This window comes from Salvia hispanica, chromosome 1 (assembly GCF_023119035.1).
Source record: "Salvia hispanica cultivar TCC Black 2014 chromosome 1, UniMelb_Shisp_WGS_1.0, whole genome shotgun sequence".
Lineage (NCBI taxonomy): Eukaryota > Viridiplantae > Streptophyta > Magnoliopsida > Lamiales > Lamiaceae > Salvia > Salvia hispanica.
The window spans coordinates 21,616,725-21,724,263 of record NC_062965.1 but is presented as its reverse complement, the minus strand read 5'-3'; the positions used below and the strand labels follow the sequence as shown (position 1 = coordinate 21,724,263).

At 37.8% G+C, this 107,539-nt stretch overlaps 14 protein-coding genes and 1 long non-coding RNA gene across 34 annotated transcripts; 5 read left to right on the top strand and 10 right to left on the bottom strand.

Moving 5' to 3' along the window:
* The first annotated feature begins 25,510 nt into the window (after positions 1-25,510).
* On the top strand, positions 25,511-27,629 carry LOC125201133 (uncharacterized protein C24H6.02c). The gene is made up of 2 exons (XM_048099080.1): positions 25,511-25,643; positions 27,015-27,629. The coding sequence occupies exons 1-2, from the start codon at positions 25,565-25,567 to the stop codon at positions 27,515-27,517; spliced, it is 582 nt and encodes a 193-aa protein (XP_047955037.1). The 5' UTR covers positions 25,511-25,564; the 3' UTR covers positions 27,518-27,629.
* Positions 27,630-27,716: 87 nt separating this feature from the next.
* Positions 27,717-30,037, bottom strand: LOC125201129 (pentatricopeptide repeat-containing protein At1g60770). Its single transcript, XM_048099076.1, has 2 exons — positions 29,685-30,037; positions 27,717-29,186 (listed from the first exon to the last, which is right to left on the bottom strand). Exons 1-2 carry the CDS (start codon positions 29,919-29,921, stop codon positions 27,942-27,944), a joined length of 1,482 nt encoding a protein of 493 aa, XP_047955033.1. The 5' UTR covers positions 29,922-30,037; the 3' UTR covers positions 27,717-27,941.
* Positions 30,038-31,753: 1,716 nt separating this feature from the next.
* On the top strand, positions 31,754-36,392 carry LOC125201127 (OVARIAN TUMOR DOMAIN-containing deubiquitinating enzyme 12-like). Of its 9 annotated transcripts, XM_048099075.1 has the most exons (19): positions 31,786-31,824; positions 32,830-32,905; positions 32,973-33,349; positions 33,446-33,519; positions 33,684-33,738; positions 33,827-33,901; positions 33,996-34,069; positions 34,148-34,196; positions 34,278-34,365; positions 34,477-34,533; positions 34,645-34,733; positions 34,830-34,903; positions 35,119-35,173; positions 35,258-35,332; positions 35,425-35,498; positions 35,578-35,626; positions 35,702-35,789; positions 35,881-35,949; positions 36,041-36,392. In XM_048099075.1, exons 3-19 carry the CDS (start codon positions 33,059-33,061, stop codon positions 36,088-36,090), a joined length of 1,386 nt encoding a protein of 461 aa, XP_047955032.1. In that variant the 5' UTR covers positions 31,786-31,824; positions 32,830-32,905; positions 32,973-33,058; the 3' UTR covers positions 36,091-36,392. The 9 variants fall into 9 exon arrangements, 8 of the variants coding, with proteins under 8 accessions (XP_047955025.1, XP_047955026.1, XP_047955032.1 ...); XM_048099068.1 differs by having other exon boundaries at positions 31,754-31,824; positions 32,879-33,349; XM_048099069.1 differs by lacking the exon at positions 32,830-32,905 and having other exon boundaries at positions 31,761-31,824; positions 32,911-33,349.
* A 317-nt stretch (positions 36,393-36,709) lies between these two features.
* LOC125190067 (thioredoxin-like 3-2, chloroplastic) lies at positions 36,710-38,312 on the bottom strand. Its single transcript, XM_048087266.1, has 6 exons — positions 38,275-38,312; positions 38,050-38,208; positions 37,399-37,473; positions 37,252-37,318; positions 37,122-37,139; positions 36,710-37,050 (listed from the first exon to the last, which is right to left on the bottom strand). The coding sequence occupies exons 1-6, from the start codon at positions 38,310-38,312 to the stop codon at positions 36,943-36,945; spliced, it is 465 nt and encodes a 154-aa protein (XP_047943223.1). The 3' UTR covers positions 36,710-36,942.
* Positions 38,262-42,861, bottom strand: LOC125201126 (amino acid transporter AVT1C). Of its 3 annotated transcripts, none has more exons than XM_048099064.1 (13): positions 42,753-42,861; positions 41,885-42,130; positions 40,704-41,023; positions 40,412-40,626; positions 40,302-40,325; positions 40,051-40,231; positions 39,757-39,976; positions 39,489-39,624; positions 39,357-39,376; positions 39,015-39,160; positions 38,840-38,883; positions 38,695-38,757; positions 38,262-38,610 (listed from the first exon to the last, which is right to left on the bottom strand). In XM_048099064.1, exons 2-13 carry the CDS (start codon positions 42,103-42,105, stop codon positions 38,512-38,514), a joined length of 1,689 nt encoding a protein of 562 aa, XP_047955021.1. In that variant the 5' UTR covers positions 42,106-42,130; positions 42,753-42,861; the 3' UTR covers positions 38,262-38,511. The 3 variants fall into 3 exon arrangements, with proteins under 3 accessions (XP_047955021.1, XP_047955023.1, XP_047955022.1); XM_048099066.1 differs by lacking the exon at positions 42,753-42,861 and adding an exon at positions 42,589-42,689; XM_048099065.1 differs by lacking the exon at positions 42,753-42,861 and adding an exon at positions 42,239-42,581.
* A 3,304-nt stretch (positions 42,862-46,165) lies between these two features.
* LOC125201131 (probable protein S-acyltransferase 15) lies at positions 46,166-49,038 on the bottom strand. The gene is made up of 7 exons (XM_048099078.1): positions 48,669-49,038; positions 47,559-47,651; positions 47,378-47,479; positions 47,233-47,301; positions 46,910-47,008; positions 46,718-46,813; positions 46,166-46,600 (listed from the first exon to the last, which is right to left on the bottom strand). Exons 1-7 carry the CDS (start codon positions 48,939-48,941, stop codon positions 46,505-46,507), a joined length of 828 nt encoding a protein of 275 aa, XP_047955035.1. The 5' UTR covers positions 48,942-49,038; the 3' UTR covers positions 46,166-46,504.
* A 6,657-nt stretch (positions 49,039-55,695) lies between these two features.
* LOC125201132 (ras-related protein RABF1) lies at positions 55,696-58,136 on the top strand. Its single transcript, XM_048099079.1, has 8 exons — positions 55,696-55,871; positions 56,154-56,230; positions 56,881-56,964; positions 57,045-57,139; positions 57,246-57,351; positions 57,556-57,645; positions 57,736-57,822; positions 57,914-58,136. Exons 1-8 carry the CDS (start codon positions 55,847-55,849, stop codon positions 57,953-57,955), a joined length of 606 nt encoding a protein of 201 aa, XP_047955036.1. The 5' UTR covers positions 55,696-55,846; the 3' UTR covers positions 57,956-58,136.
* Positions 58,137-58,372: 236 nt separating this feature from the next.
* Positions 58,373-61,981, bottom strand: LOC125201130 (amidase 1). The gene is made up of 9 exons (XM_048099077.1): positions 61,837-61,981; positions 60,950-61,102; positions 60,194-60,318; positions 59,970-60,095; positions 59,636-59,821; positions 59,224-59,371; positions 58,979-59,147; positions 58,749-58,883; positions 58,373-58,675 (listed from the first exon to the last, which is right to left on the bottom strand). The coding sequence occupies exons 1-9, from the start codon at positions 61,953-61,955 to the stop codon at positions 58,538-58,540; spliced, it is 1,299 nt and encodes a 432-aa protein (XP_047955034.1). The 5' UTR covers positions 61,956-61,981; the 3' UTR covers positions 58,373-58,537.
* Positions 61,982-65,865: 3,884 nt separating this feature from the next.
* Positions 65,866-69,343, top strand: LOC125201125 (U-box domain-containing protein 14). Its single transcript, XM_048099063.1, has 4 exons — positions 65,866-66,447; positions 67,307-67,423; positions 67,514-67,939; positions 68,028-69,343. Exons 1-4 carry the CDS (start codon positions 66,166-66,168, stop codon positions 69,102-69,104), a joined length of 1,902 nt encoding a protein of 633 aa, XP_047955020.1. The 5' UTR covers positions 65,866-66,165; the 3' UTR covers positions 69,105-69,343.
* A 1,196-nt stretch (positions 69,344-70,539) lies between these two features.
* LOC125214839 (glycine-rich RNA-binding protein RZ1C-like) lies at positions 70,540-74,600 on the bottom strand. Of its 2 annotated transcripts, none has more exons than XM_048116030.1 (4): positions 74,521-74,600; positions 74,239-74,377; positions 71,028-71,539; positions 70,540-70,942 (listed from the first exon to the last, which is right to left on the bottom strand). In XM_048116030.1, the coding sequence occupies exons 2-4, from the start codon at positions 74,350-74,352 to the stop codon at positions 70,696-70,698; spliced, it is 873 nt and encodes a 290-aa protein (XP_047971987.1). In that variant the 5' UTR covers positions 74,353-74,377; positions 74,521-74,600; the 3' UTR covers positions 70,540-70,695. The 2 variants fall into 2 exon arrangements, with proteins under 2 accessions (XP_047971987.1, XP_047971978.1); XM_048116021.1 differs by having other exon boundaries at positions 74,482-74,577.
* Positions 74,601-75,157: 557 nt separating this feature from the next.
* Positions 75,158-79,021, bottom strand: LOC125201467 (protein SEEDLING PLASTID DEVELOPMENT 1). The gene is made up of 9 exons (XM_048099590.1): positions 78,331-79,021; positions 77,855-78,069; positions 77,600-77,750; positions 77,319-77,510; positions 77,041-77,203; positions 76,594-76,949; positions 76,336-76,512; positions 76,086-76,247; positions 75,158-75,642 (listed from the first exon to the last, which is right to left on the bottom strand). Exons 1-9 carry the CDS (start codon positions 78,823-78,825, stop codon positions 75,358-75,360), a joined length of 2,196 nt encoding a protein of 731 aa, XP_047955547.1. The 5' UTR covers positions 78,826-79,021; the 3' UTR covers positions 75,158-75,357.
* A 1,334-nt stretch (positions 79,022-80,355) lies between these two features.
* LOC125197782 (ACT domain-containing protein ACR10-like) lies at positions 80,356-84,157 on the bottom strand. Its single transcript, XM_048096344.1, has 6 exons — positions 83,709-84,157; positions 82,805-83,029; positions 82,313-82,418; positions 81,604-81,925; positions 80,766-81,050; positions 80,356-80,672 (listed from the first exon to the last, which is right to left on the bottom strand). The coding sequence occupies exons 1-6, from the start codon at positions 83,860-83,862 to the stop codon at positions 80,535-80,537; spliced, it is 1,230 nt and encodes a 409-aa protein (XP_047952301.1). The 5' UTR covers positions 83,863-84,157; the 3' UTR covers positions 80,356-80,534.
* A 2,756-nt stretch (positions 84,158-86,913) lies between these two features.
* LOC125201390 lies at positions 86,914-89,725 on the bottom strand. Of its 9 annotated transcripts, none has more exons than XR_007172900.1 (5): positions 89,655-89,725; positions 89,048-89,134; positions 88,492-88,965; positions 87,292-88,401; positions 86,914-87,141 (listed from the first exon to the last, which is right to left on the bottom strand). It is a non-coding gene; the product is annotated as an uncharacterized LOC125201390 (long non-coding RNA). The 9 variants fall into 9 exon arrangements; XR_007172899.1 differs by lacking the exon at positions 89,655-89,725 and having other exon boundaries at positions 88,492-88,675; positions 88,924-88,965; positions 89,048-89,621; XR_007172893.1 differs by having other exon boundaries at positions 88,492-89,134.
* A 2,600-nt stretch (positions 89,726-92,325) lies between these two features.
* LOC125190057 (receptor-like protein 7) lies at positions 92,326-95,184 on the bottom strand. Its single transcript, XM_048087256.1, has one exon. The coding sequence runs from the start codon at positions 95,182-95,184 to the stop codon at positions 92,326-92,328; it is 2,859 nt and encodes a 952-aa protein (XP_047943213.1).
* Positions 95,185-98,127: 2,943 nt separating this feature from the next.
* On the top strand, positions 98,128-100,803 carry LOC125190047 (receptor-like protein 7). Its single transcript, XM_048087248.1, has one exon. It carries the CDS (start codon positions 98,128-98,130, stop codon positions 100,801-100,803), a length of 2,676 nt encoding a protein of 891 aa, XP_047943205.1.
* The last annotated feature ends 6,736 nt before the right edge of the window (positions 100,804-107,539 follow it).

Sequence of the window (107,539 nt, the reverse complement as noted above, 5' to 3'; positions counted from 1 at the left end):
AAAAGAGCACCTCATAGGTGATAAAGCGCTCCCCGCCATCTTCCGTCAAACTGACAAAAGAAACCTCCAAGTGCTCGGCGATCGCCGTGATCAAACCCCCACAACATATAACGCCGTCATCCTTCTTCGTGATCCGGTCCACATAGATAGTAAAAAAGGTTCCATAGTCGAATCCCTTCTTGTTGAGAAGACACCATATCACATTCAACTTCGTTTGGGAGACAATCCCCCCATCGACCCTAGCAAACATAAGTTGGGTCATAGCTCGGTGGAAGTACCTCAAAACCGGGTTGCGGATTGAAGAAGACTTGGCATAGCCCGCGGCGTGCTCGTGCTCATTTTTCATCGCACCCCAAACCTCGTCAAAATCATAATCATTATCGGTCTCGGGGTTGGAGTCGAAGCAATGGAAGATTCCGCAAAGATCCTCCATGGTGAGCGAGTGCCATCGGTTGCCTAGGCGGAAATTGATGTTGAGCGAGATGTTTTGCCGGCGGTCCTTGGTGACCTTCAACGAGCTTAGGAACTCAAGAGTATACTTCCTAAAAGACGGCCACTTTCTCTCGAACATGTATCGAAGGCCGTTCCTGTCACCTACGTCACACAACGCCCAAAAGTCCTCGGCGATCCCCAAAGTTTGAAGAGAGAAATCTTGGGGGTACCTCGAGGGTTCCGTCTCTCGCGCCGACAACTTCTTCCACATGGCCTTTTGCTCGTCCGAGGCAAGGCTAATGCCATAGTTCTTCGCATTTTCGGGCTTTCCCTTTGATCCCATTTTTCTACAAAAGAAAAGTACAATACTTAAAAAGTATACCAAACAATGGGAAATCAAAGGTTCCCCCAAACTTGCACTCTTATAAACAATACCAAAGAATCAACATATAAGTGCAAGCTAGGTGCTCAAAACTTCCTAGATAGTAGCATGGAAACATGTAGAACGTAAACATCCAAACTAGGAAACAAAAATCATCCCCCAACATGAATTCATCCCCCATGCAGAGACGTATCAACAATAAATCAATACATATCAACAATCTCTATGAAATACTCAAGTAGTGAAATTCATGGAAGTAATAATAGCCTCACAATGTTATGAACAAGTAGAAACAAGAAGGAATCACTATTCCCAAAGCTTCAAACTATCACCAAAACACAATATCACCATGGAAATCCAAAAATAAGTATACACAATCATCCTCCATCGTAAAATAAGATTTTTCACCGAACAATTCATCCAAAACATGCCCAAATCCATGAAAGAAGTGAAACATAACTCAGAAATTTAGTTAGGATTCATACCTTGTGTTGATTAACAATTGGTTAAACTTGGAGAGAATTGAGAGAATGATAGTTTGGGTGTGTGAAATTGGTGATTTATAAAGGTGAGGGTAGTGTGCAAGAAAGGAATTTGAGAAGGAATGGGAAAAAGAATGGAAAACTTACCTTTTAAAACAGCATTCCCGTCTCTGGACTGCGCGCGGCGGGCCGCCGCACGGGGCGTTTAACACAGCGATTCCTGGCGGGCCGTCGTGGCCCGTTCAGCAGTTCATTCGGCCCGCCCTAAGCCTGCCCTAAGCCCGACCTATCCCGCACATGTGAATACACGTGTGGCGACCGTCGTGTTAAGTGCGGCGACCGCCACGCGTTAAATATATTTTTTTATAAAAAGAACGAAAATAAAGAAAAGAGCAAAATTAAAGAGATTGGGTTGCCTCCCAACAAGCGCTTTTGTTTTTAGTCGTTAGCTCGACTTGAAGTGGCCCACTAATTGGTGGGGTCAGCGACCCGAGTGTTGAAAATGGGCATAGGGAGCAACTTGGTCTCTAGCTTCTTCCACCATTTGTACTTCCCCTTATTGGTCTTGATAACATAAATCTCGGGGTCCTCCTTGGGTGCTTTCTTCCTCTTTTGCTTCTTTTTCTGCGGGATAGAGGTAGATGGATTAGTATCTTCCTTTTTGGGAGAACGTCTTACCTCGTTTACAAAGTAGATGATGGAGGTAGTAGGATCCTCCACTTCAAAGGGATCTTGGGGTTTGGTCAAATCCGTGACCATGATTGCCCTACACTGCCGTTCCATCTTCGCCCGCTTTGCTTCCTCAAACTTGAGCATCTCGCTCTCGATCTTATAGGTGGATTGGCTATAGTTATCGCTAATTGTGATCTCGCCACGACCTACATCAATCAAAGCTTTGCAAGTGGCAAGAAAATGTCCTAAGAGTGCAGTGCAGGTTTGTGCTGTGTGTGATATCACTCAATCTAACAGGTCCAGAGGATTCGACTAGACTTCAGAGGCTAGAAAACCGTGGAACTATCAGAAAGGGGTCGTTGGGTGCACTCTGTCCCTTCAAAAACCTCAACCCACTATACTACAACTAGCATAGGGAAGCAAAGGATCGATCCCACGAGGAAGCAGGTGTTGCGGAACTGTAATTGAGGATGTTTTGGGAAAGGGTTGGCTGCTGCCACGCAATTTTTGTGGGTCGAGAACTTAAACTACTGGGTCTGAGAGATAAGCGAAATTTTAATCTACCTATCGGGTCTAATAGATCGGGAGAACTTTACTCTACCTACTGGGTCTAAGAAACGAAAGCGTACGGAACATACATGACTCAGAGAAAATAAGATATTTTTAAGTTCTAAGACAACTGGAGTAAACTTAACTAGACAGACTTTCCTAATTTGGACAGACAAGCATAAAGTGAAAAAGCAAGACAAATTCCTTGAACTACCAGGGTCTGGAAAAGCATGTAGAAAAGTAAAAGAGACAAAGTAGATCGTACTGACAGGTCTAGCAGATATGCGAGAAAAAGTAAAGTACATGCAGAAAAGTACTGACATAAAGCAGATCTGGTTCTAACTACCAACAACTTCATCTTCTTCAGGAATCAAACGAGAATAGCAGAGAAAACAGAGTTTTAAACACCATGAAAACAGAGTAACCTTAAATCTAACTTAAAATGAGACTTAGAACGAGAAATTAAAGCCTAAACTAACAGATCTACGCTACTGGACCTAAAGGATACAGAAACAGAAAGTAAATAGACATAATCATGCATAACGTAAACATCAAGCACCAAATATGCGAAACTTCAACTCCAAAACACCACGATTCAACAAGTCCAAACATCTTCATATGCAAATTCCCAACCTCCAACAACAAACACAGATCTCAGCTCCAAACATTCAACAACAAACAAAGAACGAAAGCTAAAAACAAGAGATTAACATAAATTCAGAGATATCCAACCAAAAGCAAACATAAACTTCCATAATACTAGAAATAGGTCTGAATCCAGTAGATCAAAGCAAGAAGCTAAAGTTGCGAAACTTAAAACCAACAAAGTACTAAACGAAAGCAAATAAAATTGTTTCTTCGCCTCCTCAAGGCGGTGTTACACAGCAAAATAACTACGATGACGATGAGAACCACGGTGGCCAGAATCCTTCATGTCCAAGTGCGCAGCAGTCGAGAATGAAAATTTAAGGTATGGAACTAGAACTAGAGCTAGGAGAGCATAGAAGTGGCTGTTCACGGATCTCCTTTCTTCTTCAAGGTTGAGCTCTTTATATATGTGAGGCTCTGATCCCTAGGGTATCCCCTCTGGTGATTTTACGCTCCTGCCCTTGAGTAAGAATCTTTAAAATAATTTGCTCTTGCTCCATTCTGCTCCTGTCGCCAACTTTTGATTCTCCCAGGTCCGAACGACGACTTCTGATTTTTGCTTCAATTTCATCTCTTTTGCATCTGCCAGGTCCGGTAACAACAACTCCTGGGTCCGGCAGATTTACTTCGCACCTGAACTCAATAACGCACATTAGTGCCCCAAATGCACAGAATTTTAACCCTAAACCGATGCATGAAACGAGCCTTATCAGTCATTAACCTTCCTGTCTTGCGTGATTACTTCCAAGATCCTTGTGATCCCTTGTCATACTTTTCCTCCTTCTTGGTTGTCTCAACTACTCCTCACTTGCTAACATTAAATCCTGCGGGGGGTTGCAAGTAATTATTGTTAGAAGAAGAGAGATTAGGATGAGGTCGGTTTCCATTATAGTTATTGAAATTACCGCCCCCTGATTACGGCGATAATTGTTGTTGTAATTTCTGTTGGAACCGCCTCCTTGCATGTAGTTGATTTCCTCCACTATCGGGGCAGGAGTTTCGGGTTTAGAGACCGCTATGATGGAGGTCGGTGAAATCGGATCCTCCTTCCTTGATGTATCCATTTGTCCACCCTAACTCTGAGCTTGGCCAATTCCTTCGCAGAAGAAATTTCCTCTGCCTCTTCAATTGCAGCTATCCTCTTCATGCTATGCCTTTCTTTCGTCCACCCCATGTTGTTGGTGGCGAATTCCTCTATTACCGCCATGGCTTCTTCACCTGACTTCCATAAGAATCCTCCATTTGCACCTGAATCAAGCATAACACAAATCTTCTCGTTAAACCCATTATAAAGGATTCTTACCTGATGATCCACGGTGAAACCATGGTTGGGGCACTTTCGGAGAAGAGCTTTGAAACGAGCAAACGCCTCGTAGAGGGGCCCGTCATGGCCTTGGATGAATTGGAAGATCTCGCTTTTGAGCTTCAAGATTGTGCCCAGCGGAAAGTACTTGTCGAGGAAGGCAGCTACAATGTCCTTCCATGTGGAGACCTTTTCTCTGGGCATGCATTCAAACCACTCTTTAGCAGAATCAGTTAATGAAAAGGGGAAGAGTCTTACCCTTATGGCATCGTCATCGACACCGTTTAACTTGAGAGTGTTTGAGATCTCCACAAATTTAGAGAGATGGCGATTGGCATCATCTGTAGCCCTACCAGCAAAAGGAGTTTGCTCGACCCTTTGAATAAGGGGCATGCGTAACTCGAAATTGTTAGCGTCAATACGAGGTCCTTCGGGAAAAGTAATCATATTCCCATGATTGAACATGTTCATCACGGGTTGTATTTCCTGATTCTTCTTCTCCAAAGCCTCGCGGTCTGCCCTTTCCGCATCTCTATCGTCCATTAGCAGCTTTACAATTTCTTGTAGCTTCTCGATGTCTGTTCGGTCACCCATTGTTCATGATCCTTTTTCACTTCTTATTTTCCTACGAGTTCTTTCAAGTTTTAAATCGAGCGGTTCTAGGCTGTCCTTCCCAGAGCGCGTTCGCATACAAAACCTGCAAGAATCAAAAACGAAAAAAATTAAAAACTAAAAATAAGAACTGAAAGCAATTAAATTCCAAAGTAGTAAAATTATTTGTTTGAAGATATCACTCCAAAGTGAATTGTCTTCCCCGGCAACGGCGCCAAAAACTTGATGCACTTTTTATTAGCACTAAATAAACCTGCAAGTATACAGAGTATATATAGTATAGCTAAAGGTCAGTACCGGATATCGAACATGGGGAAGGCAAACGCAAAGTGTCTATCCTCTACTAAGACTCAATTACTATCTGGAAAAGCAAATATGTTTTGAAAAATTTTTGAAAACTAGAAACAATAAAAAGCATATAACAACTAAATGCAAATAAAACACGGAGAAATAAGCGATAGAGATAAGGGAATCCCAGGGATGTGCGTTCACAGTTATGGTTATACAAATTCAAACTACAATACCCGAGCACAGTTTATACTTTGAAAGGACGAGTCACCTAGCTTATGCTCATGCGATACAAACGTTGATTACAAAATTAGGGTTGTCAATCCTAACACGTAACTCCAAAAAGCTCCTAAGACCCTTGAAAAGTCCTCACTCTCAATTAACAGTGTCGTTTTAAGGGAAGCTAACCGTAGCGTCTACTAAGTGAATCTAACTCGCTAGAACTCTCTCACAGTTATGAAGCAAGTTGTATTAAATCATACAAGATTGTGTCACTCAATCATGCAGCATCAGAACTACTTAGGGAAGAAACAAAGTAAAAACAAAACGGATATTAAATAGAAAAAGGAATTTGTATAACCAAAGTCGTTACTAACACATCCCTAGAATCCTATGAGTTTAGTTACACATGATGAAATAAGCTAAACACATAGATTGAAGGGAAGACAATTTGAACATAAAACTAAAGCAAATAAAACACGTAGGTTGAATCCTTGTTGTTCTTGATGTTCTTGAAATCCTTCTCCAACTCCTTGCACAAATGAAGTACTCTAGCTCTTGATCTCTATGAATTATTTTGCAAGTAGAAGCTCTCACTTTTGATGAAGCTTGAAGTCTTATTTATAGGGGAAAGCCAATCCTTGTTGTAGAAGGAAAAGATCTCCAAAATATGGTAAATCTGGGAGTAAATCTAGGGCTTCTCGGATTCGCCGCCTTTCTCCGACGGGCCGCCGCACCTTGGCCGGCGGTCGCCGCGTTGGACTCCAGAGAGTCTGTTCCCTCGGCGGTGGACAATCGCACGACTTCCGGCGGTCGCCGCACAAGACTTCTCTTCCAAGTGTATTTTTCCGAGGCGGACCTCTGCATTGATCTGCCCGCCAGGCGCCGGCGGTTGACGCACACATCTGCGGCGGTCGCCGGTCGCCATCTGACTCCAGATTTCCAGACTTTTCGTTTTGGCTCCCTTTTTCGGCTTAATTATGCATGTTTCTCACAAAACACGTCAAAATACCAAAATAGACAAAATATGTAAATAATGGACGTGTAGAGTGACTTTGACATCAAAAACGGACCAAATAATGGCCTTAAAATAGTGCAAAATCTGAGCGTATCACCATTGCATCTCATTCTTCAAGTTTTCATCGTTCAAATCGCTTCAAACCAAGGTGTGAATCCTAACTTATATTTCTGAGCTTTTGCTTGAATTCTTCCAAGGATTTTGCATTATTTGATGATTTTTTCGGTTGAAAAGTTTGTTTTAGCATTGGGGATGAGTTTGATATTGTTATTTCATGATTCCATTGGCTATAGTTGTGAATTGGGTAATGAATTAAGTTTTTGATAGTGAATTTCCCTCTTGATTTTTGTTGTTATACTTTGCAATCATGTTCATAGCTTTGTGAGGCTATTATTACCTCCATGAATTGCAATACATGTGTAGTTAATAGAGATTGTTGATTTTCGTTGATTATGATGACACGTCTCTGCATGGGGGATTAATTCATGTAGGGGGATGGATTATGGTTTGTTCTTTGGTGTTGATACTGTTTTACATGTCTTCATGAATCATCTTAGAACGCATGTTAGATACAAGCTTGCACAACATGATTTATTTTTGGATTATTATTTGGTTGATAGCAAGTTTGGGGGAAACCCTTGTTTGTCACTTGTTTGTTGCTCTTTTTATTGAGCTTGGTTTTTCTTTGTAGGAAGATGACAACAACAGGCAAGCCCGAGAACGCGAAGAGCTATGGGATTAGTCTTCCGTTGGAAGCACATAAGGCGATGTAGAAGAAAGTCTTGGCTAGAGAGACTACGCCTTCGAGGTACCCACATGATCTTCCCCTCGCCACTTTGGGGATTATTGAAGACTTTTAGGCATTGTGCGACGTCAGTGAGGGGAATGGCCTCGGCCATATGTTTCGTGGGAGGTGGCCATCATACCGGAGACTCACTCTTGAGTTTCTAAGTACTCTTAGGGTCAACAAGGACCGCCGCACCCGCATCCCCGAGTCCATTGACTTCCGCCTCGTCAACCACAACCACACATTCACGATGGTGGATTTGTGCGAGGTGTTCTAGTGCTACAACCCCAACCCCGGCGAGGAGGTGGAGTATGACTACTCCGACATGTGGAGAGCGATGACGATCGAAGGGGAGGACTTTGTGACGGCTTATGCAAAGTCTTCCTCCATCCGCAACCCCGTCCTTCGATACCTCCACCGGGCGATGACGCAGCTAGTGTTTGCCCGGATTGATGGTGGGAGTGTCTCCTACACCAAGATGGACGTGATTTATAGCTTGCTTAATAGGAAGGGGATCAACTTTGGGATCCTCTTCACCATCTACGTCGACCGCATCTCCAAGAAGGACGGGAGCCCTATTTGTTGCGGAGGGTTGATCACGGCAATTGCCGAGTATGTTGGCATCCCGACAGTGGACTTAACTCCGGATATGGGTGAGATGTTCATCACCTATGAGGTTTTGTTCGCGGTGGGACTTCTGAAGACCGACTCGAGCGGCCAAGCATTCTTCCTATAGTCGGCGCAGGATCACTTTCCTCTTCCACTCCCACAATTGACCAAGGTTGATACGTGGGACAACAAGGCAAATTGGAGGCTCGACACCGCCGCCCACCGGAATGCAATTGAAGCTAACCCCATTAACGGGGAGTTTAGGAGGCGGAACATGCCGCTGCCGCCTCTACATGACGAGGACGAGGTAGAAGGCCACCGTCGTCGCAATAGGAGGTACCACCGCCGAGGCCGACCGGATCCCCAAGAGAAGTTCCAAGCCAGTACTTCTGCCCAAATGGGAGAGGTATTCTCCTATTTGCAAAACATGTCTAACACTTGGGACAATCGCTGAGCGGAGCAATAGCAGGTGAACAACTTCAACCAACAAGGTTGCGAGGCCCAAGGCGATTGGCGGGCGGCGGAGACGAACTTTTGGGTTGCTCAAAGGCTCGAGGACCTTCATCAACGACAACAACTTGCCAAGCTTCGCCAAATGGCCACGGAGGCTAAAGAAGACCGTCAAACCATGAGGGAGGACATCACCTACCTCATCGGCGCCTTCGAGGACCTTAGTGCCCGTTTCCCTCCTCCTCAAGAATGATGAAGCCAAGCTCATGACTTTAAATGAGCACTTGTATCATTACTTTTTTTTATGATAATTTGTTTTGAATGTTTTGACAATTTTTTATTAAGTTTTTGGTTATTTTTATCTTGAATTTTCGTTTTTAAGCCTTGAAAATTTTCGCAGGTTTCTAGACTCCTCGCCAGTGACCGCAGCATAGCTCGCAGCGGCCCGCTGGCCATGCACTGGAAAGGTCTGACTCGTCCGCAGCAACCGCTGGAGAGCTCCCAGCGACCGCTGCCCATCTACAGTTTCCAGTTTCCAGCACGATTTTTTGAACTTTTCGAATTTTCGCCCCGTCCGGACCCCACAGGGGAATTTCAAGGTATCTTTATTGCTTTCTAGTTTACTCACGTCCCTACCGACTCTACAAACTTATTTTACACTTTGTTGTAAATAAGTTTGCGGGGATGAAGTGGTGGAACGTGAGTTTACGGTTTTTGTTTTTGTTTTTGCTTAGGTTTAAGTTTTTGTTATTGCTTTGTTTCGAAATAAACCCCGAAGATGAATCCTTGTTGAAAACCTTGAAAAATGTCGTGAACTTAACATGAAGAACTTAGAAACACGCATGCGTAGGGACACACATTAGATCGAGTTGCCGATGATATTACATTCCATCTATGTTTAAGTGTGGCTTAACGTTTTGATTTGATGGTTTGGTGAAAAGGTGCATAATTAGTGAATTTCTTGTTCGCATTGGATCATGCTTATACCTTGTGAGATTTGAGCCTAAATTCTTTCTTGTGTGATTTATCTACATGCATGTATATGTTTCTAGAACTTGCTCCTAGTCTGCCTAAGTCTACATAGTGTTTAAGTTGATTTAGGAGGATGTTAGGCCATCTTTTCTAGCCTACTTTTTATCCTAATTTTCGACCCTCTCAAAATTCAAATTTTTCCCTTTGGAGCCAATTTTGAGCCTTTAAGCCTTTTCTTTGGAAGCCAAATTAAATGGGGACAATTTCTTGGGTTAGAATAGAATTTTATATCTTTTGTAAAGGAATTAGAGAGATAAGGAGAAAAAGTTGAGGAGAAAAAGTTGAGGAATTTTATATCTGAGAATAATTGAGATGATATGCGAATCGATCAACAAGAATGAACGGCAAGATTGTGGAGGAGAGTGGATGAGCTAAGAGAGGAATTATTATTGAACCACTGAATTGGAATCGAATAGAATGAGCTCTAACAAACTCAAATAAAAACAAAACTGAGCTAACGGCTAGTTTTTAGATCTGACGGCTCAGATTCAATCTAACATACTAATGGAGATCTAACGATCCCTGAAACTCCTGAGCTTAAGTCGAGCTCTAAGCTTCATCTTGATGCAGCAAATCAGTTTGTTGATCCATCGATGATTGAGCCATCATAAGCTAACAAACTCCACCTTGATTGCTCAACCACCATCGCTTTTGAATCTGCATAAGTTCACCAAACTCATGCACAAATGAAACTTCTCCTTCGGCAAAGGTTTGGTCAGCATATCCGTTGGGTTCTTCGAAGTATGCACCTTGAACACCTTCACCATTCCCTTTTCAATCTCTTCCCTGATAAAATGCAAACGCACATCTATGTGCTTGCTCTTTTCATGGTAGACTTGATGTTTTGCAAGACTCAATGCACTCTGAGTATCACACCCAATGCTAACTGCCTCCTGCCTCACACCAAAGTCTCCCAGCATACCCTTGAGCCAAAAGCTCTCTTTCACAGCTGAAGTAAGAGCTATATATTCAGCCTCTGTGGTAGATAAAGCCACCACACTCTGCAAGTTCGACTTCCAACTTACACCAGAGCCATACATGGTGAATATGTAGCTCGTTTGAGATCTCCTTGTATCAATGCTACCAGCAAAGTCTGAGTCACAAAACCCCATCCACACATCTCCTTCATGACTGCCAGCACCACTGAATAAGATCTCATAATCACTTGCACCTTTTAAGTATCTTAGCAACCACTTCAAAGCTGCCCAATGTTCCTTGCCATGGTCTGACATATATCTTGAAGTTACACTGATGGCCTGTGAAATATCTGGCCGTGTGCTTATCATAGCATACATTATGCTTCCAACAATGTTGGCATATGGAATCCTTCGCATTTCTTGAGCCTCAGCTTCACTCTGTCGTCTTTGATCAGCAGAGAGCTTGAAGTGGATAGCAAATGGAGTTGAAACCTCTCTGATATTCTCCACCTTAAATCTTTTCAGCATCCTGGAGATATAATCAGATTGAGTTAGCCAAAGCTGCCTATCCTTTCTGTTCCTCATGATATTCATGCCAAGTATTCTTTTAGCTGCACCCAGATCCTTCATTTCAAACGCAGACCTCAGATCATCCTTCACATCTTGCACATCTGCCATATTCTTTCCAGCCACTAACATATCATCAACATAAAGTAGCAGGTAAGCCACATGAACACCTTTCTTCTTCTTGATGTAAACACATCCATCATATTTGGATCTCACAAAACCATTCTTAAGCACATGTTCATCAAAAGTCTTGTGCCATTGCCTACTAGCCTGCTTAAGGCCATAGATACTCTTTTGGAGCAAGCATACCTTTCCTTCATCTCCTGGTTTGATGAAGCCCTCTGGTTGAGACATATAAATAGTCTCTTCCAGCCTTCCATGTAGAAAAGCAGTCTTGACATCAAGCTGCTCCAACTCCCAATCATTCTTTGCCATTAGTGCTAGCAACATTCTGATAGAAGCATGTTTAACAACTGGGGAAAACACCTCTGTAAAATCAATCCCCTCTTCTTGTGTGAAACCTCTAGCCACCAACCTTGCCTTGAATCTGATCAAGTCCTCTGTAGATGACTCAATCTTCTTCTTGAATATCCACTTGCAACTGATGATCTTTCTTCCATCTGGTTTCTCCACAAGAATCCAAGTGCCATTTTTCAGAAGGGATTCTATCTCTTCTTTCATAGCCTGCATCCACCTTTCCCATTCTTTGCTATTCATAGCCTCTCTGTAGCTGGCTGACTCAGAATACTCCATCTCCTCAGCCACACAGAGAGCATAGAACAACATCTCAGAATCAGCAAATTTGGCAGGCACCTTTTTAACTCTTTTTGCTCTATCTCTTGCTAACATCCAATCTTGCAGATCATTTGGGCATTGTTGAGGTGGCCTATCTGTATCATCACCTCCTCCATCAACATCTGAACCACCAGGCTCCACCTCAGAGTCAGTAGCCTCAGGTTCCTGACTATTCCTCTGATCTAGTGATACTTTTGAACTTTGCACAAGAGGCATCTCATCCTCAGAGAACACAACATCTCGGCTGATGACAATCTTTCCATCCCCTGGCTCTATTGACCAGAGTTTGTACCCCTTTACTCCAATCTGGTATCCCAACATGATACACCTTACAGCCTTTGCATCAAGCTTCCCCTGTTTTAAGTGAGCAAAGGCTTTGCAGCCAAAAGTCCTAACTGGCTATATTCCCCATGTCTACCATACCATTTCATGTCAGGAGTCTCACCATTTATGCTAGAGGAGGGACACATATTCAGCAATTTTACAGCAGTAGAGGCTGCCTCAACCCAAAACTTCTTCTCCACACCAGAGGCTAACATCATGCACCTAACTCTCTCCAATATAGTTCTATTAGCCCTTTCTACAACACCATTTTGTTGTGGGTTTAAGGGCACGGTTCTATGCCTCTTGATCCCTTTCATTTTGCAGTAATTATCAAACTCCTTGGACAAGAATTCTAGGCCATTATCTGTCCTAAGGCACTTGAGAGTAGTGCCTTTTTCCCTCTCAACTTCAGAGCACCATTGAGTGAAGAATTTAAATGCCTCAGACGTCTCCTTTAGGATATATATCCAACACTTTCTTGAGAAATCATCTATAATACTCATGTGATATCTACCACCCCCAATAGAATTCACAGAGGCTGGCCCCCACAAGTCACTATGTGCATATTCCAGAGGAGCCAAGGAGGTGTGTTTACCTGTTGGATAAGGCAGTTTCTTGGATTTGCCAAGAATACATTCATCACATGGAGTACCTGTACTGTCCTCTGGAGCATGAATAATCCCTTTCTTGATCAGCTCTTTGACACTTCCCTCTGCAGGATGTCCCAGCCTTCTATGCCAGAGGCTCACACTCTTAGATCTTGCAATATTCACCTCTCCCTCTGAGAACTGCTGCTGTCAAGTAGTATAGGCTGCCTCTTCTTTCTGCAACCATCATCACCTTATTTCCCCTCTTGATAGTCATTGTTCCATCAGCAGAGGAGAAGGTGCAACCTTTTCTCTCAAGTAAACCAAGAGACACCAAATTCCTCTTGACCTCAGGGATATATCTAACTTCATGCAGCACCTTAACAGATCCATCTTGCATTCTCAATCTGATAGATCCAATTCCCTCAACATGGCAGACCACATTGTTACCAAGAACCACAGTACCAGTGCTTTCATGGATCCTTTCGAACCAATTCAAATTAGAGGTGATATGAATCGAGCACCCAGAGTCCATAATCCAAGAACATCCATCTTTCACCTCCATAATATTGAGTGCATCCGGAGCCTCATTTTCTTCCACACAATCCATGGTTTCACTGATTTCCCACCAGCACTTGCTTGTTTCTTCTTCCAAGCATAGCAATCTTTCTTTAAATGTCCTGGTATTTTACACCAATGACATGATCGAGTCTCCTTTTGATCAGAGGAGGAAGCCTTCGAAGTCTCTGCCTCCCTCTTAGCAAACTTCTTCCCCTTATAATTCTTGATATTTAGACTCTCTGGAACCACTGCATCTTGGATCTTTGCACCATTCTTGTGCAAGTCTTTAGCCCTCAAAGCAGACTGCACTTCCAATAGCGTGATAGTCTTCTCACGCCCATACATCATCGCATCATGGAGTTGATCATAAGACTTAGGTAATGCGTTGAGAAGAAGAATGGCTTTATCTTCATCTCCAATCGAGACATCAATGTTTTCCAGATTGTCTACCGCTTTGTTGAAGTCCTCTAACTGTTCCAAAACACTCTTCTCCTCCAAGAAACGATAGGAATAAAGTCGCTGCTTCATATAAAGGCGATTAGCGAGGGATTTGGTCTTATAGAGATCCTCTAACCTTGAAAGTATACCAGCTGCAATGGTCTCCTTCGATACTTCTCGGAGCACCTTATCGCCTAAACTCAGAACAACAGCACCGTGCGCCTTCGCTTCAATTTCGGCCTTCTTCGCGACCGCTTTTTCATCAAGATCGACCTTCAGCTTGTCCTTGCTCTCAACTTCCAACGCCGATGACAGCCCTTGTTGAATCAGCAATGCCTTCATTTTTACTGGCCAAAGACCGAAGTCGTTCTTGCCCGTGAATTTCTCAGCTTCAAATCTAGAAGCCATCTTCGATTCCGCAGATCAACAACAGAGAATACCGATCCCAACCTCAAAGCTTCGATTCCCACAGACGGCGCCAATTGAGAATAATTGAGATGATATGTGAATCGATCAACAAGAATGAACGGCAAGATTGTGGAGGAGAGTGGATGAGCTAAGAGAGGAATTATTATTGAACTCAAACTCAAGAGAGAATTACAACTGAATTGGAATCGAATGGAATGAGCTCTAACAAACTCAACTAAAAACAAAACAGAGCTAACGGCTAGTTTTTAGATCTGACGGCTCAGATTCAATCTAACATACTAATGGAGATCTAACGATCCCTGAAACTCCTGAGCTTAAGTCGAGCTCTAAGCTTCAACTTGATGCAGCAAATCAGTTTGTTGATCCATCGATGATTGAGCCATCATAAGCTAACAATATCTTTTGTAAATGAATTTTAAATGTAGAGAAAGTACAAGTTGTGAGATAGTGAAAAATTCAAAAGTATGTGCTTGATCTAGAAAAAAAAGAGAGAGAAAAGAAAGAAAGGTTGTGAAAAAGAAAAGAAAAAAAAATAATAATAAAAAGAAAAAAAATAGAAGGAAGTTGGGAAGTGAGAAGAAATATAGACAAAGTCTAAGTTTACTGAAATTTGAATTGTTGGTTGGATGCTAAGTTTGATGTGGTAGAAATTGATCACTTTTGCTATGATTGGGTGTAGTCACTTTTTAGCCAAATTTTCCTCACCTACCAAAGAGCCTACATTACAACCAAAAATAAAGACCTTCGGGACTTTTGATGCTTAATCACATCTAGTAGATAGGGATTAGACTTTGAGCAAGCCTATGGTAAACTTTGCATGATGCATGATTTGAGTGTCGATACACTTAGCCTATATACACTTTGAGAGTGAGAGAAAGAACACTTCTCATCTTTGGAAGTTTGCCACGTGTGAGTGCTTGAATTCAAGGTGTTCCACGAGTTAGTAATGAAAGTGCACTAATAAGCCTTGCTTGATTTGATTGCGTTAATTCATGCTTAAGCTGCTCTTTCATCTTGTGAGGCAATTATGACGTCTAGTCCTTGTGCATTCTGTGCGTCTATTTTTGTGTATTTATTATTTTGTTCGAGGAAAAATAAAAATGTAAGTTTGGGGAATTGATATTGTCACGACCGCACTTTGCTAAGGATACCAAACACGGTTTATCGTGACTAGGGGAGGATTAAAGAAGCGGGGAAGAAAGGGGAATCTCTACAAAACTGGAATGAACGAAATTAAATTGGAATAACTGGAAAAATATATCAGAGTGCGTAATACAAAAGAATATAAGCTCGTTATTTACATTGCAGCGGAAGAGTCAAGAGAGAATGACACCGTGTATGGAGACACGATGCATCCAAGCATTTATCACACTGAAACACATTCGCCATCCCTGCTCAACATCGCCCCTCGTCGTCACCGGTTAACTTGCATATTTAGAAATATATGCAGGACTGAGTACAAAGGTACTCAGTGAACACATTGCCGAAAAATACATATACATTTGAAAATATTGTCAAGCCATCATCACAGTAACACTCAGGGGTTTTATTGAAAAGACCTGAGCTTACTAAAAATCATTTTCCGACTGCAGTCCATTTTCTTTCTGTATTTTGCCATATGTGATCATCTTGTGCCGCTGAGATGGTATTCTCATACGGTCACCTTCCCTGCCCAACAAGTCAGAGGTATCCTTGTGCCGCTGAGATGGTGTTCTCATATGGTCACCTTCTCTGCCCAACAGGTCAGAGGTATCCTTGTGCCGGGAAGGTGGCCACCTTCCACGGTCACCTTCTCTGCCGTCCATTCACGGTCAGAGGTATCCCATGTACACTAGTCCGAGCGGGGACACCACCCTCACTGGGATCCGAATTCGACTTATATATCATCATTCAGTATTCACTTGGCCTTAGCCAATAGATAGGCATCATACACAAAACATTTATGTCAAGACAACATCATTAAAATCACAAACATGTGTTCGAGTTTTCACAAAATATAATTTATATTTTTAGTATAAGAAAGCTCACCTCGTTCGTTTAATTTTCTTAACTTGAAATTCTCGCTCCTATGCAAAGGTAACCTTTTCGGAAACAAAACAATATAATATGATATACTAATCAGACCTCAAGAAATTCTTAAACTTTAATAGGAATGCATGCCTCAATTAATTCTCTTTTCTTATTTCACTTATCCTTAGGAAATTCTAAAACTCATATATTATTTGATGTTTCTTCTTCTATTATTTTCGGGCTTCGACTAAATTGATACTCCATACATGCTACAAATCTTACGCAAAACTTAATAAATCGGATCACAACTAATTATCTTAGCTTACTTAACCATTTTATTTTAGGCCCAAAAATAATTTAAATTTGAAAATTGGGCCTAACCCCTATTTATTTACTGCAGCACCAATTAAAATTGGGCTTACATTCAATTCCTTTTTCCTAGGCCTAAATCACTAAATAATTAGCTCAAATAAAGAACCCACTCATTCCTTCTTCTCCTTCCTCATTCCACCGGGACTAACAAAGAAGAGAAAAGAGCTCTCTCCTTCCTGCCTGCTTCTGACCGTCGGCCAGCCTCCCTCCGGCGCCGCCGCCACCGCTGCTGTGCATGCACAGGCAGCGGCTTCGCCGCTTCTTCTCCGCGCCTCGCGCTGCCGGAGCAGCTCCCCGAAGCCACCACAGTCGCCGCCTCCTCGCCAAACTCCCGAAAGGTAAGGAATGCCCAATTTTATCATTTCCCCCTTTTGTTTTATTTCTAAAGATTAAATGTTGAATTTCAGTTTGGTGTTTTTAACTTGTAGATTTATAAAGGTCTTGAAATCAGTGGCACATCGGGGTTGTGGGGCTGTCCTCGTATCGATGGGGTGCCTAAGTCCATAGCCGGAATCCGGCAGAATTATGCTTATGAGATAAGTTTTCCAGTTGATTTAGTCATTAAAGTGTATGCTTCCTTACTTTCACTTCATGAATTTGGTGATTTTGGGGCATTTGTCTTTCTGTTATGGATGGCTTGGTGGTGGAAGATGATGTTAAACTTGTTGTGGCAGATTCTGATTTCAAATTATATATGTGCATATGTTTGTACATAAATTAGAGAAAAGAAAGGCTTGGGATTTACCTTTTGTTGTGGGAATAAAGTGTTGTTGGATTGAGGACTTGACCCTATAATTATCTACAACTCTCCCTCTTTTGTTTATTCCAAAGATTATATTTTTGGTGTCCAAGCTTTGTAAATTCAGGTTATAAGGAATGAAATCAGTGACGGATTGTTAGAGCTGGGGCTATCATCGTTGGCGGCGGAGTGCCGAGCTTGCTGCCGGAATTGATAGGGTCCTCAAGCATTTAAATCACGCACAAGATCACATCCAAATCTCTCTCAATCTCCAACTTATCTTTTAATAGAATTTGATTTGATTTTGCATATCTTTTGTAATCTTTTTTATTTAATTATTTTGCTTGCTTTGAAGATATGTTTAGGGTTTAGAATTCTATAAATTATAGAATTCTCTAGTATTTTGATTCATTGAGAATTATGAAATAAATTTCTATTCTCATTCTTGGTTCTGGCGGAATTCGCCCCCTAGCACCTCAACTAGGGTTTATCTTTCCTCTATTTGTTCGTTCAAGTCGTGGTGCTCAGTCTTGAAAGGACCTATCAACTGGTTCTTCCATTGATTTACTTTTCTCCCCATTTTTACTGTTCACGTGAAACACCTAGAGCTCAATCTAGGCTTAGTTTTCCTATCACAAACTCACGCCACTTTTCTTTATCTTTTTGCCATAAATTTTGTTGAGTTAAGGTATTAATCCAAATTGATTCCTACGATATCCGAGCTCAATGCCGCTTCTCAAGGAATCACAACAACATGATCTCCGCGATATCAGGGATATGCTCGTGGAACTACGTTGCCTAGTCAGTGCTCATGGAGAATTTCTTGCCACGTTTGGGCAGCAAGCTCAATCTGAGGAGAATTCAGACAGCCTTGACGAGCGTTCGCCTCCGCAGCGTTGGTCGCCCCCTCCGTCGGTCACACAAGAACCGATGGGTTTCAAGTCTTATTCCATGCCACGCCTCAAACCTCCACGTTTTGATGGGAAAATGGCACTGAATTGGATCTGTAAGGTCCAAGAATATTACAACCACTACTACACTCCGCTCGATGATCGCCTTTATCTTACGAAATACTTGTTTGATCCACCGGTAACTGATTGGTTTCATACTTATCAAAAAACTGACATTGATGGTTCGTGGGAGGATTTCTTGGTGGCAGTCTATTACCAATTTTCTCCAGATTTAACAGAGAGGGCCGATGAAAGGCAGTTCGTCACCATCGATAGTGACAAGATGAAAAAAATTGAAGCAGAGAGCACAAACACTGAGTGTGAATCAACAGAAGCAAAGAAAGAGGAGGTAGAACAAACGCCTACTCAAGTGGTCGAAAAGGAAGCTCCTGCTGTGGAAGAGGCTCCACCAGCCGAGCCTACTGAATGTTTAGCCAAATCTGAAGCTGATCCGGTTGAAGAAAATACGGTTGAATCACAACGGGATATGAAAACAGAGGAGACAGCTGCTGGGGCTGAGAAGATCGAACCAAAAAATGACGTGGCTGAAGCAAAAAGTGTGGTAGTTGAAGAGTTGGTAGAGGCTGATGCAAAGCCACAAACTGAAGTTGTTGAAATGGCACGTGGAGGCCAAGCTATGCCCAAATACGTCAAGTCGGTGGAGAAAGACTTGTTCTGTTTGTCTCAGGCCTCGGATGGCCGTGCGATCCCTCCGTGCATGGACGTGACACGTCTGGGATTCTCGAAAGATGAATTGATTTTTGCAGGTTCTTGTATTTTGGACTATAGTTTTATGCTCAAAGCGGCTGCGTGGTGCCGTGCAACTCGTCAATTTGGTGGCGTAATTGGGGTTCGCATATTTGATCTGGGACCTTTTTATGTGTCCAAACTGATCCGCTACGGAACGTTGGAAGACTTCAGTGCAGCCCTCTCAGTAGGCATCCACAATGAAGGAGAACGCAGAACTGCAACTACGGGTGTTGCTGTTGAAGCCAAGATATGGTGTAACTTTAGCAGTGCTTATTTCTTTTTCCCACCTTGAGGACAAGGTGGATTTCAACCGGGGGAGAGCTGATAGGGTCCTCGAGCATTTAAATCACGCACAAGATCACATCCAAATCTCTCTCAATCTCCAACTTATCTTTTAATAGTATTTGATTTGATTTTGCATATCTTTTGTAATCTTTTTTATTTAATTATTTTGCTTGCTTTGAAGATATGTTTAGGGTTTAGAATTCTATAAATTATAGAATTCTCTAGTATTTTGATTCATTGAGAATTATGAAATAAATTTCTATTCTCATTCTTGGTTCTGGCGGAAATCGCCCCCTAGCACCTCAACTAGGGTTTATCTTTCCTCTATTTGTTCGTTCAAGTCGTGGTGCTCAGTCTTGAAAGGACCTATCAGGAAGTCTCTCATGCAGATTTCTATGTCATTTCAAGCTAAGTTCCTATAATTATGTGAGAATCTGCCATTTCTATGTTCTTGAGAGGCTATAGCAACTATGTCCTTGAGGTGCTAAATTTGCCTATGTGAACTCTTGCAATATGTGGAGGTATTTTAGGCAGAGGCTAATATGCAATATGTTGCAATATGTTGAAAAAGTGAGGTGTTGATGGTACTCACCTTTGTGTGATTGTGTAAAGGACTTGCTGAAGTTGTCTCGTTTATGATATGAAAAAGGTGTCGTTGGATTGCTTCCTCCTCCTGCTTCTTCGTTGGGAGAATATTGTGGTAGTTACTTATTGTTTATGTGGGGTGGGGGTATGAAAAGAATGGTGGTGTACATATATGTGAGAAGATAGCAACTTGGCTGACAAATCGCCCTCCAAATATTCTCTCTGTCAGAAAGATATGATCTTCTGTCAGCTTATTAATTGCTGCAGTCACCTTATCCTTCTAGGATACGCCTAACCTATTTTTATTTTTTTTTATATGCATTTTACTATTCTATTAGCTTAGTTATTTGGCCATTCATTCACCTAGTATTTGTTTAATTTAGTGTAGGAGAAATCCGGTTCAAGCTCGAGGCTTTGGCGTAGGAAAACGAATAACATCCACTGTCATCCCTGATGTTCCAGACTTTCTTGAAGTACGAGCACGACCGTTGAACGGCTGCCTGAGCTTGCACGTCTCTCTCTCTAATTGTAATAGGTTAGGATTCGATAAATTTGTATAATAAGACTTTAGTGGACTTCGGAAGGATGTGTTGGACATTAAATCTTTATTTGGTGTTACTTTGTTTTTTTTTTTTTTCTTTGGTTGTACTTGAAATGTTCTTTTAAGAACGGAGCAACGATTATTTATAATTTATCTTTAGGCTAATAATAATAATAATAGTAATAATAATAAGGTACGAAAGTTCGGGCTGTTACAGATACGCTCGGATTTTGCATTATTTTAGGACCCTTATTTGGTCTGTTTTAAGTGTCTAAACCATGATTCATGTCTATATTTCGTATATTTTATCTATTTTGGTATTTTGACATGTTTTGTGAGAATTGTGCATATTTGAGCTAAAAAGATAGGAAAAAGTCGAAGAAGGAATTCTAGCGCGTTCAAAGATGCCCAGCGGCCCGCTGCGCGTGTCGCAACGACCACTGGACCATAGCGACTGCTGCTTGAAGCGGTCCGCTCCGGAAAGTTGTGCTGAAAAGTCTGAAGACGCCCAGCGACCGCTGGGACGTGTGCAGCGACCGCTCGAGAAGATCCCGTAGCCACTAGACTAATTCGCAGCGACCGCTGCAGGATGCGCAGCGACGGCTACCCAAATCCACAGCGACCGTTGGCCAAGGTGCAGCGGTCCACTGCGAGAAGGCGGTGCACGAATTAAATTAGATTTTCTCCAGATTTTACCAAGATTAGCCAATCTTTTCCTTTCCTCCATAGGATTCGACTTACTCCCTATATATACCTCGTTAAACCTCTTCATTCAAAGAAAACTTTTACACTCTTTGCTTCACAATTCTAGAGTGAAAATATTTGAGAGTTATCACTGTGCAAGAGGTTGAAGACGAAGTCAAGTGAAGATCAAGGCTACAGGATTCTATCTTTTAGGTTTTATCACTTTAGTTCTTATATTTACATTGTTTTCCCTTCAAACTATGTTTTTAGATTATTCTATCATGTGTAACTAAATTCATAGGATTCTAGGGATGTGTTAGTAACATTCTTTTGGTTTATACAATTCCGTTTTCTATTAAATATCTGTTTTGTTAATACTTCGTTTCTTCCTTAAGTTGCTCTGTAATACTGCATACTTGAGTAACACATTCGATGCTGATTTGCTATAACTTGCTACATAATCGTAAGAGGAGGTTGGCGAGTTAGATCCACTTAATAGACACTACAATTAGCTTCCCTTAAAACAGCACTGTTAATTGAGAGTGGGGACTTTACAAGGGTCTTAGGAGCTTCTAAGAGTTACGTATCTAGGATTCACAACCCTAGTGTTAGTAATCTACACTTGTACCACATGGGCAGAACTTATGTGACTCGTCCTATCAAAGTATAGACTGTGCTAGGGTATTGTATGAGGAATTTGTATAACCATAGTTGTGAACGCACATCCCTGGAATTCTCTTATCTCATTTGTTTGATCTCTAGTTTGTGCTGCATTCATCTGCTTTTCTGTTTTCAATTTAATCGCTTTCACAAAATTCTCTGGTTCTCCAAATAGTAAAAGAGGCTTAGTAGAAGATAGCCAATTGGTGATCTTATTCCCCGTGTTCGACAACCCGGTACTGAGCTTTAGCTATACTAGATCTACCATGTATACTTGCAGGTATTTTTAGTGCTAATAAATAGTGCATCATACAGTCACTTCGAAATTAGCAAAACCTCACACAATCAACTAATATTTGAAAGAAAGCACCATGATGAAATACAACTTATTTCTTCTCACTGCTTCATCACGTTTACTCCATGCAACATTGTCTCGGTCTATTTGTTTAACCTCAAATGTTGATATTTATATTCAAAACATTCTCCATGCAGGTTCCCCACCTCTAAATGTTCATTGCTTTTCGGGAGACGATGATTTGGGATATCATGATCTCACTCAAAATGCATGTTTACGATGCGCCTGGAGGTTATGTACGATGCAGTAACGATATATGCAATTATTCTGTGGCGAACGAAGGTTTCTACTTATCAAATGATTACCCACCGAATAAAGGAAGGTTTTTATGCGATTGGAACCCTAATACCTCATGTAATTAGGGTTTCTTTGAATTGCTATAAATAATTTAGTGCTTGATAATGATATCACATGTATGTTGTATTGAGATTATGATTTATATGTGATACTTTTATATACTCTCTTCTCCTTGTCCGACTTATTTTAAGTTCTTTTATATATTTCAAGTATCTCGTTTAATTTTAGTAACTAAGGAAAATGGCTTAAGAAATTACAAAGTTACTTTTTGATAAAAATGAAACAATTTGGACTTGTTTGTTTGACTAAGAAAGTAACGTTATCGGGAAAAATGATTACGGGAAATATCGATCACATTCTGTCTAAAACCTTTGGCTTCTATTGTTAGGTTTGGTATACTGAAAAGCATGTTTCGAGCAAGTTTCGCGCGAATAGAATCTTGCTTAAACTCTACAATCTACTTTAACCCAATTCAGTATTATTCGAGCAGTCTCGCACGAATAGAATCACTATTATTATTACATTGTGTTTGCTTGTGCATTTATAAGATGTTTTACAAACATTTAAATGCATAAGAAGTAAACAAAGTCTAAGTCTTTTGTTTAGTAGACCGGTTGTGGGCGTCGTCCACTTTAAGGTAACACGGTCAGATCTATGCAATGCTTTGCAAAAGAAAAAGAAGAATTTCACAACCTAGATATGCTTAGACTACCTATCGTGAAAGGTTGCAATGCCAGTCCGCATATTTCTAAGCCTTACTGAAATAAGATGACATTAGTGTGGTATAGCACTGAACGGATCTAACAGCAAGACGTGTCTTTATGCTATCTACTGAAAGACTAAGTCTTGATAAAATATTATTTCTTAATCTACATATGTTAGCATTGAGCATACGATATTGATTGTGCACTACTTTGACTTATCAAATGGTGCGGGTTTTTCGCAACCCAATAATCCTGATATATTGGGTAGTGGTGATTAATATCTAGCGGTGCTAGGATTGCTATTATGTTGAATCGTGCACGAGGTGAGTCTCGTTTGATAATGTCCTCAAGAGGAGCTCGAGACAAGGTTTTATTATTCGAGAAAACTGGTCAGTTGGAGTTTTATCGCTCTATGAATAATAAATAAATGTTTCTTGCTAAGTCCACTCTTGGAATTAATAAGATGTTAATTAATTAAGTCCATAGCAGACATTAATTAATTAACAGACATTTATATCTTAAGCGCGAGAAATAAATAATAAACAAAGTGAAAACCCGGATTACTTGTAATTTCGGATTTGGATGGGGAGAGTTCAATATTACTTCTGTAGTGGCTGCTCGTAATATTCCAATATAAGCTTGTATTAAATTGTGGGTTCAATTTAATTAGTAAAAAGCTAATTGGGGGAGCCCATATCCAAAACCTTACATAGATCTCTGTCTGGGCCCAAATAAGAACTTAATATAAATAGGAGAATAAATGAGACAGAATTATCATATTTCATTCACATGAAATTTTCGTCCCTTCTCTCTAGGAAGGAGAACGAAATTTTCAGCTCCTCCTCCGTGAGGAATTTTAGGGTTTAGGGTTTAGGGTTTAGGAATTTTCTGTCTTCTTTATTCGAGCCCTAGTATTTTGATAAGATCAGCCCACCCTGATATCGAGATACAGTTCGGGAACCAGATAGAAGATCCGTGGTCTAGTATCGAAGATCATCACATGGAGAAGGCGCGAGCAATCGACGATTCTTTGGAGAATCAAATCGGTAACTCTAAACCGTAGTATTCATGTTTTAGGATTTATTTTCTTTGAGCATGAATTATTTGCGTTCTAGCATGCAATTATTTGTTTAACATGTGAATTGAATAATCGGTCAAATAGATCCGTATCTGATTTATTTGTTTTGTACAAGTTTTCCGCTGTGCAAGGGGCACCAAACCCCAACACCTATATTCTCATGTCATTTCAAATGGAACAGAAAGGACAAGGCCGGCGTTCCATCTTCCTCCAAATTCCCCATCTCTACAAGTCAATGCTCATCTAATCCATCCAAAATGGACTAAATCCTAACTGGTTTTTCAATTATACAGGATAAAATAATTCATAAGATAATATTCTTGATATAAACTAAAAAATTATCATATGTTTAGAATCACATTTTGCTTTTAGTCAATCATATCTAATTCAAAGTGTCTTGAAATGAGATGCTTACTAGCTTATTTATTAAATAAGCTATAATGGACTCTTAGCCACACATTATTAGTACTACTTAAAATTATTAAAAAATCCATAATAAGTTAAAGTAACTCATAAACTATTGATGTGACTCTAACACATCTATAATCACTTATTTAACATAAGTAACTTAAAAAGACTCTTGGACTCGACTTTCCACACTTGGACAAAAGTTGATGGGATTCTCTTCAATTTGGGCCATCAAAATCTGATTTGTAATGAGGCCGCTCTTCATGCATGGTTTAGCCCATGAATTTGGATAATATATACCATTTGGCCCAATATTGATTGGTCTTTCATTTGGACTTTTATATCAAAACTAAAATCATGAACTCATTTATCTTCTTAGCTTTACCTCATATAATTGATCCGTTTGAATAATTAAAATGATCCATCTTGTTGTACCTGTCTAGCAGCTTAGTAAAGATAAACCTTCAAACAATTTTTCGTTCTTACATGGGTAATTAGCTTATAAATTCTTAAACTTTTATCAAATTTTGAATTTGCATACCTATTTAAAAATCTTTCTATAAAATTATTGAATTATTGTTTCGTCCTTACTCGCAATCAAAGTATTGATTTGTTCTCATTTTTTAACAATGTAAGATTTTGATGTTAAAATTACTTGATGACTTGCTTACGTGATAATATCGGATGGCGACTAAAACAACGTCACATTTAGGCACCAAAATGACGATATTTTATATTCAAATTAAACAACTCAATTTGTTAGATTACAATTTATATTAACGAGAAAACAAGAAATGATAAAGTAGATAGGAATGAGTACAACAAATGAAATTGGTTATATTAGCATATCACTGTACAATGTTATCTAGTTTTGGTTGACTTTCGATAATGCCATGTAAGCAAATTGATAGTTGCAAAATTAAAAAATGACTGTATTACTTAAATTCGAATATTTGAGAATTTAGGAGTATTAAATTTGCTAAAAACTGCAAAAATGTTTTACAAACATTTAAAAGTTTAAAGAGAATAATAGAGGTAAACTACCATGCACTCTACTGCAATGGCGGCGCGGCGAATTCTCTCTCTCATAGCTGCAAAATATGCGCAGAATCCCCTCCCCAGAGGTAACCTACTCCACGCTCTCTTGTGTGAACTATGCGTGTGTGTAGTTTTTAGGATTGAAGGGGATTCACATATTTGATTTGATTTGTTTTGTTTGAATGCTTAATTTCCTAATTTAGGTTTCTGAATAAGATAAATCGATCAAAAATTGGGGATTCCTCGAATTGAGCTTAGATTGTGGCTGAAATTTTGGGATTTTATGCCCAATTTGTTGCTGAAGTTGACCTAATTTGTTGAGTGAATACCTTTATATACTTACATCTATATATACATATGCTGGAATGTATAAATTTTCTCTGATTAGCTGAGGTGTTCAATTTTGTGGAGATTTACTGGTATATTTGGTTTCTTGTGAAGAAAGCTAATGCTAAACCTTGATGTGCTTATCAATAATGAAGCAATATTTGAGTGTATGTCAATTTGAAATTTTTTATGTGGATTAGTTGCGTAATCAGTTTAATGCTTGACATTTCATTCTGTGGTTTCAGAAAGAAAAATTACGATATTTGCGCCATTTAGACCGTATTCGTTTTTTCTTGTCTATTACTGTGTTATGTGATGAGCAGCTCGATGTTAATGGTTGCCGACATCTGCATAGCTGCTTCTTGTTGAATTCATATCAATATGTGGTATGTGCAGCTTATACAAACACAAAATGTGATTGTGTCTTTGAAATATGGTTTTGATTGGACTTAGTATTTTGCTCTTCGGATAAAGTATTAAAATTTCTTTGATTAGGTTGGGGGAAAAGGTTAAGGAATAACTTTTATTGTATTAACCAGATGCACCGTGGCAATAATGGTGTAGAACATGTACAAGGAGACTGTTGTAGAAGTCGTATTCTGTGGAAATTGTGTGGTGTATCACCTTTTAACGGCGTTTCTTGTACATTACCGTGTTATGTATGGTTCAGCTCGGTGTTAATAGTTGCTGTCATCTATTGTAGTAGTCCTGATTCTGTGGAAATTGTGTGCTGTATTGCCTTTTATCGTTGTTTCAGCTTAGTGTTAATAGTTGTTGCCTGCATTCTTGTTTGAGTTCATATCAATCTGTGGTAATTGCAACTTATACAAACACAAAATGTGATTGTGTCTTTAAAATATGCTTGGGATTGAGACCTTATATTTTGCTCTTCTGATAAAGACAATTAAAATTTCTTTGATCATGGCAATCATGGTGAAGAACATGGAACAGGAAAACTGTTTTAGAATTCAGAATTCTGTGGAAATTGTGTGGTGTGTTGCTTTTTATTATTCCCTCTGCTGCAAGTAACTCGATTCATAATCCGTTTTGTGACGTCCCAAGTTAAAGAGTCAATTCCTATTTTGACAAAAATTAACCTTATAATCTTTATTCACTTAACTATGTTGCAGAGGTCTCTAGGAAGTTTCGTCCTTCTCCAAACTCGTTCTCTCGCAACTGTGAGCAGTACACCAGAGGGTTCAAGTCTCTCTCAGAAGCCAGAGTTCCATCTGTGCAAAATCCAGCCGAAAACGGAAGTTGCAGCTCGAACAGTGTCCAGAGCACGAGCGGATGCGTCTCCAGCTTGAAAAATGACCAGGCTGCTGTGAAGCACCAAGTGAAATCCGACTTGAAGGTTTCGGAGAGGCACGATCTTGTCATGATGTTCACTTGCAAAGTCTGCGACACCAGAAACCTCAAAACGGCCTGTCGTGAGTCGTACGACAAAGGCGTGGTGGTTGCTAGATGCAATGGCTGCGACAATCTGCACCTGATCGCGGACCGGCTGGGATGGTTTGGTGAACCGAGCAGCGTAGAGGAGTTTCTAGCGGCTCGCGGGGAGGAAGTGAAGAAGGGATCAGCTGAGACTATGAATCTCACTCTTGAGGATCTTGCTGGAACAAAAGATGGTTAGTGTTTGAGTTTCTGTTGTTTCATTTCTTATGATTTATTTTGTAGAAGAGATTTTGGGGATAATTACACCATAGAAACAAAAATATTCACCAATGTTACAAATTGGTCCAAAAGTTTTTAAGTTTACATAAATCATACTACAAAAAGTTTACTCCATATCATATTTCAAAGGGCAATTACAACCCCTAAAACCAAGTAAATCAAGAAAAAAGATATGGTGTTTCATTTCTAGAAACTTAACTAAAAATTCCAAGAGATCACATCTACCATTATTCCAAGTTCCAACTAATGGTTGCTGAAAGCTACAAACTTTCATATGAAGAAAGTGATGCCCAAACAAAATCAGCTGCAAATCTTCTACAATGTTCACTTGAAGGATAGAAAGATAAATCTCCAACAAGTGAAATTTCAAAATTGACACAATCTCATGCCGCAGATATTTCATCTAGCAACATTTTCCCTTCTTTACTCAATTCCACCTTCTCCATCTTCACCCGGCGATGCATGATGGGACTCTTCTTCTCGGCAGCTGCGTAAGTTCGAATCAACGACTCGAACACCTTGCCTGTCGGCTCCTTCAGGATCTTCACGAACCCTTCAGCGCCCCCGACGTCCTTGCTCTGCTCAAAGTGCCGCATAACAGCCTCCACGACTTCGGCCGATGGGGCCCACTCAGCTCCGTTAGCCCAGCCAGCTGTGACGGCGTTGTTGACGCATTTCACGAGTGGTTTGAACTCTTCCTTCTTCATGTAGTAGTCAATGTAGTGCTCCCAGGTTTTGGCGTTGGGTTCCGCTCCTCTCCTCTTGGCGTGCCTCCTCAGCTTGTCTGCCTTCTCGGGCGAACCCTCTTTCAGATAAGCGCTGATGAGGACGTTTGCAATACGGATATCGAAAGTCGAGCTACCGGTTGAGTAAGCAGTCGCCCACTCGTGGAAACATTTCTCAGCACCTGGTAGATCATTCAGCATAACCAACACCTGAATCATGTTCAGATAACTCAAGTTTGCGGTTTTGGGAAAAGCTAGCTTCAACGAACGCCACACTCGATACACTTCGAGCAGATTCCCAGTGCGTCCGTACAGTGTGATCAGGAATTGGTAAGCCGAGAGTTCTCTACGGGCATTTCTGCTCTCCAGTTCCTTAAGTGCCGCCTCAGCTTTATCAAACGCTCCGGCATCAGCATAGATGGATGCCAGATTGCTGTATGTCGTCCAATCTGCTGCAACTCGGCCGTCTCTCTTCATCTCATCAATAACCCTCTCGACCCCGTCAATATCACCCTTGGCAGCAAGAGCCCTCATCCACACGTTGTAGGTGTAAACATCAGGCATGACGCCAGCCTCCTTCATTTCTTTGACAAGTGCAGGGACGACCTGTGGCAGCTCGTTTTTCATGTTTAGGGTCATGAGGCTGTTGTACGGCATGGAACTCATCTCCAAATTAAGTTCTTTCATCCTCTCGAACATAGTCTCAGCCTTTGAAGTCATTGAGAGTTTGCAGTAGCAATTGAGAAGCGCGCTGTAAGTGAGATTCGTTTTTGATGACTCCGGCAGAGACACAAAATAGGTCTCAGCAGCAGCAATGCCTCGGCTTTTCGCTATCAGATCAAGATGAATAGCTTGGTCACTCACGGTTTTATTCATACCTCTTTTCTCCATAGTCTCGGATATCTGTGGAAACAAATGACCGAGTCAGATAATCTAGTGCACGTTGAGATAAGAATCGAGCTGTAAACAAGGAAAAATATGAGCAAGCAGATTAGGCATAGTGTGATTTCAAAGGCTACAATGATTCTCCTTCACCAAATTACAATGCTCGATTCACTAACCATTTCTTCCGCCTCACATTTTCCACTCTCCTTCACAAATCACGAGTCTCACAGTTCAAATACTCGAACAACTCTCTTCGATTAATTCATTTTCTGTTCTAATTAAACTAATACAATCGTTTCATCAAATTATTTCAGTCAAGCTGCGCACTTTGCACCATCCAAATTAAGAGCCCTAACCATCAGTCATGATAAAAACACACACACACACACACAAAATCATAAGCTCCAATGCTCGATAACAAAGATCAACAACTTACCCTATCAAAAATCAATCGCACACACACATACTAAAAAATCAACAAAATTAGGGCTTGAAGGTGCTGAAATCAGTGGCTACCTTGACAGCGGGTCCGTACAGTTTGCGGCCGCGGAGAATCTTCACGGTGCGGCCAACCTCCCATTTGTAAGCACTCTTACGCGACTTGAGAAACTCGTTCGTCTTCGCCCTGACGCTCCTCTCCTCGCCGCCATCGCTGAGCAGCTTCTTGTACAGCGCCTCCGTCAAATACTTCTTCGACGATCGCTTAGCTACGGTCTTCTTCTTCGCGAATTGCTGCATAAACGTCGACGCCATTTTCCCTCTCCGATTCAATCAATCCTGAGATTTTGCAAAACTGAGCTGATTAAACTTGAATTTCAGCTTCCAATTTGGGGAAACAGTGGAAGCGGAAGTGAGGTTTGGAAATGGAGAGGGGTGTTTTCGGTAATTCACATTGTGGGGGTTTATAGTGGGCTTTTATTGGGCCTCGATTTATTAATTATCAAACCAGATAATAAAATGGGCACATCAACCCAATAAGCAAACATTTGTGAATCCTAATTATTGGGTATATTAAATTTTATATATTCTATGAAATACTTATGATATACATCACAATATTTTTTTTAATCAAAATCATTATATCTTATCCCATATATATTGATGGATATAAGACAAAATATAATTGTAAAAGTCAATATAATCAAGCATTTGTGACTCATCATGCACAAGTTACGGCGCATGTCAACATTATCATGTCATAAAAATATTGTAGTGTATTAAGTTTAATTATGACTAATGAAATCCAAAGTTTACCTAAACCACAACTCAATAAGTAGTGCATAACCAAACCCCAACACAAATCCCTAAACTCTAGAGTATAAACCTACTTATATACTCACCTAATGATACTACTTTATCAAAAAAAAGGTAGGGAGTATTTATAAAATCTAAATAATTGATGTTTTTTTATCAAAAAACTAGCAATCCACATTTTAGAGGACCTTGTTTAGGAGTTTAAATTTAGATGCGACAGGTAATTACTTCCCTTAGTTAATTGTTACTTGTTAAGTGATTCAAATTTTTTATTGGAATTTTTTAAGTTAAGTGAATAATTTCATTTTTTGGCATTCTCCCTTTCTTTTTCTTCTCTACTTTTTTATCTATCTTACTTTATTCTCTCCACTTAACAAAAGTATAGAGAAAGTACATAACATATAAAAAGGAAAAAAAGGCTAACTTGCCCTTTGAATTGAACTTTTCTTAATTGCAAACACCCCAAAGGATGGAATTAGGCTATACATAATTGATTGATATGTGTGCGGGAATATAAAAGCAAGAGGCGGATCTAGTAAAGGCATCAGAGGCAGGGACGGATGTACATAGACTTTAAAAGGGGCAAATGCCCCACCTAAACTTCTTTTATTTATGCTATTTTTAATAGTTAATTTTAAATTTTTATGAAATATTCTTATTTTTGCCCCTTCTTAATTCATTCAAATATCTTTATACATATTTTTGCCCCATCTGTGTAGAATTCCTGTCTCCGTCCCTGATCGGAGGGGCAAGGCATTTGCCCCACTATTCCATGTACATATTACCAATTATAAACTTAATTTTTTAGTATAATTTCTCATTTAATGCTCCTCCATAAATTCTTAATTTTCTTCATGATAAATTTGTACTCTTCCTACAAATTTGCTCCTATTCAATTCGTTCTCTATTAAATGAGATGACTTTGCATGAATGTAAAGCAGAGTAAATAAAAATAAGGTAATAAAGTATGAATTCTTTTTAAATATATAATTTTAAAACAAAATAAAGTAATAAATATATGAGATTTATTTAATAAAAATGAAATGAAATATTTAATGATAAAGCGAGTATTATTAAAATTAGATATTTAAGAAATATTATAAGATTGTATCACAAGCTAAAAAAATTAATGAATATCGAATGGCAGATTATAAATAATAATGAGAGCATTCAATTTTATTTTCTTAGGGGTTCACAAAATTTACTTGAATCATCACCGACCACGTGTCCCCTTTTGATTTCAAATCAACGGTTGCGATCACCCCGCGCGTCTCTCAGCCTACCCGCCAACAATTTTAATGCCGGCGTTTCGGCAATTGTGATTACAGTTATAAAAATCCAACCTTTAAATTTATATCCAAACTCTGATTTACAATCTGATTGCTTCGCCTCGAATTCAAAGGTTGGCTACTCAATTTCACACCCTTTTTTCCTTCCCTTTCTATCTTTGTTTCTTTATTGATTTCAACTGTTAATCTTGTTAGTTGTTGGTTGTTAAAAGTTGATTTCTTTAGCAAGGGATTCTTTTGTTATGATAAACAAGATAGATTGATATTGGGATGTGTGAAATTGAGTGATTGTGTTGAATTTCTTGTTATTACGATGTGGGGTTGTTGAGTTGAAAATGGAGAAGCTGAATTTCTGCTGTTTACAATGTAGTGGTTTAACTTTGTTTGCTTCTTTTTAACAAAGGAAATGAAATGAAATAGGGAAAATATTGAGCTTCAAATGTGATATCCTCTGTTTTTTATTAGAAATTAGTATCATTAATGGTGATATATGGCTTTTGATATATCTCCATTCCTCAAAGCATTTGATTTGTAACTTGTAAAGAGTTCTGTATTTCGCGGTCGAGTGAATCGAGGAATGGTTTATTGAGTTAAAGATGATGGTTATGCTTATTGTTGTTGAGACTTACCGTTGTTGAGGTTGGATGATATGATATATTGATTTTTGCCATCTATGATTGTGAATTTGAGGTTATTAATCCTAATGTATTGTAACGTCGGTGAGTAGATTGTGATTCCGCCAGTGGCTAGGTGTTCCAGAACATTCTTTTTACATGGATTCATATGTTTGAGGCCTTGGATATGTTTATACATGTTGAGGTGTGAGCATCACTAGAGTAGTAAACTTAAACTCGTGGTATTTGTTTTCGTAGATGTGCTTTTTTTTGCCATTCGGGCTTTGGATGTAAAGAAAAGTTGCTTGTTTTGTTTAGTTATCCATAATGTGAGTTTGAGTAGGACATGTGGAGGCTTTAGGCAAGCTTGAATAGGAAAGAGTTTACAGATCAATGGGATTGGCGTAGTGTTTTGTTATTTGAAAGAATGCATTCATAACATAGATGGTATCTGGTTCATGTGAAGTGAATAGCTGTTTCTTTATTCCTGTCGATTCTTTGTAGAATTCGATTCATATTGACTTTTCTGAAGTGGAGCTGCATTCGTTTTCAGCCGGTATTAACTCATCAATCGTTTTTGGTAAGATATTTTGCCAAACTTCAGCAAAACTATATGGGGATGGTGTGTGATCCAGATCCTGATGTAGTACGTTGGGGGCTTCACCACCTCTTCGACGTTTCCTCGTTAGCAAAAAATCACTCGCCACCAGCTGTGACGTGCTATGTGGAGGACATGTCAGCAACGTATACATTGAAGGAGGAGTTCTGCAATACAGCAGAATCCGTAGTTGAGAACGATAAGGCAATCGCTCAAGCTCTTCAGGATGAGTTCATAAGGCTCGATACTGCAAATGACCAGGGTTCTGTGTCTTCACGAGAAGAACAACATCAAAATGAATCGATTCTCAGTCAGAATTGGCCCTTCAGCTCTGGTAGGGAAAAGGCTGAATCAGCTGGGTCAGCCTTTTATTCGGTTATTGATGGTGAAATGGAGAAAAGGCTGAATCAGCTGGTTCCTATTCCTGTAAGATGCCCTAATTTCCTCTTTTACTATTGGCAGAGTGTTCGAAGGGACGATGCATTGACCTTAAATCTTTCTTTGTGCTTATTTCCATTACAGCATGTTCCTAAAATCAACGGCGAGATACCCTCCGTTGATGAAGCTACATCAGACCATCAAAGGCTTTTGAACAGGTTTCGTCTCCAAAGTTCCTTATCCATGTGTATTTTTAGTATTTAGTTTATATCTCTTACTATTTCAACGTAATCTCGAAACCATTGCTTTTCACAATATGTGAGTGAATCATTCTCGTGTGCTACGGTTCCTAACTCGTGCATTTTTGGTTGTTCTGTATCAGATTGCAAATGTATGACTTGGTTGAACTCAAAATTTTGGGAGATGGAAACTGTCAGGTCGGTTGTTTTTAGCATGTTCTTGTCTTCTCATATGTATTTGCCATCATACAGAGTTCGTAAATTAAATCAACCTATTCTTGTGCAGTTTCGTTCGTTATCTGATCAAATATATCGGGCCTCAGATCATCACAAATTTGTGAGAGACCAAGTGGTCAACCAGGTTCGTTTACCAATTCAATCGGACTAGGTGTTCTTTGTCTTGAAACCGTATTTACTTTAAACGCTCATTTCTTATATTATGTTCAATCTTTCAGCTGAAGTTACGACGAGACTTGTACGAAAATTTCGTCCCAATGCCTTATGGTGATTACATAAAGAAAATGAGCAAGTAGAGCACCCTTCTGACCTACCATACTCCACTCTATCTTTTTTCGCCACTCGTCTAACAAATTTTCATCGATTTTAGGAACGGGGAATGGGGTGATCACCTCACGTTGCAGGCTGCTGCAGATTGGGTAACGATTTTGTTTCTACCCTGTTACAATGTTCTTGCTCTATAGTCTATAGCTATATATGAACGTGTCGTATTTTGGCAGCTTGGCATCAAAATTTTCGTCGTTACATCATATAAGGATACATGCTACATCGAGATCCTTCCACAGACCGAACAGAAGTCTGATAGAAGTAATCTCTCCACATTTTGTGTTTTATACATCTTGTTTCGTTTCCATCCCAACGATTTCAAGTAACGTATCATTTACTCGTTTTCCGTTGTATCCTTTGTCGTCAATGCAGCTATATTCTTGAGCTTCTGGGCCGAGGTTCACTACAACTCGATATATCCATTAGGAGGTAAATATTTTCCTCGTTTTTTGTTACCATCGTTGTTGAAACGCGTCTTCGAAAGAGCTTTCTTCTCTACCTCGTTTTATTTGTTGTTAAAACTTACTTAACTGATGGCAGAGTGGCTGGAGACACTACCGGAGATTGAAAATGATTCGGCTATTGATGGTGAATTGGGGAAAAGGCTGAATCAGCTGGTTCCTATTCCTGTAAGCTAGCCTAATTTCCTCTTGTGCTACGGGCAGAGTCTTTGAAGGGACGACGCATTGGCTTTAATTCTTTCTTTGTGCTTATTTCCTTAACAGCATGTTCCTAAAACCAACGGCGAGATACCCTCCGTTGATGAAGCTACATCAGACCATCAAAGGCTTTTGAACAGGTTTCGTCTCCAAAGTTCCTTATCGCTGTGTAATTTTTGCATTTAGTTTTTACTATTTCAACGATATCTTGTGCTTCTCGAGCTCTAGTTCTAGTCAATACATTATCATGCTTATGCAAATAATTCTTGAAACGATTGCTTTTCACATTCCGTGCAGTGAATCACTCTCGTGTGCTACGGTTCTTAACTCGTGCATTTTTTGTTGTTGGCATCAGATTGAAGTTGTATGATTTGGTTGAACTTAAAATTTTGGGAGATGGAAACTGTCAGGTTGGTTGTTTTTAGCATGTTCTTGCCTTCTCGTATGTCTTTGTATCATGTAGTAAAATTAAATCGATTCACATTCTTGTGCAGTTCCGTTCGTTGTCTGATCAAATATACCGGGCCTCAGATCATCACAAATTCGTTAGAGAACAAGTGGTCAACCAGGTTCGTTTACCAATCCAACCTGACTTGGAGTCCTTTCTCTTGAAACCGAATTTACTTCAAACGCTCGTATCTTATTATGTGCAATCTTCCAGCTGAAGTTACGACGAGACTTGTACGAAAATTTTGTCCCGATGGCTTATGGTGATTACATAAAGAAAATGAGCAAGTAGAGCACCCTTCTGACCTACCAAACTCCACTCTTATCTTTTTTCGCCACTCATCTAATAAATTTTCATCGATTTTAGGAACGGGGAATGGGGCGATCACCTCACGTTGCAGGCTGCTGCAGATTGGGTAACGGTTTTGTTTCTACTCCTGTTATAAAGTTCTTGCTGTATAGCTATATATGAACGTGTCGTGTTTTGGCAGTTCGGGATCAAATTGTTCGTCGTTACATCATACAAGGATACATGCTACATCGAGATCCTTCCACAGACTGAACAGAAGTCTGATAGAAGTAAGCTCTCTTCACATCTTATGCTTCATACACATCTTCTTTTTCGTTTTCAAGTAACGTATCCTTTACTCGTTTTCCGTTGTATCCTCTGTTGGCAATGCAGCTTTATTCTTGAGCTTCTGGGCCGAGGTCCACTACAACTCGATATATCCATTAGGAGGTAAATATTTTACTCGTTTTTGTTACCGTAGTTGTTGAAAGGCGTCTATGAACGAGCCTTCATTCCTAACGCCATCATGTTTCGTCTGTAGAGCTGCCAGAGGAAGAGAGTAAGAAGAAGAAGAAGCGAAGGTGGTGGTGATCATTGCATGCAGGGCTCACTATGTGGCTCGTCGAAGCATCTACTCTCTAGCTGTGCATAGCTACATGGTTGGCAACATTTGATTGCATATTCTTTCATTATTCAATTTCATTTAGTTTGTAGATTAGAATTTTAGGGAGCCCTGTTTATTCTCTTGTAGGTTTCCATGTGTGTACAGTAATAAATCTTCACGCCGACATGCGTGTTCGTCTCGTATTTTATTTCATCAGTGCACGTCGTGTGTACGATATAGTGAAATACGAGATGAAATAAAGACGTATATATATTAAGTTTAGAGCCAATATAGTGTCAATAGAGACATACTATGTAGAATTAAGTTTAGAGGTGATATAGTGTCATACAATTATTTACACAAAAATATCTGAACAATTTGATGATTCTAAAATAATTTCTTAAAAGTATAAATGAACATTGTGAATGAATCGTGGAAAATGCTACCAATAAATACCGTCAAGTTCAAAATTATATTTATTGATTGGTAGCTTTTCTTTTTTTCATTCTTTCTTCTTCTTCTTCGTCTTGCTTTACATTTACCGTTTTTATTTCTAATCCGACACTACAATAAATAATACTTCATCCGTTCCAATTAAGATGTCAATGACACATAATTGCATAAATTGTATTGAATCGAATTGAGCCGAACTGAATACAACTAATTCAAGATTATACAAAAAGAGACGGCACTACAAAAAATCGGGATTTACCGTGATGGAAAAATCCGTAGGTAATTTCAAAATATCTATCGGTATAGAGTTCATCGTCAAACTTGTGGCGGCCTTCATTGGAGATCTATGCCACCGGTGAATCTGTCAATAATCTCCGATTTTTGTTTTACAAACTAATTTCATTTTCTATAATTTCTCGAACCTCGTTTACTACCAAATAAGCTTTATGATGGCCTCCGATCACCTCTGCCTGCTTCTTGCCATCTCTCCATAGCTGCAAAACCAACACAAGATCTGAGAACCCCAAAAAAACGGGCATTTTGCCTTTAAAAGAACGGGCTTTACCTGTATCGTGGGCATCTTCTGTGTGTGTTTTGCAAATCAAAGAAACAAAGGAAACACAAAAAGAACAGAAAAAAGAGCGTCAGTGAGTGAGGATTCGGTGAAGTATGTTGGGGAAAATAGATGAACTTACGGTGACTTCAGCACGAACAACGAGCTTATGTGGAACACTGTTGACATCCACTGAGTAGAATCTTACTCTGCATCAGTTGGTGATGAAAAAGAAGGAATTCAGACTTCATTAGAGCATTATATAGCAAGAGAAATGGTGGATGCATACCTTGGATGATAATCGGCTGCTAGTTTTTCGAGTTTTGGCTTCAAAAAGATGCACTTCCTGCACCAGCTCGCCATCCTACATATCGAAATACTTCATATTCTCAGCCTAAACAATGCATAAATAGATCAAAACAAGAAACTGATTATGTGCAAAAAACTCACAACATAGGTGATGCAACAAAAGATGTCAAATTCTAGTTATAACAATTTCAAGAACTCGTGGAAATAATTTCTCGTTCTACCATAGGACATCCGTGTGCTACTGAACCGACTAATCGAATATCAAATACCTCAAGATTCGTTTTACAAGAAGCTTCTAGCCTCACTTCTCTTTCTTGTGATCAAATGCATCATAATGAAGATATGAGAATAACATTCTCAAGCATTGTTTTCCAATGTAACCTTTAGAATAAACATATTCATATCCCTATTTACCCAAATAACCGAAACCATGTTCACATAAGCTACAAAATAAGGTATATAATGAATAGAAAAAGCATTTTTTTCAGCTAAATTATTCGTGAAAACTAGCAATCAAAAGGGGGAAAACAGAAAATAAAAATACAATCTTTTTCACTGAGAAATACAGCTAAATAAAAGGGGGGAAACATCCTTCAATTGAGAAATCGATAAATGTATAGGAGAGAGAGACCATAAAATGACGACGGATTCATCGAGATGTTGAGCCTCGGCGATGACGCGATCGAAATGGGATTCGCTGGAAATGGGCACCAATTCCATCGAAAGCGGCGAAATCTCGAGCTCCTGTTGAGAAATCGGTCTGCTTTCATTAGAATTACAATGTTTGGTACTAGTATTTTGAATAGAGAAATAAATTCACTATATATAAGTAGAGTTAGGGATAAAAAAGTGATACACTTTTGATGAATGACCGAAATGGAAATTGTGATACATTTTTTCGTCGAAGCAAATTTCTAAAAGCATGGGATTTTACAGCAAAAGGCAACAAAAACAATGTCAAAATTCATGAAAAATCACACACTAATATCTAACTAACTAACAATTCCCAACACTACTGTGTTAGGTAGAGAGAATGCTGAAGAAATTGAGTATATGAATATGATGTGTAAGAAACAAACACACTGCAAAACATTCATGAGCTCAAATTCTGGACAATCTGGGAGAGGGCTGAATAGGTTCCGAACGCCGACGAAACCACGCCTACTCCGATCACCAGTATGCACATCGATCCCTGCAGCAAACACGAAAAAAAAGATGCCATCAAGTTCGAAAAGAGCAGAGAAAAAACCCTACTCGTGTGAGAAATCGGCCTTACTTGAAACACGGAGACCTTCCCCTTCAAGATGCTCAAGTAGCACGCGCACGGAAGAATCAACGTCTGCAGAAAGTGAAATCGCGTTGTGGAATGGAAAACTATACGAGAGGGTAAACGTCGAGGTGGGAAGAAAAAGAATGCTTACTACTAGCATGGTGAGTAGAGAGCCGATCAATGCCATCACGAGACCTGTGTGGCACAAAAACTCGTGTAAGACCGTCCGGTCCCAGTGGCATTTTCGTAATTCTCATGGATCGACAGACTCATTGTAACACAAATGGACTAAATCGAACGAGAATTAACGAGTAAGGGAGGCATACCGAAGAAGGGGATGCTGAGGCCTACGATCAACGTGGATACAACCAATGCTGTACGAATGAGGATTGAATACATATACGACTTGGAGTGGCTAGACGGGATCAGCTCTTCCAGACTCATCGCCACGGGAGACATGGTTAATGCATACGTGTTCGAAGTTAAGGAAGAAAATGTTCTATCAATCGATGATTTCTTTTTCGTTAGGTCTCTGGTTGATGGATGACTTATCGTTCTAGTCCTACATCGATAAAACTCCTAACATTCGACCAGAATTCTAATCGTTTATAAACGTCTAGAGGTATAGTATAGAAAACGATTGAATCGATGAATTGTGAAAAGGATATTTTGTAAATGGATTCACAACCTGCAAAAGAACATGTAACAAAGAGCTTAACAGAAGCAAACGAAGCAAAATACGAGATGGAAACGACGTCATTATCTAATATATTAAGCTACGAGAAGAGAATCAGACATACCGTTGTCCACACAGCGATTTTAGAGGCAAGTAAGTCCTGAGGCATGTTGAGAGTGAACTGTGATTGTGTCGACTCGCCAAACATCATGTATCCGAGCACAGCAACCGCACCATACATCACGGTGCAGATTGCAAAGCTGCAGCCATCATTTAGTCGCGAGGTTCAGACATTAGTGACAGAATCGTACAAAACAGATAGTCAAAATCGAGCATTTAGAGGCCGTCTCAGAGGTTCGATGGTTTAAGGAACGAAACAAAATTATGCGTACCTCGTGAGGAGAACGGAAGGGTACTGGCTCGGTTTGTCCATGGACGTATAAATATTGGGAAAAACAGCGTGCCCCGAGTAGCAATACCCGTAGAGACCAATAGCAACGGGTAGAGAAGAAAGGTTTAGAACTGTCCCTTTCGTCTGGAATCCGACTTCGTCCACTAATCCGACCCAAAACAAGCACGCGACTACTAAGATCGATGCAATGACTCCGCCAGCTGATAGTGTCGAACAAAATACGGTCAGATAGTTAAGATAAAGCTCGTTGGCAGCACTAAACGACGGTGCTCACCGGAGATGTAACTGAGGATGCTCATATCCCGTAACCAAACGGTTGGAAGGACGGCCAAGGTGGCCGCCACGGCAAAAAGATGGGGAGAGTCCAATTGGATAATTCCGAGGTTTAGATGTGCGTTTGGAAATAACGACGACAAGTTATCGCTCTCCAAAATAATGTATTCAACGCAGCAAGCCTGTAAACGATAACTACGGTTAATTTGCATAAACGCGATAAAGTTAAGAGTCGTTGTTAGAAGTACTTACGTATAACTCCACGTACAAAACAATCTGCAAAACGAGACAGAACGGAGAATCAATGCCTGCAACGAACATTCATCGTTTTCTCTTAAATTCGATTCTGAAGTAACACTTACAGATATGGCGACACGGCCTATGGTGCCAAATGCAGCCTGGCCAATGTCGGGATACGTCTCAAGCCCCGGTGTACTGTCCAAACAGAGGCGGAGGAGGATTCCGGTGTAGTAAGAAAGTACAGCAAAGATCAATAATATGGAAAGCCCGAGCCAGCCTCCTTCTCTGACAGCGTAAGGAGTCGAAAGGATTCCGACTCCACACAGTACATTCATGCCTAAAATCGAAGCATAACATCTCTTTACACGATCAACAAAAAAACTTCGTTTGATAGGAAAATTGACGAGCAATTACCATTTAGCACAGCTTGGCCGTATGAGCTGTGGCGAGCAATCGGGAGCTCGTGTGAGACTGCTGATTTGCCATCAGGTGTTATTTTCTTCAAACTAGACTTCCTCGATGGGATAGGCGGAAGGAGAGAGTGTGAGCTTCGTCTTTCTTTACTCTTCTCAGCCTCGGGTATAAGAGGCTTGCTGAGAGTAGGTAATATCTCGGGAGTGTGTCTCCTTGTAAGGGACGATGAGAGGAACGAGCTGCCTAAACGAGATAATGAGGGCGTCCCGAGAAAGTTGAGGCTCGGAGATGGGACGCTGCTGTATAGATCAATGGATTGCCTGTGACAGGTTTATACAATACAGCAGATTTAAGTCAAAAACCGGGACTTTCAAAAATCCGTTTTAGGAAACCACTGTCGAACGCCATGAACATAGCCCGTCTCAACATTCCAACATCGGTTTAGGACAGATTTTCATAAATTAGCATATGAGTTTTCTAACTGTCATTCGATGAGCTACCTAGAGAAGGCTTGAGTTCGTTGTAGAAGTTCTTAATCGTGTGAAATTACTCGAACTGGCTAGGAAAAACAGCTACATGTTCAGAATCTAACAGTAGGATTCAGCACAGACATAGAATTGAAAGAATGCTTTGAATCTAACAACAAAAACCAGCATCAACATGAGTCTCCCTCTCGAAAAAGTGGTGAGCAGTAGAAATGCTCAAACTCCAACAACAGAGAATTCAAGAAATGCTACAAATCTAACAACAAAATCAAGCATCATCATAGACCTCTCTCTCTACTGAATAAGTACTGGTGAACTCTTGAAATGCTCAAAATCCAAAAACAGAATTTAGCACCAAAAGAGGATGTAAGAAATGATAAGAATCTAAAAACAAAATTTAGCATCAACAATTCAACATAAGTCTCTTTCTCTCCATAAGAGCTGTTGAACTCTAGAAATGCTCAAAATCAAACAACATAAATCAGAACTAAAAGAGGATTCAAGAAATGCTAAGAATCCAACAACAAAATCCAGCATCAACATGAACCTCTCTCCCAAGCTGAAAAGTAACAAGCTGGTGAACTCTAGAAATGCTCAAAATCCAACAACAGAATCCAGCACCAACAAAGCCTAAAATCAATACTCTCTCTCTGATTGCACAAACACACACAGACAAACACAAAGATGAAAAGCAACCTGTAACTTTGAGGCCAAGAGGGGTTGAGGGAATTGGGCTTGCTCTGCTCCCTATCCCCATCATCATTGTCGTCGTTATCACTGCAGTAATTCGACGAATCAGAACCGTTCCCAGCTTCCTCACCCTCATCATCACCATCAGCTCTCCCAGACACCTCCACCTCCTCCTCATCCTCACTCTCTATGTAGAAGCTCTGCTCTGACACTGAGTTCTTCATCATTCTCTACTCCTCTCCCTCCAAACACCTTCCAAAATCCAAATTCAAAACCACAAAGTTAAGCCACTTTTAGAGACAGCCATTCACTGACACTAGATCAGAAACAAACAAAAAAAGCAGATCAATATTCTCCCACCTCAAATCCCCATCCACAGAATGAAAAGGCCATGTGAATAAATACATGTGCAATTATTCACCTAAGGCATTATTATAATATTGAGTCATAATTTAATCATTTCAGCAATGGAGAAAGGACAAATATGCAGTAGCTCCAACGTTTATCAAAGCCCCAATAGGCCAATACTTAAAATGCTGCTGCAAATAGTAATCCGATCAAATTTCTTAGCATTTGGGATTCTAACAATACACACATTATTCACAACAAAATCATAAATCCTATTTCCTCAACTAAGCTCAGCTAATTCAAGAACTCAGCATGCCAACATATACAGTAATTGGAGAGAGTGAGAGAGGGAAAGGTCTAATCTTTGTAGAGAATTGCAAAAACTGCAAAAGATTCAATTTTTTTATGCTAACGGAATTCTGGGACAAAAAAAGGTTTTAACTTTATTGTAAATAATTGCTTGAGAAAAAAAAAATGATTCTTTTCTGCTCCGAATCTTCAAGATCCACCATAGAATAAACTTCACCTCTTAACCTCAGCAAACACACAGTGAGAGTATATCTGTGAACAGATAAAACAGCTAATAACATTCACTGCTTCGCAATAGTTGAATGGCTGATGTATGTAGACATATAAACACTTATATGAACACATATATACCTACTGGGATTTTTGCTGTAGGGAATTAAGTGTGACGACAAGATTGAATAATTGAGTCATTCGTGGGTATATTGAATCTTAAAATAACCCCATTTGTTATAATATTATTAAAAAAAATATTTCTAAAAATATTATTCCTAACAATATTATTTATGAAATATAATTACTGCTAATAATTTTTTATGGATAACTTATGTTGTATTTATAAAAAAAGGGTTAGATTTGTAAACTTTAGGAATATTTAATTATCTAATAGACATAATAATTACAATAAAATTGTCTAGCTTAAATTATTAAGTAAGGAATAATATAAACTACTATATCATTCATTTTGATTTATTATTTTTTAGGCTAAACTTCGATTTTTTTTCCAATTTATTTAGCCATCTTTAAATTTTTAGGTGTATATGTCCTTACTTTAAGATAATTTTTTCTATTTTCAACTTCAATAAATAAAATGGTTTTAGATATTCTTGTAGGATTATTCAATCATTTCAAGCGACAGTGAAAAGTAGTATTAATTAAAGGTCATAATATAAATTATAATTACTCTTAGTAATATAATAAAAGGATAATTAAAAGTATAATCTACAATTTGACATGCACAGTTATGAGTTGAGCACCTTCAATTAAGTTAGTGTTACGTTACATGAAATCATCTACTCATTAAAGGATTATTTAATTCAAACATTGAGATCACAAGTAAATACCTTTAATATGCTGTTCATGCCCAATAAAGTGCAGACATCTAATAATGGTATCAAGATAATAATACTTTTATTTATTATTGTTGATGATTCGAACTCCAATAATTTATTCAGATTTTTCAAATAAAATAAATAATAATTTCCCATTTATAATCATGGTTATGATAATTCAAAACTCCCGACTTATTTCTTATAAGAAAATTATTTTACCAATTAATACAAGCCTTGGAATATTTATTTAGTAAGAGAAAAAGTTATTGGTCATTTTATTTGTTGATGAATCTTTACCACAAACCTTGGAAAATTTATTTATTAAGAGCAAAAATTATGAATCTTTTTATTTATTTGAAAGTGGATGAATCATGAATCTTTGAAGATTCCAAATTCTAGTCCTTTTTTACTTTTACCTTTGATTGGCTTACCACATCAACTTGAGCTCATAATTTACCTTTCATAATTGACATATAATATTGTTTATTGTGTAGTTAAATGTACAAGTGTATGCCACAAACTATGTGGTCCAACCAAATTAGGATTAATCACACAAATCTCGTGCCCAATTAGTAGATGCTACAAAAGCAAAATCTTTGATGTCATCCATTAAAAATAAATAAATTGATGGTAATTATCGTCTCAAGGTCTATATAGTCTTTATACATTGCAAGAAAAAACAGCAAATAGCATCATCAACTAACCTATTGTATGAGTATTTTTTTTAAGGCAACATTATCTTAAGTTTAGGTAGATGTTGATATCATCAACTCCCTCCATTTGTCTCTTATATAAAATACAAAAATAGTTTTTTAAGTGTTATAAAATACTCAACTATGACTAATAGAACAATGACATAATAAAAATACTTATAAAAATAATGAAAGCAATATATTCAATCCAAATCTACTGTAAAAAATTAACATATGAACACAAGAAACAAAAGCAAATAGACCACACATCCTTGCATTTTTCACTGATCTCATCGATAAAGTAAAAATCTATTCCACTCCTTTATTTTTTCATTTGAAATTCAAAGAATCTAACCTGAGAATCGAAAGATTTAATGTTTAAATTTGATGAGCTAAATCTTTCTTTACTTCATTAATCACATGTCCACATCAATCGTTTAAATCTGAAAAGTGGATCTCAAATACTCTTGTGACATCTTTAATGTTCTAGGACAACCTTGACATCACTTTCTAGCATTATCCAAACGCTTCTTGATTAATTTCAATTCGATTTTCTTTTTCTAATATAGTTTTGACTTATACTTATCTTTGAACCATAATGATACCACAACATAATTTGGTTTACCAACCAATGTCACTATGACTCAGTTCCTTTTGTTCCACACTAGTAATATAAATTTTGAATATAATTCGTCCCAAAATTTTAGCCTTTTTTTTAAGGTCGAAAAACGTCTGTCATCGAAAATGACCTAAAAAGTTTATGTAAGCAGTAAGCCCACGGATGGCCTGAAAACTATTGACGTTTTCGGACGGGCAAATAACCCCCAAAGATGGGCCTGATCCTACCCAACTTCCCTTGTTGGCTTGGTGGTCTTGAGCCAGGCTAATCCTTGCCTGGCTCAACGGTTTTGCCTTCTTAGCATTCTTACACATCCTCCGTCCAATAAAAATATGAGCATTTTTCATTTTCATCCGTCCCACAAAAGTATGAGCATTTATATTCATGGAATGTTATCCTCAACTCATTATATATATACATCAATTTATTTACAACTTATACTACGATCCACTATTACAAAATTAAACACATACTTTAACTACCCTTCACATCCTCTCTCTTACTTTACCAATTATGCATTAATTCTCGTGTCATTTTAATTGTTCATATTTTTATAGGACGGAAGAAGTATAAAGAATCACATCAGAGCTGTAAACTCATTGATGGTGTCCAACTTGATGGATTGGACAAAATTAAGTCTTATGAATATTTATTAGTTGGATAGATACATCACTGTACTTAACCTTAAAATAATGCGACATAGGATTAGCTCTGGCTGATGAGTGTTATCATCCCCCTTAACAAAATTAATACTCACGTGACAATTTAATCTTGAAAGACCAGTTCAATCAAGAAAATGTATGTCAATCTATCATGAAGTAGACATCACAATCCACAATGTGGATAAGTTCTCCACATGTAGGGTTAGGAGACGTAAAAGACAGCACTTTGAAACCAAATTTGGGAGTTCTTCAATTAGACAACATAAGGTTAGTTTCACTTTCAATCTTGCCAAATGCCTTTGTCTGAATATCAAATGCCCCTCTCATCATCCATTAGATTTTCAATCATCTCACAGATTTTTTTGCATTCAACTAAACATGAAACAATATGTAGATTTTAGACCCTAATTCATTCCCTAATCTCAGCTGAATCAGGATAGTCCGATCAGCTCGACTGACAGACCGATGTATATATTCATGTATATTATGTGTCAGATCACATGCGACACAAATCCTACATGTTATGATGCACAAGTATCGGTTGGATCATCTAAACTCGAGCAGCGACTACATGCCAGGCATTGGTAATGAGAGACAGTAAAAAGGGCTTTGTTGCCAACAAAGTTGATTAATTGAGGACAAATACTATACAATCTGTACAGAAGGAATTTGTATATACTCCAGCAATGTTTTGAATGAAGTTTAAGCGGAGATTGTTAGGATCTGCGAGAGCACAGTCTATGGTTTTCAAAATAATAGTACTTACCAGTTTCGAGCATATATGATATCAAGCATTTAGAGAGGTCTGAATGCATTTTCCCAGTCAGCATAAACATGGTATTTTACCCAGAGGAGATGCAGATGCCACTGTGATCCAACACATACTGCAGATAACCGAGTCGAGGGAAATTGGCTGTTTTCAGGAGATGTTACAAGATCAATGCGGGTTACGAGCTTTCACGTGTGGTAGGGAAGCTAAGTCCATCTTTGATATGACTGGTTGCCGTTGGCCAAAGCCATTTTAGCATATTAGAACCCAAAACCTGATCAAGAAAGATATTCCAACTTCAGCTGATATTCGTAGGTAATATTTCGGATATGAAACAAAACCTTTCTATGGACAATCAGATGTAGGCACTGAGAAGAAGGTAAGGTGAGACCAGGGTTGTGTTTTTGTAAAAGCCAACATCGTAAGGATGGTGGTAGCTCAGTCCAGATTTCCTCGCCAACCAAGCAGCTCGTTTTCCCTCATGGTACTGAGAAGTAAATCATTGACAGACCATTCATTAGAATTCATTACCACAGTTGGATATGAGTGAAGTAGTGATAAATGGTCAAGACACGATCCTTACCTCTATAGTTGTCATGTTATGAGAAGCAAGATATATATTCCAGATTAAGAGACTTCCAAGTGTCAAACTTAAAGCAGTAATCCACGATCCAATACCAATCTGAAAGTTACAAACAACTCAATGAGACATTCTTAAAAACCAATAGATGATTTAAGGTTACAAAACACTGTGGCTTAGTTCGGAGCTGAAAATGAGCCATCCTAGATTTTAAATAGACAGAAAGGGACTAAAAAGGAGAACTATCAACCAAGTATCTTGTTCTGGATTATAGTATGCAACAGACATGGACTTGGTGGCAGAATAAAGATCTAAGAGAAACTTACTCGAAAGGTCTTTGAAGTGGAACTGGCACCAGTATCCCAGTCCTTGATTATGCAGCTAATTATGATAGCCTGTGAATGGAGAAAAATAAATCATAATACGAAAAAACATCAACTAATGTACATAGAAATACATGTTTATGCATACCGCAGAGTATGTGGTTGCAGCAGTTGCGTAGAAGACTAAAAGAAGAAACGGCTTATAATTTCTCTGTCCCACACAGTTATTAATCCAGGTACAGTGGTGATCCTGAAAGGAAGATCGATTACAAGATAATAATGGGACTTTGATGCTACATGAGAAATCGATACGTCTAAAAGGCACCCACCATCCTCAGAACACACCTTCTGCAGACACGGCAATGATGAGCTCTAGGAGGCTTGTATGCCGAACACTTATCACATTTCTTCGGAACCACACCCTGAAAGGTATTAATCCTAAATTAGAATGATACAAGATTCTTTTGTATTTTAGAAAAATAATACTGTACTACATAAGTTTGACCAGTGAAGTATTCTCACTTATGGTAGGAAATCAGAAATCACGTCTAATAAAATAAAAAAAGGTGGAAAACTCGGATTCTCACTGGACATGGTTTCACAGAATCATCAGATTTTAGCAGTGTAACATTTCCTTTCTACATAATATTTGTTAGCTTGTTATCTATGATTAACATGTGGCAAGAAGACTAAGTTATCCTGATAATTCACATAAGTTAATTGATTAGTGGAGGTATAAAAACATTTGATCTTTCTGTCAGCAGATGTACTTTTGTTATTGAGAAGAATGAAATACCGAAAAATTCATTTACTCACTACTCACAAACTACGTGGGAGACATTCAATGACTACCACTGAAAATTGTCACCGGTTGATGCCTAATACGATCCTAGAGATTATTATTTATTCACTGAATTATAATATAACTACTCATCCTAAAAGGCTGCAGAAGTTGGCCCTCACATTGACATAGAAAAGAAGTGTGAAAAGTAATAACAGTAGAAACACTCAATCTCATCCGAAGGTAGGGATTAGCAATCTTCGGATAACTAAAAATGATACAGCAGTGTTTATCAATTCCACCAAAACAGAACATCATCTCTGAAACCAAATGCACAAACCTAATAGTTCCATGAATTGCTCCGGAACCCCTAAGAATGCTACTAATCTCGAATTTTTCGAGTTGCTAATGCTCCATACACCTAAATTAAAATTGCAGGTGTTAAAATCCCCAAAATTCACAAAATGTATGCTTTCTTCTTATTTCAAGAGAAAATTGCAATGAACTTTCACAGAATTCATCCAGAAACAGAAAAGCTAAAACCGACACAAACAAACACAGATCATAAATTGGCATAATCAATAATTCAATCTTCACATAAGCCTAATTTGCCCCAATTTCATTCGAAATTGCTAAAACGAGTGTAGAAACAGCTCACATTTCTCTTGATTTCCTGATCTGAGGCGTAGCTCTCTTCAACATCAGGGAGAAATCCAGATGGAACGCCGCCGGGATCCGCTAGAACACACACTAGAAACGAAAATACACACAGAGAAGCCAAAGCAGTGAAGATCAAAGAGTTGAGAAATCCAGCTGAGCTCTCCAATCCAATCCAATCTTCAATGAACACAAACACGGTCATGTAGTAAACGAATCCAACTAGAGTAATTACTGATAAAACTGGGATTGAAACAAATCTTTTCAGCTTCATTTTGGGGAAACTTTTTCAGTAATCATCACAACTTCGTATCTTCAAATTTGGGGCAAACAGTAGATTCAGGAAATATTTGGTCGATTTAGAAAATTCATCCACTTTTAGCCCCTTTTTAATAAAATAGCCCATTTAATTTAGAAGATATCAATGAGCCCAATTTTAATAGATCTACTACAGGTCCAAAAATTTAAAATCAACATTAATTCAAGGCGAGTCGACTCGAATCAAATCGAGTCGAACTAAAATAATGGTAATTTTAATTGTAGACTAGTCTAGTTGATCCGAATACAAACATGCTTGAGCTAGGCTCGTCAAAGTATTCTTAGGCTTGAACTAAACTCGAGTATCATTTTTCAGGCTAGAGTTTGCTTGGACATCCGACTGACTTCCGACCTTCCATTTAGTTTGCACTTGACTTGTCAGTATTGGATACATTTTTTTCCTTTTTGATGGAATCATTTATATAAATTTGAATCGATAATTATTTAAAGTGTATATAAGAGTAATAATATTTCAAAATTCGAAACTCATAAAAATAAATTTTATTACAAAATTAAAAATCCATTGCAATTCTATTATAAAACATCACTTGTCACTTGACATAAACTTTGACAAACACACTATTGTGCCATGTGCAATGGAAAACTTTGAGTTGGTTTATTTTATTCACATGTCTATATTTTTGTCTCCAATTCAATAGTTTCAATAATGCTCTAAATCACTTTTTCATTTATTTACTAATAAAATGCTAAGTTCCAATTCATTTTTCGAGTGCTATATATCGTCAATCAAATTCCTTTAAGTGAAGTGCATGGTGTGATTGTGTCCCACCATATATTCTTTTAAAATAAAATCAACCAAAACAATCCATTCACTAGATAATGAAATTCAACAATACATTCATAAATTACAACAACACTCAAACTTAACCTAAAATGAAGCTCTCTCAGCCACGCACATACACACAAACACCCAAAAGAGCACACACATTCTGATCTGATAACATATAAGAGCATGCACTAGATAATTGTTCTCTCTCTTTCTCTTGCACACACATTAAAAGCATGATGATTGTATAGCACTCTATATATCTCCTTCATCTCTTTCTCCTACTACAGAATACCAGGTTATTTGGCAAGGTAGATAACTCATCTATTTTAAAGTTCTACGATAAAAAAAATAATCAAGAAAGTACTCTCCCCTTTCTATAGTAGTGGAGTCATTTACCTTTTTAGTAAAAGTCAACATATTTCTTCTCAGTTACTTTACTCTCTCTTACTTTATTATCTCTTCATCTCTCTACCTTTTCATTTCCTACTTTATTCATCTTTTACTTAACTCACTTAACACAAATTTTTTTAAATTGTCCGCCGGTTAGAAACACCTCCACTACCGCAGAATGGAGGGAGTAATATTTTTATTATATTTTATTTAATTATTTTATATAAGAGCATCAAGATAGTTTAGTATGTCTCCCTCATGTCTCTCTCTCTCTCCCTTTATATGTATGAATCAAGATAGTAATTTAGCACTCTATCCTTCAACTCTCTCCATCTCCCTCTCATAACCATAAGAGCATCAAGATAGTTTACCAAATCTCTCATATATCGAACACACTAGCGTCCAACTACAGCGGCGAACGAAGAGAAAGAATGAGCTTCTGCGAGAGACACGGAAGAGGGCCGCTGAGATCATTCCGGCGGAGCTCCGGCCGCGTGGTGAAGGAGCAAAGAGCCAGATTTTACATCCTCCGCCGCTGCATCGTCTTGCTCATCTGCTGGCAAGATTGCACTGATTCTTGATAATATAATTATATTATAAATCAATCTAGATTAGTTTTGTATCATATGATAAAATAAAAAGGTTTCGAGTTTTGATATAAACTATAAAGTACTTGTGTGATTCAAATTCATGATCTTTAAATCATATGATCACTTATTCAGACATTCAGTCAGTTGCAATGAAAAGATCGATATTGGCACGCGTTATTAATTTTGTGTTTTCGGAATTCGTGATCTTTAAATTCTGTGATCATTTATTCAAACATTCGGTTAGTTACAATGAAAAAATGATCTTGATAACGTATTTTGTGTTGTCTGAATTCGTGATCTATAAATTTTATGATGATTTTATTCGGACATTCGGTTGGTTGCAATGAAAAAATTTATCTTCGTACGTTATTTTTGTAGTACGTATAATCGTATATATTACCAATATTACAATATATAGTTTGTAGCAAGTGAATTAAACAACATATGGTATTATCGGAGCTATTTCGATGTTAATATACAGTGATCATAATTTTGTTTTGCCTTTTCAAATCTAATAGGGATGATGATAGGGATGCGATTAAATGGAAACTCTAAATATTGTACAAACTCAAAACTATGCTCTGGACCATTGAAAAATGTCAACAGATCACAAAAAAACATCAACATAAAAATGTCAACAGAATTTCAACGGTAGTCAATGATTGATATTGTGTTGACATTAAAATCTTGAAATTTTACATTGTGTTGATATTGTATTGAAACTGTGTTGAAGCTGTGTTGGGAAGTTTTGAGTTTGTATAATATATAAGTTTGCATTTTATCATTACCCGATCATGATATATACAAGTATTTCCATGAATAGCTATAATTAAACAAAAAAAAATGTCAATCTTATATTATATGTTGTGACTAGTTATTAATATCGTGCACATGGTAATATTATCCTTATATTCTTTAAAAATACTACTCCCTCTCCGTTACATAATAATAGAGTCATTTTGCTATTTTGGTGCGTTCCATAGCAATAGAGTCATTTTCCTTTTTAGTAAAAATCAACACATTTTTCCACACATACTTCACACTCTCTCTTATTTTTTTCTCTCTCCATCTCTCTACCTTTTTTATTTTCCATTTTATTCTCTCTTTACTTAACTCATCTAACACAATTTTTCTTAATCTCCGCGCCGAACAGAAACGCTTCCATTGTTATGGAACGGAGGGAGTATAAATTAAAGGCGACGCAAATGGACGATATATGTACATATGAGAGAGTGATGGATATATCATATATTGAAATCATTTAGAATTGTTTTCATCATGTACCGAATTGATAATCGACCCGAGACTTTTTAAGGTTTTCGTTAGTAATAATCGACCGAGACATTTTACTATAATTAAAATGATTAATTTTCATTGACTCGTATACAATCTCAAATTCTCAATAAAATAAACCTATTGTACTCACAATCAACAATATGATCTAATGAATATTTTTTCTCCTAATTGTCATAATCAAGCCTCGTGTATAGTTGCGTAATACTTTTAATAATGTGTCGACGATATACATACATGATGTCATGTCACCCAATAATAGTACTATAAATTATACACAACTTAAATATATGTATGAAAATTATTGATATTTTTGAATTTATGTATTTCAAGATAGTTTTAATATGTTGATCCATCTCGTATTCAATTTTGCTAAGAGTTGGATTCCCGTTTAATTTAATTCTTACAAGATACTACTATTAAGATTCGAGATCACAAAATTAGCCAAAATACTACTTATTAAAGTATAATCGTTTTTCGATTGATATTATTATATGATAAACTTGATTAAGCGATTCGAACACGAAGGTCTTGTTAACTGAAAATCTATTCTCGTTAGTAATTAAATTAAAAATTGGCGTGTAACACTAAAAATTGGCTAATCAATAATAATTTGCATCCATTGTCGAGTGAACTACAAAAATAGTCCATGGACTATGATTTATCTCGCCAATGAACCCTGGATTTTAAAAATATTCGCAGACAAGCCTGGACTAAGCGTTTATCTCTAAAATTGTCCATTTTCACTGTTTCGTGACGAAAATACCCTTTTAGGGGGTTTTGGAGGGTTTGGACAATTTGGTCTTTCATTTTAAATATGATATTATTTCAGTTATGTACTAAATCGATATTATTTCAAAATTATCATTCTTCTTTCCTTTTGTCATCCTTCACTTTATTTTTTTATTTCAATATTAGATTTAATTTTATAAAATTAAATTTTAAATTTTTGATTTTTAAATATCAATAATTTTTTAAATTATTAAAATTACTATTAAATAACAAATTAATAGTTTTAATCAATATTTGATAGTGTCTAATATTTAGTCAATAAGGTACGACAACACCTTAGATTTAATCAATATTTAATAGTTTTAATCATAAATAGTATATAACATGATTTAGTCAACTTCATAATATTTTTAGTCAAATTCTCCTATACATTAGATGCATATTTATTTTGGAATAAATCGTGTTATATGATCTATTTATGATTAAAACTATTAAATATTGATTAAAACTAAGGCGTCGTCGTACCTTATTGATTAAATATTAGACACTATCAAATATTGATTAAAACTATTAATTTGTTATTTAATAGTAATTTTAATAATTAAAAAAATTATTGATATTTAAAAATAAAAAAATTAAAATTTTATTTTATAAAATTAAATCTAATATTTGAAATAAAAGCAAAGTGAAGGATGACAAAAGGAAAGAAGAATGATAATTTTGAAATAATATCAGAGTTAGTACATATATGAAATAATATCATATTTAAAATGTAAAAAGACCAAATTGCCCAAACTCCCCAAAACCCCCTAAAAGGGTATTTTCGTCACGAAACAGTGAAAAGGGACCATTTTCGAGATAAATGCTTAGTCCAGGATTGTCTGGGATTGTAAAGTTCAGGATTCATTGGCTAGATAAACGCATAATCCAGGGATTATTTTGATAGTTTACTCTTAATATAAAATAGAAATAATTAAATGACTGGAAAATAAAACACACTTTCTCAATTATTACACGTCAGGTGGGATTGTCCCCCTTAAAAGGAAGTTGGCAAGTCTACTCAAATAAACATCAAATAGAAATTCAAACCCCATCAATATTTGTATGAAAATGGACAAAAAAATTCGCATGAACAAATATCAATTATAGCACAAAAAGTTTTATTGTTGTACCAACCATTTGAAAATTCTTTGAATTTGATTGCCAATTTGAGCTTGACCAATAATTATGTGTTTTTGTGAATGTCCTAAGTGAAGTAGGGTGCATGAATGAATGTTCTGATTTAATTTGTCCCAATTACTGGTTAAGTTTAATGGTGGATTTATGTGGTGGCTCTAGGTAGCAATTGTCTCATTGTCTGCCATTTATTAAATTGAAGAAATATTCAATTATGTCGGTTTTCTAATTTTTTTATTCTATGTGGATCTTATCTACTGTGTTTTGCTTGATATAATATCATACTGCTATTATAGTAGCAGTAGTAGTTATTGTAAGTTAGGAGCATAGCAAGAGGGCATGGTTCATGCACTATATAAAAAAAAAGTGTATACCAAACACCGAACTAGTTTATATAAGGAAATAGTGCTCGGTGAACAAGGAGATACTAAGCAAATTTCCGAGCACTAAGAGTGCACTATATTAGCCATGTCGGAATTTCGACTTACTCAAAAAACTACTCGCTAGTGACACTATTTTTTCAATGTTTCATGCTACTCTTGTGTTGGAAAATTGTGAACAAAGGAAAATTTTCAAGCACTATGAGTGCATTGTATTAGCCATGTCAGAATTTTTGACCTACTTGAAAACTGCTCGCTAGTTACACTATTTTTTCGACTGGTTATAAAATTTTAACTTGACTCAAAGTTTTTCCGCAATTTCCCTTTGATTATGGGTAAATTGTCATATAAAAAAGAAGGTAGTATATCACACATTTTTTAAAAAATCTAGAAAACATCATGAAGATTGAGATTTTTACAATTATTTATTTTTTTATTTTTTCAGCGAATTATGCACTGATATGGTAGTTGATTTAAAATACGTGGATAAAACGACTAACGCTCATTAATTTCGAAATAACGTTTTATTCACATGTATTAAACTGACTACTTACATCAGCGCATAACTTGTCTAAAAAGAGAATAACTAGATAATTGCTTTATTTTCAAATTTTAAAAATGTGCGATATACCAAAATTTAATAATCTTTCATAATTTTTGATAATATATTCTAATTTTATTCAAAATTTGATATATTATGAATAATTTGACAAACTAATGTCATTAGGAAATTGTAATACTCCTATTTCATTTTTCTAACTGAAAGAGTGAACTATAAAATTAGCTCCTACGTATGACAAGTCGAACGCCAGAGGAACCTATGTTTTAAAAAATGCGTTGTTAGCCTCTACGTATGGGTATAATATCATTTCAGACCCCTTTTCACTATTTTGAGTCTTTTATACTCTTTTCCCTCACTTTTAACCTAAATGTAATTCCAAGGGTGTTTTAGTCTTTCTCATTTTTGTTACTATGTACCATGTTTATTTTATATTAAAATATTATTTTCATTTAATCCATAAATATTTAAATATAATTAAATTAATAAATTAAAATACTTATCAATAGTTATCACAAAGATAATTTATGTTTTATTTTAGTTAGATATGTTTTTATAAATAGTAATTTTTTAAAAATAAAACTGTAAATTATTTGATAATATATTCTAATTTTATTTTCAAATTTTAAAAATGTGCGATATACCAAAATTTAATAATCTTTCATAATTTATTTGATAATATATTCTTATTTTATTCAAAATTTGATATATTATGAATAATTTGACAAATTAATGTCATTAGGAAATTGTAATACTCCTATTTCGTTTTTCTAAGAGAAAAAACCTAATTTATTAATTTTCTCTCTCACATACACACACGCACATTCCAATCATAGATTCTATCGCATTACGAAAATCATCAGCTCTCAGCCTTTGCTGTGATTTGCAATTGAGATCGACGCCGATACATACGTGTAGCTATAATCTCAACACCCGGCGATCCGCTCCTCCATGGGTTGCGCTTCGTCAGCTCCAGGTGAATTTCAAAATTTTAGGTTTCCAATCGATATTTCTTAATGAATCTACCTATTTCCCCTAATTCAATGTTCGAATAATTATTTTCACGGAATAAGGGCCGTTTTATTCGCGAATTATTGATTGATTGTGTTAAGACTAGATTGAAATCGATGTTTGATAACGGTTCATGGAGTAATTCAGCTGATTTGGTAGCTATAAACTTGGGATTTTAGGAGATTTTCGGATGTTTGATAGCTTAATCGGTGTGTTTTAGAGTTTTATGTTGAATCGTGTTTTGCAGCTAGAAGTGCTGGGCAGATCGGGGGTGTTAACATCGATAATGGTGGGGCGAATGACCCGAAGAACCTGAAAGTTAAGGTGAATATTGTTTTGCTTGATTTTGGATGGTTGATCATGCTTTGTAGTAAGTGTTTTTTGCTAATTCATTAGGAAGCATGTAAGGATCTGGTGGAATAAATTTGAAGCTGTTAAGACTTTTCAATTTTGTGGTAAATTCGAAGTATTTGGCGAAGGATGGATGCCGTAGGTTACAAAGGAATAATTTTGATGGGTGAGATGTGGATTAGAATAGTGTGGCTGGAGATGTAGGTTTAGGTATTAATCCGTGTATTATGTGACTTTGAGCTCAATTTGTTTAGTCTATGAGGTGTTGGGTGTGTCTGAATGATTTTTTTGGCTCATTGAGAAGTCAATGTTATGGGCAATATGTGTGGTTTCATATGGATAGTTGGATACTAAGGGTCTTTACATACTTTCTTCTTGATTTGGTACCATTATTGAATGGGAGATAAGAATCTGTAGCTTGAGTAAATAATTTGCCTCTTTGGTCAACCCATGTTCAATTTAATGAGTTGGGTCCGGTCGGTTGAACTTTGCAATTTAATCGGTATGGGCACAGACAATATTTTCCTCTTTGTTTAGTATCACATTAGTATGTTTTAATAATGTGGAGCAAAAGAACAAAAAGATCTGATCTTTGGCACTCATTTTATTCTTGATGTCTGCAGTTGGTGCTGTTAGGTGATTCCGGTGTTGGGAAAAGTTGCATTGTTCTTCGATTTGTTCGTGGCCAGTTCGATCCAACGTCCAAGGTAATAGAAACATAATTGATTTTTGGATCGTATATGTTTCTGAGTAACTAATTTGAACTTTTAATGCTTTCACGATTCAGGTCACCATCGGAGCATCCTTTTTGTCTCAGACTATAGCCTTACAGGATTCTACTACTGTGAAATTTGAAATTTGGGACACTGCAGGGCAAGAAAGGTATCTTTAAGTTGATATTACTTGGTATACCATATTGTTTATTCGTTCGTGTCATTATGGGAAGAATGTCCTACCTTTATCGACCTATGCTCTTGTTTCCACTCAGGTATGCAGCTCTGGCACCGCTGTATTACAGAGGAGCTGCGGTTTCCATCATTGTTTACGATATAACTAGTCCAGAATCATTTCACAAGGCCCAGTATTGGGTCAAGGTATGTTTTATTAACTTAATATGTTCTGTGCAATGATTAGCGCAGTTGGCGTTCGTGATGAGATGTAACACAAGGAAATAGCTAGTATAAAGTTTCCAATTTTTATTTCTAATACCCGAGTTTCAGAATTCTTATCATTTACAATAGTTGCCATGGTTCTGGAAAACCATCACCTTATCATATTGTCTATTTTGATTTAAGTAGGAATTACAAAAACACGGTAGTCCGGATATAGTCATGGCTTTAGTTGGCAACAAAGCAGATCTAAATGAAAAACGAGAAGTACCAACTCAGGTAAAGCAGCATATATACATTGGATTCAATTCTGTTGCTTTAACGTATGTCATTTCTGAATATGCATGATGTTTTCTTGCATTCGCGAAGGATGGAATTGATTATGCGGAGAAGAATGGAATGTATTTTATTGAGACATCTGCAAAGACGGCAGACAACATAAACCAGCTCTTTGAGGTGCATTCACATATTTCCACACTTCCTTTGAATTTCCTTTCCCTTGCAGCTTGCTGACATTCTTCGATTTCATGATGTTTCGGTTTTCCAGGAAATCGCCAAGAGGCTACCGCGTCCAGCTCCTCCCTCGTGACTCTTTAGATCACAGAATCCAATTATATGCAACGCGGGTGGGGTACCTCCATTCGCCTTGCATTTAAATGTATATTCTAACTGTTGTTTTTGTTGTACACGCATTCTTGTTGACTAGCAAAACCGCGACTCCTTATATTTATGACTGTTACGATGGATGTATAATATAACGACCTTTTACACGTTTGTTGTATCGGGCTCACCAGCTGACTCTTGTTCTTGCTTCTTATTCTTCTGGCATAAAATATGTGTATACATATGCCTTTTTACCTGCATAATTTGTGTCTTATCACGTTGGATGTATGAAGAAAGTATTTAGCAATGTATGTTGATTGTATGAGGTGTGTTTATTCATTGTTGATCTACAAACAAGTACATTTTTGCCCACAACTTGTAAATATCATCACCTACAACACACTTTTGCAATATTTGATTTTCTATGCAGGAGAAAAATTGTGAAATTGATTACAATAATGTTATAAATATGGCCTTCAAAATCATAAATTTAGGGCGAGTTCTGTTATAATTTTTTTTTTATTTTAAAAGTTTGGAAATAGAGTTTTACAAACACTTCAAGAAAACCTCAAGAAAGTATGCATTCCTCCTTGAGAGCTTTGTGAAGAGTCTCCACAAAGCTTAGCAAGAACCCATCTGAGCCATGTTTCGCCACCAAAGAAACGGCGACCGGAAGATCTTCGTACGTACCTAACGGTATGCTCACCTGCTCGATATTCACAGTTTTTATGAGCGAAAAACGAAGGGAAAGAGAGAGGTTGATGGAGAGAGAGAAGAACCTGGCACAAACCGGACACGCCGGATACAGAAAGCAAGCTGAAGGCCTTGGCGCGAAAGCTTTCCAATGTCGTTGGGTCCGTTTGTAGTTTCGGTGGTGGCCCTGGAACCGTAGGCATCGCCAAGATGCCAAAATCCTGTATCAAACATGGTCATTCTGTTTACTCATCTTTGGTTACTTGCACAATGATACGACAAAGGATCCGACTCGATAAAAAACAAGCAAGCTTACCCCCAATAGATCATCGAGAGCTGCACGCAGCTCACCACGGAGGGAACGACACACGTCGATATTTTCATCCGTAGATTTGACAGCTTCCCAGACTCGTTCCGATATACCGGGGCCTAAACTGGGCTTGACTGACTCGATCCATTCGCCATGATTGTTCTTGAACTCATGCCTGGTCTTCAATCATCAAATTTTCATTCAACCAATGTAGATATACATATTGAGATGAAAATATTAACAGTATGCACCTTTGAAGCAATCTCATTGCTGTTGAGAGAGCTGCTAATGATGGTATATTATCCTTTTTTGCTTCACTAGTTGTGTTCATGAAAACCTTTAGATTTGGGAGTTTTGATTCAACGAAATCACCCAAATTCGTGTATCGTATTATCTGACCTGCACCAAATATTTGACGACGAAATGCAACTTAGCTTAGTCAGTAAGACACTTCCACTCTGACCAATAAGTCGGGGAGGTACACTCAAAACAAAAATAAAAGAACGAATTGCCAGAAAATGAATAGTTCGGTCATATTCTGGTCCATCACGACGATCCTTCTCAACTTTCAAGTACCGGGACAAAAACAGATTTGCATAGTTTGGATATTAATTGGCCAAAGTCGACAAGAAAGAATCACGAAAATGGATTAGTAAGGCTTACTTCCATATAGTTTCTCGACAGAGGTTGTGAGAACATCTTTGAGCTGGCGAGGAGGGATGTTTACGAGATCGAAACAATCTTGTGCGACAATAAGCTGATCAACTCTACTGGCATTATGATCATCTTGCAGTTGCAGCAGAACCTTCCCGACCTTCTTCAATATAACCGGACCCCTAGCAAACCACCCTGAATAAAACGTTTACATAGAAATTCATGTCAAATAAAGCGCATCTTAGTTGGTAAGACGTTTCTCATCCATTCAACAGAGATGTAAAAAATCATAGATGTTTCTACTAAAACAAAAGCTGTGGATCTGAATATCTTGACCAATTACCGACTGTGTCGAAGCTCTGAGCCATTGGTGTGACTCCGGATGTGGAGACGAGGCCGTGAGAGGGGCGGAAGCCGTAGATTCCGCAGTATGAAGCTGGAACCCTCACACTTCCTCCAGTATCAGTACCTGAAAAAAATAAAGATGATCCAAACAAGCTGATAATATTGGATTCGGGAATCCATCAAATTTGGGACTACTACTAAAAAAGGATAAGAGAAATTTGCCTAAGGAGAAATCCGCAAGTGTTGCTCCAACTGCTACAGCGGAACCACTGGAGGAGCCTCCGGGCACTCTATCTGCTGCACATGGATTTCTCGGTGTTCCATAATGCACATTTTCACCATTTATGCTGCCATGAAAATACGAGCGTAGTGTCATCCTTGTCTTCACGATTTTTTATTCCATGTTTAATTTGAATATGCGTGATGCAGTTGAAAAGAAATCAAGCAAGAAGTACTAAACAAATACTCTATTTCTCTATCTCTCGTTGTCTTCCCTATCTCTCGTAACTCCATGTCTTCCTCTTTCGAACTATCTTGTAGTGCTTGGATAGTTCGTGATTCACCTCAGTGAGTAGTATTCTTGCTGAAGTTCAAAATTTACTAAAAAATCTCTCCAAGTCTCCAACAAACTTAGTTGACACAAGCAAACTTAGACAGTGATAATTCTATGATAGCAACTTCAAAAAAGTCAGATGATTAGTTTTTTCTTTTCCAAATAAGTCACTACCTCTTACATCAGAAAACAAAGAATTTTTCCAAAAGTAGCCTATTATGTCATGATAACTAACACTCATTTCTGCAAGAAAAACTATTTCATGACTACACAAATGTTGCTGAACTGGTCAAACTAGTTTGGTGAGAAATTCAGTTAGAATCAAGATTTGAGGTCTTTTTTTCATGGAGTGTTTGACTATGAATAATATCAAGAAAATAGAGTTATAAACATATAAGGTGTTTCTATGGTTTGATGGGACAAACCTGTAAGCCATTTCGTCCATCACTGTTTTGCCAACACATGTTGCGCCGGCCTCGAGCATGGACAGCACGGCCGGGGCAGTCACTGAGGCAGCCGAGTGCGTCCTCGCCCAGTCCGGGTTCCCGAAGCCCGTGACATGACCCTCCACGTCGAATCTGGTGACCAATATCGAGAAATTAGCAAATACTCCATTCGTCCCACTCAAAGTAACACATTTCCCTTCATAGAATGTTCCACTCAAAGTGACCGCTATCTCTACTTTATCCTCTCTCGCCTTAGCATTCTAAACAACACTGCATAAATCTTGTACCGGAAGGGAAATACTTCGATTTGAATGGGACGGAAGAAGTATATGGTATCCACCCACGCTTTGTACTCCCTCCGTCCCAGACTAAGCGAGATGTTTCATTTTTTGACCTGTTTAATTAAGTAAGAGAGAATAATCTATAGTATTCTCTCTCTTACTTAATTTTATATCCACTTTAACTATTTATCACCATTTTTCCAAAACTGGTGCGAAAATGAAACGTCTCACTTATGCTGGGGCGGAAGAAGTAACTATTTGGCACTACATTTTTGTCAAAATGGTTAATATCTGTCCCAATTTCAGTTCTTCACGTGACATCCAAATCTTGTTTTCAAATAAACAAACTTTACATTGTTTGCAATTTGTTGATGATTTCACTTTTGAGCACTTTCCATATCCTAACAAACTAAATACCACAACAATCACCACAAATAAAAAGGCAGGTAAAATCAACCCCAATTTCATTTCACAATTCACAGTGATATTGTTAAAGAAAACAGTTTTTATTTAGATAAAGAAGCAATCTCAATTCACACAATCAATCATTCATAAAAATGAAGAGAGAGAGAGAGAGAGACTGACATATCTTTAACAGCAAAGGTAAGGGAAGCTAGGGGAAGATGCTGAGACGAAGAGTGAGGCAGAAGAGTGAATTTCTCCATGAACGCTCCATAATCTGTTGCCGATAAGCTCCTCGCCATTTTCTCCCTCTTTCTCTCTAAAATGATTTCAGCTTATCTAAAAATCTCATTAATCAATTAAAATTCTTGAATATTACAAATGCGTCACATCACAACATCACAAGCATTGTTTGTTTTCAAATAAATATTTACCATTGCCCAAAATATAATAAATTTTCATTTATGTAAAAATTAATTAAATTAATTTTATTGATTAGAATTTGTAAAGAAGGAGTACATAAACATATTTGGAAAACAATGGAGTATTGTATCAAGTGGAAAATAAAATAAAATAATTAGTATTAAAAGCTAATAAAGTTGTATTCACTCTCGAACCACTTTTTTGTCGTGTCACATCAAAAAATTGTTTTACTCCAAATATTTACACCATATTTAAAATTTACATTATTGTTAAATATTTGTTTTACATAAGTTTTGCAGTAACACTATATATGAGAGAATTGTTCTTTTGTTCTAGGGTGTTAATTGCATTCCATTTTAATGAAGAAGAATAAATTTGTTCCCACTCGGGGAGTGACGTATAAGCATTATGCGTCACTGTTAATGAAACACATAACTCTCGTGCGTTTATATTGAGTGACACATAAGATATATGCGTCTTTAGGTGACGCATAACGATTATGCGTCTTTAAGGGGTGACGCATAACCATTATGCGTCTTTGCATAATGACGCATAAAGAAGATGCGTCTGTGTGTGAATTTTAAAACGGGCAGAAGCAGAAGCAGCAGCGAGAATCTCTCACTTCCAAATCGCGAGCAGACAGCGGCGACTTCAAGCGTTCCAGCGGCTTTTCCGGCGAAATACTATCCTTTTCCGGCGGATTTCAACCATTTTGCAAATATATTCCAGTAATTGTTCTTCTATTTCACTACATTCATCATTTATTGCTTTGTGTTTGTAGGTTTTCCCTAATTTAGCAAAATTAGGCTTTATGATGAAATTGATGAATTTAGGGTTGATTTTTGTTGTTTTGTTCCCTATTTGTGTGTTTCACATGTATATAATGCAAGGGGTAGAAGTAATTGATTCAATTTTTTTTTTAATTGTGCCTCTTTTTACAAAGCTAAAAATTGAATCTTGGTTATATGTTACTCAAATTGAAATATAGTTTTTTGCTTTTCAATTGAAGTTGCAATTTATGTTGGATTGTTGAGTTTTTATGATAAAATTTGAATCTTGGTTGTGTTTTACAATGTTTTTCAAGTTGAAGTTGCAATATTTACTCATATGCTTTACAATATCTTGGTCCGTCTAATATGTTAGTTTTGTTAATGACATCTCTGATTGATATGTTGGAGATTATTGGATATGTAGATTTTCTACTTATGCTATGTTTTATAATTGTTGATATTAAGCAGATGGCATCTCTATGTTCTGAGACAGTTATGCTATGGACCTGAGGATCCATCACTACTCTTTTCATCAAAACGAACACATTTCAGCCTCATTGATGGCTGATGGCACATCAAATGTTTTCAGAGTTCGTCGGATGGAAAGTAAGGTTTGGGCAGTGCCAATACATGAAAATGTGAAGTATTGGCTTGATGTATGGGGTTTCAAAGGCGTGTTGGAATGTAATAGGCCGATGAGGATGGACAATGAGCTTATCACTGCCCTGATCGAGCGCTGGAGGCCTGAGACACACTCTTTCCACCTACCAGTTGGAGAAGCTACCGTAACCTTACAGGATGTGCAAAGCCTGTGGGGTTTGAGAGCAGACGAGCGTGTTTTCACTGGCTGTGACTACCCTACCGGATATGAAGATTGACCCATCAAGTGTCGAGATATGTTGGGATGGATACCTGACGTAGACACAGAAACAAAGCAGGGCGGATTGTTAATGACATCTCTGATCCACCAAGCGACGCTACCTTTGGGTGATGGGCTGCATGATTATGCATACGTCCAAAGGGCACGTATACATGCCCTGATCTTGTTAGGGGGACATATTATACCAAACACCACAGGGTGCAAGGTCCCCTTTATGTGGTTGCCTTTGACGATCCGAACCAAGTGGCTAATATCAGTTGGAGTAGTGCTGCTTTGGCATTTCTGTATCATTATTTATGCTAGGCTTATGTAGGCAGGCAGAAAAAAGATTTGGGTGGACCTATGGTTCTTTTGCAGCTATGGGCGTGGGAAAGAATGCCCACTTTGAGGTCATCCTTTGTGATATCGCCTATGCACACGCCGTATACCCCGTGTGGAGCCAAGTAATGTATTTTTTACATTAACTCACTTATAACTCACTTAATTATTTTTCTTTGGTAATGTTTGACATTAATTTTATGTATAGGTGGCACAGAGTTACTGAAATAGGAAATGCTCCCCGATATTCAGTTGCTTACTATCGTGATCAATTATCACTGATTCGTCCCGGCCAGGTGACATTTATTTTTGTTGTCTTAGTTAATGAATTTACTATACTATGAAACTAATATGATTTTTATATTATATATTTGTAGTTTTTGTGGACACCGTATGTAGATTGTATCTTGCCTGATTACTGCATTGATTCGACTGCATTCTTCTTGTGCGACACTTACTTGGTGTGCTGGTCATTTGTCGAGGCACACGAGGCTGGACGAGTTTGCCGACAATTTAACCGCTACCAGCGTATTCCTGAGTACCATGATAGGATGCTAAAGAATGCCGGACATTTGTGTAAAAGTCACCGTCGTGGGATGAAGGGTGTTGATTGGGCAAAGAAACATAAATTCTTCATTGATGAGTGGGATATGAAACACGAGAGGTTCCAATCAACTTTTGACCATGCAACGGCGAGCATGGGCGGTCGCATTAATCCGGGTTATATGGCGTGGTACAATAGGATCACGGTGTCATACCTAACTCAACCTGGGACACAGTCAACTGCTGGGATGAACGAGTCAGCCTCTTCTATGAAAGTGTTGGTATGTTTTTGTATATAAAAATGTATTCAGTTTTAAGTTTGTATAGATTGGTTGTAATGATTTTGTATTATATAGGTTGAGATGGCTTAGGGGGTATGACATTTGACCTCTGAACATGACACTGATCCTCAGTTACGGCAGATTTGAGAAATGGTTGCTGAGGCCCTTAAAGACGCATAATCGTTATGCGTCACCTAAAGACGCATATATCTTATGCGTCACTCAATATAAACGCACGAGAGTTATGTAACAGTGCTTATGCGTCACTCCCTGAGTGAGAACAAATCTATTCTTCTTCATTAAGATGGAATGCAATTAACACCCTAGAACAAAAGAAGAATTCTCCCCACTATATATATGGTGTTCTTCCATTGAAAAATTCAAAAGTAAGTTTGATTTAGTATATAGTTGGAGAAATTGTCTACACGACTACACCATAGGCGGACACACATGGAGAAAGGTTAGGGCCTAAGCCCAAATTTTTTTTTTCCCTTTTACTCTACTTCAATTTTTTTTTTAAAAATTCAAAATCAATATTGAGCCCTTAACAAGAATGAGAATAAAATGTATATACACATATACTTCAGTCCCCGTCGCAATTTTTTTCCTGCGTCTGCCACCATAAATGAGTTTTGATATATTAGAGATGATCTAATGATATTTTTTGTTGAGATATAGTTTTTTTTTTCCCTTTTATAAAATGTAGTATTAGTACTAGCTCTAGAATTGTCTAGAATCATACACTTTTCTGCATAAAACAATAGAATATGTTTTTCCATGTAAAACGACTTACTAACAATAACTAATTTATGACAAATAAGTCTAAATAAATGTGAATACTACTATGAGTTAACGTGTAACCTATTCTTTTTGTGACAAATGAATTCTAGGAAGATTCCTTTTGCCATAATTTCTCCTCCTTATAATTTTAATAAATTTGAAAAAATATTAGTATATTTATAATCATAATCAGCTTAATTAAATGAATAATCAGACATTTAGAATCACCAAATCATTACAGATTCTTCTCTCTCTCTCTTTCTAAAAAGTGGACTTCTTCCAAACATTTCATAGATAAAACCTTCCATTGTCAGATCCATGCCTCGCATTATTCAATTCCCTTCCTTTCCCTTAAAAACCCTCTAATTCGGCCATTTTCAGCTCAAGGAATTTTGTGGATAGTGTTTGATCATTCAATTTTGCAATCACACTGTCTGATTTCCCTCTTTTTTGGTGGATTTGTTAAACCTCTGGTGGAATTTGAGTCCGATTTGGGGATTATAGTTTTTGGTCGGTGATGGCGGAAAATCCGGAGCTGGAGGGGTTGGTGAGTCAACTCAGTGAGGCGGCGACGGCTATCTGCGCGCTGCCGGAGTGCAGAACGGTTGCGAAGAGGATGTACGGAAATCTGGTGAGGAGGGTGAAGCTCTTGAGCCCTCTGTTCGAGGAGCTGCAGGATGGTGGGGGCGGGATTGAGCTCGGAAACGACGTCGTCAAGGGGCTTGACTCGCTCAGGATCGCTATTGACTCGGCTTTTGAGCTGCTCAAATCGGTCCATGAGGGTAGCAAGATTTTTCAGGTAATTGGAAATTTTGTTTTGATTATTGCTTTTAGCTTGAGATTTTGTTGTTTTTTTTTTTGTTTTTTTTTTGTGGAATCGGAATGAAGATTTAATTTGTAGAAATGTTATTGTTTTTTATTTGTGTAGAGTTGAAATCTGGTGAATTAGGGGTTTATGATTGTTTGAAGATTGTTGATTGTTGCTGTTCATTGATCAGATTTAATTATTTGTGGTTTTGTTTTGATTGATATTGTTTACATGTGAATTTAATGGCTGTTCATGAGAAAGTTGAAGACTTATGCTTCTCCGTGAATTTGTCGTAGTTTTACTTCTATAACAAGGATGGATGAAGCATTATATATTATTTGGCTGGAAAAAGCTTATACAGTAGCAACTAGTTGTAATTTTGATTTCATATTGAATGGTGATTATGATCATGAGTTACAGCACTCTATGAATTCGTCGTAGTTGTACTTCTACAAGGAGGGTGGACGAAGCATCAACGAATTAACAGATTATGGCGAATTGGGATATTGAATCAAGAAACATACGAATGAAACTGGACTGGATTAAGATTCTCGTATTACTTTCTGTTGTAGTTGTCTTCCTTGTTCGTAGAAATGATGTTTTTCTCTCTTTTCCACCTGCATTGCCTTTCAGTAACTTGTTTCGTGAGGTTTTAGAATAAATGCTTTAGTTGTATGCTGCCTAAGATAGAAGAGTTTAGTTGGTTATGTGTCCGTTTTCTTGGAAGAATTTAGTATGTTTGAAGAATGAGAATTTTATCAATTTAAAGTGTAATTCTGATAGAAGAAACTAGCTTTTATCACATACAGATTGTGCTCAAATGTCTGACTGAAATTCTTGTTCGTTACAGGCTCTGCAGATTGACAAACTTGCTGGAAAGTTTGAAGACGTCACCATACAGATCGAAGCAGCATTGAGTCAGGTTCCCTATAACGAGCTTGATATACCTGAGGAGGTTCGAGAACAGGTGAAGCTTTGACATTTTTACACCCGACACTAGTTATGTCCGTTGCCTTTGACTTCCCTTTATTCATAATGCTTTGCTATTCCATGCTAGATCGAACTCCTACATGCGCAATTCAAACGAGCAATAGGTCGGCTGGATTCACCTGATCTGCAATTGGTGAAGGACTTGGCTGCAGCGCAAATGGATGACGACCCTGATCCCGCAGTTTTCAAAAGACTTTCAGAAAAGCTGCATTTGAGGACTACAGCTGATCTAAAGCGGGAGTTGCTTGCCATCCACGAGATGGTCATCTCGTGTGGTGGGGTTCCGGAAGGAGTTTCGGAGGAGTATATTGAAACTATGTCATTCCTTCTTAAGAAGATAAAGGAGTGCGTGTCAGCGGATAATCCGGATGTTGATGCTACTGATATTGACAAGAGTTCGATGAAGCACAGATCTCCGATCATCCCGGATGACTTCCGTTGTCCAATATCATTAGAGTTGATGCAAGATCCCGTAATTGTTTCCACGGGGCAGGTTTGATGTTCGAACCCTCAAGTTCCTTTGATGTTTTTGTTATGTTTTATGTTGTGTGATAAGTTAGATTGGTGGTACATAAATGCAGACCTACGAACGATTGTGCATTCAGAAATGGCTCGATGCAGGGCACAAGACGTGCCCTAAGACTCAGCAGACGCTAGTGCACACGGCGTTAACTCCCAACTACGTGCTGAAAAGTCTTATTGCTCTGTGGTGTGAGAGTAACGGCGTGGAGCTGCCGAAGAAGCAGGGGAACTGTCGGAACAGACGACCGGGAGCTAGTGGTTCCGACTGTGATCGTGCTGCTATCAACGCGTTGCTGCAAAAACTAGCAAACGGCAACACTGATCAACAAAGGGCAGCTTCCGGCGAGCTTCGTTTGCTAGCTAAGAGAAATGCTGATAACCGGGTATGCATTGCTGAAGCCGGTGCCATTCCTCTATTAGTCGAGCTGTTGTCCTCCTCCGACTTGAGGACTCAAGAGCACGCCGTCACAGCGCTTCTCAATCTCTCCATAAATGAGGCGAACAAGGGCACCATCGTAAATGCAGGCGCCATACCCGACATTGTAGACGTGCTGAAGAATGGAAGCACGGAGGCTAGGGAAAATGCAGCCGCGACCCTTTTCAGCCTCTCGGTCGTGGACGAGAACAAAGTCGCTATAGGCGCCGCCGGGGCCATCCCCCCACTGATCGAGCTGCTCTGCAACGGATCGCCTCGAGGGAAGAAAGACGCGGCCACGGCCATATTCAACCTCTCGATCTACCAAGGGAACAAGGTGAGAGCAGTGAGAGCCGGAATCGTACCGCCGCTCGTGGCGCTGCTCAAGGACCCCGGGGGCGGGATGGTGGACGAAGCGCTCGCAATCCTAGCAATCCTCGCGAGCCATCAAGAAGGGAAAGCCGCCGTCGGGCTGGCCGACCCCGTCTCGGTGCTGGTCGAGTTGATCCGAACGGGGTCGCCACGCAACCGGGAGAACGCGGCCGCGATACTGTGGTCACTGTGCACGGGTAATGGGGACTATCTGAGAATCGCGAGGGAGCTCGGGGCGGAGGAGGCGCTCAAGGAGCTGTCGGAGAATGGCACCGATCGGGCGAAACGGAAGGCCGGGAGCGTTCTGGAGCTGCTGCTGCGAGTTGATGACGAGGTTGTTGGTTCGTGACAGCCCAATTGTTGAGGTTTGTGAAGATTCATCATTCATATTGGCTTGATTTTGTGAGTTAAAAGAGCGTTTGCTAATGTCATTTTTACACCAAGGGAAAGTGTATTATTTCAATAGTTAGGTAGTTTGTATAAAGCGGTAGATAAATATAAACCTCTCTCAATATTCATATTGTTGTATCGTGTGTGAAGATGGCTGTAAAATGAGACGATGAAGCGTATCTTACTGTTTTTATTCCACTAATAAGTATACATGTTTTTATTCCAACTAAAAAGTCAAAAGTTGAGTCGGGACATATGATAAACCATTATTAATCCTATTTTAAAAGAGAAGAAAAGTTGGTTGTAAAATGAAAATGTCAACGATAAGCGACCTCTTAGATGTGAATTTGAGCTTTTCATGTAGAAATTCAATTAACAATAGCGTACTCCAAGGGGGTTTCAGTTTGCAAGATTGTCCCGCGATTGAATTTGTAGTGTGTTTTATTAAAGAGATTCAATCTTATAATTCAATCACAGATGGATAATCATGAGATAATTAGTCATAGCTAAGCTTGACTAAAATATTCTCACAACTCAATAGATATATCTTGGTACTATTTTATCTTGAAAACCAGACATCGTCTCAATATACAAAAGCGTCTCTGATAAACCCAAGGCAGGCGGGTTACAATGTAGATAATGAAACATAGCTTCTGGGTTACCATCAAGATAGACGATGAAAGATGGCTTAGTTGATAAGACGATTATCCTCGACCCAATAGATTCAAGTAGTCATGGATGCAAATGGAAAATTATTATTGATCCTCTTAAAAAAGATACGATCGGATTATGATGGTTATCTGACGGGTCAAGATTCGATAGACCAACACATACAAATAGGCACGAGCAGATGGAGCTATTACTTCTTCCGTCCATAATAATTTGTCACCATTTGACCCGGTACGAGTTTTAAGAAATGTACTCCCTCCGTCCCGGAGTATTAGACTCACTTCTTTTGGGCACATGATTTAAGGAATTGATATTTAAATAGTTAAAGTGGAGAGAGTAAAATATGAGAGAGGGAAAAAGTAGGGGAGAGAAGAGAGAAAAAAGTAAGTGGAGAATAAAATAAGATAGATGCTTTTTGCTAAAAAAGGAAATGAGTCTAATATGTTGGAACATCCCAAAAAGGAAAGTTGGTCTAATACCTTGAGACGGAGGGAGTAATAGAAAGTGAGTTGAAAAAATTGATGACATGTGATTCTTATTTTTATATATTAGTTTTATAATAAAATGTGAGTGCGAATGAGTTAGTCGAATATAGGTACCACTACAAAAAATGGTAAAAATAAAAAGTGACATTTTTAGGGACGGACGAAAAAGAAAATAGGTGACAAATTTTCAGGGACGGAGGGAGTAACACATGCGTTACTAAACATCACTGAGACCAAAAAAAAACAAGCATAAAGCAACTTAACATAAACCATCCTCCAAATTCGAACACATAAGGTCACAGCACTACATAAAAGTAAAGTCAAAGTACTAGTTCATAAAACAGTGTGCTATGCCTTCCAGATACAAGTCTTGTTAGGCAGAAGATACCACGCAGCTCAGTACCGGTCCAGGGAAGGCGGGCGCCCACCCTTACGGGGCCGGTCATACGGACCCGGCCTCTCGCGGTAGTTGCTTCTTCCATCGTATCGTGCAGGTGCTACTCCACCTCCGTATCTGTCGCCACTGCCTCTTGGTCCGGCATCTCTATCATAAGCTCGATCTTTCCCGTACCCGTTCACAGGGTAACGGTCAGCAACAGGGAAGCGGTCGACAGGGGGGAATCGGTCGACGGGTGGGGGGTACCTGAGATCAGATGGGTATATGCCAATCAATAAATAGTAGTAGTTGCAGATGCTTGTAAGAGTTGAGAGACTAAACTAAGTAATACCTGTCGGCAGCATAACGATCGCGACTCCCGTAACGATCATCTTTGATTTCGTAACGATCTCTGTCATCATAACGACCTCTATCGTATTTGTCATCCACGTACCTATCGCGAACATCTGCATAACGATCTCCACGGGGAGCAGCCCCAGGATACCTAGTACGCGGAGGAGAGAATGGGCGACCACCTCCTCGTCCACCTCCACCTCCACCTCCGCCTCCAACTGATGGACAGTCTCGGGCCCAATGTCCAGGCCGGCCACATTTGAAGCAGTCATCCTGCCCTGCTGCTGGCCGGTCTCTTCCACCATAACCCCCCCTTCCACCTCCAGAATAATTTCCATAGCGAGGCCCTTGATCTTCGCCTCCCTTTGGCTGGGCCTTATTAACAGAGATGGCTCTATCTCCAAGTTCTCTACCATGCATATCGCGAATCGCATCCTCCATTGCCCTGCGGTCTGCAAAGGTCAAGAAGCCGAATCCCCGAGGACGGCCTGTATCTCTTTCAAGCACAACCTACAGAAAGCTTGTGTGTGAGAATTAACTAACTAAACAACAGCTAATGCAAAAGGCTCAAGTAAATAATCGCAAAGATCTGATTGGCATACATGTAGTAAAAGATGAAAGGTATAGTCATGTAACAGCATGGAGATAGCTACAAAACTGAGTCCGAGAAAGGAGTGAATATTTGTGATCGAGTTGATCACAAATTTCTCGTAGGATGCGTTATGTAAATACATAATTTCCTTCAAAAAAGTTAATGTAGGGTTTTCAATTTTCCTGTTCAGTTGTATAAATGCCTAAAGCCATTACAATAAATTAGAGCAGGGATAGCTCATAATTCATATATGTATCGTCTTTATAGTGCAAGAAGATCTTACATGAGTAGAAGAATCAGCACAACTGTAGATACCATCATCTGATATTAGTTTTCAATCTGACTTCTCAAATTCCAAACTCAAAGACCAGTAACAGAAAATCATGCAACCAAACAACGATAGGAAACTGAATCAGAATGCAACAATCAGATGGCTGTTCGATATCTGTGTACTACTGAAAAGACCCCAGTCTATGGCTTAAGTTGTTGCATTAAAGCTTGTCATGTAGGATCTGCATCATTTGTCTACATATCTGAGAAGTACGCACACATCCCGGAACAATGAATCCAAGGCATCAAGGAGTGGTACACACAGGTTCACTAAAACTAATGTCGGTTGGGATGCTAATTCAGTTTCTAGTATCATATTACAGCTAAAGATGTAAGTTGTAATCTAGAGAGATTCAAGAATTATATCAGACAGGCTGGGTAACTAGTTACAGACAAGCTACTGAAATGTGGTAGAATCAGCAAAAAAAAGATCCCAATTGTCAGTAAACTTTCCTCAAGGATAACTTTTCCCACAATCTCTGTCACGACATCTGCCTAAGAAATGAACATAGATTCTAACTTCTGCGAAAAACAAAAAAGGAAGGGCAACAAAAATGTAGGCTCTCATGCAAGACTAGTTTCTTCCGGACCACACAGCACGACCACTTGCACAACATCAAAAGTATCATTTGTAGAGTCGCATACAACACCCATAAGCAATGGTATCCTGCAGCATGAGCCCGGGCAACTTTCAAGATCCTTCGTCCTTGTTCACCCCCTTAGACAACTTGTTTCCTGACATGCTGGCCAAATATGGACACTGCCCCAGACAACTTAACAGCTGAACTTCATTCATTCTTGTTTCAGATAAAGCTAATTCCTCTAAACGGTACTGTCTTTCCATTTAAAATATTTAATTATCAAAATTTTCAGTTTAAACAGTTCTGACATCGGCTGCAGATATACAAAGCAAATACTAGTTGAGGCATGGTCAATCATGGAAATGAAACAGAAAAACAAAAGACTTCCCAACAAGTGCAAAGGCAATACGAATTTTCCCAGCTGGCCAGCTCTGAGAAAACTTTCATGAATGCTTGGGCCACAAATCTGTTATCTGAACATTCTGGAAGCTCATAGAGATAAAAAGTTTCTTGGAAATAAAGGACATATCAAAGTTGACCATTCTTTCTCTGCGCCAGCAACCCTTGCAGCTACATTTTTAACTGACAGCTCCAGATACTGATGGGCTACCCTAAAAAGGCTCAGGCATATTTCTTTCTACTTAATTCTTTTTTGGGTATATCATTATGTGAGAATACGCTTACAAAATATCATCCTTTCTTATACAGCAGATGACTCAAATACGCTGTTGTCATATGGAAAGATTTAACTTCTGGTGCGCCAAGGTGAAAACAACTGAGTTTATGCGAGGACAAGTGAAATCTTCAAGAAGTGTGCCCAAATATGGAGCTAGCCAGTTGCTTCCCTACTCAAACCCCTTAACGGTGAAACACAAACAATTTCCCACAGAAAAAACGTTCACAAATGCCACTTCGGAAGCAAAATCCAACCCTTATTGCGTCTTATGCTTCATGAGTCTAATCTATAACTTTCTTCAAAGCAAACATGATTTAAAAACAGCCAGATCAGAACAAAGGGAGCAGCAAAATTCACTGAGCAGAAGATTAAGACCTCCCAACTAAAACTGTTAGCCAATGCCCATATCTGATTCTAGAAAAAAAGGTTAGCCGATTGCAACGCCAGAAACACAACATAATCTGTGCTTCAGCAGTGCTGGAAATCCAACAGACCCAAAGTCCTCCCAATTCCATACAAAAAGAATTTCAGAAGTTGTAAGCAAAACAAACAAAACAGTATGAGATTAGCAGCCAAGATATAAAAAAGTAATGCAATCAGAACAAAATCCAAGTAATCAGATTTTATGGGCTTTAACCACAAAGTTCAATAGTTTACTCCGTCTCATACAGGAAAAGTTCCGGAAAATCATCAAAAAGGAACAGTTCGTAACAAAAATTTTAACATTTTTATCCATAAAATCCATTTTCACAATATCATAAGAAACCTAATTCTATGCGTCTCTGGAAGCTAAACATCATCATATTTCTACAGGGGAAATTCATGAAAATCAAATACATAAGTGTTACTATTTCAAAGGAAATCAAGAAACAAACACACATACACCTTCGATTATCCTCTCAAACAAAAGGCACTCCAAAATTGAACTCAAACACACAGATAAATTACGAAGAATCACGCCAAAACAGCTATAAGATCAACCATAGTTGAAAAAAAATCGCACAACAGAGCAATTCAAGGAAAATGAAACCTGGCAGCTGACAATCTTCCCAAAACGGCTAAAAGCGCTTTCGAGCTGCCGCTCAGTGACATCCCATGATAAACCTCCTACAAATATACGGTAATCCTGGTCCTTGTCCCCCATCTCGACGAAATCTCAGAAAAAAACCCTGAATTCAACGCGATAAAAAGCTCAATTGCATAAATCACCGAACAAAATTCCAAATACAGAGAGTAATTGAAACATATGCGGAGAGAAAAGGTAGAAATTTACAGAAAGCGGTGGAAAATTAGGGTTCCAGAAATTGCGAACCTAATTCGAAAAGGTTGAATTTTGAGAGCTGAGAGTATATGCTTATCTTTTATATGGTGTTTGGTTTAGCTATCAAACCCTAGAGTAAATATATAAATAAATATTATCTATATTTTGGTAATTTAATTTTCAATTTCGAAATTAGACAAATAATTCATCCAATGTGATTTTAATATAGTTGGATAATCTTTCCCAAAAAATTGTTAATTAATCCATCCACAACCACAATAATTAGATTTTTTTTTCATTTTTAGTCGTCCGTGCATAAAAATAATCGCCTTGCATAACTATAATTTCTCTACGCAACGATTTTGATTTCAGTTTCCACCATCGATGCATCAATTGATTTTCCTCTTTGTCTCGATTATACTTTACCAATTTTACATTCAAATTGCATCGTCTATTATTGGTAATATACATTATTATTTTCAATATTACTACTTAAAAACAATATTGAAAATGTGTTAAGATATTTGACATGTCAAAACTCATATCGCAAAACAAGTTGAAGCAACAAAAATTGTGGGCTTCCACTACTTAACGCAAAGTTGTATAAAACGATAAAACACAGTTTAATTAGTACTAACGCTTATCCTCCAACCAATAAATCGAACGTTCTAGTCACTGCAGCCATGAGTAATGAAGAACAACGCAAGAGATTTCATTTAAATTGCATTTTGTACAATAAACATTGCCACAATGAATGGACATTTTACACTTGCGAGTTAGAAATGGGAAAAAAAGAAAAAAAGAAGAAAATAAGTACACATAATGTACACAACTTTACATGAGCTGGAATGTATCTCAGCTTCTTCTTCATTTCTTTGCCTCATCAATTCACTCGGGCAGAAATGGCAGCCTAGCAACGCCCGTCCCTCCTCCGCGGGCTGAAACCGAGCCGGGTTGGCCGACTCTCACTTTCACGAAACTCGAAGCTTTCTTGCTTAGCTTGTGGGGAAGGATCTGCAACCTCGGGTTAGATTCGGTTCCTGAGTTTTCCACAGCTAGTTGATAGCTTTTCACTAGCTCAAGCTGCCGGGCGACAATGTCGGAACGCCTCGGGAGAAGCTCGACCGGCTCACCGCCCGGTATCACTATGTACTCGATAGCAAGTCGGACTTCCTGCAAGAGAAGATGAAAATAGGATATTGTTGCATTAGCGGTCGCTAAAGGGCTCATCGCTATGGACGATAAGAGTGTATAATATACATATGACATCAAAGCGACGTCGTTTAAACATAAGCGTTTTACATCTTATGTTTAAACGAAGTCGTTTTGATGATGTGGAATACCTTAAATCTCCACATAACTAAATATATCAATCAAAACGCTACACGTAAAATCCGACAACCAGAATCACTAACGAGCTATAATTTGTCACTAAATCACCAATTTTTTTCTTTAGAAGAGGATCAATAATGATATCACATTTACCCGTAGTGACTCGAACGTCCAACCTAGATTTGGTTGACGGAAGCAACTTACGAACTAAGTTGCACCTCATCGTCCTCTCACTAAATCACTACTTTTTTATTTAAAATTTTTTATGTTATATTTTTACGCACCTCCAACGCATCAATCTCCTCCAACGACGGCCTCCTCTTTGGTGCGTCATCTTCAACCTCGATATCGGAAGAAGTCGAGCCGGACTGCTTCCTCGTGAAAGTAAACGAATCCATTTCAAGAATCATCCGTATGGCCTTCACCATCTGCGCCATCGTGGTGGACTGAAACGAAACCAAAGATGAGCCATCGTGTCTCAACATCAAAACCAACGATTTCTGCTGTGGTGTAAACAATCAGCTTTCGGCATACCTTGATGACGAATACGGGCAGCTGATGAAACTTCGCCACCCCTCGGATCCAAGGGTTCCGTTTCATTTCGATACTCGAAGCAAGAAATGCATCCGCAGAACCAATATCATCCGTAACGTCTAGCTTTGCCTCGAGCCCCATCACAGCTGCTACTTGTAACAAATCAGCTTCTTGGATCTGAAACAAAGTCAGAGACAGATGGTTATTTCAGTCGGAACAATAGACGAAACAGAACACATAATGGAGGCCGATTGGCACCTCGTAAGTATAAACGGACAAAGGGTAGCTCTTCCTGGCCGGAGATGCGTTAGCACGCACTTTCTTGGGCTTAAGAGAATAATCTTCATCTTCCAAGTCAGAAACTATGTTAGTATGTTCCTTTTTGTCGGTTTTTGTTAGCCTAACGTTTCGGTCATGGTGTTCTTCCATAGGTTCGCTCAATACTACTGGAATTGTAGCTTCGTTGTCTACTCCACGGACTTCAATAACCTTAGATTTCCGAGACGTTATCACCTTTGCATCTCTGATATGGTCATCTTCGGCAGGTTGGATTGGTGTTGTGGAAATATTTTCTTCGGGATCTACACGCCTGACTTCAAACAACGGAGCTTTCCCTGAAAAACGTGCCACTTGCAGTTAATCATCGAGCCAAGAGACAAACTCAGTAAAGTTAACGATAGTATGAGACAGATTCAATTCGAATACCTGCCAGTATAGCATCAACGGTCGCATCCAATCTGTGATGAACTCGGCACTCAGTTTTCGATATAATCTCAACTGCACATGTGAATGACGGAGGGCCTTTCCTCTCGAGAATAGTTTTCTGCACTTTCCTCTTACGTGCTTCTTCGTCACCAAGAGTAACACTCTGTTTGAACAAAGTTGAATTCAACTCACATTTGATGAGCAAACTGATGCCTCGGATCATGCCACAAACATCTCGTAAATCAACACTACAACGAGGCAAGGAAACATGTCTGTACCTCTATTCCACCAACAAGAGTCTGCAACGAGGGATTCTTGATGATACTCTCGATAGTAATCCCGTGAGCTGTGCCAACGAGCTGAACCCCTCTTTGGGCTATCGTGCTTGCAGCCAGCGCTTCGAGCTCCGTCCCAATCTCATCGATTATAATGGTCTGCGGCATGTGATTCTCAACTGCTTCAATCATCACCTAATCACATCCGAGCACAAAGTCGATCTTCAGAGGCTAGAATACGAAATCACATAAACTCGGTAAACACTACACTCAGCGCTACTCACATCATGCTGCAAATGAACGTTCGGGACTTGCATTCTCCTAGCACGACCGATACCAGAATGGGGAATGTCCCCGTCACCACCTATTTCATTCGACGTGTCAACAATCACAACACGTTTCTTCTGGTCATCCGCAAGAATCCTAGCAGTTTCTCTGAGAAAGCAAATTCATTATCATCATCATCATCATCATATATCCCCAGATAAGCAAGAACAACGAAGAAAAAACGTGCTTTACTGCATTTACATGATATATACCTGATCAAGGTTGTTTTCCCGACTCCGGGAGGCCCTATGACGAGTATGGATCCCCCACTTTCAATCAAATCGCGTATGATTTCAGCACTGCCGGAAACTGCTCGACCCACTCGACACGTGAGCCCTATGATTTGCATTTTGCGGTTTCGAATGGCGCTTATACGATGAAGAGAGTTATTGATCCCGGAACGGTTGTCATCGGAGAAGTCACCTACCTAAGCACCATCAACTAACTTCACACAAATTCCTAAATCCCCAATTATCTATACAATTCTACAAACAAAAGCCATTGAAACAAGCCCTAATTCACATGAATTTTTGCATACACACAAACTCATCATTATAAAGCAGTTATCAGTAATGCTAAATAAATCATCATCATTCAATCATTCATCTTCTAACTGTGTTTAGCTAAACCTAATTGCTCAAAAACATCAAAATTGATCCCAATTTTCCAAAATGTTACCAAAATCAACCTTAGAAATGGCATGGAGCAGATCCTCCGGCTTCACCGGCTCCTCCGAGATCACCGAATCGCCGGAGGGAAATCGAGCAAGCGGCTTCCTCCCCAAATCCATCACCACCTCAATCAGCTCCCCAATTCTCTCATCCCTAATCAGCTCTCCCCTCATTCTCAAAGGCACAATCTCGAGAAACAAATCCATATCCGAGACAACCTCATCGCCGCCGCGGCCAGAGCTCGACGCAGCAGCCGCGTTCGAGGAAGCCGAGGAGAAGCCATTCCCTAGCGCCGTCGGCCTCCGGATCTCCGGCGACCTCACATCCGGCGACGGAGCCCGCGACGACGAGATCCTCCCCCGCCCGCCGCGTGTTCGACGAATTGCCGCAGAGAACGAGGGCCCGCTGTTCCATTTCTGGAGATAAGCAAAAGTTGAATTGGGGATTTGCTGAGCTGAGCACCACGAGGTGTGGAGATCGATCAGCACGAAATGGGAATTCAGAGCTATCATTTTCTTCTCTCAAACTGCTACTGTTGATCGAATAAATTAATCAACGCATATATAGATTGATTAATCGGGGAAAAAATCGAGTTTTTTTATTGCTTGTGAAATACGAAGACGTGAATGGGAGTTGGGAAATGGAATTGGGAGGAGAGAGAGGAAGATTCGATGGCATCTCCTATGGGATTGGAAGGAGAGAGAGGGGTCCATAGAAGAAGAGCAAGAAGTTTGGCTGCTTCAGACCACACGTTTCAGTTGCGTTGGCGATTTGGTCTGTTTAACTGAAATTTCAATTCCAACAATTTTAGAAAATAAATTAGTTTCAAATATCTATCACAAAAAGATGGTTAGAATTTTGCTATTTATTGTTAGGTGAAGTAGTTAGGATTTTTTTTAATAATATATGTTTTTTTATTATGAAATTGTTTTAGTAGTATTAAGTGGAGTATTTATAATCTGCATTTGATGCTAATTTATTTTGTGGTCCTAAATATTTGTTGAATATGAAGTAGGAGCCCCTCAATTTTCTTTTAATACTATAATATAACATTTGTTATTGTTTTGTTATAAAAAGACTAAATGTTATTTGTGGTCCTAAATATTCTAATTAAAAGTTGTTAATCCAGTCAAAACTCACTTAATTTCGTTGACCGTTAAAAATTTGACGACTCCATCCAGAATGGACTAAATCCGGATAACTTTCATTTGTTCAGGATGCAATAATTCAAAAGATAATGTTTTGGACATAAATCGTAAAATCGTCATATGTTTAGAACCACAAATGACCTTTAGTCTTCGCTTAATAATACAAGCTTGACTCGTCACTCTACTTATTAAGTTGAAGTTGTAGAAAAAATAACTAAATCAAGATTTGACTTTTATATAATAAAGCTAATAATTTTAGTAGTGATTTTGAAATATTATGATTAAAATAAATCATTAGTGATAAAAAAAACTAAACAAGAACAACACTTTATAATACCTACAAAAGGGATGCGCTATATTGCTAACTATTTAAATTGCTAACTCTGCTAACTCATTAATATAGTGTATTAAAATGTCAACACGGTAACATCAAAATGTCAATACATAATATCAACACATTATATTGAAGTTCAACAAAATTACGTGTTGACATTTTATCGTGTTGACATTTTTAATACACTACATTGATGAGTTAGCAAGTTAACAACTTAATAAAGTTAGCAATTGATCACACCCCACTTACAGAATATATTAATAATAGTCAAAGATATTGGAAGCACTTGATAATAATGTATTGACTATTGACATTTGATTGAGGATGAATATGTCCAGGTCCTGATGATTATGTATAAAAATAAAACATATGACAATGATTTTAATAATTTTTCTTATTGTAAACGCAGATTTAGTCCTCATTGACAAATGGCATTTTATTTGACAGAAAACATAACCATTAAACACACGCAAAAATGAAATAATATTGCAATTTTGGCCGTTTCACCTAAAAATTTAATTGGTCAATTGAATATTTAAATACACGCGACGTGACATGCATTTACAATACAAAAGGGACACATCTTATAAAGAATTAAACATTTCTAATTCTACAATAATTTACAAATCAATAAATTGACCAAGAAAAGACGAAAAAATGGAAATTACACATTTACACAATAATTTACAGAAATTCTTTACAGACACCTAATTCTGTACAGTAAAATGGCCTGAGTAGATCATTCCCAACCCATTAGCTTCTTCCTCACACATTCTCCGATCTCGTTTCGAGTCGCCGACAAGCAATCGTGTTCATCGAGCAGGATCCTGTACACTTCCCATTCCCGATCGTTGATTTTATGCCTTCCGATCTCGACCTGAAAAAGAACGATCGCACGAGAAAGAGATGATGACGGTGGTGCATTCGTATAGTGAAGGATATGCGGAATGGAAGAGTTTCCGATGAGTACCGAGAAAATGTTTATGTTGAGATTCTTGAGGGCGAGGGTGATGTCGTAAAACACGAGAGGCCGGCCCCGGCCGGAGAGCTCGACGGGGTTGACCACCAGGAGCTCCGTGTCGGGACCCCTGCTCACGACGTCGACTCTGAGGGGGCGGACGAGCTCCATCTCGAGCCGAGAGGTGAGGGCGTTCCTCTTGTGCGTGTCCGTTATCTTCTTGCCGTCTTTGTGCATTAGGAACAAGTCCATCTCGCAGTTCCCTTTGGGATTCGCGGAGAAACGGCCGTAGGAGATCTGACGAAAATGCAATGCAAAAGCGTGAATCAATTGAACGTAACGTCCTAATCTTGAAAATGTTTACAAAAACTTGCATCGGACCGTCTGATAGGTCAAGATCCGACACACAGCCCTCGTGTCCGGATCCAAGTCCGTACCTAGTGGCATTTTTGTAATTTTGCTGACGTTGAATATGGTCATCAATATTAGTAAAATTACAAATATGCCCCTATGAATAGGAAGTCCATATCCGTGACGGTCTGACACGAGACTCTCCCGAGAGTTTAGCTACGATTTTTAGGCCAAATTTATCATCAAATTTCTCGAGATCGAAAAATCACATCACCGATACAGCTAAAAATGAAAAATGAAATAATCGGATAATCACATCATCAAACTTCTCGAGACGGTCTGACAAGAGACTCTCCAGAGAGTTTAGCTACGATTTTTAGGCCAAATTTATCATCAAATTTCTCGAGATCGAAAAATCACATCACCGATACAGCTAAACACGAAAAATGAAATAATCGGATAATCGAAAAGGCGGGATTCGTAGTTACGAGATATATACCTGAATGTTGTAATCCTTCAGAGTTCTCATGATATCATAAATGAGGCCTTTGTGATCCTGGCAAAAGATCTGAACAAGGGTGTGAGAAGGGCTGAGGGAGTTATCGAACGCGATGGACACAGAATCGGAAGCAATTAGCCCGGCCGATTGTTCAGCGGAAAGCGCGATATTCTCCAAAACTGAAGATGGAAGGAACGACTGCAAGCACGAAGCAACTTCAGGGGCAGCCAGCTCGATGTCACAACTCATCATGGCGTCGCCTAGCACAACCGTTAGGCGCTTGATCGTCTCATCCCGCCTCGTTTGTGTTCGAAGCAGTTCCCTACATTATAGAGATCATTAAGATAAATTCCAGCTTGATATACACCTTTATGATAAACAAAAGTCGATGATACGTGGTCCATCAACAACGACGAATAAACAGGAAAATCGAGCTTAGATTGTCCATAAACAAACTACAGATGCTCGATGACGTCTTATAAGGTAGGATAAACTGTGGAATCCGGTTTAAGATGGTTAGAGGGAACGCAAAGTTCGAAGGATTAGAAGACAAAACTAACTAGCGTTGTGTAGTGATCGTTTCTATTCTCCGGGAAGTAGTTGAGTGGTCGATTTTGAAAATTTCTATAAGATGTTAGAACTTCAATGACGAAAAACAAATCTGCAGACGGCAGAGAATCAGACGAGATGCAAATAAGGACAAACAAACCTCGTATCCGTGACAAAGAAGAGGTCCATCACTCTTCCATCAGGTGCCGTGTAAACTTTGACTCTTTTAATCGTTAGCTCCAGCTCACAGAGAACCTCGGTGACATCTGAAGTCGAAACAAACAAAGCAAGAAACCAAGAAAAGCTTCAAATATTTGATAAAATCTAAGCTATGAATAGTGACATGTAGACTTAATTCTAAACAACAATTTAAATTCCACTCTGTGATTCCTCATGCTGACTGCAAACTGTCATCACAGCGATAACGACTAAGCCTCGAATCATAGATAGGCCGGCTAAGGAAAAGCATCCTCAACGAGCATATAATAGTATTATATCTTTTCACATACTCAAACTGCCAATGAACTCAATTTTGAAGTCAACTTTGGCTAGAGATGATTGATACAGGGGAGCAACTGTTCTCAACGACAACATATTCGATGATAAATTAATTCAACAACGTATTATTATCATTCATTAAGTCAAAAGGTACCATGTAAAAGGCCTTTACGGTCATAAGAGCACCAGAACTTGAGGAGGAAGACCTCCGGGGTGCGTGGCTGCTGAAATTCCGGGATGTAGTAGAATATCCCGGATGCGGATGGTGGGCAAGTGGGGCAAACCTCGAGCAGCCTATTCTTCAAGAGGTTCCACCTAGTTGTGGGCTTACCAACGACCCAAAACACCAAGTAGCACCATTTGCCATCTGTTGAAACGTCTGTTCCAAGCAAAATAATCGAGGGATAATGATATCGGATCAGTTTCTTCATCGATTCAGGGAAAAAGGAGAACTACTAAAGGCAAACTTGAAAGCCTGACTAACAGCAACGAATTCAAAACTAATTTGCACCAAGATATCCTAAATTAGGTTAATGTAAATCTGAAATCAAGAAAGTTCAAAACTTGATCAAACTAAAATAGGTTAATGTAAATCTTGTAACAAATCAAGAAACACACACTGACCCTCAATCTCTTATCCAAATTCCTGCCCAAATATAACCTAGAAACACACACTCACACACACACATAAAGATCACATTTTTCCTCCTCCAAACACTAATTTGCACCAAGAATTCCTAAAGTATTCAATACTTGAAAGTAAATCACAAATTAAGGAGGCTCAAAACAGCTAAAATAGGTAGATGTAAATCTTGTAACAAATCCAACTTCACATATACTAGAACAAAAGATTATACTATTCAAGAAACACACACATATACAAACACTAACCCTCAATCTCTCATCCATATTCCTGCCCAAATAAAACACACACACACACACACACACACATATAAAGATCACATTTTTCACCCCAAAAACAGAACACTTGAGCAATTTTTTATATAAAAGTGAAAAATTGAGCTGAAAAGGAAGAGTGAGATTCATCAAAGAGCTACCTCCTCTAGATATGCTAATCCCAAAAAGCAAAATAATTCTACAGAGATCACAACCAAGCCCAGTTTTATCTGGACAATTCACAGTGATCACAGTGTGCTCACAATCCCCTTCAGCTTCCTTAATCTCAACTGCATCTTCATATATGATTCCCATCTCATCTCTCTCCAAATTTAAGAAGTGGGGAAGGAACAAATCTTTATTGCTCTTGAAATTTAAAGCAAAGATTCGATTTTTAACTAGTTTTTCCCCTTTCGTGGGAAATGGATGAAAGTGGAGAGACAGTGCCAAAATAAAACCCCCAATTCAAAACAGATAAAGGGTGTTGGATTAAAAGGAGTTGTGTTTCTCTCTCTCAGTGTATGGTGAATTGAATTCTATTCCAAATGTTTCGGGTGGGGAAATGGATACAGACAAGAGAGAGAAAAGAAAGACTTGAATTGAAGATTCATCAAATTCTTTTACTATTTTAATTTCTTTGATTTTTGTTGCTATTAATATCGATTTTTGAATGTGTCCATTTCGAGGAGCTTTGTGTTTCCTTATTTTATTTCACACATTTTCATCACTTAATTAGTGTTTTATTTGAATACAAGGATTGAGTATGTTAAAACGCAATTCAATTAATATGATTTTCAATATTAATTTATAATATACTAATTAGTAGATCAAAAATTCGATTATGTAAATAATTGAGAAGTAATTATGCTTCTGTCTTTTTGACTATTTAAATGATCAAATCTTTAGTACTAGTAAATGGTAACAAAGCAAAATATTTATCTATTTAATTGATATGCGATTTATATAAAAATAATTAGATAGAGGAAGATAAAATTCCATTATTTAGATGGATAAACTAGTACTAATATTTCATAATATTTGATTATGTTATAAGATACACATATCACATGTATTAAAGTGAAATTTAAAAACGTGACAAGAAAAATCAAACACTCTTTTCACACTTTACTATCAATATAAGTATTTTTTCTTTTTCTCAATAATTACTTGGTATTTGGTGGAAAGTAGGTTTCATTGTCTCTAATTAATTAATATTAATATTTTCTTTTTTGTGCCGTAGAGTCAAAGCATCTTTTTCTTTAAGGCAAAATAATATAAAAAAGAAGTGCCACGCCTATACTTATTGAGTAAAACAAAAATAACTACTTTTTCCTTTTCCCTTTTATTTTAATTATTTTATATTTTCTTATATTTTTTAAAAATTTGAATAAATTTTTTTCTTATATGAGTTTTTCATTATTTAGTTTTAAGTAGGCAAAAATAGTGATTAATAGTTTCTCAACAAGTAAAATCTAATCATTCAACAAATCTAATTGTTACTTTACCCCCCATTAATTAACATATATGACTGTTTATTTACACTTGATTTAATTTACCACTAATGTATAGTTGTATCACATCACTTTGGTGGGAGTTAGTTGTAACTTTAATAATGGAGGACAGAAAGATATTTCATTTAATTTGTTTGATTTTTATTGGCATTTTTGATAGCTAAGCAATGACTTCATCGCATGATGTAATTACCAATTCAAACTCAAAAGATTTTCTTATAATCTTGATATTGACCCTCCCAATCTTTCACACCAAGTAGGAGTATATTCTTTTAGGATTTATTTTTATAGATAAACTATTTCTTTTATATTCAAATAGTAGTATTTCATAATTTTATCATTCCCATTGATATAAGTCTTTAATTAGTTGGTAAATTTTCTCACTCTTTCTAGTTATTTCACATATGGAATATTTATATATGAAGATATCAAATATTATTAACCCTTCTTAATTTTAGCTATAAAATACTCCCTCCGTTCCATAGTAATAGGAGCATTTTTCTATTTTCGTCCGTTCCATAGTAATATAGTCATTTCCCTTTTTAGTAAAAGTCAACACATTTTTCCACACCTACTTTACTCTCTCTTACTTTTTTCTATCTTCATCTCTCTACCTTTTTCATTTTCCACTTGATTCTCTCTTTACTTAACTCACCTAACATAATTTTTCTTAATCTCTGTGCCGAAAAGTTTTTCCTCCATTACTATGGAACGGAGGAAGTAACATGCATTGAGGTGAATATATTTTTATTTAGGAACATTACACGGAAAACATTGAAAGTTTGAAACAATTTGATGTAAAAAATGTTGATAACAACTTTAAAATATAAACATAAATCACTTTAAACCCATAGTATAGAGTAGTAATTTTCAGGAAATTTTATTGTCCAATTTGTGAATTATTGAAGATAATTCCACCATTTACCTCAAAGTTTTAGGCCCATACCCTGCACCACCATGTTTTTTTTATTCCTACTCAAAGTCAGTCCAACTCTAATAAAACAATTAAATAAATTAGTAGATTAATTTATTTTGTGTCGGTTATAACCTCGACAGTGAAGCCTTGTCAGCATCAAATTAATTAAATAACGACTTTTTTAGCTTAGTCAAATAATCCATATCCTAATTTTTTCTAGATAAACCCAAAAATTTCGAGTTATTTAGTACACAGTCTCCTCACACTTTTTAAAATTTCAAAAAAAGTTGAAGATTGGTTCATCCATTTCTATACGATTACGAATATTTAAAGCCACTAATACAATGATGTTTAATTATAATATTATCAATCCTAACTAACACACATTTTATCTCATATAAAATCAAAATTACAAAGTTGCAATTTAAATTCCCCCTATGAACCCATAATCTACTCTCTTGTTGATTTTGTTTATTTCATATGACAGTATAATAGTATTCAAATTAAATTTTCTATTTTTTAGTAATGATTTTGTGCTCTCTTTCATATGAATCATCTTAATCGAGTATTTATTTATTTTTAAATGGAATCTGGTGGTTGTAGTAAGTAAAGAAAATCACCTAACTGAAGTTGAAATTAATCGGGAACAAATATTTTACTTCATTGATTTATGTGGAAATCAATCTATGTAGGCCCCACGTTCTTTCTTCACAATAAAGGAAGAAAATAATCAAATATGTCCATTTGACCAAGCAAAGATTTATAATACTAAATATGTGTTCAAAGTTTCTAACAATATTAGATATCATAGGCTTGTAAAACATACAAACATCCACGTGGTTGCATATTATCAAATGAAACTTTTAAAATCTTTAAAAATACTTATGGACTAGATAAGGGAAATATCACCATACATTAAAGTAAACAACAATCAACAAAGAAACAAACAAAACCAAGGAAATTGATATGAACACATGTCACAAATTTAATAGAATTGGTTGCTTTTTAAAGAAGGAAAGCAAAAGAAAAGGGGAAAAGAATATACTCCCTTTGTCTCAAGTTAATAAGTCACTTCGGGCACATCCGATAAAATTGGATGGCCTTAAAGATGACACGCATGAATCGAGAAATGGCCCGTCCCAAATTAGTTGAAGTGTTTCATTTCTGCTGAAATTTAAGAAAGTGATAGTTCGTGAGTTAAACGAAGAGGATAAAGTAGTGATTAGAAAGGTTGATTTTGCAAAAAGAGGAAATGAAATCATTTAGCTTGGGATTTCATGAAAAGGAATACGAATTGATTAACTTGAGAGGGAGTACCTCTTTTCTACTCATTCATGAAACCCGAGGTAGCTCAGGTAGGGACTCCCGGTGATGGCGGGTTGGAATTCAAAACGGCCGCATGGTCCCCAGCACGAGCAATGACATCAGCATCGTTCAAGACCTCCACGCGTTCAAGCCCCAGCTGAAACTGAATCATTTCAAGATTCTCCCTCCCTCTGGCCTCGCAAGAGAGCCTATACTCAGATCAACTGATTCTGAATCAGATATTTCCTCGAAACTCTAAGAACAAATGGATACCAATACTCGAATTCTTGCTTCATCTCATCAAGAAGAGATGAAGAAATATCTGAGGATTTAGGATACGGACCGGTAAGAAAGAAACATGAAATCCCACACCTCATCAGTCAGCTGCTCTGGCTTTACGAAAGACCGGTTTCCTCCGGTACATATCGCCTCCCTGCAGAATATGAGATATCGTACAGAGACTCCACCAGGAAGCCCTCATCCCACGGGATACGAGTTCCAAGCACAAAATTTTGTGAGTACGCCCACTGAGCCAGCCAGCTCAAGGCGTGACGTGCTCAACCCAGACAAGCATTCCTCTGCAGCCTTCCACAATTCATCGTCTCCATATTTGATGTACCACTGATCAGTCAACACAACAACGATCTTGACACGGCTTTCTTTTCAGGCTCGCTGTAGACCAGCTCTAGAAGCTTTGCCCTTATCAAATTTTCAGCCTCCGGAAATCATGGTCCCCTTGTAGACTATTTTTTTGGCTCATCGAGCTTCTCTTTCTCGTTTTGGCTTTTGATCTTTTTGTCACTGCAAATCCTCTCAGCAGGCTTGTCACCAAAACCAAGATGGTGGATGATCTCAAACAGAACACCCCGCTCATCCTTCACTCTGGATGCCGGTTTTGCTTCCAAATCATGTAGTCGTCAGGAGAATCACTCGGAAACGAACACTGGTGACATTTCCCGTACCATTGTCCGTAAGCACTGATAACTAACATGGGTAGAGTGTATATAACATTGGTGTATGCCAACAGGGATCTCAATAAGATCTTGACCAGTTAACTCGACCAAACAAGCAGGTTTCTCAGGAACACGAGACAGCATCTGATGAGTCAAATGCAGAGCTTCCCTGTCAATCAAAATAAACACATCAGTGTCATTAATCTCAAAGGCCCCATACTCTCCATTGGGCAACACCCAACAATTCGTTTGCCCATACATTGTCTCTGGCCTCAAAGTTGCAGCGGCAAGATACACACCTTCTTCCCGTCCAGAACACTCATCTTAGGTGGGAAAGGCGAAACAACCTCCATTTCATGAGATTGTACTCTTGTGGGTTGACACCTTCCCCAGAAGCTCGATCGTGATCAGCACAGAGCAGACCATCCAATGGTGAATATGTACTAATATCTCAAAGATTCTCAAGTTCAGATGTATATTATAATTATACATAATTATACAATTTTGTCAACAAATCTACACACGGATCCATAATTAAGATTCTAGATGAGAGAAACTGAATGTGCTATGCTCAATTTCCTCATCTTATTTTCATTTTGGAGTGTGATCTTAGCACACTTCAATGTATGATTACTGGCAACAAAATAGGGACAATAACAAAGAGAACCAGAACAGGCGAGCAGCAAGTCACCTTAGCATCGGCCATCGCATTGGAAATTGGTTCTTCGAATATCTACCAACCACTTCCCAGATTAAGATTAAGCAACTTCTCATCCAAATTGTACAGGCGAAAAACGGGAACTGTGGACACCAACCTTTAATCCACGAACCAAGAATGAGTTTTTTCGAGATATCCTAGTTCGGTTTCATCAGTCCATGTGGGGAAGCAAGATGCAGGTCCCCTGCGCAAGAAAAAGACGAGATTCCAGCTAGAATCAAAATAGATACTACTCCTACTAATCATCTCAGCTGAAAAATATGCAAAAACAGAATACTAATCATCTCAGCTGAAAAATATGCAAAAACAGAATACTAATCATCTCAGCTGAAAAATGATGAAGGCAGCTAAAATCAATCACATGTAAATACTAATAAACCAATACATAATGCCCCAAACAAGATAAGACCAAATCAAACAACACCAAATCAGAAACAAATTTCCCCCAATTTCACTGCTTAAATCAAAACACCAAAATCAACACAAGCAGTAACAGAGGATTAATAAAACAACATTAACCCCAATTCGCCGTTTCAATCTAAACAGCAAAATCAACAGACGGCAGTAAGATAGGAGGAATAGATCCACAAAAATCAAGGAAATTTCCAATTTCTCATCGGATTCAATGCACATCAGCTTATAACAGCATAAAACAGCAAAATTAAACGGAAACTGCAGGGAAAAATTTGTGGAAAAAGACAAACCTTGATTTGGATGAGGGAGAGACACGGTTATTGCCCACTACACATATGTGAAAGTGATTAAATAATGTTACTTATCAGAACAAATATTTTATCAGTTTTTTGTTAATTTTATCAAGTACTGATATTTTAAACTGTTAAATAAGATAAGTGTACAGAATTTATATTTAAATTTTAAGAAACTAGTAGTATATGATTTTTTATAAAATAAATAAATAATTTGTATTTATAGTGTAACGTTTGCGTTAGTGTGCTAACTTATTTATAGTAATAATTGATTAAAATTATCAATACAAAGATATAATTATCTTAATACAACATGTAGATTTAAATATCAACACAAATACATAAATTTATCAACACAAGAAGATTGATAAATTTATGTCTTTGTGTTATATTTTTAACATCCAAAATTGATATTAGTTATTAGTTATTACTATTATAACTTAGTTAGTGTTTGATCACACACTGATAGAGTATTTAATTACTATATTTTATTTTTCACTCAGTTGGTTATATATACCCTCTGACATGTATGATTGGTTGAACCACAAATACGTAGCTTGATAGTTCGTTTACCGGTCTGATTTTTTAAAACATTAATGAATAGTAGTAGTACCCAAAAACAATGTGAGAAGTTAGTGGTTTTAAGAATCAATATCCCCTTTTAATATCATCGCAAAATTTAAAGTCACCGTAGTGCTAGGTGAATATAGATCGGTCTCATATTATGGAAACCTTACAAATTTAACTAATCCTTGTGCGGAAAAAGCCTTTCATTCGCTTCTCTTCGATGCAAGTTTTGGATTCCTATAATGTGCCCTAATTTTCGGCCTAATTCATCTTCTGATGATCGATTCAACCTCTGGTCCAAAACCACGGCCGCAAATATTTTTTGAATAAAAAAACAAAAAGAAAAACCCCGGGCGGTTCATTGGTACCACCCGGGGTGCACATTGTTATGAACTTGGCGGCAGTACTGTTGGCACGCTGGCAAGCAGGTGGCCTCCGTGGCGGCGGTGATTTGGAGACACACTGGCGTGCAGTGCTTCAGGCAGTTCGACAAGGTCCCAACCGGCCGCTTTCCCGGCTCCGGCTGCGGATCATTCGGATTGGCGCTTTTGCACGCTAAAATCATTGCCAATACACATAACAAAATCAAACAATCAGCCGGTTTCTTATCCGCCATATTTAATATTTCCTCTCTTTCTTTCTCTCTCTCGATCGAATGGATGGATGATGAAACGAAGAGAAAAGAGTTATTTTTGGCTAAAAATATAGAGATTGGTTGAGGAAAATTTGTGATGATAATGGCTACGAGAAATACTTGGAAGAATGTTGGAACTTTTTCTGGCCATTCTTAAAAAGGTATTGAAATGATTTAATATAAAATTTTGTAACACAAATTTTTTTGAAATTTTAACTTAATATTTGTATATTTAAGAAAAAAGTATATTTTTTACTAAATATTGTATAAATAAATCAAGCTCGAAATTATGTTACAATTTCAAATAAAATTTATATATCACTTCTTTCGGAGTATAATAATACAACAAATAAGAAAACTAATTTTTGATTAAACTCACTTAAATTAAAAAATTTAAGGATATTATGTACATGTACATTTATAGGGGTGCGTTAGGCTCCTTTGGACCCTAAGTGTCCTATTTCCTTCTTAATCTCAGCCCTTGGATCCTTGAATTGGATGGTTGTGATCAATGCATTATTAGTCTATAATGTTGCATTATTAGCCGCTGTGGATTATTAGAATGAAAATGTGTATTATTAGTCTATAATGTTGCATTATTAGCCGCTGTGCATTATTAGAATGAAAATGTGCATTATTAAATGACACGTGGCATTAATCTAACCGTCAGATGACAAAATCGTGGGGCTAGGATTAAGAAGAAAAAAGGACAAAAGATATTAAAAGTATTTGAATACATCCCTTTACATTTATCTTTTCTCTATTTTGTAATTGATTTTGTCATAATTGTTTTATTGCAAACTTCCAAAATTTGATTTCGATATATATTTATAATGTAATTTTAATAAGTCGGTTTCAATATAATACAAAATCGCTACACTAAAGGCAATCTCTTTCAGAAATTTCTTCGAACAGCTTAAAAACACTGGTGGTCTAGTTCAAGTTTCATTTTCGGTTTTCTGCTAAAATCTTGCGCTTCACCGCGATAATAAAGTTGGGCTTCTATTTCGATCCGTACATCGTGACCTTGCTCGTACAACAACTCTATGTAAAATATGGGTAACTCGCCACTGCACGCTAAGTGTTCGACGATTTGCCTGAATGCAAGATATTGAGTAAAGACATTGATGGTCATTTCAAGAATGGGTTCATTGGCGAAGGCATAGAGCTCGGATTCGTCATATGCTGGTTTCATTCCTGGTAAGTTCAATGCTTGTTGAGGTGTACGGTGTAAAATCGATCTAGTTTGAAGGATTGACCTTTTTTGGCTACTATAATATATTTTGAATTTTGAGTTTTGGTTGATGCAAAGGATATACTCTATCCATATATAAAAAGTCCACATATAATAAGTGAAAGTAAAATCTAAAATGGAAAATCTGAAAAACTAATCTAAATTACATGTAAAGTTGATGGTAAAAAGATCAAAGTACCAATGTATTAGTATAAATAGCATCACTAACAACACTATTGTGTGTAGACTCTACTCATGGATGCTCTTCTAGTTCGTCTTCTCTTGCATCCGTAATTCAATATATCTTCAACAAACTCATCTATAATGTCGAAGTATTTCTCTCTGAAGCTTCGACAGAATAGAAGTAGCCAACCAATGCTTCCTAAGGCCACAACATATCCAAGTGCCGCGAATACATATTCCCACTCAATCTCCTCATCTTCCGATGGTGATTGGTCGCTATCATTGGTACTAGTACCGGTGCATGTTACGTTGAGAGGAAAACCGCATAGCCCTGAGTTTCCTTTGAAGGAATCAACGGAAAATGTTTGTAACTGTCGACCGTTTGGAATCTCTCCATTGAGTTTATTGTATGACAGATTCAAGAATGAAAGGAATGTGAGCTCTGCAAACTCGCGAGGAATTGATCCCGACAATAGATTCATGGAGAGGTCGAGTGATTCGAGCTTGCTCATCTTGCCAAATAGCTTCGGGATTCCACCATTCAACGCGTTGTGGGAGAAGTTGAGGACATGAAGCGAGTTAAGATCACCGATTGCATTTGGTATCCCGCCGTGGAAACTATTGCAAGAGAAATCGATGACATTAAATTCGTACCAAATCTTAACAAACTGCTCCTCAACCCCTTTCAACATTAATTTCACCCCACTCGTTGCGCCAAATCCCTGTAAATAGTAATAGCCTTGCAAGTGTGTATCGTTGTCTAGCAACATCGCCCCCCAGCTAGTGAAGTTTATTGACTCCAGACTTCCATTGAAATGATTCGAAGATATATCTATAACTTGAAGACACGGCCAACTGTTGTGACACCTTACTTCTCCATGGAATCGGTTGAAATGTAAAACAAGAACACGCAGGCTGGATGACAGCATGCATGGGAAGACGTCGTTGATCTTGTTGTTCCCGACATTCAAGACCACCAACGACTTGCAACTTTTGAGTGACTTTGGGATTTTCCCTTCCAAAACGTTGCCATTAAGATCCAGATATTCTAGGGAGCAATGGCTGGAGAAACGATCCGGGATGTGACCACTGATGTTGTTCTTCCCTAGACTGATAACACGAAGAATCATGGTGTTTTCAAGTAGGCAAGAGGGTATACCACCACTCAATTTATTAACGGACAAGTCAAGAATACGGAGATACATGGCATTGCAGAGGGATATTGGAATTGAGCCACTGAAACTGTTACTAGCCAGAGATAACACTGAGAGTTCAGATGTCCGGTTTCCAACGTTGGAAGGAATCGGAAGGTGCAACTCGCCCCCAAGCTCGTTCGAGTGCAAGTACATGAATTGAAGAGAAGTAGGAATATGGTAAGGCTTCTGCAGACTAGTCAGACGATTCGAGGAGAGGTCCAGACGTTGAAGTCGCCTTCCCCAAATCCAACCAGGTATCTGTCCATCAATCCAATTGTTTGAAAGGTCTAACTCTACCAAATCACAATGTTTTATGAAACCTGGAAATTCATTCATGTTACATGAAGATAGTCTTAGCACTTCTAGCAATGTAAGAGCACATGAACTTGGATTGCTATTTCCAACTTCTACTAAAACATTTTTATTGCCAGATAGATCAAGCTCTGTAAGATTGACAAGATTTTGAATCTTGTCTAGTTGAAAAGTGCCATTGAACAAGTTTTCAGAAAGCAATAGGAATTCGAGACTCTGAAGGTGGAAGAGAGAGTCAGGAATAGGCCCTTCAAGTTGATTGCAACTCAAATCTAAAGCAACAAGTTTGGAGAGACTATGGAACAATGTAGAAGAGAGTGATCCTGAGAGGAAGTTATACGACAAGTCGACATGCCTTAGTTCGGTAAGGTTAGTAAAGGTGGATGGTATTGATCCCGAGAATCGACACTTAACTAGGTCTATGTAAGACAAAGTTTTGAGATTGCTAATTGAACTTGGAATCGACCCGAGGAAGTTGGTGAACCTCAACACTATAGTGTTAAGCGATCCGTTCCGAGTAAACGGAGGAATGCTTCCACTAAGTAGTGCATTAAAAGATAAATCAAGAATTTCCAAAGTAGGTATGTGGAAGATCATACTAGGAAAGGAGCCCTTCAAATTGGAATAAGCAAGAGTCAAGGTGGTCAAACTCGAGAAATTGGCGAACGAGTCAAGAACCACCGTTGATAGATCATTGCCATCTAGCCGGAGAATAGAAAGGGAATGGAGTTGTGAAAAGGACTTAACCAAATGGCCAGACAAGCCACAATCGCGCAAGCTCAACCCGGTGAGGTCGGGTAAATGTGATGATATAATGTGGCTCCATTTTTTCCTCTCATGAGAGGAAGTCACATTGAGACCATCAAGATAGAGCTCCCTAAGCCCGGTTAGGTTTCGTACAACCATCTCCAAATTTGGATTCTCGAGCTTTAGGGTTTTGTCGTCGTTGGATATGTCGAGACTAACCAGTCTCCTCAAGAAGGAAAGCTCCTTGGGAACCTGTCCACCAAAACCAGCAAATGACAAATTCAAGTGTGTCAAATAGGTCAAATTGTGAATACGTTTTGGAATAGGAGACAAGTTGAACTTATTGTAGGCAAGATTTAGCTTCTGCAGGTGGATAAGTTTGAACAGACTCGACGAGTCCCCAATTCCACCGGAGATGGCCTCATGGTCGAGCTGCAGGCTCACAACGTTGCCTGATGCATCGCATTCAACACCATACCACTCATCACTTTGAGGCCAATGAACCAATTTTGTTGATATGGAAGAATTGAAGATTAACTCATTCTTGAGTTGAAGCAACAAACTTTTCTGATGGTGAAGAAATTTGTTATTATATGAATGAGTAGTGAAAATGAAAGGGGAAAGTATGGAAATAAAGATAAACTTTTGCAGCATTGTGAAATATTCTTGGGTAAGTGTATGTTTGCAGCAATGATATTGTGCCTTAAATAGAGAAGGTGGCACTAGTGCAGTTGACCCTTGTAATAATTAACTTTGAATTTAATTAAAATTGACTAATGTTTATAGCATAGGGTTTGAGGTTTTTATGTCCTCGTTAATGGTCTTATTTTATCATTTTCGTATGGCCCACACTAATTAATTTATTTCAACTTTACTATATTTAGTAATTTGACTCGTATTTCACTAACGCATTTTATCCACAATTATTATAAAACTAACAAGTAAGATTCATATTCTATTATTTTTTTTCTTCAAATTTTTTTAAAGTCGAACAATTTTTTAAAATCTGCTGGTAAAAAATAGGGCAATTAAAAGGGAACGAAGGGACTATATTTGTACGTTTATAATGGAATTTGTTCGACCACTAACTCTGATCCACGTCAACTTTAGTTTGTCGAAAAATTTACCATTGGTCAAAGTTTATGCTTTTTTAACAATAATTCTAAATTTGAGATGAAACATTTTCTTCTAATTCTTTGACAAAAACAAAACAGGTTGAATTATATAGAGTTAGTCCTAAACCTACTCTCACGTTTCTATTAAGTTAGATGTTTTTCTTTGAGAAATGGTAATGGACTCTCAACGGATTTAATTTCACAGTCGATTTTGACCAACCGCATAACATCCACTAAAATTAAATTAAAATAATAATAAAGGTGGAGAAAATAGTTACTCCTATTAAAGTGGTTGACTTAACCATTTAATTAATTCTTTAATGATCCAATTTTCTAATTATAAGATATTCGTTAACCACTGCAACAAAAAAAGGCTAATATTTACATTTTAATATGTTAACAAAGACGCTAATTATTTCAAATTATACCATCAAATACTTCATAAAGTGTAAATATGATCGGTGTTTCAATTAAAATTAGAGGATACATGAAATAAAATATTAAGATAATTTGTCCTTAATTTAGGGACATTTTCTTTTGCATCCCGATTTGTAATCATTTAAAAAAAAATACATAATTGCGTTTTAGTTTTTGTGTCTTTAAGTTTTCTTCTTTTCCAGTGAACTACCGAAATCTCCATTTATTGTTTTCCATCCGGCCTTCTTAATTTTATGATGTATATCAAAATCAAAATCAAAGTAAGCCTACCATAAACACTAATAATTATTTATTTTTATTTTTTCTTTACATTTTTTTAGAAATTTTGTAGTTTTTTTATAATCACCCATGAGAGAGAGTGAGATCATGTAGTTTGGATGGCAATTTATGAAAATAAATTAATATGTAAAAAGTAAATAGAGTTTGAAGGATAAACTTTTTAAGTGTCAAATTCCTCTTCTTATTTTGTTTTGGAGTATGATAGCACGAAAATTGGATTACAGGAAATCCCAAAAATAAAATATAAAAATTCATGTAATTTTCATGAAAATAATAAAATTAGTTAAATAGCAAACAAGAAGTAAGTTATCAATCTAAAAACATAAAACATATTTTTATAAATTCTTAAGCATAGAAATTGAATAATAATAAATTTTAAAAATTATCATTAAAATAAATAAATGCCATAACTTTTTATGAAAAAAGTTGGGCCTAGGCCCAATGGGGGCTCGCACATGATTCTGGTCTCCCAAGTGAAAAATTGAAAAGCCCCATTCTAATTATAAAATTTGGTCCCTCAAGTATCCATAAATATAAAATCAGCCCCCATGCTTCTAACAATTTACTTCCACAACCTTCAAGTCTCTAGAAACTACTATAGAAACCTATAACTTGTGCAAATGGGTTTTCAATATTAGAAAATGTTTCTACTTCATATGTTACCCCATGCATGTATGTTTATTATGGATGAACATGTGGAACTAGCCATGCATAAATTTAATGGGAAATTTAAAAAAAGACTATTTCATTCACATTGAAAACTATTGAATTACAAGAAGACCAAAATGTCTCTATTTCCTATCATTTTAGTTTACTGACTGAACGAAATCAGTAAAAAAAAAAATTTAGTTGGAAAATTTGGAAATGATTGGTGAAAAAACCAATTTTTGGAATGAGATCTGCTCAGAAAATATGAGATATTTATTTAGGGAACTTATGCATATATTTCACATCCACCAAGACTCTAAAAGTCATTGCTGTGTATCAAAATAGTCATCCTAATTTTATTTTTTTTAGTGGAAAACCGTAAGCATCATTTTTAAACACACGGCATTGAAAAGTTTTTCTCCAATTAAGACAAGAATACTTTAAAGAAGAAAATGATGTCGTATTATCTTTATATAACAATTGCTAAGTCTGTAATTGCAACTCCATACGTGATACACATATTTGTTTCTCCAAACATTTAAACCAAACTTAAATATGTCACATAAAATTTTTGCAGTAACACCAAATTTAAAATTTACACCATTTTTAATATATGTCTTACAAAATTTTTGCACTGACACTATATCTGGTGTTGTTCTATTAAAAACCCAAAAATATGAGTTTGAGTTTGATGTATGATCGAAATTTTTTTTTATAAAAAAATGAGTGTTAGATATACGATTGGAGATAATCACAATTAGAGTTCTCATTCAGTTTCGGCCATTCTTGTGGTAGGTTTAGAAGATTGTATTGTATCATAAAAATTAATTTACTATGACCAATTCAAAGTTTCAATGCCATACTAATTAATTATGGCATATAGAAGGTGGACCTCAAGTCAACTCGGCAGTATTCTATAATTCCCATCAAATCCAAATCATATAGGCCTACTTGTGGAATTTAAAATATGGATTGTCTTTATTTATGTATGTACAACATTTATAAGTCTTCCAAGTCGTGGTCCTAAAAAGATATCCAAGTAAGCCAATTGCCTATTTAAATCCATATTTCACATATCTTCATTTGTACACAAGAATTATCAATATCTTCTTTCACAATGCTTCCAAAGTTGTTGTTCATTTGTATACTATTTTCATCCTTCATTTTCACTACTCATTCATATAATAACAAATGCCTTCGCCATCAGGAAACTTTGTTGCTTCAACTCAAGGATGAGTTGATCTTCAATTCTTCTTATTCGACAAAACTAGTGCGATGGAATGAAAGTGGCGAGTGCTGCAAGTGGCATGGTGTGGAATGTGATGCTTCTGGCTACGTCGTTAGTTTGCAGCTCGATGGTGAGGCCATTTCTGGTGGAATTGGGAATTTTTCGAGTCTCTTCAGATTTAAATTTCTGCAGAAGCTTAACCTTGCCTACAATTACTTCTTCAATGATGCCATTCCAAAAGGTATTGGCAATCTGACCTGTTTGACACATTTGAATTTGTCAAATGCTGGTTTTGGTGGGCAGGTTCCTTCTGAAATTTTGACCTTGACGAGATTGGCTAGTCTTGATATCTCCAAGGACTTTGGAAAGATTATCCTTGAGCACCCAAATTTAGAGATGCTTGTCCAAAATCTAACAGAGCTTAGAGAGCTCAATCTTGATTGGGTCTATATGAGTTCCTTGGATGAAAGGAAAAATTGGGGCCATATTATATCATCACATTTACCCAACTTCACCTCTTTGAGCATGGTTGGTTGTTTTCTTTATGCCCCTTCACCTAAATCCTTTTGGCAACTTCATTCCCTTTCTATTCTTCGACTAGATCGGAACAATCTTTCATCAGTAGCAGTTTCGGATTTCTTCACCAAATTTGCATCTCTGAACACATTGAGTCTTGAAAGCTGTGAATTGAAGGGTTCGATTCCATCCACCTTTGCTAACCTAACCAAGCTGATTTATGTCGATTTGTCTTCTAACTACTTGACAGGCTCACTTCCTTCTACATTGTTTGAAGGTCTTTCCAATCTCACTCATCTAAATTTGGGGTTCAATTCATTCTCCGGTAACATTCCCCGCTCACTTTTTGCTCTCCCTTCATTGTTGGAACTTGATCTTAGTGACAACCAATTTAATGGAACTTTTCAACTTGACAACTTTCAAAGCCTTCCCAATCTAACAACCCTTTATCTATCCGGCAATAGCTTGTCAGTAGATGTTGGCAACTTCAATTCGAGTCTAAAATTAAACGTGTTGTACCTAAATTCATGTAACTTGTCCAGTTTTCCTGATTTCATCAAACATTCGGATCTAGAAGAATTGGATCTCTCAAACAATAGTATTGCAGGGGAAGTACCTAGTTGGGTTTGGGGAAAACGACTTCGGTATTTGGACTTGTCGTTCAATCTTCTGACGAATCTGCAAAAGCATTACCATATACCTGCTTCTCTTCAATCTCTAAGCTTGGAATCTAACCAGCTTAAGGGCGAGTTGCAGATGTCCATTCTACTTCAATCTGAACTCTTGTCCTTGTCTCTTGCTAATAATAGTTTTAGTGGATCAATTCCATTCTCCTTCTGCAATGCTACACATCTCTATTCTCTTGACATGTCTAGAAATAAATTAAGTGGCAGCATACCCCCTTGCCTACTTGAAAACATTAATGTCCTTGATCTGAGTCGAAACAACATCAGCGGCAACATATCCCTTTGCTCACTTGAAAACATTAATTTCCTCGATCTGAGTCAAAACAACATCAGCGGTAACATTCCAGATACTTCTTCAATGGTTTGTGGGCTATATTATTTGAATCTTAACAATAATACTTTGGAAGGGAAGATCCCAAGGTCCCTTGAACACTGCAAGCGGTTATTGTACATGAATGTTGGGAACAACATGATCAATGACACTTTCCCATGCATGCTAACAGATCAATGGTTGCGTGTTCTTGTTTTGCACACCAACAGATTCCATGGGGATTTAAGATGTCATGGAAATTGGCCAAATCTTAAAATTCTAGATGTATCATCGAATCATTTTAGTGGAAATCTTGAATCAATCAACTTCTCTAGTTGGACGTCTATGCTGCTACCGAGTGGTGGAGATTTCGGAGGCACTTTTGGCCGAAAGCTTGACGTGGCATTAATCATTAAAGGGCGAATGATGGAGTTTCAGAAGATTTGGTCAGACTTTAGTACCATTGATTTGTCTTCCAATAGTTTCTACGGAAATATACCAAATGCAATTGGTGATCTTCTCTTACTCCATCATCTCAACCTCTCCCACAATGCCCTCAATGGAAGCATCCCAAAATCATTTGGTAGGTTGAGTAATCTCGAATCACTTGACCTCTCTGTAAACCAATTAGCAGGGCCGATCCCAGAGGAGCTTGGAAGGCTCACATTCCTTTCAGTCTTGAATCTCTCCAACAATAATTTTGTGGGAGCAATCCCAAAAGGGCGCCAAATTCAAACATTCACAGCTGATTCATTTGAAGGGAATTTGGGGCTGTGTGGTTCCCCTCTCGACATAAGCTGCAGTAATACTAGTGTACGGTACAATGAAAATGGGGAAGAGAAGAGGGAGATAGAGTGGGAATACGTGTGTGCTGCAGTTGGATATGTTGTGGGAGTAGGAAGCATCGTGTGGCTGCTTTTATTCTGTCGAAGCTTCAGAAAGAAATACTTCGGCAAAATAGAAGAGGTTGTTGAAGGCATGTTCATTGCCAGAGACATGAGAAGAAGACGTGCAAGAAGAGCAGCAGCAGCAAGGAATCGAGTCAGGAGATAGTAGCATTGGAAATTTTATGTGTTTTTTATGATTTATCAGCATTTTTTATCTTAAAGTTTGTTTGTGGTACAATGTAATGGAATTATGATTTTTAGTTTTAATTCATGTTTTTGTATTCAGTTTTTCTTTCTTTGTTTTCGTTATTTCTTTTGATGAACTGCCTTTACTCAGTATCAATACAGACAATGAAAGGAAGCAATCATGGATCATACAAATGATAGTAGTGAACTTAAAATCAAATTCCAAAACCCTAGTGCTTCAAATTATTCTATAGCCAATCATTCAAAGTTGGAAAACCATAAAAAGAAAGGCTTACTTGTGATGTTCCTCAATAAATAAATTTGATTATCAAAATTACTAAGCCTTTGGAAAATATGGGCATGGCCCAACTCGAGAATTTGGATCGGGACTAACTAAAGCATAATCCAGCCCAATCCAAAATAAGGCTTACCCAGCCCATTAGACCACCACATAATTTATCAAGTTCAGATGGATCGGATCGGGTCGGGTTCATGTGCCAAATGGGGGAATTCGGGTCAAGCCAACTTAAATTTATGGCTCAACAAGCAATAAATATATGCACCACCAGATTTGTGATTGGATTAAACTAAGAGCTCTTGTTACATTTTATTCTCTTGGGCCGATAAGTTTTAAGAAGAGTATTGGACTATGACAATTGTTAATTTTGTTGGGCTGATTTTATTGTTGGCTTTTTTGGGCTGTAGATTTACACTAGAAGGTTAGAATTTATTTATTTAATTCCCGAATCGAGTTGTTTAAGGGTTATCTCCGTGGGAAAAGTTCAAGTCGAAATAAATTCAAGTTTAGAAAATTAAGCTATCAAAGTGGACTTTCTTTTAATATATTTTGAAGTATTTTGCCAAATGATGGTTGATGTATATATTTGCCAAATACGTTATGGCTTGGCATATTTTGGTTTTGGATAGAGTTGCCAATCTAATTGTTACTTTGATAGTTAACGAATTCATATTTGACTAGGGGGTGAGCCCTTACTCAGACTAGTGTGCATAGATCTAACTAGTGTACACACATGGGGATCGTGGACCATGTTGGCCAGTCCACGGGTTAATTCTATTTTTATTCTAGGATGCATAAGCCATTCCATCTTAATACTAGACTTTATTTAGCTTCCTTGTTTGGGAAAGACGCATGAGGATCATGCGTCTTCCGTTAATGAAACACAAATAGAATCATGCGTTTTAGTGTAAGACGCATGACCGTATGCGTCTTTTAATTTTTTAATTTTTTTATTGAAAGACGCATGAGGGTCATGCGTCTTTCCCTAAGACGCATAAGGAACATGCGTCTCTATTTTGAACATAAATCGCGAGAGCAGAAGGCAGAACGCAGAATACCCGGCGTGAAAAAAAGGCAGCGGCGATTTCCGGCGATTAGCGGCGATTCCCGGCGAATTCTTCCAATTTTCCGTTTTATTTCGGTGAGTTTTCTTTAATTCTTCAACATTCCTCACTTATTCGTTGGTAATAGGCTTTTTTGTTTTGGTTTTAGGTGATTTTGTAAATTAGGTTTTTGATGAAATTGTTCAATTAGTCCGATGATTTGTTGTTTTGTTAATTGTAATGGGTTTTTGTTGATATTATGCAAGCAATTGATTCTATATGTTTGTGAAATTTGTCCAATTATCAATAAGGACTAGCGATCTATCCGTGTGCTGTTGAAGAACATCTGCTGTTGAATCTGCTGTTAAAATGAATTTTTTCTTGAAAACTTATTTCATATAAGTATTTATGAACTTATTTCATATTTAAATATATCGAATCTGCTGTTGAAGAACATCTTTCAATTTGCAATCATAGCTCGCCTGCACCGTCTGCTTTCCGTCACTGGCGACGGCGGAGATTACTCCGGTGGCCGCGGTGTAGCTGATTTTCAGTTCAACCTCCTTCCCAATTGATTCTATATGTTTGTGAAATTTGTCCAATTATTGGTCGTATGGCTTGACCCTCAATAGTTGGCCTGATTATAAAAAGTTTTCGTTGATTTTCATTTAGTTATAACCGAGTTTAATTAATTCTAATTCTAACTAATCAATTAGATATTAATCAATTATGATGAAGTTGACGAGTTAGATCGACAACATGGTAGTTTTTGGATTTAATAAATTGAATATCAATCCAACCAAAAACAAATGAGCTAGTCCCAAATAATATTCCAAAAAAATATGAAAATTAGCGGTTTAAATCCAACAAAATTGGACTTGGTCAACTGTTATGGTTATAGAGTAAATAAAACAACACATCCCAAATTACTAAGGATGTCCAATGGTCCATGAACATCATAGCACAACAATGACTTTGATTCCTCAACCACTTCCGCAAGCATTACGTGAATTTGATGCCATAATTCAAGTCATTACAACACAATCAACGTTTTCGGTGTCATTTGCTGGAACTGCATCAAAATGCGTCAACCATGTGTGCACAATTGATATAAAAGGGACCAAAATGGTTCAAATTTTCCTTATAGTAAAAAAAATATTGGATAAAATTCGTACTATTTCCATATAATTTACTGCTAATTATTACATTTAATGAAAACTCAAGTCACCAACTGTAACGGCCCAGATTTCTAGGGTATAATAAATACGGCGATTTCCACCTAGGCGGTCTTAAAAGCAATAAGAACATAGGCTAGGGTTTCATTTAAAGAGATTTGACCAAGATATTTAATGAACTATTAAAGCAATAAGTCAACGACTTAATAAAGAAAAACAATGATGAATAGACACCACGGCTAAGCTCAAAAGTCAAGGTTATAATGTAAATCCAACAAAACACATTATGTCTTAATATTCTAATTCGAAAGGAATAAGTTCAAAAACAACGATACTAATTTTCATGTTTCAGCGGAAGCAACCAAGAGAAAAGTGAAGTCATGTATGAAGAAACAACCCCACCCAATGTTTCAAGACGATCATATTATTGACTCAACTTTATTTTACCCAAATAATACCCACAAGTGTACGGGGTTATCGTAGCAAAGAGCAAGCAAGAGTATATCGTATCCCACAGAGACAATATAGTGTAAACCTAAGTACCACGAACAAATTTCAACTACTATCCAGACGATCGAGAATTTTGGTTTTAAACTAACAACTACTAAAAGCATATAAAATCAAAGATTAAAATAAAGCACTTAAACAAGAAAACAATTAAGCAAGTTGTAGAAAATGATAAAGAAATATGTAGAATTCAAGAATCCGATGCGCAACTCATAGCCTAACCCAATTGAAACCGATTTACCATTTAAAGTCTCCAGAATTGTTGAATCAATCACAAATATAGATTAAACCCCCTCCCGAGGTGAGAAATCCGTAGATTAGGTGTAATAATTGAAGTCCCCTTCTAATTCTTAGACCTAACTCCTAATAGTTCGATTAGATTAAAGATCCCACTCAAACCTCAACTCTCCCGAGTTTTATTGAATTAAGGTGTGAATTATTCTTCTTTCAAGGTTAAATGTTTCATCTCCCGATTACTCTAAGAAACCCTACACTCCCAATTGGTGATCAAGCAATTGTTAGGAAAAAGCACAAGAATAATTCAAACAATTGCAAGAGCAAGATAAAAACGAAGTCAATTGGATTAAAACTATGAATCAATGCATCTTCACCAAGAATTCTACGTATAAGATGTTTAGCTACTCATGTTCATGGTAGAAAACAAAAAGCAACTAAACAAAACAATGGAAATCATGATCCGAATTGCAATTGGCGGAGGAATTGAAGCTTGAATCTTCAATCTTCTTCCAAGAGTTCTTCCAAGAGTGAGAGTGGGTGTTTGGCGGCTTGTCGAGAATGCCTATAATTGACCTAATTCTTCCTTCTTATTCCCCTCTTCAAAAATAGCGTTTCTGCTTTGGAAAACGCCAGATTGACGGACCCGGTGATAAACTCGTAGTTTAGCAAGTGTTTTGGTTGTTTGAAAGTGCATAATTGAGTATTTCGTAGCACATTACTTGAGTTTTCATCTATGATCCCCTACTTTAGTGTTTTGATGAGTTTGTCGAGTTTTTGTAGTCACAACAGGTGGAAACGGACGAAAATGGCACCAAACCGAAGGTCGGGCGTTTCACTACAGCCAGTCGGGCGTTTCTACACACCAGACCGGGCGAATCGACCCTCAGACCGGGCATTCTCACTGTCCCCGGGCATTTTCCATTGGGAAATTGCCTGGGTCGGGCGTTTTGTCATGTTTTCGGGATCTCGAGCAAAACGCCCGTCCGGGCATTTTTACACTGCAGGTCGGGCATTTTGCTTATGCCTTGCAATTGCTGCATTTTTCGCCCCGGATATAAATAAGACCTAGGGTTCGACTTCAAAACACATTCCACACGCCCCATAAGAGTTTTTCAAAGGTTTTGAGAGTAGATTGAAGAGACGGAGAGTCACAATCATCAACAAGATTGAAGACGAAGACGATTTGTCATTCAATTCACCTTTGGGAGTATCTTTATTAGTTTTCTTATGTTCAATTCACTTTCTATGGATTTCTCTTGTGAATTTAGCATCATATATGAGTAGCTAAATCATTTGTAGAGTTTTGGTGAAGACTACAATGAATACTTATGATTAATTCAAGGACTTTTGATTACCTTTGCTCTTGTGATTTCTTTGTTTCGTTCTTGTGCCTTTTCAATTCAATTGCTTAGCTACCAATTGGGTTTGTTGACCTAGTTTTGAGTAATCGAGAGATACCTAATTAGGATTGATAAAAGAATGAACAACACCTAGATAATTTGCATCCGAGAGAAGAAATTCTAGAGTGAGGGCTTGAGCCTTTGTTTTAAGGAGTTAATCGTGACGTATTAGAAGGAGACTTCAATATTAATGATTAATCAACTGGTTAAGTGCACTCGAGAGAGGGCTTAGTCTAGATTAGCGGCTTTCCTAGTAATCCTAGAGACTTCAAATGGGTAATCGAAGTTGTTGAGTTGTTCACATCGTGTTCGTTGTAGTTAGATCCAAGACTTTACCCCGTTCTCTTACTTGAAACTCGTCTTTTGTTGCGTGCTTTTGTCTTGTTTATGTTTAATTGTTTTTCAAAATTTTCTAGATAGTAGTCAAAATCGGTTCATGGTACTTGAGTTGCACAATTTGTCTTCGTGGATACGATACTCGTACTTGTTTATTGCTACACTAGCCCCGTATACTTGCGGGTAATTCTCGTGTTTAAAATAAATCGAGTTACTCGGCCGGGTGGAATTGTTGTGGGACTTCTTCGGTACTCTCTGGAGTCTCGCAGGCTTAATTACGCCACCCGGCCGGGTGGAATTATAGGGTAATAATTCATCCGGCCGAGTGAGATTTTCTGGACAGCGTAGTGTTCGTATAACGGCCATAACTTATTCTACCGAACTCCGATTGAGGCGTAGAAGATACCCACGCGAAGATCTTTCGAAAACGAAGAGATTGATATGCATTAGGGGCTTATTGGACTTCAAAATCTCCAGTAAATATTGTCTCAAACCAAGGCTGCTGCACATCCACATATTTTGTACCTTTTTCTACACATTCTTAACAAAATGGTCAACATACCAACATAATAGAGAAGTAGATATAAACACGCCTAATAATAGACGAAATATGCTCAAATTCCTACAAAACCACCCTCTAAAACCATGTAAAATCCAAGTATGTCAATTATCATTCAATTTATTTGCTCAACACCGCCAACCACTCGTCGCCGCTCAACCTGCACATAAGGAAAACACATATAGGGCTGAGTATTTTGAAATATCCAGTGGACTCATGCCAAAACTTTTTATTAAATTATGCCACCCTTACCATAGTGAACTCGAGTGTTTGCAGTTAACAAAATAAATATCAGCGAGTATCACAAAAATATTTTCATAGACTGGCCAGTCAAACAACTCTCCCGTTTTCTCATCAATTTCCACAATCACAACATTTCCATGGTGCGACGAAAGTGTGGCCACACTTTTCGCCCACGAGACCGGCCGACTAGCAAGGACGACTCCCGATCCCACCGTGTACACTAGCCTGGTAGGGTTTGCGGCCCTACTCATACCCGAATTCGTTTATACATATCCATAGCCCTATAGCCCAATGGAGCGAACTCTCAAACTAGGCATCAAGCGCACAACATTATCAAAATAATCACAAGCATGGAATAACAGTTTAAACCACCCTTATCTCTCCACTTTCATAAATTTGCAACATAAAAGAGTTTAAGAATAAAGTCCACCTTGACTGCTTAGATTTCAAGTATGTTTTTCCCTTTTGTTATCCTGCTTCGCAACTAAGGTTTCACCTTTTAATCACATATGCACATATCATGTATTAGTTTCAACATCAACTCCTAAAACATGCATGTCTCAACGCTTCCCCTTTTTTTTCCACCGATCCAGTTTATATTTATCATTCAAAAACCAAGACACGCTCATCATATAAATTTATACACTCAACAATCTTATATCTGTCATCAACTTATGTCACACATGAGCGTTATTCACACGTCACATATACACACACGCACACACACACACACACGCACATGCACTTCCTATATACCATTTATCCCACTTGAACTTAATCTAAATGCATGAGGGTTCAAGAACACCGATTAATCGGTTAGATAAGAAAATAGGAAATCAAGGTACCTTTTCTTGATAAAACGAACGGTAGAAACAAAGTAGAGACTTGATTCTTCAACAATTCTTGAGGCTCAAACTC

Excerpts from the sequence above, each read along its gene's own strand:
- LOC125197782 (XM_048096344.1), bottom strand. The coding sequence starts at position 83,862 with ATGGGAATCATATATGAAGATGCAGTTGAGATTAAGGAAGCTGAAGGG. Across the intron at positions 81,926-82,312 it reads TTCTTTGTCACGGATACGAG|GGAACTGCTTCGAACACAAA; the intron begins GTTTGTTTGTCC and ends TCTATAATGTAG. Across the intron at positions 80,673-80,765 it reads TCAACATAAACATTTTCTCG|GTCGAGATCGGAAGGCATAA; the intron begins GTACTCATCGGA and ends GTTCTTTTTCAG.
- LOC125201125 (XM_048099063.1), top strand. The coding sequence starts at position 66,166 with ATGGCGGAAAATCCGGAGCTGGAGGGGTTGGTGAGTCAACTCAGTGAG. Across the intron at positions 66,448-67,306 it reads AGGGTAGCAAGATTTTTCAG|GCTCTGCAGATTGACAAACT; the intron begins GTAATTGGAAAT and ends TGTTCGTTACAG. Across the intron at positions 67,940-68,027 it reads TAATTGTTTCCACGGGGCAG|ACCTACGAACGATTGTGCAT; the intron begins GTTTGATGTTCG and ends ACATAAATGCAG.
- LOC125201133 (XM_048099080.1), top strand. The coding sequence starts at position 25,565 with ATGCACTCTACTGCAATGGCGGCGCGGCGAATTCTCTCTCTCATAGCT. Across the intron at positions 25,644-27,014 it reads GCAGAATCCCCTCCCCAGAG|AGGTCTCTAGGAAGTTTCGT; the intron begins GTAACCTACTCC and ends ACTATGTTGCAG.
- LOC125201130 (XM_048099077.1), bottom strand. The coding sequence starts at position 61,955 with ATGGCGAGGAGCTTATCGGCAACAGATTATGGAGCGTTCATGGAGAAA. Across the intron at positions 59,822-59,969 it reads TCAGAGCTTCGACACAGTCG|GGTGGTTTGCTAGGGGTCCG; the intron begins GTAATTGGTCAA and ends CGTTTTATTCAG. Across the intron at positions 58,676-58,748 it reads GCGTGTCCGGTTTGTGCCAG|GTGAGCATACCGTTAGGTAC; the intron begins GTTCTTCTCTCT and ends AATATCGAGCAG.
- LOC125201132 (XM_048099079.1), top strand. The coding sequence starts at position 55,847 with ATGGGTTGCGCTTCGTCAGCTCCAG. Across the intron at positions 56,965-57,044 it reads AGTTCGATCCAACGTCCAAG|GTCACCATCGGAGCATCCTT; the intron begins GTAATAGAAACA and ends TTCACGATTCAG. Across the intron at positions 57,140-57,245 it reads GACACTGCAGGGCAAGAAAG|GTATGCAGCTCTGGCACCGC; the intron begins GTATCTTTAAGT and ends GTTTCCACTCAG.
- LOC125201127 (XM_048099068.1), top strand. The coding sequence starts at position 32,939 with ATGGGGATGGTGTGTGATCCAGATCCTGATGTAGTACGTTGGGGGCTT. Across the intron at positions 33,350-33,445 it reads ATCAGCTGGTTCCTATTCCT|CATGTTCCTAAAATCAACGG; the intron begins GTAAGATGCCCT and ends TTTCCATTACAG. Across the intron at positions 35,174-35,257 it reads TGGGAGATGGAAACTGTCAG|TTCCGTTCGTTGTCTGATCA; the intron begins GTTGGTTGTTTT and ends ATTCTTGTGCAG.
- LOC125190057 (XM_048087256.1), bottom strand. The coding sequence starts at position 95,184 with ATGCTGCAAAAGTTTATCTTTATTTCCATACTTTCCCCTTTCATTTTC.
- LOC125190047 (XM_048087248.1), top strand. The coding sequence starts at position 98,128 with ATGCTTCCAAAGTTGTTGTTCATTTGTATACTATTTTCATCCTTCATT.
- LOC125201126 (XM_048099064.1), bottom strand. The coding sequence starts at position 42,105 with ATGATGAAGAACTCAGTGTCAGAGCAGAGCTTCTACATAGAGAGTGAG. Across the intron at positions 39,977-40,050 it reads CATCCTCAGTTACATCTCCG|CTGGCGGAGTCATTGCATCG; the intron begins GTGAGCACCGTC and ends CGACACTATCAG. Across the intron at positions 38,758-38,839 it reads CTCTACTCACCATGCTAGTA|ACGTTGATTCTTCCGTGCGC; the intron begins GTAAGCATTCTT and ends CACTTTCTGCAG.
- LOC125201129 (XM_048099076.1), bottom strand. The coding sequence starts at position 29,921 with ATGGCGTCGACGTTTATGCAGCAATTCGCGAAGAAGAAGACCGTAGCT. Across the intron at positions 29,187-29,684 it reads TGTACGGACCCGCTGTCAAG|ATATCCGAGACTATGGAGAA; the intron begins GTAGCCACTGAT and ends TTGTTTCCACAG.
- LOC125190067 (XM_048087266.1), bottom strand. The coding sequence starts at position 38,312 with ATGTATCACAATTTCCATTTCGGTCATTCATCAAAAGT. Across the intron at positions 38,209-38,274 it reads TTCGGTCATTCATCAAAAGT|TACCAAACATTGTAATTCTA; the intron begins GTATCACTTTTT and ends TCAAAATACTAG. Across the intron at positions 37,474-38,049 it reads GAATCCGTCGTCATTTTATG|GATGGCGAGCTGGTGCAGGA; the intron begins GTCTCTCTCTCC and ends TTCGATATGTAG.
- LOC125201131 (XM_048099078.1), bottom strand. The coding sequence starts at position 48,941 with ATGAAGCTGAAAAGATTTGTTTCAATCCCAGTTTTATCAGTAATTACT. Across the intron at positions 47,480-47,558 it reads GAAGGTGTGTTCTGAGGATG|GATCACCACTGTACCTGGAT; the intron begins GTGGGTGCCTTT and ends TCTTCCTTTCAG. Across the intron at positions 47,009-47,232 it reads CCACTTCAAAGACCTTTCGA|ATTGGTATTGGATCGTGGAT; the intron begins GTAAGTTTCTCT and ends TGTAACTTTCAG.
- LOC125214839 (XM_048116030.1), bottom strand. The coding sequence starts at position 74,352 with ATGGGGGACAAGGACCAGGATTACCGTATATTTGTAGGAGGTTTATCA. Across the intron at positions 71,540-74,238 it reads GGAAGATTGTCAGCTGCCAG|GTTGTGCTTGAAAGAGATAC; the intron begins GTTTCATTTTCC and ends AGCTTTCTGTAG. Across the intron at positions 70,943-71,027 it reads GATCGTTATGCTGCCGACAG|GTACCCCCCACCCGTCGACC; the intron begins GTATTACTTAGT and ends ATCTGATCTCAG.
- LOC125201467 (XM_048099590.1), bottom strand. The coding sequence starts at position 78,825 with ATGATAGCTCTGAATTCCCATTTCGTGCTGATCGATCTCCACACCTCG. Across the intron at positions 77,204-77,318 it reads CTCTTGTTGGTGGAATAGAG|AGTGTTACTCTTGGTGACGA; the intron begins GTACAGACATGT and ends TTGTTCAAACAG. Across the intron at positions 75,643-76,085 it reads AGGAGATTGATGCGTTGGAG|GAAGTCCGACTTGCTATCGA; the intron begins GTGCGTAAAAAT and ends CTTCTCTTGCAG.